This window comes from Symphalangus syndactylus, chromosome 5 (assembly GCF_028878055.3).
Source record: "Symphalangus syndactylus isolate Jambi chromosome 5, NHGRI_mSymSyn1-v2.1_pri, whole genome shotgun sequence".
Classification (NCBI taxonomy): Eukaryota; Metazoa; Chordata; class Mammalia; order Primates; family Hylobatidae; genus Symphalangus; species Symphalangus syndactylus.
Genome location: NC_072427.2, coordinates 88,120,957 through 88,226,138, shown reverse-complemented (window position 1 = coordinate 88,226,138; position 105,182 = coordinate 88,120,957). Strand labels below are relative to the sequence as shown.

Sequence of the window (105,182 nt, the reverse complement as noted above, 5' to 3'; positions counted from 1 at the left end):
TGCATTATGCTGATTTTAAAACAATCCTCCCTGTAGCATTACACAGACATTGAATCATCATTTGTAGTTTGGGGGGGTTTACATGCCTGCAGTAGTGAAAACTGAAATTTTGTCCCACTTAAGGGAGTTTCTTCTTCCCTTTATTAATTGCAAAATAAATATATGTCACCTCAGAGGGCAGCAGCTGGACTACCTATGTTTGTGGGTAAGTCACTGACAAAATGCTTTCTAGTAAGAAAATATTTTTAAATATAAACGTATGGAATAAGTATAATTAACTAGATGTAGATTAAGAAAAATGTAAGCCATGTCTCCTAGTTCAGGCAGCAATCATTTCTGACTTAAACTGTGATGTAAAGTATCTGATTACACCAGTCAGACACCAAATATTGGTGAGCTGCCTGGATTTGGGAGATGCAGTGAGAATGAGTCAGAGCCCAGGGCATGAGGAGGAGAAAGGGGGACCCTGAGGACTTGGGGTCCGGTGTGAGGCTCCTGCACTCGGTTTCTGTGATGGTGGGTGCAGAGGAGTCACAAGTTCAGGTGGGCCTGCTGAAGGGCTGCCCACGGCCCCTGGTGAGCATGTGCAGCCAGCTGGGCCATGGGGGTGAGGCCGGCTCGGTGGCTTGGATTGCCTACCGCTCTGCACATTTGGGTATCCACGGGCAGAAAAAAAGAACCTGGACTTAAATTTTCTTACACAAAAGTTAACTCGAAATGCATCATAGATGTAGAATATTTGAGAATTTTGAGAGTTCTTCAGGCATCATGAATCCTAATCCTTTGTTGAAGATGAGATTTGCAAATATTTTCTCCTGGTCTGTTATTAACACTTTTCGTCTTCTTAACAGGGTGTTTCTCAGAGTCAACACTTTTCATTTCGATGTAGTCCCATTTATCAATTTTTCATTTTATGGATCATGCTTTTGGAACTCTTTGGCTCTGTATCCTAAAGATTTCCTCCTAATATTTTTTCCCTGAAAGGTTATTTCACATCTACGATGCATTTTGAGTTAACTTTTATATAAGAAAATTTAAGTACAGGTTCTTTTTTTCTGCCCGTGGATACCCAAATGTGTCAGCAGCGCTTGCTGGAAAAGCCGTCCTTCCTCCACTGATTTGCTTTGTATCTCTGAGTGGGTGTGATTCTGGGTTTTCTATTCTGTTCCATTGGTCTTTGTGTCTGTCCTTTTGCCAATAGCAAACAATCTGGATTATTGTAGCTATAAAATAAGTCTTGACATCAGGTAAACTGATTTCTCCTCCTTTATTCTTCATTTTCAAAATCGTTTTAACTATTCTAACTCCTTGGCCTTTCTTTAAATTTTAGACTACTCTTGTTTATATATACAGAAAATTTTGCTGAGATTTTAATAGCAATTGCATTAAACATACATATTTTGGTGATCATTGATATCTTTACTACGTTGTCTTCCAATCTATAAACAGTATTTCTCTCCTTTTTTCTTTAGTTCTTTTTTTACTTCTCTTATCAGGATTTTGTAGGTTTTAGCATACAAGTCCTGTACCTGTTTTGTTACATTTACACCTAAGTATTGAATTTTGTTTGAGCAGTTGTGATCTGCCCTCCTCGTGTCATGTTTTCAGCTTCTTCAACTCAAAATCTGGGATATATGATGCGAAACAAAAATCCAGGGACCTCACTACAGCGTGGCTCTTTGGGTCCCAAGAACCCTGGATGGTTTGCCTTCCTTTCCCCATCTTCTAGAGTCTCCTTATGTTTGCTTTGTGTAATATCCAAGGTTTTGAATTGTGCTTAGAGGGAGGAGTAGGGAAAAATATGTCTATTCCATCTTCCCACAAGCCTGTCCTATGACTTTGAACAGACTGAAATTGTGCTCCTTGTAGAAATCTGCCCATTTGGAATAGATTTGCCCTCTTCACCCAATAAATACTTGATGGCAGTGAACATGTGGAAAAGATACTTAGCCAGGTGCCAGGAGACCTGGATCCTTGTCCGGGCTTTATGGCCCTAAGCAGCTTACAAACCTCATGGAGCCTCCATTTTCTTATTTTCATGTAGCAGGATAATTTACTGAGATAATTTATGATGTTAATTTTCCCTGCTCTAGCAAATTTACCCTCCCTTTAAAAAGTAGTCATGCCTTTTTTTCTTTTTTAAAATGAGTTGTTTTTCTCCTAAAGCCTTTAGGGAGTTCCAGGACCTGAGGCAGAAGTTTCCAGGCATGCAGAAGATAATCTTTAATCAAACTTTTGCTTTTGAAAGCTTAGGTTCCAAAAGATGACTGCCCCTGGCCCTCCTGGAGGGGAGGAATGCAGAGCTGGCGTTCTGGGGGAGGGAGGCAGGAGGGTCAGGAGAAATGTCTCAGAGCCTGGAAAGGGGAGCTGTGGAGTCTGCAGGCACCAGGAGAGCTCAGAGGTCTCAGGGAGGCAAGAGGACTAATGCTCAGGTGATCAGGGGGCTGAGTCCACTGAACACTTGAGCTGTGGCCTTTGGAGCCATGAAGAGTTGATCTGGGCCTGACCTGGGCTTGGCGTGGATGAGCTGCCTCTGAGGGACCAGGCATAGATCATCTGACTGATAGAAACAGCAAAATGTGGGCTGCCTGGTGCCTGGTGTGAAAGTGTAAAACCCATGAGGGTCCAGCGATGGCACCTGCCCTCCCACCCCACAGGGCATTCTGAGGCAAAATGCAATCATGCACATTACAACATTTTCAAAAGCATCTGAGGTTGTCCAAACATAACTCATGGTTTTTGTTAAGCACCTACTCCAGCTAGGATCCATGCTGGGAATGATGTTGGAGCAAAGCAATATTAGTGAGATGCTGGAATTTATCATCTCTTTGGAGAGATAATGCATATACTGGGTGAAGAAAAAGCTAAGGGTTAGAGGGTCAATCTAGAAACTCCTTGTAAGGATTTTCTCATAGAGTGGCTTTGGGCCTCTGACTTTTAACTTCCTTGTCAAACTGATGATCATAATCAAGACTTTTTAGCTGCAAGTGACTGAAATCTAATTCATACTAGTTCAAGGTCAGAAGGGAGAGTAGAGGATCCCATAACAAAGAATAATAATAATGAGCAGCAGCGTTTATAAGATGCACACTATGTGCCGGCCATGGCTTTCAAATGCTGACACCTTTAATCCTTGAAACAGTCTTCTGAGGTGAACAGGATCGATCATCAGCCCACTTAATAGCTGAGGCCACAGGGGCACTGGGAAGAACGAGTTTGTTTAAAGAGCTGCCATCTGGCTCTGGGGCCCAGCACTTATCAAAAGTTAAAAATGGTTGCCCAGCCATTTGGGAAGGGCCAACGATGGACAATGGGCATGAACTCGGGAGGGCAGGATGTAGGGGCTCCAGCGATGAAAGGGCTGATGAAAGGGCTTTGTCACTTCCTCCATCTCTGGCTCTACTTCCCTGGGGGTGTTTACTTAATTCCTAGCCAAAATCTCTCCTTACATCAATGCCAAAAGGGAATAGGGAAAGAAACCCTCTCCCTCTTAGGGTCCAAGAAGTCCCTGTGAGAATTCTGATGGCCCTGCTGGGTTGTGTGTCTTTTCCAGAACATCAGTAGTGGCCAGAGGGATGGAATGTTCTAGGTGGCTCCAGGTGGGGATTGAGTTCTATGGTTGACCATACGGAGTCAGGAGTGGGAGGTTCCTTGGAGGAAACGTGGGGTACACAGTGGTTCCAGTTACTTCCTAGCAGGGATCTGTTATGGGTGTGATGGGAAGCTTTTAATTATTTGTGGGAAGGAGGCCTCCAGTAATTTTCCAGTGTCTGTCTCTGAGACTGCTGTCCTAATCTTCAACTTTGCAGGTCATCCTGTGGCCAGATGTTATTTACTCTTTCTTCGTTTGAAGAAATGGTTTCCTAGATCTTTCCCAGCCACTCTTGATTCCATGCTAATGGAAGAAAACAAGAGGAATCTGTCTGTAATACTTAACTTGTCTTGTCAACTTAATCTATGAAATATCTACTTGCAGTTTTTCCCCTGAAACCATCTCTCATCATCTGTCTTGCCACCGTAGCTTCCAGGCATCTGCCGCCCCCCTCCCTCCACCCTGCACCTCCCTCACCTCCTTGACTTCCCTCATCTCATGGCCCCTCCTTTGCACTGACCTCCCACAGGCTGTATGCGCTTGGTGAAGAAGGGGTCCTCTCTATAGCTGGGCTGGCTCACATAGAGGAAGCGAAGGAGCGTATCTGGATGCTGGAGACAGGATACCATTGAAGTCAAGAGTGCCAGCAAAATAGGAAACAAACAGTGGAGATTAAGCATTCTCATTTCTTTTCTTTTTTTTTGGATACCAAGTCTCCCTCTGTCACCCAGGCTGGAGTGCAGTGGCATGATCTCAGCTCACTGCAACCTCCTCCTCTCAGATTCATGCCATTCTCCTGCCTCAGCCTCTGGAGTAGCTGGGACTACAGGCATGCGCCACCACATCTAGCTAATTTTTGTGTTTTTAGTAGAGACAGGGTTTCACCATGTTGGCCAGGATGGTCTCAATCTCTTGACCTCCTGATCCGCCCGCCTCGGGCTCCCAAAGTGCTGGCATTACAGGCGTGAGCCACTGCACCTGGCCTCAGCATTCCCATTTCTTTCAAATGAACCAACACACAGAGTTGCTATTTGGTGTATCCAACCAGCCTTCTGCTGCTGCTCTCCCTGATGACATGGTCTCTGTGTCTGACCCACTTTCCCAGGCTTCCACTTGAAGGGCTAAGGCATGGTTTGCCTCCGCACCTGTTCTTCCTCCTTTCTCCACTCACCTTTCCCTTCCTCCTTCCTTCCTCTCTCTCTGTCTCTACCTCTCTTCTTTCCTTCCTTTCTTTCTCCCTGCTATGATCCAAATGTTGGTATCCTCCCCAAATTCATATGTTAGAACCTAATACCCATTGTGACAGCACTAAGAGATGCAATCCTGGGCCTGGCCTGGTGGCTCACGCCCATAATCCCAGCACTTTGGGAGGCCAAGGCGGGTGGATCACCTGAGGTCAGGAGTTCAAGACCAGCCTGGCCAGCATGGCGAAACCCCATCTCTACTGAAAATACAAAACAAAAAGATTAGCCAGGCACGGTGGCATGCGCCTGTAATTCCAGCTACACAGGAGGCTGAGGCAGGAGAACTGTTGGAACCTGGGGGGCAGAGGCTGCAGTGGGCTGAGATTGTGCCACTGCACTCCAGCCTGGGTGACAGAGCAAGACTCTGTCTTAAAAAAAAAAAAAAACCAAAAAACAAAACAAAACAAAAACAAAAAAAGAGATGCGGTCCTTGGGAAGTGATTAGGCCATGAGGAATGGGATTGACGAACTTATTAAATGGTTTGAAACAGGTTGAAAGGAGCCCCTTTCCTTTCTACCATGGGAGGGCACAGAAGGCACACCTATGAGGAACAGGCCTCCAGACAGTGCATTTTCTGGCACCTTGAATTTGGACTTCCCAGCCTCTAGAACTGTGAACAATAAATTTCTGTTGTTTTTAAGTTACCTAGTCTAAGGTATTTTGCTATAGGAGTCCAAATGGACTGAGACAGAAATTGGTACCAAGAAGCAGAGTGTTGCAGAAACAAAGACCTGCAGATGTGGAAGAGGCTCTGGAACTGGGTAATGGGCAGAGGCTGGAAGAGTTTAGAGGAACAGGCTCAAAAGGCCTGGACTGCCAAGAGTGGACATAAAGGGTGATCCTAGTGAGGGCCGAGAAGAAGAGGACACAGAGCCTCCGAGATTATGTAAGTGGCTGTGATCAGAATGCTGATAGAAGTATGGATGATAAAGGCCACTCTGTTGAGGTGTCAGACAGAAATGAGGAACATGTTACTGGAAATGGGAGGAAAGGCCATCCTTGTGACAGACGGCAAAGGACTTGGCTGAACTGTGTGTGTCCTCATGTTCTGTGAAAGTCAGAGTGGCAAGGGATGAACTTGAATATTTGGTGGAAGAAACACTCTAAACCATGTCTTGAGGACACTGCTTAGCTTCTCTCCACTGCTTATGGTAAAATGTGAGAAGGCAAGAAATCAATTAAAGACAGAATTTTTTTTTTTTTTTTCAGAAGGACTCTTGCTCTGTTGCCCAGGCTGGAGTGCAGTGGCACGATCTCGGCTCACTGCAAGCTCCACCTCCCAGGCTCATGCCATTCTCCTGCCTCAGCCTCCCGCGTAGCTAGGACTACAGGTGTCTGCCACCACGCCCGGCTAATTTTTTGTATTTTTAGTAGAGATGGGGTTTCACCATGTTAGCCAGGATGGTCTCGATCTCCTGACCTCATGATCCGCCCGCCTTGACCTCCCAAAGTGCTGGGATTACAGGCATGAGCCACCGCGCCCAGCCTAAAGACAGAATTTATAGTCAAAAGGGAAGCAGAACTTGCAGAATATTCTCAGCCTGACCATACTGTAAAGAATAAAAAAGCATGTTTGGGAGATTGAGGGTGTAGCCAAACTAGTGTTTCAGGCAGAGATTAGCATGGACAGGCAGAAGCCAGGTGCTGTGCATGAAGACAGTGACGGCATAACCCTGAAGGCGTTTCAGAGGTTATTGGTGCTGCCCTCCCATCACAGGCCCAGGGTGCTGAGGTCTGGGGGACAGAACTGTGCCCACAGAGGTGCCTGGAGTGCTTCAGCACCTGCTGCAGTGTGTCTCCCTCAGAGGGCACAATCAACAAACCTTGGGCATCTGTGCAGGGCCATCTCCATGGGTGTGTAGAGGGTAGGAGCTATGGAGGCATGGCTAACTCCATCTGGATTTCAGAGGACGCTTTGGAGAGCCTTGGGGTCCAGGCAGAGAACTGCCACAGGGGCAGAACCACTGCAGAGAGCCCCCACCAGGACAATGCCCAGTGGAGGTGTGGGGGCAGGGCCACCTGAAGACCTCAGACTAGCAGAGCCACTGACGTGCACCTCCAGCCTGAGAGAGCCACAGGCAGGAGACTCCAGCCCATGAGAGCTGCAGTGTGGGCTGTGCCCAGCAAACCCATGTAGGAGGTGCCACCCAGAGCCCTGGGGGCCTAAGTCCCTCCTTAGAGTGTTCAGAAGGTGGGACCATGGAGTCAAAGAAGATATGATCCTTTTTGCCCTGTTGGGGTTTGGACTTACTTGAGACCTGTTATCCCTTTCTTCTTTCCTATTTTTCTCTTTTTGGATGGAAATGTCTGTCCTGTGCCTGCCCCATCCTTGCATTTTGGAAGCACATAACTTGTTTGACTTCACAAGTTCACCGCTGACGGAATTTGCCCCAAGAGGACATTTACCTTGAGTCCCACTCACATCTGATTTAAATGATGTGGAGCTGGGACTCTGGGCTTTAGACTTTTTATTTGGTGCCGGGAACAGTTTAAGACTTTGGGCACTATTGAGATGGAATGAACATATTTGGCATGTGAGAAGACTGAATTTTGGAGGGCCAGGGGTGGAATGCTATGGTCTGAATGTTGGGATTCCCCCTAAATTTATTTGTTGGGACTTAATGCTCAGTGTGATCAATACTCTGATAGTACTAAGAGGTATGGCCTTTGGAAGGTGATTAGTTCACGAAGGCTTTGCCTCATGAATAGGGTGGAGCTCTCATAAGACAGGTTGCAGGGCCCGTCTCTTCCTCTTCCATCATGAGAGGACACAGAGGTGCCATCTATGAGGAACAGGCCCTCACCTGACACCAGAGATGCTGGAGCTTTGACCTTGGACTTCCCAGCTTCCAGTGCTATGAACAATACATTTCTGTAGTTTACAGATTTCCCAGTCTAAGATATTTGTTACAGCAGCCAGAATAGACTAAGACACATGTACACTCTCTCCCTCCCTTGGTCAGAGAAGCCAACAGGGCCGGGGCCAGGCTGACCAGAAGGGAGATCTCCAGGCCCAGCCCAAGGCAAGCTCGCCACAGGGATACGTCTCAAGCATGGGCACCTGCTGTGTTGTCCCGGCCTGGGATGCCAAGGGCACGGTGTTCATGCCTGTTTCTCCCTCCCTCACATCACTCACCACTGTTGGACAGGACAGCCACAAGCCCTCTTTCCTACTTACACTTGGGGCAGCATCTTCTGTTCTTAACTGGCTGGGAACTTTTATCTTCAGAGATTTGGGTTGTGAAAAGCAGGCAAGCAGACAAACATCTCTCTGCAGCCTCCTCCCCATTCTCCTACCCAGTTTCCAGAATTTGGGGAAAAAATCCCATAAACTGTCATACTTCATATTGCCATCAGGCAGCAGTGGGCATGGTGCAGAGAGGAGCTGGGCAAAGGGGCAGAGGGACAGCTTTCTTTGTTTTTTCATTTTCCTCCATGAAATGGGGAGGTGTCAAGTGAGCGAGATGTCCCCGGCCACACAGTGAAGCACAAGGCAGCCAAAGACACAGCAGGCAGGTCAGGTCTGTGTGCACATTGGCAGGCTGCGTGCAGACGGGCCTCGGCCCATGTGGAGAAGCAGAGGGATCTGCAGGGGAACCAGGGATTCAGAGACCTGTTGTTGGGGTCCTGCAGAAGATGGGGCAATTCAAGTCACCAAGCCAGTCTCACCCCAATGGCCCGGCTGGTTGCAGAAACTCACCAGGGACAAAGGGTCACCCCACCACAGGCTCACCCGGACAAGTGACTCCCCTGCACCCACCCTCACAAGCACCAAGTGCAGGATCCTCACGTCAGAAGCCAAGTCCTTGGGGTGCCCCTTTCTCCCCTTCATGTTCAGCCTTAGCAGCTGGAAGTCCACAGAAATAAATCGGACACTCCTAAAATGTGACACCATAGGGGAAGCCAGATGGAATAAGAGTTCTCTTCCCACAGACCTAGACTTCCATTGAGTCCACTCGAAGTCGACTGGGTGATGCTGTTGGCTGCAAGTCAAGGCCAACATGGGCTGTGCTAATAGATGCAGACCCTCTAGAGGGAAGGAGCACATCACCCTGGCTTGTTCTGTCCTGATCATACTAAATAGGTGTTCATTGGTGGCCCTGAATTTCATGAGGGACACTAGGAACTGGCACCCATCCCGAGAAGGGGAAAGTGGGACAAAAGGGCATCTTCCAGGAAGCCACACTGGGGGCATCTGGTCCAGAGAACAAGGGTCTGGAAAGAATGTTGGTGCCATCATTGGCTGGCCAGGGCCTACTCTGGGGAGTGACTCCATGTTGCTGTGGTGTGCAGAGCAGTCAGGGTGACAGGGAGTCCGATCAGACACAGGTTCAGTTTGCTAATGGTGACAACACTTAATAATGGAGTGGGTTGCCAGTTGAAGTAGTGATATAGTTTGGCTGTGTCCCCATCCAAATCTCATCTTGAATTGTAGCTCCCATAATTCCACATGTTGATGGAAGGACCTGGTCAGAATCATAGGGGCAGGTCTTTCCCGTGCTATTCTCATGATAGTGAATAAGTCTCATGAGATCTGATGGCTTTATAAAGGGGAGTTTCCCTGCACAAGCGCTCTCTCTTGTCTGCCGCCATGTGAGACATACCTTTCACCTTCCGCCATGATCATGAGACTTCCCCAGCCACATGGAACTGTGAGTCCGTTAAATCTCTTTCCTTTGTAAATTGCCCAGTCTCAGGTATGTCTTTATCAGCAGTGTGAAAATGGACTAATACAGACAGGAAGCAGCTCCCTACTGGAAATTATCAGGCCCAGTAGGGCTCGCCTGTCAGCAATGCCTTAGCAGAAATTTCTGTTGGGGTTAAGACTAAGCTTGTCCTGTCGAGAGCTCCCCTTGCCTGGTTGATCCTCAGGGTTCTACTTAGAATGCCTCGAAAGGTCTTGGCTGGGCATCCATGCCCAGTCTTTCTGCAGGGTCCCATTGGGGTTAACCTTCTCATTTCATCCCATGTGAACCAGGCCAGGCCCATCAGGGTTTGGCAACCCCCTGGTGCAGTGGTTGCTGCCAGGTGGCAGGAGCAAGCCTGCAGCTGCTGGGGGGCCATGCGGAGACAGCCTGCCAGAGGGGAAACCACCTGGGGAGGCCAGAGCCATGGAGACAGCAAGAGACCCGGGGCTGAGGACAGAGTAGTGTACAGGTCTTTGGTCCCAGCAGTCCTGAAACCAGTGCACTCCGAACCTTTCTGTACTTAGCTTAAGCCAGTTGGAGTTTCTGTCCTTTACAACCAAGAGCCTTGATAGGAACAGCACAGATCTGTGCTACGCTACTGTTGGCTGCTTCCCCGATTGGGCGCTGGAGGGGAACACAGCAGGGACTAGAGTGGGATGCTTGCTCGGCGCCGGGCATGGTAGAAAGTGCTTGCCATGCCTTATTTCCCACGTGGTGGGGATTTTGACCCCACTGTACAGATGGATAAGTGAGGACCCTTTCACTTATCCTGCAACAGAAAATCCAGCAGCCAAATCCAACAAGGGCCCGGCATAGCGTCTTCCCTCTCTGACTTCATCCTCATGCTCCACACACCATCCCCCTGGCCATTCCCAGCAGCCCAGTAAGCACTGCCTCACACTTCCAGTTCCGGACCAGCCATGACGGCCAGGCTGGATGGGGGCCATCCACCGGCTCAAGCCAACTGCCTATTCTCGAGCTGAAGGTCGATCAATCTCGCATAAATCTTGGGGCAGAGAACTGGGGGGAGGAAGAAGAGGGGGTATGTCTAGAAGGAAATTCTGGGCACATTCCTGGAAGTGAGGAGGATGGATATTGGACTGAAATTATGTCGCTGCAGACACCCTCACTTGCCCTGGACACATGGACCGTTCCTCCCCGGCTATGTTCTGTGCCTCCTCTCCTGCTGCAGGGCCTGTGTGTTCCTGGAGCAAGGTGGGTCCCAGAGCTGGGCACCAGTCCCCGTCTCCAGCCATCAGGCACTTTTCCTCTCTGTGTTTTGGAGTAAACGTTCCCTGGTTTGTGGATCTGAATCCTCTTCCCAACACACTCAAGCTTTGCTGGCTTCCCTGCGGTGTATGTTTAAGGCACCACAGGGCCTCTGAGGCCTGGCACCTGGGTGGTAGCACCTGGTAAACACAGCAGTCAGATTTCTTCATCTCAGCCAAGTGTAAAATCAAGGTAATGGATTTACTCTTTTTTGTTTTTTTTCGAGACAAAGTCTTCGCTCTGTCGCCCAGGCTGGAGTGCAGTGGCGCGATCTCGGCTCACTGCAAGCTCCGCCTCCCGAGTTCACGCCATTCTCCTGCCTCAGCCTCCCGAGTAGCTGGGACTACAGGCGCCCGCCACCACGCCCAGCTAATTTTTTTGTATTTTTAGTAGAGACGGGGTTTCATCATGTTAGCCAGGATGGTCTCGATCTCCTGACCTCCCAAAGTGCTGGGATCACAGGCGTGAGCCACTGCCCCCGGCTGGATGACTCTTGAGACAACACCATTCAGACATAGGCAAGGCCTCCCACTTAAACTCAGAACTGTGTCTCCTTTCTCTCCTTCGATTTGAGAGGCAGAATTTGGTTACAGTCATCTGACCTGTGGGTGTGAAGTCCACCTGCCTGGCACAAAAACCTGTGCCTCCTTTCTAGGTGAGGAGAAAGACAAGAGACCTGGCTCATCTGAGGTGTGGTTGGGAGGGGGGACCCAGGTGTGCTGGAAATGAAAAGAAATGCATTCCTGTTTTTCCTCCCAACATGCAAACAACTGAACAAAAGCATTAGGGCCTGAGACTGGGAGTAAAGAATTCCTTGTCACCATGGATACCAGGAAATGGCCCCACTTACATATAATAAGGGCTTTAGAGATGCTGGACCATCCGATATTCCAGCCTGGGGCCACATGGGAGGGTGCCCCGGTGTTATTCCTTATACAGTTTCATGAACACGGCTATGGCCAGGTTCTGAACTCGGCTCTGGAAACACCTTTGTCTGCAGAAAATGAGGCTTTTCTTTTTTTGTTCGGGGATGAGTAGAGGGCAAAGGCCTGGGCATCTTCACTCAGCACCCCTTTGTAACCCAGCACTTAGCACCATGGCTGACGCACAGCAATGTTACATGTGTGAGTGCACACGCTGCCTCACTGCCAGGCGTCACCCCACACCGGTGCTGTGGGGGGTGTTGGAGTGGTTATCACTTCATTAGTCCTCAAGCTCCTACCTGGCAGAGAGCTGCCCAACACCGTCGGGGTGGGGAGCGGGGAAGGGAAGAAGCAGCAGCAAGAAGGAAGCCCCCTGGCCCTCACCCTCCCTCCCTGGACGCCCCCTCTTTGGCCCCATCACACAGCCGCTTGAGGCTTGGAGGCAGTGGATTTCCGAGCCTGGGAACCCTGGCGTCTGTCGGGTGTCCCCGCAGCCTCACCCGTGCTGGCCCAGCCCCCGCGAGTTCGGGACTCGGAGTTTCCGTGGTGGCAGGGGGTTCCCATGGCGCCTGCGAGGCCTCTGCTCGGGCCGCTCCCGGAACCTGCGCTTCAGGGGGCCTGGTCCGCCGCCCCCAGCAGGAGCAAAACAAGAGCACGCGCACCTGCCGGCCCGCCAGCCCCCTTGGTGCCGGCCAATCGCGCGCGCGGGGCGGGGCGGGGCCGGGCGCGCTGGAACCAGAGCCCGAGCCGGATCCCAGCCGGAGCCCGAGCGCAGCCCGCACCTCGCGCAGCGGCCGAGCCGGGAACCAGCGCAGCCTCGGCCTCGCAGCTCAAACCTTGTCCGCGCCGCCGCCGCCGCCGCCCCCGGGGCATGGCCTGTCTGATGGCCGCTTTCTCGGTCGGCACCGCCATGGTGAGTGAGCGCATCCTTCGTCCGCCGGGAACGGTTTTATTTTCAAGGAGAGCAGGAAACACACAAAGACTCGCAAGCTCGACCTGACACCCCTCCCTGGAGCGCGTCCTCTGGGCGCTGACCCAGGGCACCCTAGAGAGGCGCCCTGCTCCGATCGCTGCCCCCACCCCTCCGTCCGGGCCACCTAGAGCCTCGGGATGCCCCTTGCACCGGCCGAGAGCACGGACTAGGTGGAGGGGCCGGGAGTGGGGCGGGGGCAGCGAGCAGCCCTACAAGTTGGACCGATGGCCTTGACCTGATGGCTTCTGGGCGGGGGGCGTGGGGCGCTGGGGACCCGGAGCGCCCTGGGGAGTGGGGAGGGGCCGCAGCTTGGGCCGGAGGGAAGAGGGGACTTGAAGCGGGGCAGCCCCGATCGCGCGGCTGTGGGCTTGGGGACCGGGGACTTCTCGCGCCATCCCCAGGAACGCCAGGCAAGGTCTGGGGGAACAAAAGAGGAAGCTGCCCCCAGAGAGCCGGAGCCTGCGACTGCACTCCCGGGGACAGCCTCTCCCAGACCCACTCGGGGAGGGGGAGGCGAAGGCCCGGGGAGACCCGCGAGGGGCAAGCCCAGATTCCTGCCGGCCGCCTTTCTGCGCGCGCCGGAGAGAAAGATGCGGTGGGGACAGGGATGTGCATCTCACTTCCCGGAGCTCCGGAGAGGGATGGCGGGGTGTCGGCGAGTTCACTGCTGGACACAGTTCCTGTAAGTGCTGTTCCCAGGGGTGGTCAGGAATCTCCCTTTCTGGTTTTCTGGCATTAGGAACAAACAACAAACCAATCATCAGGCCCCCAGCCACCCACCTCACCTTATCCTAGGGCCCTTCTTGTCTACGCCCAGCACACCAACATCGTATAGGTAGCTAAAGTACAAATGGAAAGTCTTCCGTATTCCACGCCGTGTATCTGTGTAGTTACTACCCTGATATTACTTCCCCGAGCTGTAAGCCCACAGTGCATGGCACGCTCCGGGGCTCACCCCGCCCCTCCCCTGTATTTCATTTTTAGCATCCTGTATTTGAAGTCAGCAGAGCTCAGCAGGATTTGACCGACAGTTACCTCTTGCCTTGAGCTCAAGAGGGGGGAAAAAAAAAACGTAGCCAGGTTTCTGCGCATGCTCCGCTGTGACAACTGCATCCTATGATTCCAAACAGGTTACTGTAGAACATAAGGAGCCTCGCCAGCTCATTATATAATGATTTTGTGTAAACGATAGAATGGGGCCGCAGACATGGCCAGGCGGTGGGTGGAGGAGGGGAGAGCCCGGGCGGGAGACCCGCAGTCTGACTCCCCCTCTCTGGGAGGCCCTGCCTTCCCTGTGTGGCTTCTACGTGGAAGAGGCAGTGAACAAAACGGAAAAGCCGTTTCCCTCCCGGTGACCCTTGCTTTTCTCTGGTTGAATCTTTGGGTGACACTTGGAAATTCTGCCTTTTGCACTTGTTCATCTATTAGGATTCCTAAATGAGGTTGACCATGGAAAATTAAGGAGGTTACTGATGTTAGTTGCAGGCAGAGAAAGTTATAGATCTTGTATTAGATGCTAGTTAACTCTTGAATTCCTTTCAGAGCTGCAAAGGTGGCTTGGTGTGGGTTTTCCTATAATGGACATGTGAAAAAATAATGAATCTGATGTTTTAAGGTACAGATTTTTAATACCAAGATTTTAAGAAAATGTTATATTATGATTTGATACAGCCCCCAGAGCTCAACTGTCTTGTTATCACGTGGAGACAGTAATGGCTGGGCTCATTGTTTTGGAGAACATTATTTTATTTCGAAAATTATTTTCCTCTCTGAAAACTTGGTACTTTAAAAACAGTTTAAACATTTCTATTCATGCGCAGCCGTCCCACCCTGAAAGCACTAGTCTGATGGTAGAAGCTAAGCAGAGTTAGGCCCCGGCTAGTCCTTGAATGAGAGACTACCTGGGAATTCTGGGGGCTGTAGGGTTAAAAGAAAAATAAATTAAAAATAAAATAAATTCTGGCCAAGTCGTAAACAAAGAGCCCTTCAGGCATACCCAGGATCTTAAGCTTTGCTTTTCCTTCACCTCCCTGCCCCGGGGTCCATCCTGGTGTGGACCCTCTGAGCTGTGAGTCAAAGGAGGTACTTGGGGGTGAGCCAGGCACTTGGGGGAACATGCTGGAGCCCCTGAGTTCGGTGGGCATGCAAGGGGTGGCAAATGTTTCCGGTGGGAGGGTGGTATTTGGAGGTGTTCTGGGATTCCGAGTGACCCCTCAAGTGCGATCTGATCTCTGGCTCAGTTCGGGGTATGATGCCTTGGTTATTTTCTTCTGGGCAGTCGCCTTGAGGGCTCTTGGTCAGTGCATTTTCCTCTTATGTGCTTAGGGTGCTTAGGTGGATACCAAGGCTGGCAGCAGTGAACCAAAGAGAGAAGACAGAGAGCTGCATGCTAACTGTGCTGCTGACTGGCTCCTCTTCCTGTTTCCTGACTTCCTCCTAATGCTGGGAGAAAAAGTTTCTGTCTCTGGGTTCCTGGTGGAAATGGAGTGAATGCGGCTCACCATGGCCTGTGGGTGGCTTACTGACTGCTAGAGACCCTCCCCAGCTAAATAGGCATCGCTATCTGCCCAGGATTCAAACTGCAATCACAGGCCACTCTGCTCAGCGCCCAGGAAAATATTCCCATGAACAGCAGCCAGGAACAATCCAAACAGGGTCTCTTTGGCATTCCACATCTATGAATGAACTTACTATGACCTACAATGTATCGTGCAGCACAAATCGTATGTGGCCCGGTGCAGGGGTGGGGGAAGGTCAAAGACAATGCTTCAGTAGGATAGGGAAAGGAAGAGTGAAAGGAAAAAATGAAGAGAGAAGATGCATGTGTTTTAATTTTAATGAGCTCAGGAGGCTAAGGAGAAACTCGCTGTAACCTACATTGCCGGCAGCTCTCATCGGAGGATGTGTTTCCAGAGAGCTGGTCTATTTCGGATTGACAGGCCACTGCCTCGCATCACACAGTTTTCATGGTCTTATTAATTGGGTGAGGCTGTTAGACGCTGTGGAGGAAAGGTGGTCAACTGTATGCATTGCTTTGCTGTTGGCTTATTTGGGGGTGGGGCTGTATGATTTCCTTGGTGTGGATTTTCCTATAATGGACAAGGGCTGAAAGACGCCAAAACACCCACAACTCACCCGTGGAAGGCTAAGCAATAGTCAAGGGCCGTTACAGAGGCTTGTGGTCTCAGACCTGGAAACCTCTCAGAGCACGGCCCCAGCCTGTCCACGCCCTAATCATGGGGTCTTAAGCAAGTCAGACAATGTCTCTGTGCTTCCGATACCTCCTCCGGACTGGAGATGTTCATCCCACTTCCCAGCACCCCATCCCTGTTAGAGTTGTGGAGGTAATAAGAGGCATAAACTATATAGGCTAGAGTTTAATAGGCACATGGTAACTGCTGGATCAATAAACGCTACTGTTTATAATCACTTACCTAGCATGCACGAACCATTACTATTTAATACTTTACATCGCAAGTGCTTCATTCTGGCTTCTCTCTTTCTTACTCCCAAATCAGTTTAGTCACCCGGTTTTATCCTCCTGGCCTGTCCCCTTGCCTTCAGCCCCATTACCGCCAGCGGATCCAGGCCACCATCACCCCACCTGGCTCACAGCAGGAGACTCTTCTGCAGTTCTGGTCCTGTTATTCCCGCGGGTCTCCCCAAAGATCTCTAGACAAAATGCAAAACCCTTAACCAAGTTGGCAAGCCCTTCCCCATGGGGACCTTGCTTGTCCCTCTAGTCTCATCTTATTCTAAAGCCCCCTACTCTCCTGCTACCCTACTAGCCCAAATCCACACTCCAGCCCCCGCATTTCTTACAGGTCTCTGAACACTTCACTGTCTCGTGCTGGTGGGACTCTGTCTATGCCGTTCTCTAGCAGAGGCCACCAGGAGCCAGCGCCCCTCCATCTCACCGTGCTAAACTCAGCTAAGATTCTATTTCTGCAGAAAGACTTTGTCCCGCGTCTGCCCATCTCAGGGTCTGTGTTGCATTAGATATCCCTTCTGAGTTAACCATAGTATGCTCTCCGCCTGGCTCTTGGCTTGACCTATTGTAATTAGTTGGTCTTCCTCAAAATGAAAGCAGCAGATCATAGGCACACATGGGGAAAATGCACTCACCAAGAGTCCTCAAAGCGACTGCCCAGAGGAAAATAACCACGGCATCAAGAAGCACAACTGAGCTTCTCAACAATCTAGAGGCACTTATGCTTTCCGCCTGGCTCTTGCCTTAAGCTATTGTAATTACTCGCCTGTTTTCTTGCCTGGGGCCAGATCTCGAACTTGAGCTTACCAGGTCAGGGGCCATGTCTGTCTGTCTGATTGCTGACCCCAGGGCTTTATCTGGTGCTCAGTTTGTCCAGTGAATGAGTGAGTGAGAGAGTGAGTGAGTGAGCAGACAGTGAGTCTAGCAGAGAAAGTCAGGCTCTCATGATAATGTAGATGGGTGGTGTGGTGGCCATTCACCCTGTATTAGTGTGGGCTTCAGCCACAAGAAAGAAGCACCTGTCCCTGGGCTTCAGCAGGGCCCCACACCTGCAATGGGTGCCTGGGGAGAGGGTGCAGATGTTGCGTAGCAGCTGGCCTCCTGGGGTGGAGGTGGAGAGGACCCACAATGGGAGAGGAGTTGCTCGAGCCCCCTAGGCCTTACCCTCAACTGCACACACAGCCATCGGGGGTCGCGTGGCAGAGCCCACGTCTGCCAGCAGGATTGGGTAGAACCCAGCACATTCTGTGTCTTTACTTGTGTGGCAAGGTGGGGATGGAAATGGACACAGGGAACCAGGCCTAGAGCACACTGTCTTGTCGCACAGCTTTGTTGACATCCCCCATCCAAAGCCCAGATTTGGTGCTTTTGGGGCTCTTTTGAATCAAAGTGAGCTCTAAACACCTGGGGCAGCAGCATGGGACCCCAGAGGGCAGGCTGAGGGGCATGGCGGAGCAGCTCCTCCAAGAGGCCCTGCTACAGGGGCATTGGGACCAGCTGGGAGGAGGCTTCGGGGTCGCTCCCTTGGAGTCTGCATCTTATCATCACACCAGACCCCTAAGGAGTGGGGGTCCCTTGTCAGACACACATACACCCTCCCAGCTCTGCTCAGGAATGCGGGAACCCACTTACGCTGGCATCCAAGACACACCTCATGCCCAGGACCAGCAGACCAAGCTCAGCTTTGTCAGAGTTTCACTCGGCACCTTTAGTTTTAGCCACACAATATTATAGCCCAGGAGCTAAGTTTTGATTTCGTGAAAGACTTCAGAGGTAGAATATGCCCAGGAGGGGTGTGTGTGTGCTTTTGGCACTGTGAGATGTTCTCTCTCGATCTGGAAGACAGCAAGAAAAAGCACAACAATTTGCTCCCCCAGGCTTCTTCTGTGTTTTGAAGGTATCTGAAGCTTATTGATTTGCTCACGGTTGCCAGGCCATTAAAAAAGGATATTTCTTTCTTTGCATAGATACTTCTGGGTTCTTGGCAATCGGTTACAGTTCGTTTGACTCCCAATGGAAGCTTTAAAAGCCAATGGTAGCTACAAAAGATTAGGTATTCTCATGATGCAGTGAAATGAACACCTATCTTTTTTTTTTTTTATGACTTAAATTCTGGGATAACTTCTGCTACTCATTTGATTGTGAGACCTGGAACATGGTCCTTAAATTGTCTATGTCTCAGTTTCCTTGTTTGTCTAACATATTAAAAAATGTTAACCATTCCAACTTTTCAGCACTATTATGAAGAGGTAGCAAGAGAGTAGAATTGCAAGTGATTTGGAAATTTTAAATGCAAAATACAAAGGCCAATCCCCACAAAACTCAGCAGCTCAGGTGATGTCATTGCTCCTGAGACATTTTTATGAGATTACGTGAGAAAGGCACAAAACTGCTCAGTGTAAATATAAGTTTCTCGGTTTTTTATTTCTTAGGCACCTGGTGTGTCTTTATTGAGGTTTTTAAAATGAGGGGACTGCAAATAGATCAATGCCTATGGTGGCCAGTGTTTTCTTCTTTGAGGCAAGTGATGATTCATGGATTATAGTTTTATGATTAGATTTTATGATTCCAAAGTAAGACTTGTAGATCAGCGTAACACTTTACCTTAAGCATTTTTTAATAGAAGAAAATGTGACGGAGTTGACAAATTCCTCTAGGTAGGCACGTTTCTCCTAGGGCCAAAGGCACTCCTGCAGTGGAGGAAGTGTTGCTATTAATAACCAATGACCCTGAGCCTCATGGTGAATCTCTTCATGTTCTTTTTCTTGATGCAGCTTATAACAGGTCTTGTTGCTTCCTCTGGTTTTTCTAGAATGCCAGCAGTTACTCCGCAGAGATGACGGAGCCCAAGTCGGTGTGTGTCTCGGTGGATGAGGTCGTGTCCAGCAACATGGAGGCCACTGAGACGGACCTGCTGAATGGGCATCTGAAAAAAGTAGATAATAACCTCACGGAAGCCCAGCGCTTCTCCTCCTTGCCTCGGAGGGCAGCTGTGAACATTGAATTCAGGGACCTTTCCTACTCGGTTCCTGAAGGACCCTGGTGGAGGAAGAAAGGTAGGGAGGGCGGCTGCTTTGTGTATCAAGCTGGGAGGAGCCTCTGAAGGAGGCAACAGGTTGTTTGGGCAAAATCGGGGTCTGGAGGTGGAGAGGCTGAGCTTCTCTTCCCAATGCCGTCACTGCTGCGGTCAATTTATTGTATTGCTTTCTGCCTGAATTTTCCTCACCTATAAAATGAACAGGTCGGATTTGGTGATCTCAAAGTTCATGGTTGCTCTGAAATTCTGCGATGTCATTATGGAGAATTTCACAAAGATTGATGGGTGTCAAAGTGTGCCTGTTTCTGGCATGTGCTCAGAGAGTCCTCTTTTGTGGATGCTGTTCATGTCCATCTTTCAAGATGGAACTGTTTTTCAACCGCCCAGAGCAAAATGGGAGATAGGTGCCCCCTCCCAAGCGTGAAATGTTAAAAAGTGGCCAGTGACCTAGATTGACCTCTCCAGAGACCCATCTTGAAAGGATTCTTTTGTGGGTAATCGTGGTAGGCTAGAAAGAAAACTAAACTGTTGAAATGAGCTGTATACATAAAAATAGAAAAAACAGAGAGGACGGAGCTTAGGAGGTGTCTGGAACACCACACTATGCAGGAGTTTGCCACCAGCTTGTTGCATGTTACAGGGAATTGATGAGTGGTAGTTTGAGTTTTCTCAGCAACCTTCTCTAGCTCTAGAGTTTCACAGTTTGCAGAGTTAATGCCGCCTTGGGTTGGTGTGATTTTTTCCAGCCTGATCTGTTTCTTCTTGTGGAATTTATCATTCATCTCCTTCTGCTCCAAGCACTCATTGTCTGCTCCTAAGTGGATCAGACAGGTGGGTTGGGGGAGCTGATAGGCAGAGGACTTGTCAGACTTCATCAAGAAACCGTGGTCCCTAGTTTCTACTGAATCATGGAAAGCAACTTGAAAATCTGGGAGGACTTTGGAACAATACAAATGACTCAGGTACCCCTGGAATATGCTAATATTTTAGGACTTTGAACTTAAAACTGGATTCAGCCCTTCTTTCATTTTGAAAAAGACCAACCAAGACTCACATTTTAAATTTTCAGCTGTCTTTCTTCTTTTCCCTATTATCTTCTTTTTGTTTTTCTACCCTCTTGAAGCTAAGTCTTTGAGACCCTTGGCATGGGCAGTCCCGTCTTCACTGTAATCACAATTTTAGAGCTTTGACAGACTGGTCCCTGGGATCTGCAAGCCCAGTTGGTGGCTGGGTAACTGTATGTCTGTGTTTGTACAAGCAGAAACAGGTTCAGTACCTTCTCAACAGACAACTAGATAGCACTGTGATGCGATACTTGCATTTTCAGAACATACCAGCCTGTTCTGTTAAGAAAGCAGCTCTGTGGCAGGCTCAGATGTAGGCCCACTCCTTTGAACATGTTGAAATTTCAACATAGGGTTCTAGAATTCTCCTTCTCAACTTAAAGAAATAGTTTATAGAAAAATGTATCAAGAAACCAGGACACCATGTCATGTTTTGGCCTATTTGTCTATATAGACAAATTATGGCAAAGCAGTGAGCAACATAGAGCAATTCCTGTCCGTCTGTTACGTGTGGCCTTGGAAATGTGGTAATGATGGTAGAAAATGCTGGGAAGGGTGTCTTGTAAAATGAAGATGGGTTGTAATGCAGAAATGAAGACATCTGAAACCTGGTAGCATCTGGGTTTGAAATGTCTTGGCATAAGCCTGGCACACAGGTGTAGCCAGTGTTTGCAAGTGAAGAGTATCGCTCCCCTACTCAGTGTGTTTGTCCGTTTTCACACTGCTATAAAGAACTACCTGAGACTGGGTCATTTTTAAAGAAAAGAGGTTTAATTGACTCACAGTTCTGCATGGTTGGGGAGGGCTCAGGAAACTTACAATCATGGCAGAAGGTGAAGGGGAAGCAACGCATGTCTTACCTGGTGGCATGGGCGGGGTGGGGTAGAGAGAGAGAGAGACAGCGCAAAAGAACCCACACACGTTCCGATCATTAGATCTCATGAGAACTCCCTCACTATCATGAGAACAGCATGGGGGAACTGCCCCCATGATCCAATCACCTCTCACCCAGTCCCTCCCTTGACACGTGGGGATTACAATTCAAGATGAGATTTGGGTGGGGACACAGAGCCAAACCACATCACCCAGTATGTGACTTGTCACCCCTATATTCTCTAAGTGTTTAAACTGATCACATGAATCATCACAGTTAGCCAGCTGCTAATGGCTCTTAGTGAGGGAGGAGACCCAACTGTCCATTCTTAGAAGCGCAGCCCGGGTGGGGTGGCCACCAGATAGAGACTTGCCCTACAGTAACCTTGTGTGCTCAGGCAGGGGAAGAGCCCAAAATGGGCCCCTGAGGGACCTGCCCATGAGTCAGAAATGGGTGGAGCCAGAGGGGTTGACAGACAGGATGTGTGTGGTGTGTTCCAGCTGCTGGTTTCTGCAGGGGCCAAGGGTAGTTTTAATGTCTGGCTTCCTCCCCACTGCCCTCCCCAGCCATAGCAGCACCTGCGTCTGTCTTCCCTCTCCCTGCTCCTCCTCCCCTGCATGCCCCATCCTTTCCTTTGTTCCTCATGCCTGCAATTCAGAGTCTAGATGGTTTATCACTCCAGCACACAGAATAGAAAGGAAACTGAGGCAAAGGTGGTTAAGGGACTTGCCCAGGCTCCTGGGCTCAAGAGGGCAGGGCTGGGATGAGGGCAGCAATTTCTAGCTCTGTGCACTCCGACACGGTGGCCATGCCTTGCTTAGTGCAGGGCCTTATGGGGTGCCAGGGTCCATCCAGCCAGTAGGGAAGCAGAGCTCTCCCTGGAGGCTCTGGTGCCCACAGGGTGTCCTGCTGTTGGTGGTTCGGTTGCCACTGCTGAAGAGTTTTTCCTGCCAAAGTGTGCTAGCTGCAGAAGCCCTCTCTGTGCCCACTGTTATCCCAACACCAGCCTGCTCTTGGGTGCTGCGTCCATTGGCTCCAAACGTGGGTACCATATTTCCCCAACTAAAAGCCAGGACAATCAATAACAGTGCGCATTAAATGTGGATCTTGTGTTGGGGCTGCAGGAGGAGCTGTATCCCACTGGACCTCACCCACATGGGTCACCACCCTCCTGGTCCACCTCTGCACCTGCTGGTCCTCCAAGTCGGCCTCTTTTGCCCCTCCCATGCATGGGTTCCTCCCACTCCTGTTTTTGTCCCTCCGATTGCTGGCGGTGGTCTCAGTCCCCAGCCATGATTAGGTTAGGCTGAGAAGTCAGAGCCCAGCCTCGCTCTGCATTTCTCTCTTCTCACGGTGGCGGAGTTTGTATTTGGCATCATCTCTGTGCGACTCCAAGTGTGACGCTGGGTCAGGGGCTACTTCTCTGACTGCTCTCAGTGTATTCATTTTGCTGTCTGTATCAAGTCCATTGTTTTCAACTTTTAAAAATTCACTTTGATGCATTGAGCGAATTGTAATGATCACACTGAGGCTGGATGTCCTGGCATTGCTGGGGAGGTGTCTCCGAAGGTAAGAAGTGAAGCAGTTTTGAAAGTGCCTGGTTCCGGCCAGGCGCGGTGGCTCACACCTGTAATCCCAGCACTTTGGGAGGCTGAGGGGGGTGGATCACGAGGTCAGGAGTTTGAGACCAGCCTGGCCAATATAGTGAAACTCTGTCTCTACTAGAAATACAAAAAAAAAAAATAGCCAAGCATGGTGGCAGGCACCTGTAATCCCAGCTACTCGGGAGGCTGAGGCAGGAGAATTGCTTGAACCCAGGAGGCAGAGGTTGCAGTGAGCCGGGATCCTGCCATTGTACTCCAGCCCAGGTGACAGTGTGAGACTCCGTCTCAAAAAAAGAAAGAAAAGAAAGTGCCTGGTCCCATGCTTCACAGTAGGGCAAAGGAAACAGGAGCTCAGGCACAGAGCTGATTCACTCAAAGGCAGAGCCAGGGCTGGGACCCAGCTGTTCTGACTCACAGTCCAAGTTCCTTCCCATTACAAAGACACTGGACCACTCCAGTTGTTTCCAGGAAAGACTTTTTCTCACATGATTTCCCTGAAAACATGGTGCTGCGATACAAACTCAACATACAATGCCCTAGCAAAGCTGAGCATTGTGACCAGAATAACTTTATGAAGTCCTACGTAATTATTTTAAAGAAGGAGAGCTTCACAATCCTTACAAGAAAGGCAATGCGGGAAACAGTAGCGGTATTTTTAAGAAGGAGATGCCAGGCACCGATTCTTTAAAATTTTGAGCTTGACGATTACTAAGCATTGAATATGGCATTTTAACAAAACATCTTGTATTTTCAATTGTAGTTACATTTTCACCATATGATTAATGATGTCTTTGGAGGGAAAACTAGATCATATAATAGATTCCTAGTAGAGAACATAATTGTGAGAGGAACTATTCTCAGGAGAGAGGAGTACACCCCAAGGATAATTTCCCCAGCTTCGGATACAGTAATTACTCTCCCTCAAGGAATTCACTCACGTAGCTTGTGTTGATGGGACAAATGGCTCGGAACAATATCAGCTTTGGTGCTGTCACACAAACTGTGTTGGGGACAGATCAGAGTGATCTGGTTTAGCTGTTCCTCCTCACCCTTAGGTGTGACTCTTTTGAAAGCAGCCTTTGCTTCCTACAAAGTAGACACTACGTTGAGAACACTTAGGAATGTGGTTAAGAGTAAATTCACAGAATAAAATTCTTCTTCGGTAAAGATGATGGAGATGAGCAGATTTTATTGTAAGCTGCTTTCAGAGCCCATTCACACAAGGGTGTCATTTTATTAGGGTGTGATTGGCCAGAGTGAACAAATGGAATGCTTGGGTACTCGTACACTGCCCATCCCCCAGGAGATCCCGGCGGTTTCCACGCATAGTTGACTGAATGATAGCCGTTCTTCAATCCATTTGGCTCATGGGTCCGATTCAGGAAGGATCTGTGCATTCTTCCTGTGGAAAACTGTGACATGAGGCTCAGAGACGTGACCAAGGTCATAGGAGTGGGGAGGAAGGGACTCAGAACCAGGTCTGTGGGATTTCAGGCCAAAAAGGAGCGTAGCAAGTGCTTAACTCTGACGTGGGCACAAGACTGGACCACCAAGGCACAGCTGTGCCTAGCCCCATGTTATGAAATGGTTTGGGGTTGCCTTGGCTGTAAATTGATGTATTTTCCTTTTAATTGGCCTGCTTGGATGTCAGCGGCCGTTGGCCATTTATAGGGATTTCCTGTCCCTCTGGAGAGGCTCCAGCTTCCCTCTCCTCACCAGGAAGGGGAGGCTGATGTGCATGGCGTGCTTTCTCTCCAACAGGTGAAGCGATTCTCAGAAATCAAATTTACCTCCCAAGATTACCTTGAGGCGAAGTTCAGGTTGAGAACAAACATAGTCATATCTCGGGCTTTAGAGCGTTTTCTTTCCTATCTGCAGTCAGGCCATGGCCTCCACATGGTGACACTCCGATGGAATGCAACGTCACCTCCTGCTTTGAAACCCAACCCTCCAGCCTCATCTTTGCCAAAACCCAGGAAGGGGTTAAATATTCTGGGCAGCACCAAGTCCGATTAGCTGTATTGGTTTGCTTCTACGCTATAAAAATGCGTTTGGACACCTTTCTCAAATTCAGGATTGCTTTCTCTTAATTTCTATAGCCATTTCACAAGGCCTGTAACGATAAGCCAGCTAAAGTGCATGGAAGGCACCATTAATAAATCCTTTCAGGAATTCCATTAAGGGAAGACTGGATTCCAACCAAGTGCTGGTGACTTGATCCAACCTGCTAGAACAGGGAGGGGAGGCAGCCCGGTTAAAGGCAGAGTGTGGAGATGCTATCACTAGGGGTTTTGAGAGGGGCAGATGCTCAGGCTGAAGGGGGATGGATAGTCCCCTAGCACGAGTGAGTTACTTTTGTGCTTCTTTGAGGCTGTTATGCTAAGGTGGGCTTTCTTGTGGGCCCACAGGATATTTCTTTTAGTCCTTTGCCTTTAATGGAGGTGATAGCTGATTCCTGGTGCAGTGTCGTGGCCCCAGGCCACTTGCAGGGATGGCTTGCTTGAGGCTGGGGCATTGACAAAGAGTCTGCCTTGGAGAATTCAGAGGACTGGAGAACCCTTCTCTTCCCCGCTGGGGCCAGTTCCTAGGTTCTCAGTTGCCCCCAGGTGGGTGGGTTACCACTCAGGCCCTGAGGGGTAGCACTCCTTTGGTGATGAGGTCTTCTGGCACAGTTCTGACCCCTCTGCCTTACAGGGCCCCAAAGAGGCTTTGAAAAAATGTTGAGAATGGACCAACTCTCGCAGCAGATTCATGTGAGATGAATGTTTAGCAGCTATGTGCAAGACCAAAGGGGTTTGCTACTTTCTTGGACAGACTTCATATCCAAGGGGTCTAGATGCTCCCCTCCAGCCAGCACATTCTCTTGCTGTGAGCACGTTGCAAGGGAAACCAGACTCTCACCAGCTGGGGCCTGGGATCGGAGTGTGTGACTCCTGAGTGTGGCGTTGTTAGCGGTGGCAGCCTCCCTGGACAAGGCTCAGATGGCTCTGCCAACATTAGCCTTGGGGTCTCCTTTTCTCTTTGCCACCCTTAGGTTGGCAGTTTCTTTATTTGGACATGTTAATACTTTGTCATTTTCCCAGAGAGTGCTCCTGTTCTTGAACCATCTGGCCCCTTCAGTGCGACTCTGTAGGACTGTGCTCTGCTCCGTAGGGGTTGGTGTCACTGTTTAACTGTTGGAGGATGTTCTTACCACAATCATTTTCACCTGCACGGTGGGTGCCCCCCTGCCTTCCTCTACCGCCTTGAATAGGCTTGTATCTTGAAAAGCTCACGTTCTCAAATGCAGGCCCTCCCTATAAACCAGAAGCTAACCCACCAGTCCAAGAAATAACCAAAGGTGACATTTTGCTGAACATGACACCGTTTCTTTTGTTTATAAATTGGCAGGAAAAAAAATGTTTAGTAAACATACACCTGCTCTTTCTGAGTTCAGTTCTAGAATCAACAGATTAGCTATGAACAAAGAAAACCATGTGGGTCAGATTAAATATATCTTGAAGGACTAAACTGTAAAACTAAGGATTTGTCATGGAGGTGCATTCTCCATCAAACTCCGTTGATGAAGTTCCAACACCTACACAGGAAAGCTTACTCTCAAGTAAAATGTATCCAGTGCCGACTGTTTTTGCTCACATTGTGAGAAAAGGCAAAAAGATGGGTTTTCAGTCATGAGTGGTGGCGGGTAGGCCTGCAGGGATCCAGTCTGACCTGCAGCCAAGAGTTTCACTTCCCACTTTGTCAGCTGTGTGCTGTTTGTCACCTCCGTGCTCTGTGGGGTAAATGGCATTTGGTGTCAAAAGTAAGACACAGCAGGGTGACTTCAGGGCTGTGATTACGTCCAGCTGAGACCTATATTTAGAGTCCGAATCTTGGAGCCAAAAGGAGTCATGCTGCTGTAGCCTGCCCTCCTGCCCCGTGAAGGGAGCCTTCTTGCACCATTCCTGACAAGGGACAGCCAGCTTCTGTCTGAACACTTCCAGCAACCAGGAACTGACACCTCCTAGGCAGCCAGGCTATGTTTGCACAACTCTCATTCTTAGAAAATGCTTCTGTCTGTTGAGCTGAAATCTGTATTTGAGCAATGTTCATTTGTGGATCCGGGTTCTGTTTTTTGAAACTCCACAGACCAAGTTAATCTTGGTCTTGAAATGAGCTCACAAATCAAGGGGAAAAGCCCAGCCAAGTACAGAACAATAACCAAATACATTACAATCCAGAGCTACCTCGAGAGGAGGAAATAAGGAGTATATGGCCCTTGCAGGAAATGAGGTCAGAGTCCTGCTTTGGGAGGTGGGCACCACAGCGGCATCCGCAGGGTGCAGGGCAGTGGGCAGGCGCCCCTGCTGGACGGTTCTTGCTGTCTGTAAACAGATAAGGGTGGAACCCGCTGGAAGGGCAGAACCTGAGTCACGTTCTTTCTGTTTCTTTTACTGTTATAAGGCAACTTGGTGCCTTCCAACCAAAAAAGTCCCCCTCTCTGATATCTCAACTGCCCATCTTGAAAGTGAACCTTTTGGCAGGAGTTTTTATGGGATTTCTCAGTTGTTATTTCTCTCCTCCCACTGTTTTGGGAGAAGTGTTTTTTGTTGTTGTTGTTGTTGTTTTAATTAAAAATAACTGCTGTTTACTGAGCAAATCATGTTTGCTTTATTTGGCGCTTTGCCTCATTGAGCCTTTGGGGAGCGGCATGGGACACACATCAGTACGGACATCTTCTCCAGAAGGGAAGGCGGGTGGAGGGGGAACGAGGGCCTGCCCAGGACCGCTGGCAGGTAGTGGGCAGGTCCAGGACTGGACTTAACACCTGGAGTCCCAACTCCCTGCCCCTATAAGCGCCACTGAGAACTCATCTCTTTGCAATCGCTCAGACCCAGGTAATAAAATGAGCTGTGTTGAGTTTTCCTTACCCAAGACATAAACCCCAAACCCTGCTGACAATGAGGAGCTACAAAAGGCCTCTCCTCCTGGGGCACCTGTTCTGGGAATTCTTTCATGGATGCAGGTATGGGGGCATCTTTGGCCTCTGTCCTTTGTCTGGAGCTCCCCGCACCTGGCTGGGGGCTGCACTGGACACCCCTGCCCACCCTGGCCCTGGGGTTATCAGGCCACCTGGCCTCCACCCAGACGTTCCCTCCCAGGGCGGGATTCATCCTGGCGCGTGGTGATGTGCAGGCTCCTGGAAGGCCGGGCTCTGCCCACTGAGTGTCAGCTCGAACGCAGGCTCTCCATACTGAGTAAAAAAGCCCGTCCTTTCTCTGGCTGGTGCAGGTGCTGACTCTGCAGGCCTGTGGACGCAGGGTGACGTTCGCGCCCTTGCCGGAAATGAACGCCCGGGAGAAAACAGCGCTGCCGGAGCCCCTCGCGCGCGCAGGTGCGGGCGGGGCGGGTGCGCGCTGCCGCGCGTGTGCAGCGCCCGCCCATCCGCCGCCACCGCCCGCGCCGGGGTTACTACCGGTCAACGCTCGCTAGTAACCTCCGCGGCGGAGCGGCGCGATTGGCTGCGGGCGCCCGGCGCTGTTGCCAAGCTGAAGGAGGCAGCTGCAGCCCCGAGCGGGGGTCGCAGCCTCCCTGGGACAGGGGCGGCCCCATGCATAGGGGATCACCCGGGCCATGCAAATCCCGGCGCCCCGCGCGTGCTGGTGTTCTCCTCGCCAGGTCCAGGAACACCGGTCCAGGAAGCCTGAGAGTGCTGGCAGTAGGTAGGGTCGCCAGTGTGGACCTAAGGGTGGAGGTGTTGCCACCCGGGGCGGCCTGCGCTCCATTCAGGCTTGAGCGGTGACTGGGAGACCCCGGGAATGGAAATGGCGCGCAAATGCTGGTGTGACGTCCGCAGGGGAGCGACCCGCGGGTGTGTGGGGTCTGCGCCCCTGTGGCTTCCGCAGCGTGGGGGGACTGCAGGAATCTTCCAGACTCCAGTTTAAATCAGAGAGGTCTGCCCATGAAGAGTCAAACTAAAACATTTAAAGAGATTTTTCCTGAGTGACCATGGCCCGTGACACAGCCTCAGGAGACCCGGAGAACACGTGCCCAAAGGGGTCGGGAACGGCTTGGTTTCGTACTTCTAGGGAGACGTGAGACAGTGATCAATATTTAAGATGGTTCCGTCTAGAAAGGTGGGACAGCCCAAAGGGGGACTTCCAGGTTATAGGTAAATTTAAATTTTTTTCTAATTGGTTAAGTTATTATCGATAGAAAGGGATGTCTGGGTTACGATACGGGGCTGTGGGGACCTAGGTTGTATCATGCGGATGAGGCCTCCAGGCAGCAGGCTTGAGAGAGAACAGACTGTAAATGCTTCATATCAGACTTAAGGTCTGTGTTGATGTTAATGTTACAGGTTACGATAAGGCATGTCGGACGGACCGCCACTTCCCGTCATGGCCTGAACTAGTCTTTCAGGGGAAATTCTAGAGTGCCCTGGCCAAGGAGGGAGTCCATCCCCATGGTTGCAGGGGGCCTTTGAATTTTATTTTTGATTTACAGGTCTTTACTTCAGGTGGCACAATTTTCCTAGGAGACAGTTGATTTTTGATTCCTTATAAAACGTGCTGGTTTTGTTTTTAGCTGACAGTGTGGGGTGAAGCTGTAAGGGAGCCAGGGCCTCCTGGGGTTGATCCAAGCATGTCTGAGGCTTCTCTGGGGTCAGCACTGAAAAATGGCCAGGGTGGGGTTTGGAACCTTGGAATTGCCCTTGGGAATCTGCAGCGTTGGCTCCGCTAAGCCGGCTGGAATCCGGAGATCATGCTGCAAGGTCACGCTTCCCGGCTGCCTGCCGAGTCACTTCCACCCTGGGCAGGTTAGAGGCAAGGACAGATGACAGCTGAACTTCACACAGTGTTTTCCAGGGCATCTATCACAGTTTTTTGTGTGTGAACCCACAAATGTGATAACAAACATCATTTCCACCAGCTGTACTCTGAGTATCTGCAAGGCCTGGGGCCACCTCGGTGGAGTCGCTTTGCTGTCTCTGGAGACCAGGGCCTTCTCTAGACACCCGGCAGGACTAGTTCCTTTGGGCATAATTTAGGTGTTTTGTGAAATGTTAAACATTGTCTTTCAGACGCTTTGCTCGACCTTTTGGGCTCCTGACCAAATGCAAAGAGACCCAAGGGCTTGCTTTTCCTTGCAGTCTTGGGTTTTCATTGCTTGCTTGCTTATTTGATTTTGTGACTGTGGAGCTGGCATTTCTGTAAGCCTATATAGAAATTACAGTTTCCAAGCCTAAACCCACTAAGCCAATGGGGGGACACAGGAAACCAGAGATAGTGGTGGATGAAAACCTTTGCAACAGGAAGGAAGGGTACATCTATGATAACTATGGTGTTACCTTACTAAAAACAGTAAAGATGAGTGTCACTAACATGAGAATGTACTCTACACAAAAGTCTGGTGAAAAAGGGAGGAGTCCTTTCACTAAGTTTCATATTTAACAGTGCTCACATTAAGAATTACAGCAGAAGCTGCAGGTTTCCTGTTTCTGAAGACCTGCAAATGAGTTTGTCCAGAAAATGGCCGTGTCCTGAATGGTGTAAGCAGGAGGCCATCCAGCCTTGTGCCTCTAGGCCTCCTCCCCTTCAGTTGTCATAAATGTGCCATGTGCCCCAGCCCAAACCCAGCAGCCTTTCTCTAAATATCATCTGGTTTAGAGAGGAAAATGGGCAGCATCATTTTGTCACCTTCTCTCTTCCCAGGGGCGTTCTGTGCTTCTTGAGAACTATACCTTAATATCTGAGTTGGCTAAGTCTCTAGAATATGAATTTCAAAGAGCTTAGCCTGGCCAGCAGGGCTCTCTTGGAGCCCTTTTTCTCTCGCAGCCTTGTGTCTCCGCAGCCACTCCCCATGGGCTAGCCAGGCTGAACTGCCTGTCATTCTAGCATTTATGCTTTCTTTGGGCCACTCTCTCTATCAAGAACCCACCTCATCTCCCCAGGCTAGGGGAAGGCTTCCTTCATTCACCCTTAACCCTGTGGCCAGGAGAGTCTTTCTTGGTTACCTTCGTACTCCTCTGCCCCTACGATCATGGGATTATGGCACTCAGCATGAGATTTTGTGCTTCTCTTCTGAGCTTCGGAAGTTACCTCTGCGTCTCAGCTGCCCAGCCAGTGCCTGGTTCAGAGCTGGCATGCAAATGAATGAACGGAATCACAAGAAGCTAAATCACAGTAGAAGAGCCTATACTTTTACCCTCAAAGACAGCTTGGTAGAGAGGAAAACAAGAAGTAGAGAGGAAAACCAAGAGCCTTGAGATGCTGGGCTGTTTTGATCTTCCCTTGCTGTGTCAAACCCATGAGCCGCCTCTGACTAAGCTTCACGCAGGTGGTTTCTGAGGGCTGTTTCTTTGGCCTCACAGCACCGTGGATGGGCAGAGGGGTGGCTGCGGAATGGTAAGAGCCTGGATTCTGGGTCAAGCAGCCTACTCTTGAATGCCAGCTCCACCCCTTAACCACGTGACCCTGGGCCTCAGTGTTTGCATCTGCAGAAGAGGGCTCATCCGAGTGCCAAACTCAGAGGATTGGAGTGAGGAATAGCAGAAGTCATCACTACAGCCAGGGCTGGCACACAATAGTGCTCAAGGTATTTTAATGTTACAGGTCAAATTTTGCTAAAAATTGATTTTTGTGTTCTTAGTTTCATGAAGCCAAATACTCCTCTTTCTAATAATAATAGTATTAGCTTGGTATTTATTAGTCTGTGAGCAGTAACTTACTCTGTCTTCACAGCAACCCTGCGGTCAGGTTTTCTCCCCATTCTCTTTGAGAGAGGAAGATGCTGTGGTCGGGAGCAGTGAGGGCCTTTGCCCAGGCAGCACAGAGAGTGCCGTCTCTTACACAAAATGGGGATTTCGAATCTCAACACCCTGAGCTCTCTGCTTTCCCCCAAGACGGGCTACATGCTCCCTGGAGTTGTCCTCTGAGAGAATTTTTGTATGGTTCCTTTTCTGAGACTTCTCCTGGTTTCTTATTCATGGCTCGTATTATGACTAATTTCAGACACGTTAAATCCCTCTATCCTGAGACTTGTGTACTTGCGTGTACAAGACAGGTAACAGTCTTGTTATTTCTGAGAGATCTCTCAAGTACTTTCAGATCGCTGGATGACAAGCTTTGCATCTTTGAACTATTTATATTTCAGTATCTACATTTGTGAGTTACTGGATGGAAATTTCCACCATTGAAACAAAGCTTGGCAAGCAACATTACACTTCAGAATTTGGCTCACGGGCGAGGTTGATGCAGGTTATGTTAGGAGGATGTGAGATGTTATCAGCTCCTGTGTGTTTTAGTCTTGTGGCTAGATGGTCATGACTGAAAATTGAGGATGTTGTGCCCACTGCTCTGGTTGGCAGCTCGTGGCAGGGAGAGGTGGCAGCAGCTCTGGGGTTGGTGGGAGCCACGGTTTCACACCCATTGGCAGGTGGTGAACGTTGTTCTTGGATTTGCAAATATTTAATGTAAATCCATTAATGTTGTAGCTTTATAGAAAATGCACTTACTCTCCTTTGTGGTAATTCTAAATTAATATGTAACAAGGAGGTTAAGATGAATTGAACTATATGTGGAGCTTAGTTAAAATTTTCTTTCTCCCGCTATTTCTTTCAATAAAATGATTCCAGGTGTAGTACTTTTTAGCCAAATGCCCTCAGTAAAGGAGGAGGCAGTATAGGATAGAGCTCAGGAATGTGGGCTCCACAATAAGACAGTCTGGGTTCAGAACTGGCTCCACTGCCTACTAGCAGGGCAACTGGGTGACTTACCCCTTCTGTGAAAAGGAAATATTAATAATAAAAATATCCATCTTATTAGATCAAATAGCTTGATACCTATGAAGCACTGTGACCAGCGTGTGGCACTTAATAAACCATGGCTACCCTTCTTATATGTGATGTAATAAAATCATAATAGCTTAGAATCACTAAGCTGGATCAAAGCCTTTTAGTTCTCATTCTAAATGTGAAGTGTGGCTTGATACCTTAGGCTTTAGAAATGAAAGGGAAAGAGCAAGGATATAGTTGGTGACCACTGTTGATTTAGTGTTTTCTAGGTGCCGGGCAGTGTGCTCACAGCCTCACACCTATGTGCTCCCATGAGCCTCATTGCTGCCCTTCGAGAGTGGAGGGGCGAGGGCAGGTGTAGGGGCCTCGTCTGGAGTCATGGGGCTGTAAGTAGCAGAGCCAAGAGGTGACCCAGGTAGCTGCTTCCAGAGCCCCACACTGGTCCCCTGGCTGGGCTACATCTTGCCTTTGTGTGTCTTTGGTGACCCATGCTCCTATAGCCAGCTTCCGGTTGGGGCAGAAGACCTTCCGGGGCCTGGCCGCTGGCTAATACATGGCTACTACTCATCTACTCTGTGTCGTAGATGCTCACACCACTTAAGTGATGAGCCTTTGTCACGTGGCCTCTGCAGAATCAGCGAGCTGGGCAAGGGGCCTAAGCTCCGGAAGGTTCCCCTTTGGTCATTTTTGGGTGTCTGGTGATTGCCAGGCTTCCAGTATCTCACCACTCAAATTGGAGCCCCAGAAAGGGAGCATGATGTCATTTCATTCCCTGGGCCATGGTTGTGGGAGCCCATGGTGCCTTCTACAGGGCACTGGAGAATGTTGTATGTGCTCATCTTGGGACAGGCAGGAGAGGAGGGCAGGTGGCAGGATGAGGGCGGCTGCAGCCTCCGGGTCACCCAGTGTTATGCCAGGCCACGGTGCCTGCCACGCTGGGTCTCCAACGGCCACACGAGGTACTGCTTCCATGTTATCGGCGAGGAAACCATGGCCTGGAGACAGGTGGGCAATGAGTTCAAGTTCCTGCTGCCAACAGGTGGACCCCAGGACCAAGCCTAGCCCAGCTGACCCCTGGCTCCTCCTGTTTGCTCTTCGAGATCATGTGAAACAGCCAGTGACTGCCTAGGGCCGTGGCCCTTTTCAGTGAACTTGAAACATTAAAATGTTTACTGCCTTCACACTTACGGCTTTAAAAGTTGTTTGTTTGTGTTTTCTTTGAGACGGAGTCTGGCTTTGTCACCCAGTCTAGAGTGCAGTGGTGCAATCTCAGCTCACTGCAACCTCCGCCTCACAGATTCAAGTGATTCTTCTGCCTCAGCCTCCCACGTTGCTGGGATTACAGGCACCCATCATACCCAGTTAATTTTTGTGTTTTTAGTAGAGACGGGGTTTCACCATGTTGTCCAGGCCGGTCTCAAACTCCTGACCTCAGGCAATCCGCCCGCCTTGGCCTCCCAAAATGCTGAGATTACAGGCATGAGCCACCGTACCCAGCCAAAAAGTTAATTTTAATTAGAATGAAGCCGCATAATTGAAAAGTCTGATGAGCTCGGGAGGTTGTCTAATGGTGGAGGCTGCCAGCCAGATCTCATGACCTGGACCAGATTAAGCCCTACTGTCCATCTTCTGGGAGAGTAAACGGCGTGACCAGCACAGGCCATGCTTGCTCACACCCACCAGATGTGCGTTCCCACACCACCCAGGGGACCGAGGGCACAGGTGGGGAGTTAGGAAGGAATTCAGGGCATGGGCAGACCCTCTGAAGGAATCCAGGAGGCTTGGGATCTGGAATGGACACTCTGGCCTGACAGTCAGCAGTCCTGGTGAATAGCATGTTGGTCTCTGGGAATCTTACCCTTCTGACTTTCACAGACACGTAGTGAGAGCACTGGCCACGTTCAGACGTGACTGCCTGTCAGGATTCTGATGGAGATGACCCTGGCTGCTTTCAGCATCCATTTATCGTAAAAACCAAGTGCACAGTGGAGATGCTTTTTTCCCCATGACATCCGTGAGCTCGTCATAAACAGAAACGGGGAAATGCATCAGAGTGTGTTTCTGTGAGGAGTTTAAAAATCCATAGGGCAGTAATCCCAGCACTTTGGGAGGCTGAGGCGGGTGAATGACTTGAGGTCAGGAGTTTGAGACCAGCCTGGCCAACGTGGTGAAACCCCATCTCTACTAAAAATACAAAAATCAGCTGGACATGATGGTGCATGCCTGTAAGTCCCAGCTACTCAGGAGGCCAAGGCACAAGAATCACTTGAACCCGAGAGGCAGAGGTTGAAGTGAGCTGAGATCGCACCACTGCACTCCAGCCTGAGTGACAGAGTGAGACCCTGTCTCAAAAAAAAAAAAAAAAATCCATAGGGTGTTTATAATTTTATACTGTATCCTAAGAGAGTCTCTTGTATTAAAAATGCCCTGCTGGGTGCAGTAGCTCACACCTGTAATTCCAGCACTTTGTGGGACTGAGGCGGGAGGATTGCTTGAGGGCAGGAGGTCGAGACCAGCCTGGGCATCAGAGACCCTATCTCTATTAAAAAAAAAAAAAAAAAAGCCAGGCATGGTGCATGCCCGTGGCCCCAGTTACTTGGGAGGCTGAGGTGGGAGGATCACTTGAGGCCAGGAGGTTGAGGCTGCAGTGAGTCATTATCATGCCACTGCACTACAGCCTGGACAGCAGAGCAAGACCCTGTCTCAAAAAAAAAAAAAAAACAAGCAAACAAAAAAAAAAACTCCCCATGGTGTTTTTGGTTATTTTTTTATTTTTTTTGAGATGGAGTCTCGCTGTGGCCCAGGCTAGAGTGCAGTGGCACGATTTCGGCTCACTGCAGGCTCTGCCCCGTGGGGTTCACGCCATTCTCCTGCCTCAGCCTCCCGAGTAGCTGGGACTACAGGCGCCCGCCACCTCGCCTGGCTAATTTTTTGTATTTTTAGTAGAGACGGGGTTTCACTGTGTTAGCCAGGATGGTCTCGATCTCCTGACCTCGTGATCCACCCGCCTCGGCCTCCCAAAATGCTGGGATTACAGGCGTGAGCCACCGCGCCCAGCCTGGTTACTTGTTTTACAAATATGCCTGCCATTGAAAGCACAAAACAGTGAACACCCTTTCTAAAGCATATGGGGCCAGCCACAAGGTAGACTCCAGTACATTTTATTTTAAGCAAAGTTACAAAGCACGTGCAGTTCTTACTACTGTATTTTGATTTTCTGAGTTTCCTTTAGGAAATATTGGCTTCTTAAAAAGATTATACAATGGGCCCGGCACAGTGGCTCAGGCCTATAACCCCAGTGCTTTGGGAGGCCAAGGCAGGAGGACTGCTTGAGCCCAGGAGTCCAAGGCCAACCTCAGCAACACAGCGAGACGCTGTCTCTACAGAAAATAAGATTAGCAGAGCATAGTAGTGTGCACCTATAGTCCCAGCTACCGAGGAGGTTGAGTGGGGAGGATTGCTTGAGGCTAGGAGTTCGAGGCTGCAGTAAGCTATGATAGCACTGCTGCATACTCCAGCCTGGGTGACAGCAGAGTCCCTGTCCCTAAAAACAAAACAAAACTCAAACTGCACAATGAGAGAGGAGGAGGGAGCTGTATTATAGATGTGTGGTATCTGGAACCAAGTGGTGACGCTGAGGAGGGCGGAAGGAGCATGATGAGAGGTGGCTGGGTGACTTGGCTGCTGGAGAACGCTGGCCATTAGGGCACATTCATTCTGCTCCGGCTCTTGTGTTATTTCACATTTTCCACCTCCCAGTCCTTTAGAGCCGACCGTGAACCAGGGCACTGAACCATATCGTTGTTTGTTGTGTTTTTTGGGTTTTGTGCCTTCAGAGGCTGAAGTGCAATGAGGCAATCAAGCGAGCTCCACCACGGCCCTGAGGGCTTGTGAAAATGCAGGTGGCTGGGCCGCATCCCGGGGGATCTGGGTGAGCAGGGTTGGGGTGGGCAGGGTTCCGTGTCTGATAAGTATGGGGCAATGCTGCTGTTGCTGGTCCAGGGATCCCACTTTGAGAACTGCTGAATTAGAGTAAAGAGGAGTTGATGGCCACGTAGGAGCCACCCTGAGCCCTGGGAAAGCTGGAGCAGGAGGTGGCGTCACCCACACTTGCACCGCAGGCAGGAGTGAGGGGCCTGCTCTTCCACGGTCAGACGGCCTCAGCATCTCACCACTCCCAGGCCTCCAAAGTCAGCTTTCCTTGTGAACCTGGGTGGTCAGAGATGCAGACAGCAGGGCCAGGTGGTGTCTCACGAGTTGCACTATGAATTTGGGGAGCCCGTCGGCCCCTCCTTCCGCAGGGATGGGAGTAAAAGCTCATGTCCTCCAGGGTACCTCCTCGGGGGTGGTGGAATGCTGCACGCCAGGGAACAGGGCAGAAGTTCCTGGATTCAGCAATTTATATTATTATTTAAGAGAGTGCAGATTTTATTTTTATCTTAATCTGTTTCACAGAACCGTATTTTAATACCGTGTGTGTGTGTGTGTGTGTGTGTGTGTGTGTGTGCGCGCGCGCGCGCGCGCGCTAGTTTGCAATATCACCTGGGCAGGATAAAGAAGATTAGATTCCTTTCTGCTTATTTGTAAAACCTGTTCAAGCTGCAGTAAGATTGTCATGATCTCCATCATCATCTGATTTATCCCCCAGCCAGTTCCTGTGTAAAATCTGGAAATATGGTAGTTGCTGAGGGGCTGCAATAGAGGATTGGTATGAGTAGAGAGGTGTCTGTTGCAGGCAACCAGACTGGGATAAGTTTTTAAAAGAAAAAAAAAATCCTACAATTAAAATGAAGCCACAAGACTTAGAATTTGACCGTGATTTTAAAACTATTCTAAAGAAACTTTGTTTTACTTCAAGTTAGACGTGACTAAGGTAAGATATATGAACCATTATGAACTTCCAGGAAACAATTTCTAGCTGGTCCTTTTTCTGTTTCTCGGTGAGTTTGTGTCTTTCTCTGAGTAATTTTCAGGATAAAAATATTTGAAATTCTTTTTTCTATTTTCATTATGGGGAAAAAGCATCTTTTCTTCATTCAACAAACTTTTATTATCTGTTATAAGCAAAGTATTTTTGCTCAGTCTTGGGGAAGTAAAAGTAAAGATAGCATGTCCCTCAATGAGTTTATAATTGATAGGGACACAAGGAGCCCTCACTATCAGGCAGGGGTTATCTAAGACAGTGAATAATGCCCAGAGAAGGGTTATAGGAATGGGAGGGGGATGAGAATCTCTGGAGAAATCACAGCCGTTGGAAAAGGCCACAAGGAGGGGCAGAACCCAGGGGCACAAAGGCAGTTGGTGGAGAACTGAGTGGGTGTGGTGTTTAGAATTTAGGTAACGGGAGAGTATGGTGATGGGCAGTCTTGGAAATGGACTTTCTGGGAAGCATTTGGGTGGAGATCTTGGACTAGACTGGTAACTATGATGTAGTGGGTTGATGGTGACCCTCCAAAATGGTACGTACATGTCCCAACTCTCAGAACCTGTAAATGTGACCTTATTCAGAAAAAGGTCAATTTGCAGATAGATGTGATTAAGTTAAGGATGTCCAGATGGGGCCACCCTGGATTAGGATGGATTCAAAATCCTAGGACATATTCTTACAAGAGAAGAAGAGGAGAAAAAGTCACAGAGATGCAGGGGAGAAGAGACAGAGACATGTAGAGGAGACAGCCCCATGAAGATGGAGGCAGCTGTTGGAGTAACACAGCCACAGCCCACGGACGCCTGGGGCCAGCAAGAGCTGGGAGACGCAAGGAAGGACCCTCCCCTGGAGCCTCCAGAGGGAGTGTGGCCCTGCAGACACCTCGATTTTGAACTTCTGCCCCCAGAATGGTGAGACGGCACATTTTGTGGTATTTTCTTGTGGCAGCCTGAGGTCACTATATTATACAAAAGAAAAGGAAGCAAAGATGGTCATGAGAGAGCAACATTTTGCAAAAGAAAAGTGGTAGGAAGCATAGAGAGGAGGATAAAGAAGATTAGGTTTCTTTGTGCTTATTTGTTAAACCTGTTCAAGCTGCAGTAAGATTGTCATGATCTCCATCATCATCTGATTTATCCCCCAGCCAGTTCCTGTGTAAAATCTGGAAAGATAGTAGTTGCTGAGGGGCCGCATTAGAGGATTGGCGTGAGAGTGGAGATGTGTCTGTTGCAGGACTCCTGGGGCCCTATCCAGACAGCAGTGGTTGAGAGAAGCAAAGTGAAGTGCAGTTCTATCTAAACTAGATAACCCTGGAGCAAGGAAGACTGTGAGACACCACCCGTGGGGGGTGCCAGGGGAGCCGCCACAGAGGTCATTTGGCTTCATGAAGCTGAGTTGAAGATGCGCACCCTCTGTGGCCCAGCATTTTCACTTCGACCTGAATACAGCGCTCTCAGCAGCACTGTTCATAACAACAACGAGACTGGATATGACCCAAATGCTCATTGAAAGAAGAGTGAATAAACCAGGCAGGTGCGGTGGCCCATGCGTGTAATCTCAGAACTTTAGGAGGCTGAGGCAGGTGAATTGTTTGAGCCCAGGAGTTTGACGGCAGCCTGGGCAACATGGTGAAACCCTGCCTCTACAAAATAAAAAAATTTTAAAAATTAAAAAAAAAACACCTGGGCATGGTGGTGCACACCTGTAGTCCCAGTTACTTGGGAGGCTGAGGGAGGACTTTTTGAGCCAGGGATGTTGAGGTTGCAGTGAGCCATGATTGTACCACTGCACTCTGGCCTGGGTGACAGAGCAGCAAGACATGTCTCAAAAAAAAAAAAAAAAAAAAAAAGAGCGAATAAACAAACTGTGATTGGTCCCACAGTGGAATATTATAGAGCCCAGAAAAGAAATGAAGCACAGTTACAGGCATCAACAAGAACAGATCTCATGGACAAGATAACGTGGAGGGAGAAAAAGCAATTCCTAGAACACATGCAATGTGATGCCTTTTCTAAAAACTTCAAAACATTCAAAAGCCACCAAAATTGTTAAAGGATCAATACAAACGTGGTGCAAGATAGAGAAAAACAAGGATATAATACTGTTCAAGAGAGTGGGGACATCTGGTGAAGGCAGGGGACTGGGATGAGGGAGGGGCGCCGGGCCTGGGGTGTGTTGCTGAGATTACCGCCTGGCTAGCTCTTGGGCACATTTATTTTTCATTGATTTATTCATTTATTTTTCTTCCTCACATCTCACAAGCAAGTGATCTGCACAGAAAGTAAGTGTCATATTGTGGGTGGACTCTGGAGCCAGACCACTCAGTTTAGGTTCTGTTTCTGGTCAGTTTCGCTTCTGCTTACTAGCTACGGCTCTTGGGGAAGGTTATTTTAGGTCTCTGGTGCCTCAATTTTCTCATCTGGGTGTATTGAAATATGGACCTTGCAGGGTTCTGGTGAGAATTAAATGAGTTATGTGTTGAGAATTAAGTGAGTTAATGTATGCGAAAGCTTAGAATTGTGCCCTGAGGCATAGTAGATCTATATAAGCATCAGCTATTGTCATCATCAGCATCACAATTTTGTAAACGTAAGGCATTTTGAAATCAAAAAAGTGAAAAGACAGCATGGAGCTGTAAAGAAGTGAGAGGGAGGGCCAGGCGCGATGGCTCACACCTGTAATCCCGGCACTTTGGGAGGCTGAGGCAGGCAGATCACCCTGTCAGGAGTCTGAGACTAGCCTGGCTAGCATGATGAAACCCCATCTCTACTAAAAATACAAAAATTAGCCAGGCATGGTGGTGCACGCCTGTAGTCCCAGCTACTTGGGAGGCTGAGACAGGAGAATCATTTGAACCCGGGAGGCAGAGGTTGCAGTCAGCCGAGATGGCGCCACTGCACTCCAGCCTGGGTGACAAAGTGAGACTCCATCTCAAAAAAAAAAAAAAAAAAAAAAATGAGAGGGAGATGAAGAGTCCTCACTGGGTGAGGAAGGGGCCCATGTGTTGTGTGTCTTGGGTCACGTGTGAACACATATGGGGGTGCAGGGGGAGGGGGCGTTTAAAGGATTCTAAGTCTAAACCACTGAGGACTCTTGGGGACAGGAGGAGAGATGAAGACTGGAGGAGGAACTGAGGGTTTCTAGCTGGGTGTGTTGACCTTCTCCTCGGGTGGCACACCCCATTGAAGCCATGTTCCCAGGGGACAAGCAGAGTGGACCCAGCTCTTTGGGGACTTTGGTGCTTCTAGTCTTATTTTGAAGGCATTATAGAGGGGGTGGAAGCCAGATCCAAACCCAGCTCACTTCCCATTCCCTGCCCGGTGCCTCAGTGGTCTTTGGTTTCCCGTGGCTGCTGTGGGTATCCAGCATGGAGGGGGACTCCAGGCTCCCAGGGATAGGCAGCCGCATGCAGTGGTGCCCAAACATGGAGGAGCACAGTCCAGCTAGCCTGTTGGAGGAGAACCCTGAAAACAGGGCTGGGGACTCCCAGGGAATGAGTCAGGGGCCACCCATGAGCCTCCCTGCAGGCCTCCTCTGGTGGCCGCTCGTGGTCATTGAGATTTTAGTTCTTTGGGTCACACATACAGTGAGGGCCAGTGGACAGGACTTACCTGTGTGAGGTCAGGGTCTCTCCTGCAGTACCCTCCATGGGGGCCATTTCTGAGTCTCATTTTCACTGATCGGAACATAACACAAACGTGCTTTGTCTCTCTTACACTTACCCCTTTCCTCCCTGGCACGCTGTGCTGCTGGCGTGGAGGCTGGGGTCAGGAGCCCAACAAGGGGTGTGTGCAGGGTATAGTAAGGTGGTCCCCAGACCCCGCGAGGATCAGCTTGGGAGAGACCCACCAGTCACATGAAGGGAAGCAACAGCAGCGCTAAGTGGTATTGCTGGCAGGAACGGCAGGGATCACAGCACAAAGGCAACAACAGAAACGAACATAGGGACAGCTCAGCGCCCAGCAGACATGACCTTGCCCAACCGTAGCTCTGTGAGGAGCTAGGGCTGTCACTATCTCCTCTGGATGACAGAGGCCCACGGTCGGTGACCTACCCAGGTGGGAAGTGGGATTCGGACGTGACTAGTTTGCCTCCAGGCCCTACTGTTTTGACTCTCCTGATGGTAAAATGATGAGTCTGCAAATTGAACAGATAGATGTGAATGGCCCTAGTGCTTGGAGGAAGGAGGTTTGCTTTAGGTTTGGGCAGGAGAGGGAGGACCTGTATTCATGGAGGCCCAACCAGGTGGCAAATGCTTCACAGTCCTGATCTCATTTTGTCCCCCCAGCAGCACCAGGTGGAAGGAGGTACGTGTTGTTACCCCAATTTTCAAATGAGATAACAGAGGCTCAGCGAGATACACTAAGTTGTCTTAAGTCTGACGATGAATAAGGACTCAATGTAGGATTTGAGCTGTGGCCAGCCACGGTATGAAGTTTACTTGCTTCTTGGGGCCACAAAACTGGCTCGATGAGCGGGCAGGACAAGGTTGGGATGTGGATAGGGTGGTCCTTCTCAATGGGATGAATGGCAGCGGCCAACGCATGTTTGGGAGACCCTGACCAGACCAGCCTGGTGTGGGGGAAGTGGAGCTGAGGCAGGGGGAATGGGAAACGGGTCTGGAAGGGCCCAATTGAGGAAAGAAGGCCTTGAACCCCAGGCCTAGGCACAGTCGGTCCTGGAGGGAGACAGTGGGGGCCCACTCAGAGAGAGCTGGGAGACCCTCAGAATCCCACAGGAGCCCCTACTGTTCCCAGGCAGGCCACGCCAGCACTGGCCTTGGGCAGGGGAGGGCCCCCAAGTCATGTGCAGTCCCGAAGTCCTTGCTTTACTTTACAAGACAAGCGCAGAGCCGAGGGCCAAGGCTTGCATGTGGCATCATCTCCGTGTCCGTCGAATCTGAAAGGACCAGGGAAGCTCAGGAAGCTGGGTTCAGAGGCATCCCTCTGCTTGGCAGCCACCCTGACCATGCCATTGGGTTGCTGGAAATCCCAGCTGTGGAAATGGAACCGCTGCTTCTGAAGCTCTCCCCGCAATGCTTCTTGGATGTGACCATGCACGGGGGCAAGGGTTTGATGAGAGCATCTGTGCCATTGCCTGGACAACAAGGAGCTGTTGGCTGTCATTCTCTCCAGAAATCTCGGTAATGTAAATGTTCAGGGAGAGTGATAAGACCTCGTGGTTGTCAGCCAACTCCTGCTTCTGGAAGCTTTCCAAATCTCCCTGTACCTACCATTGTGCCTGTGCTGGATTTCTGCTTGTTTTTCCTTTTTCTTTCAGAGTTTGAATTTGGGTTTGGGAGGATAGTAATTTGATATATTAGTGCAGCGATAATGGCTGTCATTAAGCAGAACCCAGCTCCTTAATGTCTGTGTGTGGATGGGCCAAGTTCGAGCCAGTGTGTGGGGCTGGGATGCCTGAGAGCACAGAGAAACACAAAGCCAGGGCCGCCGGGCAGCTGGGGCAGGTTAGGGACACTTCTTTTGTTGTCCTGTTTGAGACTCAGCTGTGGCTGCTTTGGATTGTCTCTGGCTTCTGGTTGGTGTTGGACTATGATTTTTCTTTAGTGGGGGTGACTCTGATGTCATTCAGCTTGGAGATGTGTCCCAAATAAACCTTTAATCATAGAAAAGGTGCTTGGAAGGACAAGGGGCACCTTCCTGGCCTGGTGACTGCAGATTGGGGGTCACCCTCCCATTGCCTGGCCTTCCTTCCTACTTCCTGAGCAACCACCTCTTGGGTTTGGCGTTTTGAGGGTTCCCCACTTGGATTTTAACCCCCGTTGGCAGCAGGTTTAGGAAAGCCATCAGAGGGAAGCCCTCCTCCCTGATGTCATCCCTGCCCAGGTGGTGTTGGGATGAGTGAGGTTCTGGTGCCTGGGGAAGCTGCTGCTTGAGAATAGCAGTGGGAAGAAGTTCCGTGGCAGCAGCTGCCGCCTGTGTGTTCTGCAGAGCACCTGGCAGGAGAGACTCGCCTTCCCAGTCCCGGCACGCCTGGATGCCACATTAGCACACAGGGATGGACATGGTCAGAGCTTCAGGATGCAGTGGGCGAGGTGTCTAAGATCCAGATGCTAGCCTTGGAGCAGCTGGTGGGACAAAGGCTGTTCCCAGGGATTGCACCTGCCTGGGAGGATCCTTTCAGCCGGAGATGCCAGAAGTTGGCAGAGCTGGGGTAAAGGGCAGAAACATAAAGACCAGGTCAGCAGCAGCTCCAGCTAAGGCAGATGCCCAGAGCAGATCCGAGAACCAGACCAGGGATGAGCCGGCACCGGTGTTGGGGGAGGATCATCCCAGCCATCGTGTGGTTTGGGGGGAAGCTGGGACCCCGCTTGGTACAATTCAGCAAGGTACAGAAGAATGTGCATTCCATCTTGTGGGTTCTGCTTCTCTCCCGAAGCCTCTGTCAAGAGCTGCTGTGGGTCTTGGTATGGAGAAATGCCTTCATTTGGCCAGACCCATCTGGCAGAGGCAGTCACGATGCCACTGGACCCCCAGGCAAGCAGCCCCTCCTAGAGAGCGAGGGTCTTGGAAGGCCTGGTATGACCCCCATGACACTCTGTTTCCTAGGGAACCCTAAAGGGAAACTGCATGTGAGGGACTCCACTGAGATTACCCTGACATCACCGCGCCACTGCGCCCCTTGTCTGCAGCGTAACTCAGCTTTGAAGGAGCGTCAGGCGACCCTCCGTAGGACTGGGGGTGAGGTCAATGGACCTGCCAGCTGTTACTGTTGGGATTATAGGGAAGTGAGGAGGTCATGTATGCCTCCTTGGGGTCTGAGTGCCTCCTTGGGGTGCCTAAGGGAGACTGAACATCATTTTGGTGATATTTATTGATGTAACCACCCCCTTTGCACGATATTTATTGATGTGACTTGTGGGATGCTGAGCTGTGCATAGCACAGTTCAAAATATCTGATCTAAGCAGGCAGGAAGGAGATAGCTGCTGCAGCCTAGAGTTAGGGGCAGGGATGAACCCCACGAGATGAGGAGGCTGGTGAAGGAAAGGGACTGGGGGCAGTGGAGGGATGGAGAAATGGACAGAAGGATGGATGGGGAATGCTGAATGTAGGGGAGACCCCAGAACCAGGATGACACAAGAAAACAATCCTTGGCTATGGTCAGGTGACCATGTTAAGGCCATTAAAGTCATGCTCAGAGAAACCACATAGATGCTTGCCGCTTTGCCTGTCATCCAGTCGACTTCAGAGCACAGCATCTGTTCGAAATCCAGCGGCAGATTTTCACAGTCTGACAATTAAATCAGCTGTTCTCCTGGCACCAGAGTGGGCTTCCTGCCCCACACTCACTGAGGGGTGGTAGGGAGGGGTGGCCTGTTCTTTGCACACTAGTAGGCAAATGATACTGTCTTCATTTTATGAGCAATTCTTGCTCCCTGTGACTTAGAATCCCTCACGTGTGTTTTGAGATCCATTTTGATGTTATTAAGCCCAACTTCCCAGACCTTCTTCCTGTTCTTCTTGTTGGCACAAAAGCCCCCTTCCTGTTTCAGAAGGTGCAAAAAGCAAGAGGATTGATCAGCGTGTGGCTTTGCCACATGATCACGAAAATGGAGGCGGTCGATGAGAAGGCCCTTAGGCATTAGGGGGAAGAAACAAGTAGAGTAAAAAGGAAATGTCACTGGATGTCATAGAATATGGATTTCTGTCCTTTCTGCCTTGAGCTTTCTCTTGGGGAGGGAGGAAGAGGGATCTGGGAGAACAAGACAGCCCGTTCTGAGCAGAAGCCCCTTTCAGCTCTGGGCTGAGATGAATGGGGAGCGAGGGGGAGGGGAGGGAGTGTAGCGCAGCTGGGCTCATCCCATCAATGTTGGCATCCAAAGAAAAATCACGGCTTTGGGTGGGGAAACTGGGTCCTGCTGTGTAGTTTTCAGATTGAGGTTGATGTGAGACTTGGAGATCATTTGGCAACCTTATTGGTGCTATTGGCATAATTTAAATAATGGGAAGGATTTTATTCTTAATTGTTCCAGCCAGGTTTAGAAGCCTGGAGAAAGACCAGTTCTGCTTTTAGAAGTATAAAAATACCGCAGGGATGGAAAATGCTTCATGCCTGACAGGCAGATGTAAATGATTTCCAGTTATATTTCAGTACCTGCACAGGGGCAGGGCCCCGTTGCTAGTGATCTGATGAACTAGTCAGCCTGTGGGGTGTGTTGTGCAGGGGGCGTGTGCGTGCACACAGGATGTATGTACATGGTGTGTCTGTGCCCACATATGATAGTGTGTACATGGTGTGTCTGTGCACGCATATGATTGTGCGTACATGGTGTGTGTGCACATGATGCACGTGTGTGTATGGGTGGACGTGTATGTGATGTGTGTCTGAGCGCATGGTGTGAGTGCACACGTGTCCGTGTGTGGGTGTGTGTGCATGTGCGTGTGCCTGTGTGCACATGGCATGGGCATGGCGTGGGTGTGTATCATGGCGTGTGTGTGCACACTGTGCGTACAGGGCAGACGCACTCACCAAGGGCCCCTTCAGTTGTAATAGGCAGGAGGAGCACACGAGGAGGCTGAAACGCCAGTTAGAATTTCAGCTGTGAGCTCTTCTCTTCCCCACTTAGGGCTGGGATGTTTTCACAGAAATCACAGAGCAGCTCTTAGAGCCCACACTCATTGTTTCTCCTGGTTTTATTTGTGTTGACTTTCCCTTTAATCCATGCTCAAGCCCCTCACCTGTTTAGAGGGGATGTGGCCTGACTTTCAACAAAAATCCCTCCAGTTCTCCTGCCGTGGCCTCTCGGGCTCCCAGGGAACAGCACCCTGAGCGTTCTCCTTCTTAACTGGTGAGTTCTGCAGAGAATGGGGCTATAGTTGATAGTGTAGTCTTTGGGAACTTTTGTTATTGGACAAACGTCCACTTTGTTTTCTAGCCCATCTCTTTGTGTCCCCAAGGTGAACCAGCTGGAGCCAGGGAGCCCCTAGAGCAGTAGCAGCCATTAGGGGGAGCCACTGGGAGTCAGGTGCCTTGACTTGGATCCAGGTGTGCACACTTTCTTTCCAAGGGTCTCTGGGTGAGGCTCGTGACCTTCCCAAGCCTCTCCCTGTCTTGTGAAACCTGGGCGTGATATACCTCCCTTTTAGGGCTGCTGCGGTCATTTAGGCAGATTAGGCAGATTAAACCTCATAAGTGGTTTCCCATACAAGAAAGATGCTAGCAGTGCAACAGGCAGAACACTTACCTGCCTGCCCTCCCGCCAGGAAGTGGTCTTCCAGCTTTTGCCCAGAGTCTACAGAGGGTGGGCCCTCTCTGATGGGGCTCCGGGACATGGTCAGGAGAGGCTGGTCTGTCTGCACCGCCATTCTCTTGGCCAGACTGTGGTGTCTGCACCTGGTCCCTACTCACACCTTCCTGCCAGAGTATCCAGAGGCCCCAGAGTAACCACACCCTGGCTGGGTGTACTGGCTACAGATGGCTGTGGCTCCAGGTCACCTGCGTGCCTGGGTGATGAGAAATAATGTCACAACAAATATCCCGTCTGCATTCTCTGGGACACCGACCCATGAAGAGAAAGCAGTTCTCACAGTTTCTACAGGCACAGGTCAGCTCTCAGAGTGCTGGGGACAGGGTTCCCACCAGGCAGCCCTTTCTGCTTCCCCCAGAGACTGACAGCTTCTTTGCATTCAGAGGGATCTGGTAGCATTGCAGGCATGGGCTATGGCTCTTCAGAAATGATCACGAGCTTAAGGAACCGGGTCTGCAATGTTAAGCCTTAGGTCCACTCTCCTTGGTGGGAGCTTTTGCCCTCCCCAGGCTCCAGGACCCAGTCAGGGTTCTTAATTCACGCGGCTCTGTCAGCGCAGCTGTCACTCCCTGAAATGAAGAGAGACCCCTCTTGCCGTCATTCTCACACTGCTTGCATTTTCCAGCATGCCTTTTGTTGTGATGTTTTGTCTCTAATTGCAACTCCAGAAGCCAGTATTTATTAAACGTTTTCTATATGCCGGGCTCAATATGAGGCATTTCAAACACATTCTCTTGTTTGGTCTTCACAGATACCCTTAAGGTTAAGTACTCATTTCATGCCCATTACTAGATGAAGAAAACAAATTTTAAAAACTCAAGGAACTTGCCCAAGGTCACACGGCTAATTAGAGGCAGAACTCTAGAGCCGATTTGGAAACTTCAGGGCCCATTGGAGTCACCTGGGTCATGCCCCAGGCCAATTCCATCAGAAGTGTTTCTCACAGCTCCCCAGGAGATTCCAGTCAATCAATTTGCAGGCAACTTTTTGGGAACCCAGCTGGGTTAGAGTCTGTAGAATATCCGTTACACCCGCAGCCTCTGCAGCATCTGGCCTGAGTTATTCTTCCATTGCCTGGTGCTATAGTAGAGATACAGGACTGGTGACTACAAACAGTGTTAGCAGGATGTACTTGGAGCTCATTTGGCAGTGGGAGTGGACACGCTGGGGGCCTTTCCCCCTCCACCTGAAGCGTTCTTGTCCTAAAGCATGTTGCTGAGACAGCTGTGTAGGGCGTGGCAGTGACCCTGGGGAAGGACCGAACTGAGCGCTCCAGACTCCAGCCAGCCTCCTCACTTTGGCCACATTCCCACGATGCTTACTGCCTTCCACAGTGGATGAAATATTCCAGAAATCAGAATGTGTTGAAATGTGTGGCAAAGAAGAATGTGATACTTGAATATGTGCTTACACTGGCCACTGAACTGCATACACAGTCCCAAGAGGTCTCCCCGCACCACGTGGCCCATGATAGAAAAGGTGTTCTTCAGGAACAGACTGAGCTTCATGAAGATCCTTCCCTCCATCCATCCCTTCATTAATTCTCCCCTCCACTCATCCCTCCACTCACCCCTTCTTCCACTCCATCCATCCTTCCACCCGTTTCCCCATCTACTCCATCAGCCTCTCCATCCATCCCTCCAGCCATCCCTCCACCCTTCCCTTTATCTACTCCACCCTCCTTCTACCCATTTCCCCATCCACTCCATCAGCCTCTCCATCCATCCCTCCACTCATCCCTCCACTCACCTCTTCATCCACTCCATCCATCCTTCCACACTTTTCCCCATCCACTCCATCAGCCTCTCCATCCATCCCTCCATTAATCCTCCCCTCCACTCATCCCTCCACTCATCCCTTCATTTACTCCATCCATCCTTCCTCCCATTTCCCCATCTACTCCATCAGCCTCTCCAACCATCCCTCCATCTGTTCCTCCACTAATTCTTCCCTCCACCCATCCCTCCCTTTATCTCTCCATCTATTTCTCTTCCATCCCTCCCTTCATGTCTTCCTGTATCCGTCCTCCATCCCTCCTTCTATTCCTCCCTCCATTCCTTCCTCCATCCCACCTTCCATATCCCCCCATCCCTCCCTCCATATCTTCCTCCATCCCTTCCTCCATCCCTCAATGCATCCCTCTCTCCATCCAGATTTCACCACACCCTGAGTCCCCAATGCTGCACTCCTGAAACTCACTCTGGGATTTGCAGCTGGGGGTTGCCTCGAATATGTTCCCTGTGTACCCGGTTGACTTTTGGAAACACCCATATCTCCATCCACTCTATCAGCCTCTCCATCCATCCCTCCATTAATCCTCCTCTAGAGCATTCTACTAGAGAACAGCCGAGGTCAGTCTTCCTCTGCCTCTCAGGGGAGCAGGGTGCCTGCTGGCAGCTGCTCTAAGACTCCGGGTGAGGGCTGCCCCCTGCAGGTGGCTCTGAAAGCTGCAGCTCTGGGTGGTGCCACCAGCAGCAGCTTTGTTCCCTAATTAGGAGGGCACAGCGGCTGTCTAGAAGCACCGGGGAGGGAGCTGCTCCAGAACTTTCTTTATCAGCTGACAAATCAACCTTCTCATGTGAGGGGAGTTTGAGTCGTTCACTCCAGAATTCTGGAGAACCGTAGGATTTGGAGCTCCTTGAGGGCATAGTCAGTCCTTTCCCTTGTTCCTGGTGGTGATCCAAGCTTGCCTTTCTCTCAGACCTGCCTCAGTTGTCCTGTTCTCATACTCTGTCTTCCCCCAAGAACACAGGGTGCATCCCCAGCCTTAGCTGGATTTTCTTCCACCTTGCAAAGGCCCCTGCCTGGGAGACATAACTTGGTGTGAGAGAGACGACATCGCATTCCCAGATGTCGCTGGTGCTGGGCTCAGCTCCAAAGTTCTGGAGCAGAGTCAGCAAAGCACAGCCTGGAGACCAGATCTGTGCTCTGCCTGAGTTTGTAAGTGAAGTTTTGTTGCAGTAGCCACAGCCACGGATGTACAGGTGGCAGCTTTAGCTTCTGCTAAACTGGAGAGCTCAGTGTTTGTGACAGGCTGTGTGTCCTGCAAAATCTAAAATGTCTGTGATTCAGTTCTTCAGGGAAGAAGGGTGCCGATGTCTGGCCTAGAGGGCTGAAGCATTGTCATCATGCCCCCATCCAACCGTCCACTCAAGGTGCATTGACTGAGGCTCCCTGGCTGGAGTCATCACGTGGACCCTCAGGCTATGGAGGCAAATGGAGTGGCATTGCTTCTGAGGAGCTGGCCATTACCTTGTTTCCTGTCACTCATTTGATAAAAACTGACAGGATTGCTAGAGCCACATGTTTGCAAACCAGTGGGCATTTGCACGTGCATGTAATCCACACAGTTACTCGATGATGGGTGTATACCTGAGAGCAAGCAGCTCACAGATTTGCCACTTGCCACAGGTCACGGTTTAGGAAGAGGCAGAGTTGGGGTGTTTTCTCATTAGCCCATTGCCTCCTCCCTTTGGATGGAAGAAAGGAAAAGAGCAGGGGAGAGAGAGGCCAATGGTAAAGGGGCACAGCGGGAGAAAGAAGGCCCCCAGGCTTGAGCGGCCCTGAGGCTCAGCAGCTGTGGGTTGGACGGTGGTGTTGGCTTGGTCTTCCCCTTCCCTGCTGGTTTCTTCAGGCCAGTGCAGCATCCTGCACGTGGTCAGTCCAAGTCCAGGGAGGGCCCCATCACCTGGGGGTGGTCTCTATCAGTGGCAAAGTCTTGTCAGCAGCTCATGGGGCAGGAAGGGCCTATGGTTGGGGTTTTCCTGGGGATCCCGTGGAGGAAGGTGAGGATGCGTTGTGTTGCTTCTCAGGTGAAGCTGGTCACGTGGCCCTAAAGGCATTCGGAGGAGAAGCTCACTTCAACCCTGCAGGTGGCATTGGGCGCCAAGCATGTCTAGGACCCAGCTCCCACCGCGGAGCTGAATGGTGGCCCGGCTGGGGCCAGGGCCCCTCTCGAGGGGGCCTGAGATGCTGAGACCCATGACACTGCCGCTCCTGCCAGGGGCTCATCACCTGTGAAACACAAGCCGGGGAGCCTGAGCGTGGCAGAGTCTTCCTCCCCAGGGTTCCCTCTGCAGGATTTTGTTTGGGTTCTTTTGAAGTTGAAAAGATTTTCAAAAGAGCTCACCAGAGTATCTAAAACCATGTTATTTAGGGAGGAGAGGAGCCGCATGGGAGGGCCCCAACTCCCCAGTGACCCCTCCACCAGACACACACCAACTGGTGGCATTAGAGGTGACAGTGGAGCAGGATGGACTTCTTACTTCCCCTCTCAGTCTTTGCACTCAGCCCCACCCAGCTCCTGCCAAGGAGCCAAGGAGAGGAAAATATCCCTTAGCAGGAAGGAAAGAAAATAGAGGCACCCCAAAAACTGAACAAGGACCCAGAAAGCAAACCCCACCTCTGTTCCCCCATGAGCTACCCACTTTTCCCCACGGCCCCACAGCTGTGCGCCTCCCTCTCTCCCATTTTCTTTTTTTTGAGATGGAGTCTCGCTCTGCCAGGCTGGAGTGCAGTGGCACCATCTCAGCTCACTGCAACCTCCTCCGCCTCCCTCGTTCAAGCGATTCTCCTGCCTCAGCCTCCTGAGTAGCTGGGACTACAGGCGCATGCCACCACACCCGGCTAATTTTTTGTATTTTTTGTAGAGACCGGGTTTCACCATGTTAGCCAGGATGGTCTCGATCTCTTGACCTCCTGATCTACCCGCCTCGGCCTCCCAAAGTGCTGGGATTACAGGCGTGAGTCACCGTGCCCGGCCCCTCTCTCCCATTTTCCACCCTCTTTCTTCTTCTAGTATGGGGCGGTGGGAGGGTGCTCTTGTCCCTTTCCCCCTCTCCCCCACCCCCACCTGCCCCACCCAGGCAGCTCTGGAGTCCTACTGGCTGCATGTTTACTAAACAGAGGCATTTGTGAGGGGATTTCAGATACCCTGCTGTGCTCAGGCCGGGGTGGCAGTGTTTTGATGTTTGCGGTTGGAAAGCTGACCTCCTGGATGTGGGGCGATGGGAGCAGCCGGTTGTTGCGTGGCGTCTTCTCCCATGAGAGAGGATGACTCCTGAGAAAACAGACAGGCAGGGTAGGAAACTCCATCGCAGACTCCCTGGCCTGGTCGAAGGGGCACAGAATCCACAGGGGCCTGGGGGAAGCTTGGGCAGCTCCCCACCCCCTCTCTCCACTGAAACCCAAGCGAGCGTCCCTCTGTATATCGGGGACTGCCCGCTTGTGAAGAGATGCATTGCCTTGCTCTGGCTTGGAAGAGGAATGTCCTGCCTGGCCCGGCCCCCTCGGGAAGCTGGAGGGTGAGTGAACAGGGCAAGGATGGCGAAACACGCGGCGGCCTCGGCCGCGGAGCTCCGTAAACACAGGACGGCCTCTTGTGCCTGCTGATTATCCACAGCTATGTTTATGGCGTACTTAACTCACGGAGAGGTCAGAACGCTGAGCTATCAGAGTGACATTTGACATTTGGACAACCACAAAACAAGGCCCTGATTCTCTGCCGGTGCCCCCTTCACCTGGTCCCAGCCCAGCCCGGCGCAGGTGGACAACACGCTTTTGTTGGTGCTGCTGGGAAACAAAACCCGATGACCCATCTTCCCCAGGGTCTCTGGAGAGGCAGCCGACCCCTTTCCAAACTGCAGCTCGTTCAGTGAAACCAGAGTGAGCTAGTCACTTGCTTATTATGTTCTGCAGGTAACCAGGACTGGGGGGCTAATGGTTCCCTAGGCGCTCAGATCCCTTGGTTGCTGGGCAGGTAGTAGGAGAGGTTTTTCTCACACGAAGCTTTAGGGAGCATGCATTTGGCTTGGGGAAGGATACTTCCTAGCAGAGGCTGCAAGGAGGTCCTTCATGTAAACAGGGCTTGAGTCCTCCCCAAAGGACAGGAGACCTTCCCACACCCTGGCAAGAATTCTCCTTTTTTCTGAGGATGTTCTGTGGAATGAAAAATAAATTGAAAGATAAAGGTCAGTTGCACAAGTGACGATCTCTTTGAATGGGCATAGGAATGCTTACGGCCGCAGCTTTCAGAGCGTCTCACTGCATCAGCACTGCGAGCTACCCTGCCCACACCTGGGTGGTATTCTTAGCCTTAGGGGACCCACGGGGTTTCTTCTTTATAAGGGGAAAGGCTTGAAATTCCTTCTGATCCTCTGTTCAATATTTCATGCGATATCAGACTAAATGCACAATTCTGGATTGAGCTGACTGTATTGATTCAATGAGAATATGCCCACTCAGAGGAGGAGGGAGGGAGGAGGGAGGGAAGAGGGAGGGAGAAGGGAGGGAGGAGGGGAACAGCCGGGAACCGCACTGCGGGGCCTGGCAAAGGCACTGATGGCCCCGGGTGCAAGAGCTGCCTCCAGGTTTGGCAGAAGGGGTTGGAATCCTGGATCCTCTGCTGACCTACCGTGTGGCCTTGGGCAGGTCATTAACCCTCTCCAAGCTCTGTATGTCACCTGTAAAAGATGGAGAAGGACGCAGTACTCGCTTGCTGTGAGGCCTAAGCGGAGTGACAGGAGCAAGGCTGGCGCCACGCCCACCCCAGTGAGCTCTGGCCTGGTAAGACCCGTTCTGTGCCTCATGGCCTCTGCCCGGGGACTGGGCTGGCTCTGCCTGTGCCTCCTTCAAGGGCACATTTCTACAGAGTGAGGAAAACTCTCCCAGCCCCGAGCGATGTCGCCATGTCCCCTGACTCTTCCTAGGTGTTGACAGTTGACAGGTATCGGTTCTCTTTGTGAAGCACTGTTAGCTAATGTAGGAAATGTAAACATTCAGTGCCTTCCTGAAATTCCTTCTAGACCCGAACCACCTTGTCCCAGGGGCTGTCTGGCAAGTGGTATAGCCCAGCCACAGCAGCTAACAGGGCTCATGGGATTACTGGGGGGCAATCTCCATCTCAGAAAGGTGCCTTGATTTTTCCATGGGCAAGGGAATGTTGCCTTCATTTCCAAGGGAGGAAACTGTCTTTTTTATTGTTTGTTTTGGAAAAGTTGTATTTCTTTGTTTAAAAATCAACACCTTTGGGGGTTTACTTTAGATTTAAAAGTAGTGATCCCTGAAGCGACAGGAAGGGGGTGTGAGGGAGCTCCTAGGAGCAGGCCACGTCCCAGTTCTGATCTGGGGGCTGGGACCCTGGTGTGTTCGTTCTAGAAAAGCGCGTGAAGCTGTGTGTTTATGGTCCGCGCACTTCTGTGTGTTTTCTACACCTCAGCGACATTTACAGCAAAACATAATTACTCAGAAGTGAACACAACAGGCACATTTACAGCAAAACATAATTACTCAGAAGTGAACATAGCAGGCACATTTCCATGGCCATTGGCTGCAGGTTTCCTGATGACTTCTGTCTCATCCACTTGGGGAGGGGTTTGTGCTTATGTAACGCAAGACAGAGGGAGCCAGCAACCCCGTAAAAATGCCTGAAGTAGGTTGATCCTGCCGTTAGACTGTGGGGAGGGGCCAGGCGGCTGGGCTTGCAGTGGCCTCTGGGCATTGCCTGATGGCTCTGGTCCCAAAGGGGTCTGTCCTGTCAGAAGGGAGGTGTGGGAAGAGACGACAAGGCCACGGCGTTGCCTGAGACGGGGTGTTGCTCGAGGTTCATCTGTGCCAAGAGCCCTTCCTGTCTTGTGAGTGCCACGAACATTTCCTTCCAGTAACCGTCGTGCAGGCTCCATTCCAGGCTCACGGGGCATGATAATCAAGAAGCTGGTCTTGCTCACGTCCTCATGGAGCTGACATTCTCAGGGCCTCCAGGGCAGTGACAGAGCCGGAAGCAGAAGAAGACGTGCGTCATGTGGCGGCTGTCGGATGCCCTGCTCATCTGGGGTGCCTGGTTTGGGGTTGGCCAGCTGGCCTTTAGGAGGAGCAGCTTCATTCCAACGTTGCCTCCTTATACTCATGATCACTGGAATTCGGGATGTCTGCACAGGCTGTCTCTGAATCTCTAATGTTCTAAAAGTGGCTCATTCTGAAGGAGGCGATAACTCAGGAAACTCTTTAGTATTCACTTAATTGTAAACATTACTAAATGCTTCATCTGCATAGTTTTTAAACATCTGTTCATCCATCCATCCGTCCGTCCCTCTGTCCATCCGTCCGTCCATCCATCCATCCGTCCATCCGTCAATCTATCCATCCATTCATTCATCTATTCATCCATCCATCCATTCATCCATTCACCCATCTGTTCATCCATTCATCCATTCATCCATCCATTCAGCGCCACTCGAGTATCCGCACTGGGCCAGGGCCGAATGTTTATAGAGATGGAAAGGTGAGGTTCCTACTTCTCAGAGGATGCTGGCAAAAGAAAGGTGAAAGGCGAGAGAGAGAAGGTGGAGAGAGAGAGAGAGAGAGGGAGAGACATAGAGGAGAGAGAGGGAGACAGAGGAGAGAGGGAAGGAGGTGGGGGAGAGATGGCCACATGGGGAAAGGGGAGGACCAGGAGAGATGGGATAGAGGAGCGCTGTTTGGGGTGCTGGTTGGTGTGCTCTGGGGAGCTCTCCAGGGTCTTGACTGGGGGCACATGCACGGGGAGGGAGGGTTGGGTCTTGGGAAGCCTTGACAACATCAGGACTCCATCTTTGGCCTTGAGGCCACTAGCTCTCATGGTGTCTGCCCGTGGTGGCAGACAGTGGGTGGGAGGGTGCCATGCTCCCCAGCCAGCCTGGCTCACACTCCTCTCCTTGAGTACAGTCAGATCTGAGCAGGCTCCTCGGAGCCACCTTCTTCTGGAGTCACTGTGTGAGGGACTTTGGGGGCCCACCTCTTGGGCCCTTCGGCTGAGCTCCTTGGGACCAGAGCCAGCTTGTTGGTGCTCGCTTGTGCTGGCCCCCCATCCCCATGCAGGACAGCTTCACACCATCTTTCCGAGTGCACACAGGGGTTCTTAGGAGCTGCAGCTGTGCTCGGGCAGGGCTGCACCCCTGGTAATAGAGTCCAGAGTGCTCAGGCCCTCACGGCCCTCATTCCGGCACTCACAGGTCAGTTTCCTCCTGGAGGCCGCATCCAGTGCAGCAGCCCCGGGTGACGCTTTCTCCCTAGCATTGTGCTGTGCTGTGGGTTGAGTTGTGTCCCCCAAATAGATATGTTGAAGTTCTAACCCCTGCTCCCTAAGAATGTGGCCTTACTTGAAACAGAGTCACTGCGGATGGCATTAGTTAAGATGAGGTCATGCTGAAGTAGGGCAGGCCCCGATCCCATATGACAGCTGTCTGGATAAGAAGATGGGAATTTGGACACAGTCACAGACACACAGGGGAGACGCCCATGCGCAGACAGAGGAGAGATCAAGGGAGGCAGCCACGAATCAGGGAACACCTGGAGCAGCAGCGGCTGGCAGAGGCAGAGGAGGTCCTCCCCTAGCACCTTCAGGGGAGCATGGCCCTGAGGACACTTCCAGTGAGGACTTCCGGCCTCCAGGGCTGTGAGAGGATGAGCCCTGGAAAGGGGTCAGCTCTAGCACACCGCAGGGCGGCCTGACCGCTGTTGACTTCTCAGGCTTTCCAGATGTGCACCTCTGGTCCACTACACCAGACTGCGAGCTGGCTCAGGACCGCAGGCCGGGATGGCCTGGAGACATTTTTTCCACCTCTGCAGTCAGCGGTGTCCTGCCGGCCCTGGCCTCCCCCTTAGTGAGGCAGCCCCCTCGCGCACTGCCATAGCTTGCCCCTCGTGGCTTGAGAGATTCATCTGCAGGCCTCCCCTTCCTGGACAGCGTTCTTCTCTCTTCAGCCTGGATAAGTGGGCTTGCTCTTGGTTTTGCTTTGACAGTGGACTTGTGAATTGCAAGATGAGGCCGGGCGTGGTGGCTTACGTCTGTAATCCCAGCACTTTGGGAGGCCGAGGCAGGTGGATCATGAGATCAGGAGATCGAGACCATCCTGGCTAACACAGTGAAACCCCGTCTCTACTAAAAATACAAAAAATTAGCCTGGCATGGTGGCACGCACCTGTAATCCCAGCTACTCGGGAGGCTGAGGCAGGAGAATCGCTTGAACCCAGGAGGCAGAGTTTGCAGTGAGCCGAGATCGCGCCACTGCACTCCAGCCTGGGTGACAGAGCGAGACTCTGTCTCAAAATAAATAAATAAAATAAGATAAAACAACAGAATTGCAATATGAAATTCAGCCAAGGTGAGTCTGATTAGGAGGGTTTGGGATCAAGGTGCTTCCACTGCTCCTTTTATAGTGAGTAGCTCCAAAGAAGCAGCCTGCCCTGTTCCCGTCTCTCCCAAGTATGCATCATCTTAGGGAACAAACCATAAAAGGGACAGAGATAGACTCTGTGGGTTGTCTTTGGAATATCCCAAGGGATTTGCTCCTCTCTGATCATGCAGGTCTGCGGCTCCAAGGACAGTCCGTCGCCACCCTATCTGGAGCACTCTTCTATCCTCCTCCCATCTCTGTCCTCTGGCAATGACCACAGCCCCAGGCACTGCTAGTTGTGCCCCTTGCTAAGCTCCCATATTTTGTGTTAAGGAGCAAGGATTTTCACAGGCTCATAGAGCATTTGCTTCCTTTCTAGGGTAGTTAAGACTACACTGGAAACCATCTTGTCCGGTTCTGTTTTACAGATGTTGACATTAGGGCCCCAAGAAGATACGTAGCCTGCTGGTGTCACTTAGGGAATTAATTCCTGAGCAGGTGTCTGGCGCCTTGGGTCCTGCTCAGACCCCATTATCTCCTCTGGTTCTTGATGGCCCTCACCTCCCATTTCTTTCCATTTCCCAGAGGAGTCTGGTTGAACTTATGGCTTTTTTTGCCTTGATTAATTGACTATGAATTTATGTCCCCTAAAAAAGGATTAAGTTGCATTATTTCTTCTTAGCATGCAGTGCTCAGAGACAACCCAGCAATTGATAAAGACTTTACAATTGGTGCAGGGAAAGGGGGAAACAGACACTGATTAAAGATAAATGGGGAGTGGAGCCTTCCTCCCACCCAGGCTCACAGAGGGCGGCCCTGCCCGCCTAGTGCTCTCACAGGTTCTGGTCTGCAGTTTTTATCTGAGTTCCATTTAGTTTCTGGTCTGGGGCTCTGGTCTGGTCTGGGTTCTGTCTGGTCTGGTCTGAATTCTGTCTGGGTGTGGTCTGGGTTCTGTCTGGGTGTGGTCTGAGTTCTGTCTGGGTCTGGTCTGAATTCTGTCTGGGTCTGGGTTCTGTCTGGGTGTGGTCTGAGTTCTGTCTGGGTCTGGTCTGGGTTCTGTCTGGGTCTGGTCTGGGTTCTCTCTGGGTCTGGTCTGGGTTCTGTCTGGGTGTGGTCTGGGTTCTGTCTGGGTGTGGTCTGAGTTCTGTCTGGGTCTGGTCTGGGTTCTGTCTGGGTCTGGTCTGGGTTCTGTCTGGGTCTGGTCTGGGTTCTGTCTGGGTCTGGTCTGGGTTCTGTCTGGGTGTGGTCTGAGTTCTGTCTGGGTGTGGTCTGGGTTCTGTCTGGGTGTGGTCTGAGTTCTGTCTGGGTCTGGTCTGGGTTCTGTCTGGGTCTGGTCTGGGTTCTGTCTGGGTGTGGTCTGAGTTCTGTCTGGGTCTGGTCTGGGTTCTGTCTGGGTGTGGTCTGAGTTCTGTCTGGGTCTGGTCTGGGTTCTGTCTGGGTCTGGTCTGAGTTCTGTCTCGGTCTGGTCTGGGTTCTATCTAAGTTCTGGTCTGGCTGTTCTGGTCTGCGGCTCTGGTCTGGTCTGTGATGTGTCTAAGCTCTGGTCTGGGCCAGCGTCTGGCCGTTTCAAATACTGAACCTGGGCATCCTGCACGGGGCTGATGGGCCTTCACTGGGCCTGGCTCTGGCAGTCTCTGCGCATGTTATCCTGGGCGCTCACTATCCCAGCCAGAAAAACAGTGGAAGACAGCGCGCCCTGTGAATGAGAGCCCACAAGGACAGGGAGGCAGGTGTGTGTCCATTATGCCAAGAAGTGGGCTGAGCAGAGCTCAGGGGTGGGAAAGTAGGGCAGGCGGGGCGGGATGGTCACATCTTCACTTTATATTTCTGTAAGGGGAACCAAGTGCAGGGCTCTGCGGGGAGGCTGATTTCCTTACATAAATGGAGGGGTGTGTGTGTGTGTGTGTGTGTGCGCGTGCGTGTGCTGGATACTCAGGAAACCCAACTACCACAGGAAGCCTCTGACTGGTGTTTCCTGGGCCCCTCAGCCTGGGACTCACTTTTAGACCTGCACAAGGTCGCTGTTGTACCCGGGCTGTCCCACAGCAGGGCAGACTAATGTTTACTGGACTTTGTTTCCAGAGCCACTTTTAAGATTCTTCAATTCCAAATGCATGTCTTTTTTTAAAAAAAGAAAGAAAAACAAGTTTCTAATATTCGAGAAGTACAGCCCTGAATTGGGTCTTGTGTCCACTGCTGGACCCCATGAGGGCCAGGTGGAGTGGACACCTGCAGCCCCAGTTGCGTGCACTCTCTGTTTGGTGCAAATTCCAGTTTGGTGGTTCTCAATAGCAAGACCAGCCTGACACCACCTGTCGTGCTCTCCCCATGAGAGGGCCGAATGCTCCCAGCCTCCACGCCGTGTCCTGTTCCTGGGGTCCTAGGGGTCATTGCAGCCTATATGTGCTTCCTCTAGCGAGGGTGATCATCGGGTGCCCCAGTGAGCCCCAGCATGGAGGGTCAGCCCTGGGCACTGTCAAAGTTGAGAGCTCAGAGGCTGTGCCCAGAAGGAGAGGTGGGCCCTGCCTGCCCTGGACGGAGGGAGAGAGGTTTCTTAGAGCCCGAGGCATGAACCCTCAGGTGTGTTATGGCCATGGTCAGATGATGGCTGCTGCTGAGCTCAGTGACCGGGCGTCTTCAGGCAGCTCATAAGTTTGAGAGGACACAGCCTAAGGGAGGTTTGCTGGGGAGCAGCACCACTTCCACCCTGAATAGACAAGAGACGGTAATTAGCAGGTACCCAGCATTTAGTGCTTTCTTGGGGATATCGCCTGGGTCCCCGGGGGCCTGGGTCCCTGAAGTGCTGCAGTACTCCGTGGTGCAGGGAGCTTGCTCCTGTGGAGGAAGGGTCTCTGTGGTCCCCAGCTCTTCTGTCTGCCTGTCCACTGAGGGGCACCCATGGCTCAGCAGAAGGGCTATTCTTGGGGTTCCCAGTCCTCCTCCAGCCCCGCTAATCTGTTTAGGCCTCAAGTGCTGTGTGTTTGTAAGCATTGTCATCCACAGTCCTGTTGTACGAGCTGGTTCACCTGCAGCTCTGAGCTGCTCTCCAGCCCCAGCCCTTTCTTCCTGTGCGCCTACCCCCACTGGGATGACTCTCCTGGCCCTCCCTGGGGCGACAACCGCCCTGTCTGTAATGAGTGGCAGTCCCAAGCTTCCTGACTGGCTTCCGCAGCTCTCTGACTCTCCTAAACAAGGCCTCAGGGACTCCACATCCAAATTAAGGCAGCACCTGGTGACAGGTTGGCATTTTCCAGTGTCCTATCTACAAAAGACAGGAAGACGGCAGGGAGCACATTCCCCTGGGCCAGACTCTTGGAAACATACAGGCTTGGGTGCCCAGCTGGGGACCGGGAGAAAGTCTAAAACACGGGACTGGGCCAAGGACCCCACGGGTCCCTGTCTCATTAAGTCCTCTGAAACATGTGGGAGCTAAAATTGCATTCACATGATTCTTGATCATTTAACAGTGGCTTCTGATCTGATACTACACTGAGAAGTGCCCCCGGATTGGGAGACATTATCTATGCATCCAGTTGCTTCTATTTTATTATTTACAGCACTTTTAAACAGTCTATTTGAAAAAAAAATTAATGTGGCTTTTCTTGGGATGTGTAGCTTTTCCCCTTTTATAAAGCTCTCAGATGGAGACTTGGCAGAAATTCCAAAGCAGTTTGGTGTGGCTGCAAAATGACAAACTTTCTTAATTATTAATTAAGGGATTAATAATATATTGATTATTTAATCATATGTTGACTATTTATAAATAAATTATATATACATAATTTATACTTACATAAATATATAAAGCATAAATAATTTGTAGATGCAGTAAGTGAATTATTAATTAATACAGACACATGCATAGCATATCGGGGCAGGAGCAAGCTGGTAGTGCTGCAGCTCAGAGCTGGGTTCTGCCCACACTGACCGAGGGCCTGGGCAGGTCACCTGGGCCCACCGGACATCGCTTCCTCACTCTGAGACGGAAATGGTGGATTCCCCATAGACTAGACAATGAGTGGGAAAGTGCTTTGTAAGCTCTAAAGCATTACACACGTGCTGGTAATTATTATCATTATTATAACCCGTGAAATGCAGTTGAAGACATAGACCAGGGAATTCAAAAGACACGAAGTTCATGTTCTTCCCTGGAATGCAGCCTTTTCTATGATGCATGTCAAAGGTTGCCTTTGGCCTTGGTCATGTGTACTTGAACATTTGCATATTTACTGCATAGAGATAAAACAAAATGAAATGAATATGAATATGATCTGCTTTTTGCAGGATACAAGACCCTTCTGAAAGGAATTTCCGGGAAGTTCAGTAGTGGTGAGCTGGTGGCCATTATGGGTCCTTCCGGGGCCGGGAAGTCCACACTGATGAACATCCTGGCTGGATACAGGTGAGCAGCCCTGCCCAGGGCGCAAAGTTCTCACCTGGGTGTCAGGCCAGCAATGGCAACAGTGGAGCTCCTTCCATCAGCCCCGTCACCTGGAGCAGGCTGTGGTCTACAGCAGTAGCTTCTTAATGCTCTGTATATACAGGCTTCAGCAGAGCACAAGGTGGGATCAGGAAGCTCTGGAGTCTGTGAAGGGAACTGGGTCCAGGGGAGAGAGTGACATTGAGAGGCTGCACTTGCCAAGGGCCATGTGATGGGTGGAGAGCCATGCTCAGAGAGGGGTCCCTGGGCACAGTGGCCACAGCAGCACCCTGGATGAGCTCAGCCTGGCTAAAGGGACAGGAGGAGGTAGGAAGGTCGAGTTCAGGGAGACGGGTGGCCAGAGAACTTGGAGAGAACAGGAGCGAATGCAAGTTGAAGAGAGACAAGGCATTTTTGGAAGAGAATGAGAACTGTTTGGCTGGGGCTTGTGATGGTCTTAGTTGTTTAGAAGTTTGAGCTGGGTGCAGTGGCTTGCACCTGTAATTGCAGCACTTTGGGAGGCCGAGGTAGGCGGATTACCTGAGGTCATGAGTTCAAGACCAGCCTGGCCAACATGATGAAACCTTGTCTCTACTAAAAATACAGAAAAAATTAGCTGGGCATGGTGGCAAGTGCCTATAATCCCAGCTACTTAGGAGGCTGAGGCAGGAGAATCACTTGAACCCAGGAGGCAGAGGTTGCAGTGAGCCGAGATCGTGCCACTGCACTCTAGCCTGGGTGACAAAAGCGAGACTCCATCTCAAAAACACAAACAACAACAACAACAAAAAAAACAAGTTTGGCGACCATTGTGTCCAATGTCATCCATATGGGAATGATTAGAAAACTTAGATTAGAATCTTTAGCAGCGTTTAGAAAATGCTCTGTTAAAGTCAGTTATTTTCATGTCTGATTGGTTTTCTTTACTAACTTTGGCAAATAGTAATAATAGTAATAATTTCATTTACTGAAAAAATGGCAAATATCACCCTTTTCCTTAGAGCTTCTGAATTACACCTTAATGCCAGAAATTGTGGTTTGAAAAAACCTCACTTATGGCAAATTCCTGCCTGTGACAGTCACATCTAAAGGTTAAAGTTGAATTCTCAGAGTGATGCAGGGCCAGAGGGGAGTGGCGTATTCTTGCAGGGGTGGCTGTTTCTCAGATCATCAATACACCCACAGCTCCTGGCAGCCTGTATGGGTGCTTGGCGCAGGCCACTCAGGATGGGGCCTTCAGACCTGGGGATCCAGGGGAAGCCAGTTGAGTCCAGCCTGTGCCTGGAGGAGAGGAGGGACCTGGCCGCAGGCCCACAGTCATAGTAACAAGCTGAGTAAAGTTGGAAGCTGGACATGCTTTCATTAGTCTTCATAGATTCGCCTGTTTTATTCTCCATAACATCTAGGAGGTAGGGCTAGAAAGACTGGATCCTTGGAAGCATAGCATGTAGACTGCCTGTGGCACCCACCAGTTCCCAGGCTGCACTGATGCTCCCAGAACGGCAGGCGGCAGAGGCGCACAGTAGGTCTGCAGTGAGCTGATGAACCAGCCAGTGAATGAGTGTGCCTGGTGCACCTCACACGAGCACGTAGGAGGCTCTCAGCCTGCTCAACAGAGAGAATTCTCCCTGGTGGAGAAGGGCCATCCACTCAGCAGAGCCGGTCCAGGCCCCAGGCCCCTCTCTGCTGGTGCTCCTTCCCAGGCCTGAAGTCTGCAGAGATCTGGCCTTTGGGCAGTTGGGTGCAGCCTGAGCTACACACAGAATTGTTCAGAAGACAATGTTACAGACCCCCACAAATCCAGGGGCTGTGCATCCCGACCTCACGGCTGCATATAGGACCATCCCTGCGTATCTTTGTTTGGTAGGTCAAGAAAGTGCTGCCGTTACCCTTGGTATAAACACGCCATCCCACGGAGGCCTGTGTGAGGTTTCCTCTTCCCACCGGGCGCTTTCTCTGTGGAATTTCTTCCTCCTGATTGCTGCAGTACTAGCGAGGTCTGGTCCCTTTCTGCCCCTCAGGGTCCCTGTGGCCAGTGGTCCAGCTGGGAAGATGCTGGGAGGCAAGCCCCCCTCTCTGGCTCCCGTCTCCTGCCCCACGAGGTGGAGGAGGAGCAGGAGCCCGGCTGATGGCTTCTCCTGTCCTTGGCTCTGCAGGGAGACGGGCATGAAGGGGGCCGTCCTCATCAACGGCCTGCCCCGGGACCTGCGCTGCTTCCGGAAGGTGTCCTGCTACATCATGCAGGACGACATGCTGCTGCCGCACCTCACTGTGCAGGAGGCCATGATGGTGAGCCCTGCCCCGCCCCGCCCCTGCCACCTGTCCCCAGCTCCCACATTAGACACAGGACTGGCCAAATGCCCATCTGCGAGGGACCCAAGGGCTCTGCCATGCAGCCTGCACAGGGTCAGCGGAGTTCTAACACCAGACTTGCTGTTGGGACAGGCAGCATCATCCCAAACCCCCCAAGACTGTGAGTTTAATAGACCTTGTTTGGCAGGGTTGGGGTCAAGTTTCTGAGAAGGTTATTAACCCGGCTGGCCTGGGTGATCCTCTCCAGGGCAGCCACCATCCTATTTCCCCTGCAGGCCAGTGCTTGGGATTCTCCTTCCTGTAGGCCATCCTTGAGTCATTCCGTTGTCTTTGGCCCAAGCACCCACTCACCTGGTGCCTTGGTCAGGATACCAAGGGTCTATTCCTCTGACTCACCTGCCTCCCAGGTGGGAAAATGAAACCAGCAGTGGCCGAGCATCTCCTGGGTCCCAGGCCCCGAGCACATAGCTCTACACACACCAGATAGGTCATCCTAAGAAAGTGGGTGGGAAATGGAGCTTCCCCCAATTAAGCCAGGAGCCCAGGGTCACACGGCTGCTGATGGCCACACGTGGCCAGAGCTGTCTGCCTTCAAAGGCGCACCTTTAACTGCCAGCTCAGCTTTCTTGCTGTGCACCTGCTTTATCCTCACAGCCTCAGTGTCCTCATCTGCAAGACCGTACGGGCTTGGTGTAAATATTGAAAGGGAAAATACAGGGAAGGTGGGGTAGAATTCTGGCATACAGTTGGTGCCTAATCAATTCAACTTGGTCACTGTTTCTTTTCACTCCTAGTAAGCTTCCCCACAGTGTCTTCACTTATGTCCTCTGTGGGTAAGTTCAGTATTTGTGGAAGTTTAAAAATATCTTCCCCTCCTGGGGCCACAGAAGGGTCCAGGGGGTATCCTCTGCTTGGGTTTCTGGAATAGCTGGTTGTGCTCCTTGGACAGACCATGACCCAGCCAAGTGCCATGGCTCTGAGTTTCCAGGGCCTGTTTTTTTTTTTCTTTTTGAGACAGAGTCTCGCTCTGTCACTCAGGCTGGAATGCAGTGGCACGATCTCAGCTCACTGCAACCTCCGCCTCCCAGGTTCAAGCGATTCTTCTGCCTCAGCCTCTCAAGTAGCTGGGACTACAGGCGCCCACCACCATGCCCGGCTGATTTGTGTATTTTTAGTAGAGATGGGGTTTCACTATGTTGTTCAGGCTGGTCTTGAACTCCTGACCTCGTGATCTGCCCACCTCAGCCTCCCAAAGTGCTGGGATTACAGGTGTGAACCACCGCGCCCAGCAGGGGCCATTTTTTTTTTTTAAAGGCCCAGCACATGGTGACTGAAACCACATGGGCCTAACTGTGAGCAGAGGCAGCCATGAGAATCCTCCCATTAAGAGGAGATTGAAAATCAGTGTGCAGCTCCAGTTGCCAGTCATGGCCGGCTTTATGTGGGGGACTGTTTATATTTCTGCTTCCTCCTTGTTCGCTGCAAAAGAAGAGTCCCAGGCTTCATGTCTCTCTTGACACCCTAGGGGACATCCTCAGCTGGGTCTGCTCTGTGCTTTGGTCAGTAGATGGGGGTTCACCTTGGTTTTCCACCTGGAGAGACCCTGACTTGGGTTGGGCAAACTTCTTCCCAATGGTGTCTGAGAGTGTCATGTGAAGGGGAATGCCAAGGGGTTCTCAGCTCAGCAAAGAAAAGCAGGTTACGTTTACAGACACATGATCTGCTCCCTAAACTTCTTTGTGGAGAAACAGAAACAGAGGAACCTGTGGGGCTGTTCCCATTCGTGTTCCCTGGTCCTGTGTGTTCTGTGGGTGAGCGGACACCATTCCCCTGGGCCCAGCCTCCCTGGACAGTGTATGCCCCATGGAGCCCTGACTGCTGATCTGGCCTCCAAATGGATGTTCAGATGGGGCACAGAGGACCTCTGAGGAGTTGGCAAACAGATGCTGCAAAGCAGCCATGAAGTTTTTCTTGACCCTAATGTTCACTGTTCCATATATGCCATAAGTGCAAGCTCCATGCACACCCTCTTTATTCCTGAACAGCTCCTGCATCTTGGGTAGCCTGAGTTTGGCTTCTCAGTGAGTTCTTGAGTGAACCCCATGGCCACATGCGCGAGACCCTTCATTGGGACCCCAGCTCAATGGCTACATTCTCCACAGATGCCACTAGGGACTCCTGCTGTCCTCTCCCAACCTCGCCACTGAACCTGCTGTGAAATGATCTATTTTCACAATCAAATTCAGCTCGATTTTGATTCTGAGAATTTCATGAGGCTGTGGAGAAATACTTTGAGGCTATGGTATGTGTTACCACTCAAGGTCCTGTCTCACACGGAGGAGATATTGGCTGCCCATTGCGGAGTCCCCATCCCACATCAGACGCAGTTATGCATTTTTAAGCTTTTCACCCTTGCAGCCAGGCAGACTGAGAAATGGCAGGCAGTGTCACATGGCAGGAGCGTGGGCCTGACCCTGTCCAACTCTGGGGCCTGAGACCTCTTTGCCTCACACCCTGCCCCCCTCCCCGCCACCGCCCTGCATCTCACCCTCTCCTCTGATCCTCAGAGCAACTTCTCTAGCTAATGAGGTGGACAGAGCTTAACCTCACCGTTGTGCCGGTGAGGAAATGGAGGTTGCATGTTTGCCGGAGGCCACAGGAGGCAGGAGGGTGGAAGCAAGGCCTGTCCTGCGCATGGTGATCTACTCTGGGTTTTCCCAAGCAGGGCCAGGAGCCCAGTGCTGTGTTAGCAAATGGGATCTCAAAAAACACAACAACAAAACGCGGCATCCTGGTGTGTCGCCCTCGTAAATTCCTGTGCTGTAAAGACTCTCCCTGTAGATAAGTTCAAGCCTCAGCAGTTTAACAGGCAGTTTGTGGAATTCCTAACTCGCACCACTGGTTCCACCCAGGCTGATCACCAAGCCCCTGATGCCTGGGGCTTTCTTACCTCTAAATGGCCCACATCTGATTTGTCTCTTGGGTACAGCAGAGAATTCAACTGAGATAGCAGGAAGCATCGCACATGGACTGCTCTCCTGCGATCCTACCATTGTTAAAGCAGGGGGCATCGGAAGCCAAGATCTCCTTGGGTTTTCCATGGTGATCAGCTGGCTGCACGGTGGCTAGTGGCATTGTGCCTAGCTGCACTGTGGGTAGCTGCACTGTGGATAGCTGCACCGTGGCTAGCTGCACCGTGGCTAGCTGCACTGTGGATAGCTGCACTGTGGATAGCTGCACTGTGGCTAGTGGCACCGTGGCTAGCTGCACTGTGGCTAGTGGCATTGTGGCTAGCTGCACTGTGGCTAGCTGCACTGTGGCTAACGGCGTTGTGGCTAGCTGCACTGTGGGTAGCTGCACCGTGGCTAGTGGCACCGTGGCTAGCTGCATCTTGGCTAGCTGCACCCTGGCCTGCAGTGCAGGCATGAGGCTCACACTGCCAATGGCCGTCTGTTCTGCTTCCACCCTGTTGTCCTTGTCCCCTGCAGGTGTCGGCACATCTGAAGCTTCAGGAGAAGGATGAAGGCAGAAGGGAGATGGTAAGTGGGTTGTTCGGGGCCCACAAGTGGTCCAGAAAGTGCATGAAGTGCATGTGGAAGGTGTGCCTGCCGGACCACTTTGGCACTGGCTTTTGTTTGTTGATGTGTTTTTGCCTTGCCTTCCATGTGTGGGACAGGTGACATTTCAGGGAGTGCTGTGGCCTGCGGCAGCCAGAGGCCAAGAAAGGCAGATCTGATGCACACGCTCATGGCTTTGATTCTCAGATTCAGGAGTCAGAATGTACGTGAGGGACAACAGACTTGGCACTCATGGGACCAGAAGATGCCAGGTTCAGGGTTAGACCAAGAGTGCTGCCCCTTTTAGTGTTTAATATGATCGATATTAAATTTCTTATAAGACAATAACAATGAGGATGGTTAGTCATTCGTTTAAAAATAACCACCCTCCACCCACCTACACTTGCAAGAAGAAATTTAGTTCTTACATGTTATTAACCAGCCTCTTAAAAAAGAAAATAAATACCTTTCCAGGATGATGAAAACTTTCTAATTCCTTTAGCCATTTTTTTTTTTTTTGGCTTCCTAAACCCAGGGAGCAGGGTCAGATGCAGGTGGGCAGAACCAGGGGGAGCAGCAGAAAGCCACACAGAGGAAGGAGGCCACCAGCCTGGACTCACACACCCTCCACGGGAAACCCACTGTCCTCCCCTCCACTGCAGCTAGTGCTGGTGGGATTTTCAGTGTGAGATGGAATTTGGGGAAACCTCCCTTCTATAAGATTATCTTTCTCTCCCAACACCCTTAAAGGACCACAGTCTGGCGGCGGCTGAGAGTGGGGTTTGCCGGGTTAGTGCCAATAGCTCGACATGGCCCTTTGTGTTCTGGTATAAAATGGAGTGATTGGTGGGATAGAGTCAAACATGCTGAGGAACAGTCATAGCAATTCTATTTCCGGCATTTTCCCCTCTCCGGTCATCTGTAATAGCTAATATTAAGTAAATATAAACCACTTTGGTATGGAAAAAAAGAGTTGGACAACCTTAATGCTCCTCCTCCTCCAGCAGCTGTGCCTTTGAAACTCAGGACTCAGCCCATGTCACCGGGGCTGGGGGGTGAAATGCCCGGTGCAGGTGGAAAGAGCCTAAGGTCTGAGAGAAGGAAAACAATTCTTTGTCGCTACAGAAAATGTTCTGTATGGAATTCTTTTGTTCTGAGATTGAAAAGAAAATGGATGAATGGAACCCAAAAGAGAGAAAATGTGGAAATCACATGTGTTCCTGGCCCTTCATGGGGGAGAAGACCCAGCCTTATGAGTTTATTGTCTAGGCTGAAAGGCGAGAGCCCTCTCTGGATAGTGTTTTCTAAACAATGTAACGTAGACACACCCCCGCACACACACACACCACCTCCCAAGCCCGAGAATGTTACTTATACCAAGTTATGGGAGATGAGTGCTACGGCCTGAATTCCCCCCAAAAGATGATATGTTAAAGCCTACGCCCCAGAAACCCAGAATGGGTTGTATTTGAAGATCGGGTCTTTACAGAGGTAATGAAGTTAAAATGGGGTCATATGGGTGGGCTTCAGTCCAGTCTGACTGTGTCCCTGTAAGAAGAGGAGAGGAGGACCCAGACACACACCAACCGACGGCCCTGTGAGGACACAGGGAGGAGGCGGCATCTGCCAGCCCAGGAGAGGGGCCTCAGGAACCAGCCCCGCTGCCCTCAATCTCAGACTTTGGCCTCCAGAATTGAGGAGGGAATTTCTGATGTGGAAACTTCGTTACGGCAGTGAATGGAACAAACGAGAGCCTCAGTTCCAGGCACACAGAAGAACACGGAGAAAAGCAGGTGTCAGAGCTGAGTCTCGGCAAAGTCTCCCATGGGAGATGAACCCAAATCAACAGAACGGGGCCCTGGGCTTGAGCCAAGGCGACCTCCACTCTCCCTGTCTGAGGTTAGCTTTGCCACCCCCCAGTCCTGGGCCCTCCTTGCCATCAGCTACAGGACAAGAGGAGAGGCTGGCAAGAGTGTGCAGGGCCCCCACGAAGCAGAGGCTTTTCCACCTTCAAGAAGCTGCTCCTCCCGAAGCCTGGAGGACTGCAGTGCCCCTGGATCCGCCTTTCAGGGCCCTCCTTCCCATCCCCCAGCCTCCCTGCTTTCATGGGGTGTCGGAAGCACAATCCAATCTCTTTGTCTCGGATAGCCCTCCATCGAGGTCCCAAAGACCCCTCCAGACGCTGGCCTGCAAGCTGAGGGGCGGCTGTAGGGGCTCTAAGGAGAGACGGTGGAAGTGGTCACTGATGCTCGGCATGGAGGAGGAGCCGAGAGCTCTGGCGGGGGAGGCGCTGGAGAGAGGGAATTCTGTCTCTCTGACCCAAACCAAAGGCCCAAGGACAGAGCAGACGATGGAGAGGGTCTCAGGGATCCCCGGAGGCTGGGGGAGCAGATGCAGGAGGCGGAGGGCGGAGAGACTTGCTAACACGGAGAGGCCGTGGGGTGAAGTGGAGCTGAGCACATGGGGGAGCCCTCCACCCTGGCCTCCTGGAATCCACTGGATGGCCTTGGGCCACTGCCTGCTGTGCCCCGAGTCGAGCTTCACCTGTAACGTGGGGACAGGAAGCCAGGCCCCACCTGCCTTTTGGGGCAGTGCACCCCGAACTGGATGGATTCTTTAAGGTCTCTGAGCTCGATGGAGCCCATGTGATCCATATGGGAGGGGCTGTGGGATTGCTTCCCTGCAGCATAAGGCGACAGTCACCAGCCTTTTCCAGCGTAGCTGGTGAAAGTCACTCTCCCTGAGGGCTGGGTGCACACTGAGTGCCGGTCAGCAGGCTCCGTGCCGAGGTCACAGCAAGCCAGGCCCTTGGCCTGCCGGAGCCGGAAGACCCAGAACAAGCCGGCATCTCGGTGGAGAATGGAAGCACCTCCCAGGAGTAGCTACACGGGGCCCGAAGGCGGATGGCACCCATAGGTGTGTGTCCTGGTGGTGCCTGGGCCCTGCCTAAGACACAGCCCAGATGAGAGCCTCCAGCTATTTTCAACTGGGTTTACAAGGGCAAAAATATCAGCTCATGTGGCTGAATCATCCCTGAGGAGTGAGCCCCTGGCGCCGTCCTCAGATTCCTCTTCGGCTGGATTGAGCAATGCAGAGAGCCCTCCCCACAGGACCTGGAGGCCACACTGCATCCTGCACATGCTCCTCACCGGCAGACCCAGCTGTTCCTCAGCCATGGCACAGGTGCATGCCTCCCCATCGGGCCCACCATCAGGTTTGCTTCAGGAGAATATGGCAGCAACTCCATGCCTTCACTCACTTCCCTCCAACACCTGATGTGCACCTAGGTCAAAGTTCTCTCTCTGTCTCGTGGAAACACAATGGAATGGAATGTTCTAGAAGATCGTGGAATTTTGCTGTGTTGTTCGCGGCCTTCCTTGATTCCCAGCAAAGCAGCCTCAGCCCTCCAGAGCCCTCCAGCAAGGCCACTTCCTCAGGAGTGAGGTCTCCAGGGGCAGAGCCTGGGCTGCTGAGACCCTCCCTGGAGCGCCCGCCAGGAAGCCCCGGGGAGCTGGAGCTACAAGCGGCCTTGCAGTTTTTTTGTTTGTTTGTTTGTTTGTTTAGGGAAAATGTATAAATAACTGAGATCATTGTTTGTTCTTTCTGACTAGTCTTTAAAACAGAACCCATCTGGGTGGCATCACTCCTGAGTGGACACTGGAAGAAGTGGGGTGGGCCCAGCTCATGGGCAGGGGTGCAGAGGGAAAGGCACCCACAGCAGCCTCTGCTTCCAGCATCCCCTCCGTGAAGGTGGAGGGAGAGAAGAGGATGTGCCGCATGTGTGGGGCCCCCACAGTGAGCCTGGAAGCACCAGAGCCACTCAATCGGCCGAGAGCATTGCCCAGTGGTTCCAGAAGATCTGGAGGCCTCGTCCTGGGAAGACCAGCAGTGGACGTGGCTGGGAAAAGGGCCCTGCCCAACTTGCACGCTCCCCACCCACCAGCCTTTTCCAGACAGCCTTCCAGAAGCTGTTTCTGGGTTGGTGGCCCTCAGAGCCAGGCATCCAGCGGAGGCACCAGGGCTGGGGTGAGGGCATCAGCAAGGAGGTTCAGGACAGGGCTGGAGCCCAGGTCGGCTGACCCTGTACTGCCACCTGCCCCGGCCTGTCCAGCAGCCGTGCCCCGGTTCTTTGTGTCACCAAGGCTGCACTTTGTACTGACCGTGCATAAATAATTCAGAAGCTCAGAGTGGAAATTTTCTTCCTTGTGAGTTCTTCCTCCCTTCGGATGACTTCATCTCCCTGGAGGAGCCGCTGGAGTAGGGTCTGCTTGCTATAGCTCCCAGGGGCCAGCCACCACAGGGCTGCCCTGGCAGGGTGGGGACAATAGCTGGGTGAATGCTGGAGGGAGCTCCAGGTGGGCTGTCCCCAGGGTAGGGAGGCAGGTATGGCAGTGGCTGATCCTGGGCCTGCTTCTGAGACGATGCTGGGGCTGAAAGCAGTACCAAGCCGGCACAGAAATCTGCTGACTTTCGTGTTCCCTGAGTCGATGCAGGATCAATAATCCGGAGCAGAGAGGGAGGGCTCCGTGCACAGTGCCCTGCTTGTATCTTGGCATGCAGCCTGCTTCCCAGATCCTGTGCCGTGGTGTGGCTACCGTGGGTCATAACTGCTTTGAGGGGCACTGCAGATCTGTTTCGTTGCCTTCCTGGCACCTCAGAGACCTTACTTTCAAGTCAAACCTATTTACAAGAACAAAAGTGACTCTGTCCCCCTCCCCGAGAGCCCTGGCGTGTGTGACTGTGTTCTTGCCCTTAATGCCCACCTCAGCGATGACAAGAGTGCTGGGAACAGCCCCCGGGGACTCCATGCTGCTCCGTGCACTCTGCATCCACTCTTTCAAGTAACCATCACAGCGACCCTCCCCTTCATTCTGGGCAGAAACCACCAGAAATTGTGCATCCTCTCATGTGTCCATTCATCAAGTATTGACTGGACACCTTCACCGTTCTGGGCACTGGGCTAGGCTTAGCAGCGAGGAACGTGCCCCGGGCACCTGCCAGAGGCCACATGACTGATGGGGGTGCAGGCCCTTGTGTCCGACCCTAGCACTGTGCACAGCCTCTGGGCAGTGCAGAGCCTCTGGGCAGTCTCTGTCCCTCATCAGGGCTGCTGACGTGGAAATGGCACCTGCCCCACTTGGCACCGGGCAGCCTGGAGTGGGCTCGACTTGCGTGGCCTCCATGTGGACCAGGCACGGTGCGTCCAGCAGGCTGAGGGCGGCCGGCAGGTCTTCCTGCGTGGGCCATGGGAGGTGGTGAGCTTTGGCGGGCAGCTCCCAATGTCTCTCGTTCTGTTGCCGCCAGGTCAAGGAGATACTGACAGCGCTGGGCTTGCTGTCTTGCGCCAACACGCGGACCGGGAGCCTGTCAGGTGGTCAGCGCAAGCGCTTGGCCATCGCGCTGGAGCTGGTGAACAACCCTCCCGTCATGTTCTTCGATGAGCCCACCAGGTAAGGCAGGAGCATCTGGGCTGGTGTCCAGGGGCAGGAAGAACCCCCTGTATTCAGCAGTTCTTCCAGGTGACCCTGACATCCTGACGTAGCCTCAGAGGGGGTGAGGTGAGCTCACCCAGCGGTTCCTCCTTCCATCTGGGACCACTGGGCAGAAGAGCTGACTTATGCCCCCTCTCTCACTCACTCTGTGCTCAGGCCTGCAAGGCATGTGTTGACCCTGGGGGTATGGCTTTGGGGGAAACGTCCTTTCACGATGCATCTCTCTTCCATGACACCAAGTTCCCCATGGCTCAGCCACTCTGAGGGTCAAGGTCATGGGATGCCCTGGGAAACGGTGTGTCTTCAGGTGTGTTCTGGGAACGTCCTGCAGTTTAGCACATCAGAGGCTCAGAGATGCCTGCAGGACAGAATCCTGCCTCAGTTGCTCCCCAGCTCTCTATACCCATGGGCGCTCTGACCCTTTTCCTGGGTGATGCCCTTTATGTTCGCGGCTCCCTGCGGAATCACTACTCCGGAGTCCTGGCTCTGGTGCCCCCAGCCACAGGTTGAGCTTGCCTGACTCCTGCATGTGTCCTGTTCAGTTGTCTCAGGCAGGATGGGTGGCCAGGAACCAGGCTGCTCCTGAAATGACTTCAGCCACACTTTACGTTGTCTCATTTCTGCCACTCACTCACCTCTCCAAAGTCCAGCTAGATTTGACAGCACTGTGACAGCGGCCTTCTGGGCGGTGGGATGGCGGGGCTCACCTGTTTTCTTCTCCTGGGCCTGCACAGTACCAGCCCACAGTGTCTGTAAGATACTTCAGGAAAAGAGACCACAGTGAACCCTTGAATAGCATCTTGCAGGCTGAAAGCCCGAGATGGGTGGGCTCCGGGGGACTGCCCAACACACACACTGTCCCCTGGGCCTGTCACTTCAGAGTTGAGGGGATGGGAGCAGGAGTACATCTGAAGGGCTAGGAAAGGAGAAGAGAGGTCCCCCCAGGACCCTGCTGGACAGTGAAACACCTGCTGGAGTAAAGCCCACCTGGGCTGTACAAGGCCACCTTCTATGGGGTGACGCCCCCATCGCCAGCCCCATAGATGGGAGGTGGGGAGGTGGGGAGTGGGGGTGGTGACTGTGGAGCACTAGACCACCTGAGGCACAGCTGCCTGCCTGGACAGTTGTGAAGTCCCCCCCCCGCCCCACCCAGATGAGTGGGGACCCCCCCACCTCTGTCCTGCCTGGACAGTTGTGAAGTCCCCCCCCCGCCCCACCCAGATGAGTGGGGACCCCCCCACCTCTGTCCTGCCTGGACAGTTGTGAAGTACTCCCCCCCCGCCCAGATGAGTGGGGACCCCCCCACCAGTCCTGGACTCTGGCAGCAAGGCTCGCTGGGATCCCTCCATTCTTACCAGGAATAAAATGCAACATGCAAAGCCCTGCTGTATGCCCCGCCACTGAGCAGCAAAACAAACAGCAAGAGCAGAGCCCGGCCTGGGACGGGGCAGCTGCAGCTGCAGCCCCTGATGCCAAGCCCTCTGGGACCGGAACTTCCTGGACCCCCGGAACCTGGGGCAGTGGCTAGTTCCTGCCGCCCACAGGCATCTCACGGTGCCCCTTGACTTGCAGCGGCCTGGACAGCGCCTCCTGCTTCCAGGTGGTCTCGCTGATGAAAGGGCTCGCTCAAGGGGGTCGCTCCATCATTTGCACCATCCACCAGCCCAGCGCCAAACTCTTCGAGCTGTTCGACCAGGTATGCGGGCCCCGGGCCCTCCCCGCCAGATCATCGCTGCACTCAGGTCAGCCTGAATGACACCAAACCCTGGGTACCCACAGCCTTCTGTTAGCTCGTGGGGTGTCTTCATGACACCAGACCCTGGGTTCTCACTGCCTTCTGTTAGCTCGTGGGGTGTCTTCATTTTTTGAGAGCGTTTAAGTGCCAGGTTTTGTGAGACTTGTGGAACCATATGCAGCGAAGGGGGCTGGGGAGTGGAAGCTGGTGAGCAGAGTCCTCTCTCTGTCCTGGTGGTCGGTCGTGGGATCCTGGGTGTCACCAGCATTGTAGAATTTCATCACCTCCCTTGTTAAAATGGGGGAGGGGGGACACTTGTTTTCCAGAATTAATAACAGGTTACAGCATTTGCACAGTATCATTTGGTTTATAAATCTTAGGTTTTGGCCAGGCACGGTGGCTCTCCCCTATAATCCCAGCACTTTGGGAGGCTGAGGTGGGCAGATCACTTAAGCTCAGGAGTTGAAGAACAGCCTGAGCAACATGGTAAAACCGTGTCTCTACAAAAGAAAAAATATATATAAAAATTATCCGGGTGTGGTGGCACACTCCTATAGTCCCAGCTACTGGGGAGGCTGATGTGGGAGGATCACCTGAGCCCAGGAGGTGGAGGTTGCACTGAGCCAAGATCGTGCCACTGCACTCCAGCCTGGGCAACAGAGCAAGACCCTGTATCAAAAAAAAAAAAAAAAAAAAAAAAAAAAAAAAAAAAAAAAAAAAAAAAGACGAACAAACAAAAAAACTTAGGTTTTGGTATTAGTCTAAGCAAAAATTGTCACAAAGGGATAAAATGTGTATAGCTCCAGAATTTTTTCTGAGCAGGGGGTTAGCATGAAAAATAAACAGCAAGCAATATAATCAAATCATCCTGGCTGTGCAATATTCTTCCCTGGCTTATCATGGCTTTCCCTTCAGATGTTAATAGGGCCTTTGGGGGTGATGTAAAGCTCTCAGGAGAGGAAGTGGCTGATCGCTGGGCTGACTGATTGATTGGTTGATTGATTGATTGAGGGCTCCGGTTGCCTTCCAAGGAAGGCAGGGCTTGATCCCTTTTTCTCCTTCCTTTTTTCCAGCTTTATGTCCTGAGTCAAGGACAATGTGTGTACCGGGGAAAAGTCTGCAATCTTGTGCCATATTTGAGGGATTTGGGTCTGAACTGCCCAACCTACCACAACCCAGCAGATTTTGGTAAGCGGAGTCCTGAGCAGCTTGGGGGACAGGAAGGGGATTTTCCTCCTCTGTGGGTTTCACTTTTAGCCGACGCCCCCAACTCAGAAACCACTTGACTACCACAAATGGCTCAAGTGTCATCCGGTGATAACACTTCTAAAGAACAAAAAAATTAGGTTTCATTTCCTCTAGACTCTAGGTAAAATCATCTGGCCAGCCTGTCTCTGCCTCTCTCCTGTCTCCGTGTCCTAATCGCCTCCTCTCCTGAGGACGGCAGTCACTGGATTCAGGGCCCACCCTAAGTCCTAATTACCTCTGCAAAGATGCTTTTTCAAATAAGGGTGCATGGTGCCAGTCCGGGTGAACTTCCCTCCTCCTTTGCCTTCCAGCCATCAGCCTTAATCTGTTGTTTTTCTTTAAAATATTTGATTCACGCAATTCCCAGGACTCCGTATTTTCTACCACACTGTTTCCCAAATTGTGTTCCATGAGACACTGTTCATGGAAGTGCCTCTCACTCACAAGGAGTAGGCTGTGACGGAGAGGAGAGAGGGCGAGGGGTGCAGGGAGTGTGGTTTAAGGGGGGACAGGAGCCCCAGGAGGGCTGTGGTTCTGGTTTCGCGCTCGCTCACAAGGAAGAGTAACAGATCAGTAACGGGTCACTAACGGATGCTGCTGAGTGGGGCAGGGGAGGTGAGGTCTGAAGCCTGCATGGAGGTGAGAACCTGGAGGGAAGGGCGGGCAGGAAGGAGAGGAAACACGGTGCGTGGGGATGCAGAGAGGTCCTGGAGAGATGAGGGCGTTCCCTTCTGGGGATTCCATTTCCTCAATGTCGTCCGACCAGACAGCGGGAGGTGAGGGGAGTGTGGCCCACCGTTGAGGGTGTGGGTGACCAGAGGGGCCTGGAAACATTGCCTGGCAGTGCTGTGGGCTCATTTGGAGCCCTTGAGGATGACTTTCTGGTGGGGCCAATGTGTCCTGGTTTGTGGCTTGATCTAGGAGGTGTGGTGGCCCCCGTACCCACTGGGAGGAAGCCGGTAGCTGGCTCTGCCAGAGGGAAGTGCGGAAAAGGCAAGAGTGTTGGGGAGCTTTGGGCCTTAGCAAGAACGTTACTGGAGTGGGAGGTGAGGCATCGCGCAGGGAGGACACAGAGGCAGGAGAGGGCAGAGGGGTTGGGAGAAAGCAGAGGTAGGCAGAGGGGTTGGGAGAAAGCAGAGGTAGGCAGAGGGGTTGGGAGAAAGCAGAGGTAGGCAGAGGGAAGGAGGCCAGTCGCCACAGGAGTGTGGAAGGAGTTGCAGGCTGCAGAGGAAGTCGAGATGGAGGGAGACCTTAGGGGAATGAGTCCGCGCGCGGGTGGAGTGGGGAGGTGATGATTGGGATGCAGGAGGCAGGAGCAGGGGGGAGGGCCGGTGCAGGAGACTCTCACTGGGATCTGAGAGGTGCAGGTCGAGGGTTCCAGGACCTCCAAGTCCCCAGGGTGCCAGCCACTCGTGTGGCGATGGGCACATCCTTCTCTGCCATCTTGGAGAACTGCTGCGGCTCTCATCACGCCCTGCCAAACCACAAGCTCCTCAAGGAGGAGTCCCCCAGGGAGGAGTCCTTCGTTCTGCTCCCCTCCCCAGCTCCACCTTGGAGGCTGGCCCAGAGCAGGCATTCAGTGAGTACCGGCTGGATGAGCAGTCGGTAGATGCAGGAGCTCATTACTTCTCAGACCACTGACAGCACAGTGTGTGTTTGCGTTTCCCGTCTCCTGACATGATAAAGGGCCTTGCTGGGGGGTTTGAGAGCCACACGCTGGTTGATAAATGATTTTGACGTCATGCCGTTAGCACCGCCACGCAGCATCTATGTAATCACTTTAAAACATTCCCACTTGGATAACGACTTTCGCATTTGGGTGATTGGGGCGTCCTTCCTGGAGCCTGGGCTGACCCCCGTCCCTGTCTCCTGCAGTCATGGAGGTTGCATCCGGCGAGTACGGTGATCAGAACAGTCGGCTGGTGAGAGCGGTTCGGGAGGGCATGTGTGACTCCGACCACAAGAGAGACCTCGGGGGTGATGCCGAGGTGAACCCTTTTCTTTGGCACCGGCCCTCTGAAGAGGTAAAGCAGACAAAACGATTAAAGGGGTTGAGAAAGGTAATGCAAATCCCGAAGCCCCCAGGGGAAGGCTGCATGTGGCACTGTGCACTGCTGCATGAGAGCTCTTTCCGAGCAAGAAGGAGCCGCGGCTCCGGACTGGCTTTCACCCGCTCCGCTCTTGCGTGTGTCCTCAGGACTCCTCGTCCATGGAAGGCTGCCACAGCTTCTCTGCCAGCTGCCTCACGCAGTTCTGCATCCTCTTCAAGAGGACCTTCCTGAGCATCATGAGAGACTCGGTAAGGCTGCCCCACATCTTCTCCTGTGGCTGGGGAAGCCGTGGCTCATTTTCTCAGACTTGTCCTGACGGAATGTGTTCGTTCATTCTCACATTGCCATAAAGAAATTCCTGAGGCCAGGCATGGTGACTCATGTCTGTAACCCCAGCACTTTGGGAGGCCGAGGCAGGCAGATCACTTGAGGCCAGGAGTTCAGACCAGCCTGGCCAACGTGGAGAAACCCCATCTCTACTAAAAATACAAAAATTAGCTGGGCCTGGTAGCGCATGCCTGTAATCCCAGCTACTCAGGAGGCTGAGGCAGGAGAACTGCTTGAACCCAGGGGGCGGAGGTTGCAGTGAGCCGAGACTGCACCACTGCACTCCAGCCTGGGTGACAGAGCGAGACTCCCATCTGAAAAAGAAAGAAAGAAAGGAAAGAAAGGAAGTAAAAGGGAAAGGGAAAGGGAGAAAGGAAGGGAAGGAAAGGAAAGGAAAAAAGAAAGAAAGAAAGAAATGCCTGAGCCTGGGGAATTTATAAAGAAAAGAGGTTTAAGTGGCTCGTTGTTCTGCAGGCTGTGTAGGAAGCATGGCCGGGGAGGCCTCAGGAAACTTTCAATCATGGTGGAAGGCAAAGCGGGATGGAGCACTACACGCTTTTAAACATCCAGATCTCACAATAACTCACCCACTGTCACAAGCACAGAACCAAAGGAGAAGTCCACCCCCATGATCCAATCAGGCCCCATCTCCAACATTGGGGATTACAATTTGACGTGAGATTTGGGCAGGGACACAGACCCAAACCATATCACCAAACTTTCAAATTACTTTTCTTCCATTTGCAATAGTCAGCATTCACTGTAATGCTGCAGTAACAAACACTCCCATAATGTACGTGTTTCTCTCCATCGATATTTGTGTCCTGCTTGTGTCAGGGGTGGCAACAGTGGGTTGTATCATGGCTCTGTCCCATAAGTCTTCTCATCCTGGGACAGCTCCTATCTGGACATGGCTTTCTTCATCATGTCAAAGGAAAAGTGCAAGAGAGAAACCAAATGACAGCCCTTAAAACTTCCAGTTGGAAGTGGCAAATCATCACTTGCACTCACATGCCATTGGCCTAAACAAGTCACATGGCCGAGCCTGAAACCAGGGCTGTAGGTGAGTCCATTTCTCCTTCAGGAAAGCACTGTGAATCATGAGGATTGGGACGGGGGGCTGGACAATTCCTTATAGGGAAGGAGGTGGTGAATACGCGGGAACCATAATTCCACCAGAGAAGTGGACAATCTGGCCACCTACTTAGAAGCGGCTGAATGCCTGGCATGGCTTCTGGGACCTAATTTGAAAGACAGAGGGGCTCACCGCAGTCCACACCAGAGTTCTTGGAGCCTCTGATACAGCCACTTTTCCCTCACCATTGTTTTTACCTTTCCTCTCTTCTGAGGGTAGACTTCCTTTGTTCTCCATTTTTCAATCTTTTACAAAGGATAGTAATTATGTCAGTTTTAACACAACAAAAGCCTGACATGTGTGCATATATGTGTGTGAGCAGGCATGTATGTGTGTGTATGAGTGTGTGTGTGTATGTGAGTTGCTTTAGGGTTTGGCTTGTTTCTCTGGAGGAGAAGACAGGATAAAGTCTAAGACCTGCTGTCACAGAGTTCAGGGTCGCATGCCTCCAAAGGCCACAGCCGGGTTGTTCTCTGAGCCGAGGATGGCTTTGCGCATGCGCCGGGTAAGACGTGGGTCTGCCCCCAGGTCCTGACACACCTGCGCATCACCTCGCACATTGGGATCGGCCTCCTCATTGGCCTGCTGTACTTGGGGATCGGGAACGAAGCCAAGAAGGTCTTGAGCAACTCCGGCTTCCTCTTCTTCTCCATGCTGTTCCTCATGTTCGCGGCCCTCATGCCCACTGTTCTGACATGTGAGTGACAGACCGCAGACCCCTTCTTCCTTATTTTCAATTCCTACCCAAGCATGGGGGCCTGAAGTCATGCCTTGACCAACAGATGAGTTTTCTAAACACAATGTTTTTGTTTTTTTTTTAAATATCATCTTCTTTGTTGACAGATGCAAATTGTATTGTATTTGCTGTTAGATAAGAAAATACAATACTAAAGCCAAAAGAATGAATCCCGAATGGAAGACTTTGAAGCATGATGGAAGGCTGATGGGAGGGAGATTTCTCAAAAATTCACTAATTAGGAGCCCCCCAACTCTACTACTTAAGCATTGCCTAGTTCAGTTGTTAAGATAGCTCTGCACAGCCCACTTCGGGAGCAGATAAGCTCTCTTAGATGATCTCCACACAATTCCAGTTTGTCCCCAAGGAGACTGCCCTTGGTCACTTTGGGCTGACAGTGAACACAGCGGCTGCTTCTCCAGAACTTCAGCATCAACAGCTCCTCCCTAGGTACCTCGTCCCCGAGCTTCCCCTGATTTCCAAGAGCAGCTTGCAGCCTTGCTCACAGGAAGGCACACATTCATGCCGAGTTTCAGAAGAGGCAGACTCAGGAAGAGTAAGGTCAGGCATGAATCCTTGCATTCATCACTAAGATGATGCTTTGTATTCACAGATATACTCCCTATCCTGATTCTCCACCCGATGACTCTTCAGGTTACACAAACAGGTGGCATTTTTCAGGCTAGCAAAACACATCCTCTGTTCAGTCTCTCAGTGCCCTAGGCCAGAGCTGGGTTACCAGCCACTCAGCTCAAGGTCGCCTGTTGGGATGTTAAACGGGCTTGTTGCGCATGGTCACTGACCCTTGTTTTTTGCTTTTCTATCTCCTAGTTCCCCTGGAGATGGGAGTCTTTCTTCGGGAACACCTGAACTACTGGTACAGCCTGAAGGCCTACTACCTAGCCAAGACCATGGCGGACGTGCCCTTTCAGGTGTGTTAGCCAGGGGCTGGAATTGGAAACAGGGGCAAGAGTTCTCCTGTACTCCCTTTATATTGAGTAAGAGGGCCTGCCAGGGATGCAGGGTGACGTGGCCCGACTTCGGGAGCTCTGGCGGGAGCTGCGAGGAAGGGCTGGCTGCCTGGGAGCTTTGCTGTTGGCCCTCGGTGGTGGGAAGTGGCTGACGGGCCCTTGTTTCCAGATCATGTTCCCAGTGGCCTACTGCAGCATCGTGTACTGGATGACGTCGCAGCCGTCCGACGCCGTGCGCTTTGTGCTGTTTGCCGCGCTGGGCACCATGACCTCCCTGGTGGCACAGTCCTTGGGCCTGCTGATCGGAGCCGCCTCCACATCCCTCCAGGTGCCAGCCCAGGAGGCGCTGAGTGAGGGCATGACAGCTGGGCTTCCCTGAGCCACTTTGGCCTAAGCTAGGGGCTCTGCCACCCCTTCCCCTACTTCTGCCCCGACCCTCGTAGATGGGGTCGTTCCCACGGGAAGGGCCCGCATTGTCGGGGGTCAGGATCAGCTGGCTTCCACAGTGCGCGCAGCGGGCAACCTCACGTGTGCTGACTGCGTGCTGGGCGCTCTTCCCAGCGCTTCCCAGATCTGAGCTCCTGTAGCCCCAAGCACAGCCACGCTTAGGTGCTGTGCGGGCCCCATTTTACATAGGGGAGCACTGAGGCCCAGAGAGGCAAAGTGATTTGTCAGGGGGTCACACAGCTGGCTCGGGAGCCAAGCTCTCAACACCTATGCATCACTGCCTCTGTGGGGTCCCCTCGGCCTCTCCATGGGCCCCTTCCTCCTCCCATCGCCCACCCTGCCCCCCCACCTGCCACTCAACATGCACCTGCAGGTTCTCCACCTCTGTGGCTTCAGGACGCTCAGCCTGAGCCTGTCCTTCTGGACAAAAGCAGTGCTCCTGGGTGGATTGGGAACACCCGAGGCCCCCAGGGTCCCATGCTGGGTGAAGTGTATTCCTGGGTCACCTCCAGTCCACCATGAGCCAGCTGCCTGGCCCCCAGGGCCCAGGTGCCCTCACCCTGGATGAGGATTGCCATGGAGCCCGTCTCACAAGGCTGCCATGGGACCAAAGATGACACTGCAGGAAGGTGCCAGGCCCATGCCAGCTGCTGCAACCCATGTCGCCCAAGGTCAGCCCCAGTGCACCTGCTCAGCCACCCCCAGGACCCCTGCCTAGGGCGCTCAGGCTCCGCGGGGGTCACTAATCAGACCAGGGCTGGGATGCACCTGTCTGCACGGTTGCACACAGCACACATGCACACACATACTACACACTACACACAGACCACACTACACACCACACACACTACACACCACACACTACACACATTCCACACTACACACACACCACACTACACACCACACACTACACACACCACACACTACACACACCACACACTACACACCACACACGCTACACACCACACACACTACACACACTACACACTACACACTACACACCACACACACCACACACTATACACACACCACACTACACACTACACACCACACACGCTACACACTACACACTACACACCACACACACTACACACTACACACTACACACACACCACACTACACACACCACACTACACACCACACACACCACACACTACACATACACCACACTACACACACCACACTACACACTACACACAAATACTACATACACACACCACACAGTACATACCACATACCACACCCTACATACAAACACACACTACACACTACATGCTATGCACACACACCACTCACTGCACACACAGACTACACACTAGAAACATCACACACTACACACCACACCACACACCACACACTGCAGACACCACACACACTATACACACACGCTCCACACACCATCCTACCCCCGACCCACTCACAGTGCCCCGGCTGGACCTGTGCTCACCGTGAACCCTGAGTCGCGGTGGTTGGTTCCGTCTCTGGGCTGCTCTCCCGGAGGTGCTGACAGGCAGGCGCGCATCCCGCCTGTGGAGGCTGCAGTCCTTCCCCCGGGCCCCGACCGAAGGGGTGCTTGTCACACACCTGCCACGGGCCAGGCACTTAACCCCCCCAGGGACAGCTGTGGAGGAGCAGACAGCAGTCTGTTGAGGAGGGTGTGTCCCCACCTCTCTGGCCTGGGGACATCCACTGGGTCCCAGCTCATCCTGGGCTGCAGGAGGCTCTGGGGCTGCCACGTCACAGCACACCATCCTCAGAGATGGTGACCTCACACCTCGGAAACGCTGCACCTTCTGCCCCATTAAGCACCCTCATTACCCTGCCCAGAAGGTGCCCTGCCCTGCCTGGGGGAAGCTGGGGCGGGTGAGCCTCCTCTGCAGGAGGCCAGGCTGCAGGTTCTGCTACATCTGTCCTGTGTGCCCCCAACTCCAGGTAGCCACCTTCGTGGGTCCGGTGACGGCCATCCCGGTGCTCCTGTTCTCGGGGTTCTTCGTCAGCTTCGACACCATCCCCACGTACCTACAGTGGATGTCCTACATCTCCTATGTCAGGTAGTAGGCGCAGGGCACGCGTGGCGTGGGGACCGAGGGTGACGGGGAAAGAACCGTCTCCAGCAGTGTGAGGGGCTCACAAAAGCCACTCTGGGCAGCTGGCCAAGTGCAGATCACACATCTGAGGATCCATGGCTTCCATCTTCCTGCTAGTTCCACCTCCTCCTACCCTCACCAACACACACACACTAAACAAGGAGGCCACACAAACCAACACTTCACACCCGGAGTGCCATGGCAGGCCCAAGTGTTCTGGGCATTGCCGAGAGCTGCCTTCGGTGGAAGCGCTTCCATCTTTTAGGAACGTTCTCCCTCCCCGAAGTGAACAGTGCTTCTAACAAGTGCTGATTGTAAAACCTTTATAAGAAATCTGGTGGAGGCTGGGTGTGGTGGCTCACGTCTGTAATCCCAGCACTTTGGGAGGCCGAGGCAGGCAGATCATTTGAGGTCAGGAGTTCGAGACCAGCCTGGCCAACATGGCGAAACCCCGTCTCCAATAAAAGCACAAAACAATTAGGTGGGCTTGGTGGCGCGCGACTGTAATTCTAGCTACTCCGGAGGCTGAGGCGGGAGGGCGGGAGGATCCTTTGAATCTGGGAGGCAGAGATTGCAGTGAGCTGAGATCGTGCCACTGTACTCCAGCCTAGGTGACAGAGCAAGACTCCGTCTCAAAAAAAAAAAAAAAAGAAAGAAATCTGGTGGGAAACAAGTCATTTTTAAACATCTTTTTAAACATCCTAATATCTTGGAACGAGAATGCCCAGTGCCTCGGATCCTTAGCTACAAGGTTTCGTGCTCTCTGTGGAGTGGGGTGTTGGCACACTGGCCCCACCAGAGGCAGCGCCCATTTTCCAAGCTGCAGAAGTTCCATGTGACACTAAGATCCAAAGCTGGGAACAAGCTCTTCTTTTCTAGAATGTCAGTTCAGACTCAGGTGTATTGTTCAAGAAAACAAAGCACTTGTGCAGAGTTTCGACAATCTGTGTGTGCTGCAACACCACGAAATCAGAAACCGACGTCTTTCTTCTCAAAATGAGTGCTTTTGTTCTGACAGGGCAGGGCTGGAGCAGAGGGAGAGAGGGGGCAGGAATGTTTCATATAAATGCTCTCCAGTCCTTGCAAGTTGGCCGGCCCACGATTCCCTCCAACCGTTAGAAAGCATGTAACCTCCGAAGTGAACAAAAGACTTCTCAGTGCATTTCACCAGGGAATGAATATGTACCACTCATTCAACTTGTTTTCTCGCTGGGGGCCCTGGAGGAAACAAAATTGGAAGAAAAACGTAGTGGAGCTGTTGCACGTGCTTGTCTTAAGAAGGTGGTGGGCGGTGAGGAAGTGTTCTGGGGAGGGCGGCCCTTTGGGAAGGGAGGACAGCCAAGCTGGGAATCGCAGGGAGGGTGAACAGCACTGACCTTCAGCCAACGGCGTGGTTGGCTGGGAGAGCGTCCTCCCTCATGCCCGGCCTTTCCTCCTAGGTATGGGTTCGAAGGGGTCATCCTCTCCATCTACGGCTTAGACCGGGAAGATCTGCACTGTGACATCGACGAGACGTGCCACTTCCAGAAGTCAGAGGCCATCCTGCGGGAGCTGGACGTGGAAAATGCCAAGCTCTACCTGGACTTCATCGTACTCGGGATTTTCTTCATCTCCCTCCGCCTCATTGCCTATTTTGTCCTCAGGTACAAAATCCGGGCAGAGAGGTAAAACACCTGAATGCTAGGAAACAGGAAGATTAGACGCTGTGGCCGAGGGCACGTCTAGAATCGAGGAGGCAAGCCTGTGCCTGCCCGATGACACAGAGACTCTTCTGATCCAACCCCTAGAACCGCGTTGGGTTTGTGGGTGTCTGGTGCTCAGCCGCTCCACCCAGCTGGGTTGAATCTTCTCTCCATTCCCCTTTCTAGCTTTAACTAGGAAGATGTAGGCAGGTTGGTGGTTTTTTTTGTTTTTTGTTTTTTTACATACAGAATTTTAAATACCACAACTGGGGCAGAATTTAAAACTGCAACACAGCTGGTGATGAGAGGCTTCCTCAGGCCAGTCGCTCCTTAGCACCAGGCACCATGGGTCCTGGATGGGGAACTGCAAGCAGCTCTCAGCTGATGCCTGCGCAGGCAGATGTCTCGGGGCAGAGAGTCCGAGCACGGAGCGATTCCATTTTATGACTGTTGTTTTTCACAGTTTCATCTTTCTAAGGTGTGTCTCTTTTCCAATGAGAAGTCATTTCTGCAAGCCAAAAGTCGATCAATCGCATTCATTTTAAGAAACTGTACCTTTTTAGTACTTGCTGAAGAACGATTCAGGGTAAATCACGTACTTTGCTTAGAGAGGCGAGGGGTTTAACCGAGTCACCTAGCTGGTCTCATACATAGACAGCACTTGTGAAAGATTGAAGGCAGGTTCCAGGTGGAGGGAAGACGTGGACGCCATCTCCACTGAGCCATGCAGAAATTTTTAAAAGCTATACAAAAAATTGTAAGAAGACATTGGCCAACTCTTTCAAAGTCTTTCATTTTCCACGTGCTTCTTATTTTAAGCAAAATATATTGTTTGTTTCTTCCTAACTTTCTGACTATCTTAGTTTTGCCTAGGTTGATTTAAACAAACAAACAGCTTCCCTTTCCTCCTATATCACCTCAGCTGCCTCCAGTGAACCTGGAAGAACAGGGCTTAGGGAAATTCAGGCACGACCTTTGAGGGTTGGCTCTGCAGGAGTGGCCAGCAGTGAAAGATGGGCTAACTGTGCAAAAGGGGATGAGGCCAACGAGATGGCATCCCCATCCAAGGGCTTAGGACGAAGTCAGTAGACTTCAGCATGTGGAGGCATTTGAAACTTGATCAAACAACACATTTCGAGTGGTGGGAGATTTCATCTCTGGGTTTTGTGACCTCGCAGCCACATCACCCCCCTCAGTGTTAGGCCTGTGTAAACTCTGCATATTGGAAACCGCTTCTTTCCTATGACTGAATCACATAAGTCAAATCCTGCTAGGGCAGGAACAGGTGCCTATCTGGAGGTCAAGTGGTCTTTGAATTCATAACAAGGCTGCCTGTGAGTTTGTCAGCTCTCAGAGGCAGTTTGACTACTTGCAGAGAGGGTGATTCTGGCCAAAGAAGTCCATCTTTAGGAAAATGCCATTGTTTACTCCTTCTAGAATATCATTCTCCTAGAATCAGGGCTTCCGATGGAAAGGCTGTGTTTTTGTGGGCAAATCAGTGAACCTTTCTGAGCTACATTTTTCCTCATCTGTAAATAGTTACAGTACATCATGCCCAGGGCCATGCCAGCTCAAAGGTGGTGGGATTCCTTGGTGATGTCCCTGAAGCTCTTATTTCCCACTTCGAAAGAATGAAAAGGGTCTGAATTTTATTTACACATGGATTTAGTTTGCTAATTCTTAGAGATTCCTTTTTTACTGCTAGATCTTTTATAGTAAACACAATTGAGATACATATTAAAGTGTAATTTTAAGTGTGCTTGTTCTATACAAATATGGCATTGCCTTCCAGATTAAGTTTTTAACCAGAGTCAAACTTAGCCTTTATAAAAAGTCCTCATTTAATTTCAAAACAGATCTTCTTGTAAGACATTACACATAGGGAAGACCTACCTAGGAATAGCCTGGTGAAATGCAGAATTGGAAAAAGGCAAAAGTCCTTGCTCATGGCTCAGAACTACATCGAGTGAGGTCACTGTTGAAAATGCCCATTCCCTCCAGGTGAGCCTTTCCCATTGTGGATTAGTGTTGTGGTTTCGTGGCCCTAATAGGGGTGTGTCTGCCAGGAACTGCACTGCATGGGGCCCACAGCCCTGCCCCAGAAGCAGCTTGGTCTCGTTTGCTGAGACCACTTGCTGTGCCTCATCAATTTCAGGAGGAAACAGTGAGATGCCTCTAGATTTTAAATCTGGTTTCAGAGAGCACCTAAGCCCTCTGATGGAATGACTCTCGTAGGAGTTTGATGGGGGTACTTCTAAGGGGGAGGAGCTTAGGAACCGTGAGGGCTGTTAGGCTGCAAGAAGGGAATGGATACGTGAGATCACATGGGTTTATTTTTTGAAGGGTGAAGTGGAGTAGGTGAGGATTCTGCAGTCGACGCCCCAGGATGGCTTTGCTCAGCCCTCCCCTGTAGACTGGAGGAAAGCCTACTGCCAAGGGAGGAGAGGATGCATCTGTCCTAGGCACAGCCGGCCTCGCTCTTCCAGGTTCAGCAAGGGTCCCTGGTTGGGCATTTTCCTCGTAACCTTTGGCAGCATTGGCTCAAATGCCGTTGTTTACCTTCCCAGATATTTCCCCGCTGCTTTTTGTGTTAAAGTAGTTTGGTAAAATGCCTTATTCCAATGACCTAAGATAACATCAAGCAACTCACTGGTTTACTTTTCTAACTAGCTGTGGTTAAGAGGCACACGGCAATGTGCTATCTTTCACATGTTGGACGTTCAACCCAGACCAACTCCCCAAATCTAATTTGTTTCAGTAATTTCTGAATGCATTGACCCAGATATTCCTTTTGTCTCTGATTGAGTTTCTTCCGTTAGAAGGAAGGATTAAACCTTGGATAAAGGATTGGCAGCCGCCCCAGTGGTTAGCAGAGGTGAAAATGGAGGTTTCAGTGAACCTGCTGGGGCCTTTTGCCTTTATCCTCATCCAGAGCATTTTGTGCCTCTCTTTCTTCTCCTCTGGCTGAATATCCACTGGAGACTGAATTCTCCAAAACTCCCTGTGTGGGTGAAGTGGGAAGCTGTCCCCAGGAAGGGGAGTAACTGTGCAAAGTTTTATGCAGTCGGTGCTAGAATTGGATTACATCACCTGGGGGAGGCGCCTTCAGGACCAGGAAATGGTACATGGAGCTTTGAGGTGAAAACTCATCTTAGAAACCCATAAAAAGTTATTCCCCCAGCCTGACATCAGGGACAGACCACACCCATGGGGCAGAAACCAGGCTTGGTTGTTGCAGTGGGAAGAGAAGGCACGACTCTGGTGCACCGAGCACCTTTCCTCGTGGCTGTTTCCAGGCACTAGGCTGGATGTCCTCGGAACCCCCTGTCCCCTGCCCACTCCTCAAACCCTTACCCACCCCTCTCGCCTGGTGCTGTCCCAGGCCCTGGGGGTGAGGGGGAGGGGACTCCAACGTGGGCTTGCCCTCCAGTGTGGTGGGAGGGAACCGCGTGTCCACTTGGCTTAGCCGTGTTCATGGTGCAGATGTGGAACGCGGAGGTGAGGAGAGGCTCCGTGACGTCCCCAGGGCCCCAGAACGAGGAAGGAGCAGAGTTGGGATTCCAGCCCAGTTGGACCCTGAAGTCCCTGTTTTGTTTACTGCCGCCTGTTCATGGCATATGAATGTATCTGAGATGCTTTGTAAGGCATAAAGTGCAATACTAGCTTAGTGGCTGTTCGTTCAGTGATTCCTTCTGTCACCAAACAGATGGCTGAGATGAGAGGGCAACCCAAGCCTAACGCCCTTCAGTGGCCTTGCGTCAGAGTGCTCATGACAGGTACCTCTCCATGGAGAGGGGCTGTCCTCTGCCCTTGCCTGCTCCTCCTATTGCAACAATCCTGTGGACTAGCTCAGGCTCTAGAGGGGCTGGTGTGTGTGTGTGTGTGTGTGTGTGTATGGTGTGTATGTGTCTACCTACACACAAGCACATGTGCACACATGCACACATGCATGCAAGCATACGCACACACATACATGCACACACATGCACATGGACACACATACATGCACATGCATGCATATGGACACACATACATGCAGGTGTGCAGACTTGGCTCCGGGCGTGTGTCTGATCGTATTATTCTATGATATTTCCCTCATCTCCATACAATACCAGCTTCTGAATCCTCAATCAGCCTTTACAGCAAGAAGAAAAGAAAAACCTCTCTCATTCCAGGTCTGTGGTGCAGATGGGAAAAGTGTAGTCAAAACCCATTAAGGCTTTAGTCAAATGCCAGCCGAATGAGAACACAATGAACGTTAGACAAAACAACCCAACTGGGCAGGCGGGGGAGGTGCAGAGTGTATAAAGTTAGATACTTTTAAGGAATAAAGACTCTAATAAAATATTTTATATAAAACTTTTTACCTGTGTTCAGCATCAGATGCTTCAAGTGATTGGCTTTGCATTCTCCTAAGTCGATGGATTCTTAGGCTGCGTCTAGAATGCGTTTGTTGTCCCTCTGGGAAGAGCACTGATTTGTCACTCATGTTCTGGTCCAAGACGTGGCTGTAGATGAGCCCTTTCTCGATGATGCTCATGTATTATGTTGAATTGTCTTAAAGTTTTGTGTTTTCTGTTCTCCCAGAATCCTCACCCATGTCCTCCTGCCTCGTGGCATTGGCCATGACCTCGAAATGTGCCTGGAGGAGGCTCGCGGCAGGGCTAGCAGGAGGGCACTGGGCCACATCTCCCCTTTGGTCCTCTCCACCCTTGCAGGGGGTCCCTCAACCCGGGCTCTGGGGCAGTAGCTGGGGCAGGGCGACGTCGTTTCTTCCTTACTCTGCTTTGCTGGAAACCCATCTCCCAGGCTCAGCTCTGTAGAGGCAGCTGCTAGTGGGGAAAGCGGCCCCTCTCGAGGGTTTGGTCCCAAAGTTGAGGTGAGCAGGGCCTAGCAGTTGCTCGGTGTTATGTGCTGCATTAGCCCATGGCTCCCCGAGCTCCAGCCAGGCAGTGACCCTCAGAGTGAGGACTTCCCGGGACAGCAGCGGCTTAGAACCGGGCTTTCAAATCCAGCTTCCCTCCCACCTCTGGGACACAGAGCAGAGAGCCAGGCTGGGTGAGGTCACAGAATCGACCTGCAGTGGCCCCTGCACTCCTCCTATGGCGGGCAGGCACAATCGGAGGCTGCCCCAGGCGTGCACACAAGCTCGCGACGCACACTTTGCTTCCCCCTCGCCTCGGTAAGCCCAGCCTCTCTGGACTGCCCGGCCGCCCTGAGTCCCAGTAATGTTAAAGTCACGATCCTTTCCGAGCCACTGTGCCTGGGCTGTCCCGTCAGGGAGATTCCTCCAAAATCATCGCCCCCTGCAAAGACACGGGCTTCTGATGTCCACGTGTGGGGTGACCTTTTTGGGGAGCCTCCCTGGGACCAGAAGCAGGGAAGAAGTAAGAGACCCTGCACCCCCATGGCACAGTCTAATTTTCACTTACAAGCTCCATTCAGGCTGTCCTTAAAATCCACGTGTCCTGGGCAGGAAGGAAATGTGGGCACAGGCACACACGCACATCCTTCTGCTGTGCTGGCCTAAAGTTCCTAAAAGCTATCCTACATCCTGCCCGTTTGCTTTTTCCATATTTGAGGAAACAGAAGGGTTCAGCCTTAGCCCAGTTTTTTATGTTATCTCTGAACAGGCCAACCGAAATCACCTCTCACACAGACACGTGTGGCCTGCCCCAGTGTGCCCGAGGCCCACCCAGGAACCCTGCTTTGCTTGGGGTTTATGTGAATGACACACATGTGAGCAGAGGCTGGGGTTAGGACACTGAGGCTTCCCTGTTCTCAGAAACAGTCTCGTGGCATCAAAAGGAGAAAATTGTCCACGCCACTGGCTACCACATTCCAGCCTGGCAAGGGGTTACTGTTTATAGAGGCACCGTTTGGGGGCTTTCCCATGTAGAATGGCCATTGTAAAGCTGAAGAGAAAGGAACAGAAGCACAAAAGCACCTTCATTCTTCACAAACACAGGCAGAGGCTGCCGGCTGGATGAGGGCTCTGCGTTTTGAGGGCGTGCTGGACCCGCTGGCAGAGCCAACCCTGAGGGGCTTCTCTGCAGCTGTGGGCTAAGCTTGCCCGAGCCCCTCCCCTTTTCCAGAAGGCCACCCCCATGGCCACCTGCCTTTCAGGTCCAGGTTGAGGACACAGCCACGGGCACATATGTGTTTATTTTACTGGAGTTCATGGTTTTGGGGACAGTCTTCTAGCCCCCGAGATCTCGGGAAAGGCATGAGCTCAAGCCACATACCCAAAAAGTAGCAAAACTCAAAATTATTACTTTCAGCTGTTTTCTCTCAATAGTGCGCCACCATCGTCTGTGTGTCTGCACTGAACAAACATACGAGAGAATCTGGCTGATCACTTTGAGTGCCTTTGGCCGAAACTTTGCACATGACTTTAAACGTGGGCCTGATACTGCACACAGTAAGAAATGCTTTTTATTTTATGGTCCCTGAGGTTACGAGATCAGATCTCTGGAAATGTGTCAGCCACCTGCTGTTACCTCTGACCCATGTGGTCCATTACCATGAGGGCTGGTGAGTGGGGCAGAGATGCTGAGGCCTGGCTGGCGAGCCCCCGAGCAGTGAGGCAGGACCCTCCCTGGTGGCCTGTGTGGGGGCCAGTCTTCTAGTCCCCCAGACAAATCTCCCTTTAAGGAGGCTTCTGAAGCTCTGAGTGCCGGCGCTCAGCATTAATTTGACTCTTCACTGCTCACTGCACCTGCCTACGAGCTTCTAGAAAACAGCTTGCCCAGTGAGAGTGCTGCAGCTGAGGCAGCAGCAGACATGTCCGTCTCTGGGGAAGTTACCCAAACAATCGTGCCTCTTAGGGGGGCCCTAATGGGCCCCCTCCTGCGGGTTGAAATGCATCTGGCTTTGAAGGGGAAGGTTAGGAAATTATGAAGTACGTGGGTTTAGGGTTGACAACCCCATATCCATGGACTCCTGGAGATCTCTGAACGTCACCTAATCTGAATGGTACCACAGTTTGGTTTATCTGAAAATATAGTAGTAACCATGGCAGTGATTTCATTTTTACACCTTTGCATTTTTACATGTCTGTCATTGTGCATCTTGGGGTCTCTTTTCCATGACCTACCAGCTTCCTAAGCTTAATAATCAGTATCTCACTATTATGTCATTGGCCAACTAAAAACAGTAGCAAAACATCCTATGATCCAAATTGCTAATAAAATAGGCCACCACACCCACACACTGGGGACTTCCCATTTTTATAGTCTTATCCTCCCACCTGGAGGGTGTGAATGGGGATCAGTTTTTCAATAGAACATGTATGTCTGGTAAGTTAATATGTGTAGCTGACCCCTTTGCCTTTGTTTTTATATATTTGTGTTTTTCTTTTGTAGACATATTGATGCAATACCTGTTCATAGTTGAATCTGTTACAAATTGTTACCTTTTATTTGATGAAGAACTATTTAAAGATTTTCCTTTGTTATTCTAAAGCAAAAGTCAGTGCAAGTAACTCTAATCAGCGTGCAAACGTGTACATACATCTGTATATCTGCTATGTAATTATATAATGTTTTTATAATGCTGTGTGGATAACTTTTCACTGATTTAGTTACTTGACTGTAGGAAACACTGTTGCTTTGCACGCTGTGAGAGGTTTGCACTGTTACAGATGAAGGCAACATATTTACATATGTACATGTATATACATATATATAAATTCAAAAATAACATCGGCTCTTTGGGGTGTCTGTTTCCTTGGTTGTCTCACGCCACTGGAACATTGAACCTGGACAGACCCTAGGATGTGAGGTTCCTGACTCCACCTTACAGACCACAGAGCCACGCGTCTATTTCTGTAGACCTATCTCCTTAGATTTGTACATGCATTTTTTGCAGACTTGAACTTTGTTTTCTGAAATTAGATGCCATTTATGATGATGTGATGTCAGTCAAATAAGGCATCATTATTTTCAGATTTCTGCTTCTCTTTCCTTTTGCTTTCAACAGCGCCAGCTCTCAGACCTGCTGGGGGAGTCAGGTCTGGTAGAGCATCTAGTATTTTCCCCCTACCCGCCCTTGCTCTCAATGGAGCAGTTCTCTCTTCAGTGTCATGATGGATTCCAGTGAGGAAGACAAGAGTGATGGTAAGGATGCCTGTAGCTCCAGACTCCATGGAGCACCACGTGGTGGCACAATACCCTACGTTTCCATGTGCGATCTCATCAAACCGTCGTCATCAGAGCTGGAGAGCCGCAACTGGCCCCACTTTTCAGGTTAAAAACACTGAGGCTCAGGGATATTACACAACTTGCCAAAGCCACAGAGCTGGTTGGTGGTGCACGCAGAAGTGAGACCCTGGCCATCCAGCCAGGGCTCCTGACCACTCCATGGCTCTCCCTTCCTCAGGGAGAGGCATTTAGGATTTGAGACCGCACAGGAGCTTTCTCAGCCTGCACCTTGCTTCTGCAGCCATCGGCAACCCTCTGATACAGCCACTGCAATTGTCCCATTTTGCTGATAGGAACTTTGAAGCCCCAGGGTTCTCTAACTCTTTCCAATACATGACGGTGCCTCTTGAGCCCCCAAGAAGGAGGACTGAGGGGAGAATTTCCAGCCTCCACAGCTGTGTCACAGCCCAGGGCCCTGCAGGGCCTCAGAGCAAAAATCTAGTGAGCAGGGAGGCTTCTTGGCCACTGGAGATACGCCTACCACTCAGCTGTCCCTCAGAGACGACCTGCTGAGGGGACCCAGGTCACCGACAGCCCCGCGTCCAGCATGACATCCACGCCAGGCCAACTTCCCTGAGGCAGCTCCCAACCAGGGCATTCCCACCAGACACAGGGTCCCTCGAGGGGCACTCTGCTTTGGGGACTCCCCATCAGCCTGCTGGAGGTTCTTCCTCCCCAGTCCTTGCCCCACTCAGTTCGGAGGCATCAGACCCACATCAAGGCCTGCAGCTCTCAGCCTGTTCTTCCTCCTTAAGGGGTTCCCCAGTGTGTCTGCTACTTATGGAAGCCCACATGGGTGTCTCAGCTTGAAGCCAAAATCCTCGCCATTGGAAATTTAGGAATCCTTGGAATACAGTGATGAATACAAGTGAATATCCAATGTATTGTGGAACAATGTAGAGCTTTCCAGCAGACTCCAGAGGAACTGTGGAAAATGAGAAGTGCCACAGCCACCCCCTTCACCACCAACTCAAGAGGAGAGGGAAGGCGTGGGCATGACACGGAAAACCATCATGGGGTGTAATGGCTGCGGTGTGGGGAGAAGCCTAGTGTTTCTGTCCCCTTTCCACCAGCAGCACACGCCAGCAGCAAAGGAGCCCGGCCATGTTCTGGCTTCTTCTGGCAATCAAAGTGTTCATTCTGGAAGTTTCTGGAAACATGGATCATTTCCAAGTTAGTGATGAAGGTATTTGACATAAAAATGGTTCCTGGGTCCTGTGGCTCACAATTCATTATTTGAATTCACCGTGAGCCGCTGACGGATGTCGGTTTCAGATGTGCCCAGACCAGGAGGTGGGAAGGCCCAGCAGGTGGCGTTGAGGCCACTTGGGCTCTGGACAACTGTTGTCAACTGATGCCCAGTGCTGGAAATTAAATATGCATGAGGCCTTATGAAAATATAAGAAATAAAAGGAGAGTAATGTTCAGTACACTCCTATTCAGTGCACTGTGTTCCCCATGTCTACACCAGAGGACGGGATGAAGAAGTCCAGGGCTTGAATCCCCCTGGATGGGCCACCCATGAACACAGGCAGTCCTGGCACTGACATGCTTGAAATGAACGACTCAGCTAACGCTGCAAACCAAACAAATGCAGTGTTTTCTTGATTTACATGACGTACATTCCTGGAGAATTCAGGTATGTTCAAGCCATTTGAAACAACAAACAGCAACCAAAACAACTGTGTTAAAATGTAACACAGAAGGAGTCTCTGGGCTTCAATCGTCATGAATAGGTTTGCAGCCATGAGTGTCCAACAGGACACTAGGACGTCCATCAGGTGGAGGCGGTGGTCTGTTCAGGACACCTAGGGACATCACAGAGTCCTGCCATGTCTGGCCTGTGTCCACTCAACGCCTCCTTTCATATGATTCATAAACACGCCCACAGATTCTCGAACATCCCCGTGGCAGCAGCCTCCACTGGGAACCCTTGGCTTAGATCATGTGTCCTGGGGCCCAGATGCTCCTCACCAACAGGAAGCCCAGGGTCATTCTGGGGCTGAGTATCTTAATTTGTATCTAGAAGTGGCAGGGCACAGCTGTGATTGGTGGCGAGCCGCAGTGACTCCAGCAGTCAGTAGAGGGCGCTGGTTTGTCACTTTGTGGTTTGGACCAGGTTTCCGTTCTGCCGTCGGGCTGGGGGGTGGGTGGGCTGCTTTGGGTCTTGCTCCCCCATTGGTGTCTGTGATCTCTTATGAGAATGTCACAGCCCCCAGGTGGGTGCTGTCAGGGGCGTTGCGCTCTTTCTCATAGCATGAAGCCTACCCGGGGTTCTGAGAGCCCCCGCGACCATGCCTGGGGCTCGAGAGGAAGGTAGGGAGCTTCCAAGGTCCCCAAAGCAACCGAAGCCGAAGGGAGGGAGAGGCAGAGACGGTCGGAGGCAGGACACCGGAGACAGAGAAGGACGGGGGTCCAGTCCAGCTCATTCCAGGACCCCAGCCCTCCTCAGCCCCTTTCCTTTCCTCACTGGGGTCTGCCCTGCACAGCTGGATTATGGGGATTCTCTGTCCTGCCGGCTGTTGCCAGCAGAGCTCTGCATCTGATGCTGTTTCATTTGATGGAAGCAACCTCGATCCAGCCCACACGGGCAGCAGGAGCCAATGGTGAAGCTTCTAGAATGTGCATGAAGCATTGTCCTGTCTGAGGAAGGCACAGGCTCGGGCTGGAGACAGGGAGCAGCTCTGTGGTGGGTGAAGGAGGAGTCCCACCTGGCTCAGGTTCTGGGGGAGCCCTCCCTCTCAGGGGCACAGCAGGAAGGAGTCTGGGCCGGGGGGACCACAGTGCAGGAGGTGTCTGCACTGACTGCAGAAGGCAATGCCGGGAACGGCGGGGTGGGGCAAGTCAAGAAATTCTTTGGAAATGTAGGTGGGTGGTGCCCATGAGTGAGGCAAGGAGGCAGCAGAGCCCTGTCCCCAGGGAGAGGGCACCAGGTAGGGTAGGAGGAAAACGGAGCTGGTCATCCAGCTGGTGGCGGGGTGGCCTGAGGCTGAGGCCAGGGCCTGGGACCAACCTTTCCATCCCTCCAGCCCTCAAAGGCTGGACATGGTCTGTGAGGGAGAGGGACACAGAGCCCCGCCCAGGAGGATGTCCAGGCCAGAGCAGCTCTCAGTAGCAGAGCTCCAGAGCAGGGAGGCCACACTTGGCGTCTGCTCTGAGGCCTGAGATAGTTTCACTCCCAGGGCTGGCAGCTGATGCTTCGGGGCATTGGATGGGACACCCAGGGCTTGAGATTCAGAGACCAGGACATCTTGACAGTGTCCCCTCTCAGTAGGGGCTTTTGGACAAGCTACTTCAAGAAAGTCTCTTTCCATATCTGTAAGACAAGGGCAATACTACCTCCCTTCTAGGGATGTTGTGAGCTCCAGGGACCAGGCCCCGAGTGCAAGTTCAAAAACAAAGGCTGCTGTTTTAAAGGAGCAGTTGTCTCTTTTCAAAAGGGAAGAGATAGCTCAGAGCAAGAACCCCACCGCTGTGACCGCACTGCAGTGGAATGGTGGATCCGGCCCTAAGAGAACCCCAGCAGTGGGAGCAGCACAGGAGGCCCAGCCAGGCAGCAGTCACAGGAGGCCCAGCCAGGCAGCGCTCACAGGAGGCCCAGCCAGGCAGTGCTCACTGGCCTTTGTGCATCTAAAACCGTCTTGGTGGGAGTGGAGAGCTGCCGTGTCCCAGGACAGTGCGATGGGGAGAGAACCACACTCAGATCCAGAGGTGGATAAGGCTTCATGAGGACGTGAGATGGAATCCCTGCTGCCACCAGCTCATTCATTCCTATAGCTGCATCCGTTTTTCAAAAAAAAAGAGAAAAGAAGGCCACCCAATGTGTCACAGATGTTTAAACTTAATTAGCAAATACAAAAAAGTGCCAGTTTGTTCATAACATTTACTGTACAAATAAACAAAACCCAGGAGTAGTACGAGTATCGAACCGTAGCGAGAGCGGTTGTGAAATAAAGGAGCTCTTTGGAAGACGGTTTGATTGGCTCGCTGTCTTCACCAAGAAAGACTTGTGATTTTTGAAAACTTCTACTTGAAATGTATTTTTTCTGCTTTCCGGAGGAAGTGGCACTTAACGGTGTTCCTAGGCTTTCCTGTGACGTGGGTGCCAGTCTGGATTCAAAATATCCTCGCATGCACTGCAGCTCCTTAGGGAGTCTTTTCCTGCCCTTGAGGCCTGGGCAGACCCTCCCCTGACACCCTCCCACCCTCTCCCACGACGCAGCAGAAATAAAGCACAACCTCGGAAAGTCTCAGGCACGAAGAACTGTCCTCGGGCGGAGCATGGGACCTTTATTCGTTAAGACATCAGGCTCCAGACATGAACTTTCAGCAGAAGCGCTTGCCGGGAGCAAAGGGACAGAAAAGCTGAGATGAACAGCACCCGGCAGCAATCACAGCCGGGCAAGGGTGCTCCGAGCCTCGAATCCCCCGGCCGGGGGCAGCTGGAGGTGCCTCAGAACGTGCATTCTGCAAACAGAGCAAAGGCCTGTGTGAGCAGTCTCTCTCCACCCACGCTGCCCAGCTTCCCAAGGTCAGGGCAGGCTCCAAGGCCAGCACCTAGTGCTGCCTCCTTCCCAGAGTCACCAGCGAGGAGGCACATGGGGGAATAGCCAAGATTCCCACCTCGGGTTGCTAAGCGAGATAGTGGGACCCAGGGGTCAGGCAGATAACAAGTGAGATGGACCTTGGCAGGGCCATGGCTGGCACTCAGAGGAGAGCGTAGTTCCAGTGGAGCCGAAGGAACAGGACCGGCAGTGGACAGTCGACAGACCCCTCTCTCTCCTGGCCCTCTCTGGACCCCCCCCCACCCCCACCCCCACCCTGGACTTGCTGGGGAGGGTGAAGGGAGGCCCTGGGCAGGGCGGGGGCCCATGATTGATCAGGGAGCCGGGGCCAGCAGGACTCAGCCTCCCGCATTTCACCCTGGGACAAAGGGCAAGAGAGGCCCCTCTGGATGCTGGTTCCAGGAAGGTACCTCACGCAGGTGCGGCCTTCGTGGGGGCTGAGCTGGCACTTGGACATGGCAGACGGCTTATGGCCGATCGCCCCACCCACGATGTGGGGCAGCTAAGCCTGGTGGAGCCAGGGTGGCAAACCCGTGTGCAGGGCCATCTGTTACCTGCACAGCACGCAGGCTCTCCGCCCCTCGGGAGGGAACCCGCAGGGTGGTTGCCCTGCACCTGGACCTGCCTTCCACCACGGCAGAGAGAGGGAGAGGAGATGACCCTTGCGGGGGGCAGAGTGGGGGAGGTGAGGTATGGCACCAAGGCCTGACGCCCAGGGCTGGTACCACCTGCCATCTGTGGAGGGGGTGCCACAAATGACAAGACTCTGGGGGGCCGGTTTGCAAAAACAGCCCAAAAGTTGGCCCGGCTTTTCACACCTATGCGTTTCCACTTCTCTCAAGAATAGTTACTAAATTAGTTCCCTCTACGTGATGCCATCATTTTGAACACCTTTTTGAAACAATTGCTTTTATGTTTTACATAAAGGGGACAGAAGAGGACAGCCCCTGGCCATGGCTGCCCTGAGTATGAAGCCTCTGCTCTGAGGCCTTGGAACAGGTGTGTGTGTGTGGCTTCCCAGGGTCCTCGTGCCTCCATCTCCAGCCCAGAAAGCACAGGGAGGCCCTGAGACCCCCTGCCTTATGGGGCTGGGCCCAGACCACGATGCCGCTGGGGCCTTACCTGCTTCCTGCAGGGGCTTGAAACACCAAGGCACTCCGGGGATACTGGAGTCAAAGCAGCAGCCCCGGTTGTTGCACTCCTCGGGGGTGACCTGGGGGTAGCCGCAGTCCACCCTGTCCTTGGCTGGCACGGCACACTGGTTTGCAGCTGTCCCAGACAAAGCCCCGTCAGCTGCCAGAGCCCTTACTGGGCTGCGGTGAGTGTGTTTGCTTCACTTTGCGAGTTTGCGTCCTCCCGCTCACCCCCCTGCCACCCCCAACCCCCCTGCCGAGTTCAACCACTGCTGAAACCCTCGCCCTGAGGAAGATGGGCTTTCCCTGTGAATATTTAGAGAGGCAGTCTGTTAAATGCTCAACTCGGGGACTCTGGCCATTTGCCTAAGTGTCTTTCTCCTTGGCACGCTCTTATCACCTTCTCGGGAAGTCACATACGGACCTGGGTACCTTCCAGCTGGCAGGAACCCCTGGGGAATCTGGGGTCCCATGAACCCGGAAACAAAGTTCCCCTTCATTGTTTGACCAATAAAACCTTGCCCGTTTCTTTTAAATGAAAACCATGACGGGAGGCACACACGCCATAGAGATCATTGCAACGCATGCTGTCTGCTTTTCATTTTTTTCTGCATCTCCCCTCCCTGAATTGTTGAGCATGTCCCACCCTCCTGGGATATCCTTCAGTCCCCCATATTTTCATGTTTCAGGCAAGCCTCTATGTCTGTATGTGCAGCAGAAGTTCACTTTGTTTCGTTAATGAACTATTTCCTTAGGAAAATGGGAATCACGTGCAGTATCTTAAATTCCCTTCTATTGCTCCCAGTGCGTAGTTGCTTATCCTCGTGGCGTCCAAACTTCGCTCACACTGGAATCAGCTGCAGAGTTTAAAAAATGACTGACGTTGGCTGGGCGTGGTGGCTTACACCTGTAATTCCAGCACTTTGGGAGGCCAAGGCAGGAGGATCACTTGAGGCCAGGAGTTTGAGACCAGCTTGACCAACATAGCGAAACTCCGTCTCTACTAAAAATCCAAAAAATTAGCTGGGCATGGTGGTGCATGCCTGTAATCCCAGCTACTTGAAGCCAAGGCACAAGAATTGCTTGAACCCAGGAGGCAGAGGTTTCAGCGAGCCGAGATTGTGCCACTGCACTCCAGCCTGAGTGACAAAGCGAGGCTATCTCAGAACAAAACAACTGAGGCCTGGCTCTCGCCAGGAGATGCCCTGATGTAACTGGTGTGCCCCAGGCATTAGGATTGTTAAAGCTCTCCAGGTGATTCTAATGGGCTGCAAGTTCGGGAAACCGCTGCCTTTGACCCTGCTCAGAAGACACCTGGGTGAAAGCCATACCCTCATTCCTTCAAACAGCCACGCCCCTGCCGTAGGGTTGCTATGCGATGGCTAAGTGAACCTTGTGCCTGCAGGTATTGAAAGTGTTCTGAAGTCAGGGTTTTTCTCCTGCATCTTTCCTTTTTCTTTGTAAATGTGGAAATAATGCATAAAGACCTATATTGTAATTTAGAAATCTCCGCCAAAGATGGCTATGGGGTCATAGGGGATGGGCTCAGGCTCAAACCCTGATTTCAACACGGACCGGGCAGGGCTGTCTTAGATAAGTTGTTAACTTTCTCTGAGCCTCGGTTTCCTTGTCTGTGAAATGGGGACAATAAAGACCCACTTCATAGGGCTAGCGCAGGAAAAAGTGTATATGTGACAGGTGGCCATTATTAAATGAATGCAGAATCCCCCCTTACCCTGGATCCCTTCCCTTCACGCCCACCCTGCCACCAGGACACTCAGAGCAGTACTCACACAGGCCCACGTACTCCTCGGCAGAGCTGGAGGACACCAAGGCCAGGACCAGCCCCAGCATGCAGAGTGCTCTGGCCGCCATGACCACCGCGGGCTCTGGGATGCAGCTCGGAACTCGCTTCATGGTCCAGGAGGCCTCATTTATGCACCGGTGTTTGCACAGCTGCTTGGGATTGTTTGCTTGGGGAAGGCTCTCCCTCCTGGCTCCGGCTGCTCCTGTTCTCTCCTGCATGCCTTTGTCAAGCTCCCAGACAGCTCTTCTCTCCCAAAGGTGAGAGGTCAGTTCAGCCCCCACTGTTTTGGCAGCAAGCGGTAAGGGCGGATTCCAGTTCTGGTTACGGGTCCTCTACTGGGGAGCGGACGTGTGTCAGTCGCCCTCCTAGCCTGGCCTGGTGTAGGGTGCAGGAGCCATGTGGGGCTGCGGGACCAGGGCATGGTGTCCATCTCAGCCTCCCAGCCAGGATCCCTCAGAACACCCCTGGTCCCATGACAAGAGAGCCCCAGGCCGCTCCATCCCGGATCAGCCTCGGAGACAGGCAGCTCTGAGTGAGTCAGGACCCTACGGCTCTCACAGCCCCTGAAACGCAGAGATTCCTTGTCTTTCCTTTTTGCTTCCTCCCCTAAAAATTATTAACTACATTTTAATAAGTGGATGAAATGAATTGATTGAAAATATGTTAGTAAAAACATGGTACACATAATTGATTTTTAAAATCAAATAATACAAAAGAGCCTCTCCTATCCAGAGGCATCTATTGATCTATTGTGAACACTTTTGTAGGTATCCTTTCAGAATTTTTCTCGCTGGAGCTAAGCTTTTTTTTTTTTTTTTTTTTTTTGGAGACAGGGTCTTGCTCTGTTACCCAGGCTGGAGTGCAGTGGCACAATCTCAACTCACTGAGACCCCCACCCCCGCAGGGCTCAAGTTATCCTCCCACCTCAGCCTCCTAAGTAGCTGGGCCACAAGCATGGGTCCAGCTAATATTTTGTATTTTTTTAGATACCAGCTGTCGCCATGTTGGCCAGGCTGGTCTCAAACTCCTGGACTCAAGTGATCTGCCTTCCTTGGCCTCCCAAAGTGTCAGGATTACAGGCGTGAGCCACTGTACTCAGCCACATTTTTAACACAAACAGGAACTGACTCTCCACCTTTGCCCAGCATACTCTTTTAAAAACTAAAGACTACATCTCAGGAATTGTTTTATAACAACATGTCAGATGAGACAGCGATGATTATATCCATTTTCCAGAGGAATAAACTAACACTCAACGTTTCCGGTGCCTATCAGAGGTTACTCCAGTACCCCTGGTACAGCTGGTATTTAACCCACTCCCAGGACCCTAAGCCTCCGCCCTTGGCATCCGAAGCACCCCCCAACCCCCCAACCTCCTGCAGTGGACTGGCTGGTGGTGGGCAAGAGACTAATCTCATTCCAGGAAAACGGGCTCCTAGATTTTGTGTTCTCCGTGTTTCTTGTCCAGGGGAGCATTTCGATGACCCCCACTGACCCTTCCGGGAGCCTCTGTCTGAAGGGTGGACTTGGTTTATCACCCCGAGAAATGGGAGCGCCTGGCTGCTTGGATTTAACCTCCAGCTGGGGTCCCTGGTGGTGTGTGCAGGGTGGCCCTGAGCCTCCAAGGGTGCGTCCACAAACTGCCCTTCCCCGAGTGACCCACGGGAGCCCGATGGTGCACGTGCTGCGCACCAGGATGTGTCCTGCCCTGTGACTCCCCGGCCCCGCCTTTGTGCTCAGCAAGCCCTTTGTGGATGGATTTGAGGGCCCCTCACCTCTGATGTGCCACTCCCACTGAGGCCAGCAAAGGAGGAAGAAGGAAAGAGCATTGCCTTCCTTGTTTTCAGGGCACTCACTCTTTCTGGGAGACAGTGGACCCAGGTTCATCAATGGACAGCAGGATTTTCATGTTATTAAAAAGGTCATTGTAGGGGAAATCCCTGGGGGATCTGGTGAGATCTCCCTGCCTTCCCAGTGCTCATAATACCCAGAGGCCAGGCCAGGTCATGGTGCAGGGCTGAGTTCCGGGAGGGTGCAAACACCCCAGGAACAGACTGCTGCCCCTCCGGCCCTCATGATCTGCTAGGAAAGGACCCCCAAAAGGGGCTTCTGCAGATGATGTGGTCTCCACCTGCCGCACTCAAAATTGCCTGGAGTGGGAAGGTTATCAATGCCTGGGCCCCGCCCCGACAGGTGGTTCTGCCGCCTGTGATTCTTCTCTGCGGCCAGCACCGAGAACCCCACTGGGGTTTGCTTCGGTTTAACTCAGTGAATATTGACTGAGCTCCTACTGTCGACACCTAGGGTTTAGGGCTGGGGAAGGAATAACAAAGGTGACACATTCTTGTCCTTGAAGAGTCGCCCCGCAAAGGGAGACAGGATCGTGTCAGAGTTAAGATGGTGAAGCCAAGACTGGGTCCCAAGTCCTGCACTGCCTGACCTTGGACAAGTCACGTCCCATCTGTATACCTCAGTTTCCCTAGTTGTCGCAGGGTGCTCACCCCACAGGACAGCATGAAGTGGTGCTGCACAGCCCAGCCGGGTGCCTGGGACACACACTGACCGCCTGCCGGGTGTGCTGGATCAGCCACGACGGCAGAGGAGAGGATTCCTGGTCCCAGCTCTGGTAGGAGCGGCGGCTGTGGCAAGGGGGCCAGAGCTGGCTCCCACCAGGTGGAGATGCACAGGCTTCTCAGAGAAGGGGGATTTGGGCTGGGCCTCTGGAGAGGGAGATGGGGAGGCCTGTGTGTCTCCCCTCTCTGTTCTAGGAGCCCCCTCCCCAGGAGCCCTGGGCTCTGTACAGGAACAGAGGATGGCACGGGAGAGCCCACCCTCCCTTCCAGAGCCTGCATTCCCACAACCTTCCCCAGCCGCCCTGTTCCCCTGGGGGAGTTCAAGTTCCAGAGAAAAAGCAGAGCTGTTGTCAGAGCTGTAGGCCGTGGGGCAGTGGGCATCGGGCCCCACCCAGACAGGTGGCTCCCCTGGGCAGCCCAAGACCTGGGGGTGAGCAGGACTGGCTCTAAAGGAGCCTCTCCCCTTCCTCCTTGGGAGCTGCATCCCGCATCCCTGCAGCAGCCTCTTCAGCCGTGTGCGGTGTGGGCCGTCCCAGGAGCCCTGCAAATCCCTCCCACCCTGGGCTTTGTGCACTGGTGTCCGAGGGAAGGGCAGGGGCTCCCGGATGGATCCAAGAAGAAGACAGTCTGGTCCCCCATGCCGAGGCTGCAACCTTTCACCTCCCAGATGCGTGGTCATTGTCACATGCATATAACAAGCACAAGCTGAGCATGGGTCCCAGGTCAGGCAATCGACCTGCAGATGCAGGAGCCCCAGAACATCAGGCAGAGCCCCTGCCCTCAGAGCTCACAGGCTGGCGAGGAGGAACAAGCCTTCAAGCATGAATTGTGGTGCAGTATGATTAGAGATGGCAGAGTGGGGTGAAATCTGACTAGGTCTTGAGGGATGAGTACAAGTTCACCAGATGGGAGGGGTGAATGTCAGAAGGGCACATTTCCTTTTATTTTATTTTGTTTTGTTTTATTTTAATTTTATTTTATTTATTTTATTTTACTTTATTTTATTTTTATTTTATTTTAATTTTTTTTGACACGGAGTCTCGCTCTGTCGCCCAGGCTGGATTGCAGTGGTGCAATCTCGGCTCACTGCAAGCTCCGCCTCCCGGGTTCATGCCATTCTCCTGCCTCAGCCTCTCCGAGTAGCTGGGACTACAGGCGCCCGCCACCACGCCCGGCTAATTTTTTGTATTTTTTAGTAGAGACGGGGTTTCACCGTGGTCTCGATCTCCTGACCTCGTGATCTGCCCGCCTCGGCCTCCCAAAGTGCTGGGATTACAAGCGTGAGCCACCGCGCCCAGCCATATTTTATTTTATTTTATCTTATTTTTATTTTATTTTATTTTTATTTTATCTTATCTTATTTTATTTTATTTTATTTTATTTTATTTTATTTTGAGACAGGGTTTCTGTCCCATCACCCAGGCTGGAGTACAGTTGTTCGACCTCAGCTCACTACAGCCTACACCTCCCAGGCTTAAGCGATCCTCCTGCCTCAGCCTCCCGAGTAGCTGGGATTACAGGTGTGTGCCACCACACTTGGCTAATTTTTGTATTTTTAGTAGAAACAGGGTTTCATCATGTTGGCCAAGATGGTCTTGAACTCCTGACTTCAGGCGACCCATCTCTCTTGGCCTCCCAAAGTGCTAGGATTACAGGCGCATGCCACCACGCCCGGCTAATTTTTGTATTTTTAGTAGAGCTGGGGTTTCACCATGTTGGCCAGGCTGGTCTTGAACTCCTGACCTCAAGTGATTTGCCTGCCTCAGCCTCCCAAAGTGCAGAGGGGCAGGTAAAGCCATAACACTGCCTACTTTGCTACTA

The 105,182-nt window shown here is 51.8% G+C and overlaps 2 protein-coding genes across 11 annotated transcripts; one reads left to right on the top strand and one right to left on the bottom strand.

The window, feature by feature from the left end:
* Positions 1–9,377: 9,377 nt before the first annotated feature.
* Positions 9,378–92,790, top strand: ABCG1 (ATP binding cassette subfamily G member 1). Of its 10 annotated transcripts, none has more exons than XM_063639237.1 (16): positions 12,269–12,630; positions 18,993–19,236; positions 61,166–61,283; positions 63,458–63,590; positions 67,103–67,153; positions 72,476–72,621; positions 74,236–74,359; positions 75,472–75,586; positions 77,522–77,670; positions 77,844–77,945; positions 79,688–79,856; positions 80,727–80,827; positions 81,036–81,194; positions 83,246–83,364; positions 84,840–85,043; positions 87,426–92,790. In XM_063639237.1, exons 1-16 carry the CDS (start codon positions 12,280–12,282, stop codon positions 87,442–87,444), a joined length of 2,304 nt encoding a protein of 767 aa, XP_063495307.1. In that variant the 5' UTR covers positions 12,269–12,279; the 3' UTR covers positions 87,445–92,790. The 10 variants fall into 10 exon arrangements, with proteins under 10 accessions (XP_055135755.1, XP_055135752.2, XP_063495307.1 ...); XM_063639236.1 differs by having other exon boundaries at positions 77,522–77,706; XM_055279780.2 differs by lacking the exons at positions 12,269–12,630; positions 87,426–92,790 and adding an exon at positions 9,378–9,489 and having other exon boundaries at positions 84,840–85,928.
* Positions 92,791–97,117: 4,327 nt separating this feature from the next.
* On the bottom strand, positions 97,118–101,006 carry TFF3 (trefoil factor 3). The gene is made up of 3 exons (XM_055279782.2): positions 100,775–101,006; positions 98,971–99,117; positions 97,118–97,750 (listed from the first exon to the last, which is right to left on the bottom strand). The coding sequence occupies exons 1-3, from the start codon at positions 101,004–101,006 to the stop codon at positions 97,737–97,739; spliced, it is 393 nt and encodes a 130-aa protein (XP_055135757.2). The 3' UTR covers positions 97,118–97,736.
* Between the last annotated feature and the right edge of the window lie 4,176 nt (positions 101,007–105,182).

Bases quoted from the DNA above. Each gene is read 5' to 3' on its own strand.
- TFF3 (XM_055279782.2), bottom strand. From the start codon at position 101,006: ATGCAGGAGAGAACAGGAGCAGCCGGAGCCAGGAGGGAGAGCCTTCCC. The intron at 99,118-100,774 runs GTGAGTACTGCT...TGTCTGGGACAG, and splicing joins CGAGGAGTACGTGGGCCTGT to CTGCAAACCAGTGTGCCGTG.
- ABCG1 (XM_055279777.2), top strand. From the start codon at position 12,280: ATGGCGCCTGCGAGGCCTCTGCTCGGGCCGCTCCCGGAACCTGCGCTT. The intron at 74,360-75,471 runs GTATGCGGGCCC...CCTTTTTTCCAG, and splicing joins TCTTCGAGCTGTTCGACCAG to CTTTATGTCCTGAGTCAAGG. The intron at 77,946-79,687 runs GTAAGGCTGCCC...GTCTGCCCCCAG, and splicing joins TGAGCATCATGAGAGACTCG to GTCCTGACACACCTGCGCAT.